The following is a 144,179-nucleotide window of genomic DNA, read 5'->3' as shown; positions in this document are numbered from 1 at the left end:
GTTTGTACCCTAATTGCAATTGATTAATGAATTGAATTTAAATGTGTTAGTTTTATTGATTTTATGTGTTTTTGTAGTAATGGAAACATATTGTGCCATTCATTGCAAGTGAGGGAGGGAGGGTTAGTTGGAAAGGAAAATATTGCCCAAACCATGTTTTGACAGAGATACAATGCCAATGTGAGAATTTTGTTTGGAGATTTTGACTTTGCAATGGAGACCAACCACGACAAAAATGAAGACTAGAAATCTTTTGCATATGGATTGCAAGTGGGAAGATTGAAAGAGGGGTAGTGTATCAATTTATTTCAATAGGAAGCGTTTCTGCTCAAGGATTTTTAAAATCATTGTGGTAGCAAATTGTGTTGTTTGAGACAATGACATTTGTTCGACATGTTCTTTGTATGACTGGCATTCCTTTCAACATTGAAATTTAGGAATACAATGGCAAATAGAGCTTTGGGTCAATATTGCTTCTTGAATGCATGCTTGTGGATGTCATGTTTCAAGCGTAGCAAAATGATGGACTATCACTAGAATGTTATTATCAGAACTACATATAATCAAGCAATCGTATGCTTTACAAAACATTCAAAAGATGTTGGTAGCATGCCTTGTTCTACACAATATATGCATTGTGCATCGAGGTAGTTTTGATTCTTCACATCATTGTGGTAGTCAATTGTGTTGTTTGAGACTATGACATTGGTTGGGCATGTTATATGCATGACTTGAATGGATTTCAACATTCAAATTTAGGAAAACGATGGCAAACAGAGCTTTGGGTCAATATAGCTTCTTGTATGCATGCTTGTGGATGCCATGTCTCAAGGGTAGCAAAAGGATGGCCTATCACCAAAATGTTATTATTGAAACTACATATAATCGAGCAGTCGTATGCTTTACAAAACATTCGAAAGATGTTGGTAGCACGCCTTGTTCCACACAATATATGCATTATGCATTGAGGTAGTTTTAATGAACATTATTATTGGAACTATATATAATCAAGCAATCATATGGTTTACAAAACATTTGAAAGATGATGGTAGCATGCCTTGTTCTACAAAATATATGCATTGTGCATCGAGGTAGTTTTGATGATGCATAGGTACGTAGAGGGGCAATGGAACTTGAGAGAGAAAGTAATGCACCTTGACAAGACATGGACCAACAAAACAGTCTGAGAAATGCATTGGTAGAGGTCACTACATTAACCATCAGATATATCACAGAAGCAACTAAGAGAGCTCAATCAAGAGAGTTAGCATTGGGATCCAATCCAGGTGGGTGGGGGGTTGGGGGGGGGGGGGGCGGGGCGCGAAGGGAAACAAAGGTTGGAAGATTGAAAGAGGGGTAGTATATTAATTGATTTTCTCTATTTCGACCTTTTGGCAGAGAGTTGGGTACATCTTGTTCTATAAAGTTAGTGCCCCAATTGCAATTAATTAATCAATTGAAATTAGTTGTGTTAGTTTTATTAATTTCATGTGTCTTTGTAGTACTGGAATTATTTTGTGCCATTCATTGCCAATGGGGGAGGGGGGGTTAGCTTGAAGGGACAATCTTGCCCAAACCATATTTTGACAAACACAAAATGCTAATTTGAGCAAATTATTTGAATATTTCGACCTTGCAAAGGGGACCAACCACAACAATAATAAAGACTAATTTTTTTTTTTCATATGCATTGCAAGTGGGAAGATTGAAAGAGGGGTAGTGTATTAATTAATTTCAATAGGAAGGGTTTCTGCTCAAGGATTCTTCAAATCATTGCGGTAGCCAATGTTGTTATTTAAGACTCTATGCATGACTCAAATGCCTTTCAACATTCAAATTTAGGAAAACGATGGCAAAAAGAGTTTTGTGTCAATATTGCTTCTTGCATGCATACTTGTGGAGGCCATGTTTCAAGAAAGGATGGACTATCAAAAAAACGTTATTATTGGAACAACATATAATCAACCAATCGTATGCTTTACAAAACATTCGAAAGATGTTGGTAGCATGCCTTGTTCACAAAATATATGCATTGTGCATCGAGGTAGTTTTGATGATGCATATATATATAGAGCCGCAATGGGACTTTAGAGAGAAAGTAATGCACCTTGACAAGACATGGACCAACAAAACGGTTTGAGAAATGCATTGGTAGAGGTCACTACATTAACCATCACAAATATCACACAAGAAATTCAAAGAGCTCAATCAAGAGAGTTAGCATTGGGATCCAATCATGGTGGGGGTGGCATTGTAGGTGGGAGGATTGAAAGAGGGGTAGTGTATCAATTGATTTTCTCTCTTTTGACCTTTTTGTAGAGAGTTGGGTAGATCTTGTTCTATAAAGTTAGTGCCCCAATTGCAATTAATTAATCAATTGAAATCAATTGTCTTAGTTTCATTAATTTAAGTGTTTCTGTATTAATGGAATCATTGTGTGCCATTCTTTGCTAGTTGGGGGGGGGGGGGTTAGCCTGAAGGGACAATATTGCCCAAACCATGTTTTGACAGAAACAGAATTCTAATGTGAGAATATTATTTCGAGATTTTGACTTTGCGAGAAGGAGACCAACCATGACAATAATGAAGACTAGAATTCTTTTGCATATGCATTGAGAGTTGGAAGATTGAAAGAGGGGTAGTGTATCAATTGATTTCAATGGGAAGGGTTGTCGCTGAAGGATTTTTCAAATCATTGTGGTAGCCAATTGTGTTGTTGGAGACTATGACATTTGTTGGGTATGTTCTTTCCATGACTGACATGCCTTTCAAGATTCAAATTTAGGAAAATGATGGGAAAGAGAGCTTTGGATCAATATCGGTTCTTGCATGCATGTTTGTGGATGCCATGTTTCAAGGGTAGCAAAAGGATGGACTATCACCGGAACATTATTATTGGAACTACATATATTCAAGCAATCGTATGCTTTACAAAACATTCGAAAGATGTTGGTAGCATGCCTTGTTCTACACAATATATGCATTATGCATCGAGGTACTGTATCCTTTGATTTCAATAGGAAGGGTTTCTGCTCAAGGATTCTTGAAATCATTGCAGTATAGCCAATTGTGTTGTTTGAGACGATGACATTGGTTGGGCATGTTCTATGCATGACTCGAATGCCATTCAACATTCAAATTTTGGAAAACAATGGCAAACAGAGCTTTGAGTCAAAATAACTTTTTGCATGCATGCATGTGGATGCCATGTTTCAAGGGTAGGAAAAGGATGGAACTATTCGAACAATATATAATCAAGCAATTGTATGCTTTACAAACATTTGAAAGATGTTGGTAGCACGCCTTGTTCTACACAATATACAATATATGCATTGTGCATCGAGGTAGTTCTGATGATGCATAGATACATAGAGCGGCAATGGAACTTGAGAGAGAAAGTAATGCACCTTGACAAGACATGGACGAACAAAACGGTTTGAGAAATGCATTGGTAGAGGTCACTACATAAACCATCACATATATAATAGAAGCAATTCAAAGAACTCAATCAAGAGAGTTAGCATTGGGATCCAATCAAGGTGGGTTTGGGGGGGGGGGGGGGGGGGGGGGGGGGCGCGGAAGAGGGGCGAGGGGCATTACAGGTGGGAAGATTGAAAGAGGGGTAGGTAGGTAGATCTTGTTCTAGAAAGTTAGGACCCCAATTGTAATTAATTAATCAATTGAAAATAGTTGTGTAAGTTTTATTAATTTAATGTGTTTTTGTAGTAATGGAATCATTTTGTGCCATTCATTGCCAATGGGGGGGTTAGCTTGAAGGGAAAATATTGCCCAAACCATGTTTTGACAGAGATAGAATGGTAATGTGAGCATATTATTTGGAGATTTTGACTTTGCAAAGGAGACAAACCACGACAATAATGAAGACTAGAATTCATTTGCATATGCATTGCAAGTGGGAAGATTGAAAGTGAGGTAGTGTATCAATTGATTTCAATAGGAAGGGTTTCTGCTCAAGGATTCTTCAAATCATTGTGGTAGCCAATTGTGTTGTTTGAGACTATGACATTGGTTAGGCATGTTCTATGCATGACTAGATTGCCTTTCAACATTCAAATTTAGGAAAATGATGGCAAATAGAGCTTTGGGTCAATATTGCTTCTTGCATGCATGCTTGTGGATGCCATGTTTTAAGGGTAGCAAAAGGATGGACTATCGTAAAATGTTAATATTGGAAATACATATAATCAAGCAGTCGTATGCTTTACAAACAATCCATAGATGTTGGTAGCATGCCTTGTTCTACACAATATATGCATTATGCATCGAGGTAGTTTTGATGAACGTTATAATTGAAACCACATATAATCAAGTAGTCGTATGCTTTACAAAACATTTGAAAGATACTAGTAGCATGCATTTCTCTACAAAATATATGCATTGTGCATCGAGGTAGTTTGGATGATGCACAGATACATAAAGGGGGAATGGAACTTGAGACACAAAGTAATGCAGCTTGGCAAGACATGGACCAACAAAACGGTTTGAGAAATGCATTGGTAGAGCTCACACTACATTAACCATCACGTATATCACACAAGCAATTCAAAGAGCTCGATTAAGAGACTTAGCATTGGGATCCAATCAAGGTTGGGGGGGGGGGGGGGCATGGGGGATTGCATGTGGAAAGATTGAAAGAGGGATAGTGTATCAATTGATTTTCTCTCTTTTGACCTTTTTTCAGAGAGTTGGGTAGATCTTGTTCTATAAAGTTAGTGCGACAATTGCAATTAATTATGTTAGGTTTATTAATTTAATGTGTTTTTGTAGTAATGGAATTATTTTGTGCCATTCATTGCCAATGGGGGGGGGTTTTGGCTTGAAGGGACAATATTGCCCAAACCTTGTTTTGACAGAGAAAGAATGCCAATTGTGATGTTTGAGACTATGACATTGCTTGGGCATGTTGTATGCATGACTCGAATGCCTTTCAAGATTCAAATTTAGGATTACGATGGAAAACAGAGCTTTGGGTCAATATTACTTGTTGCATGCATTCTTGTCGATGCCATTTTTCAAGGGTAACAAAAGGGTGGACTATCACTAGAATGTTATTATTGGAACTACATGGAATCAAGCAATCGTATGCTTTACAAAACATTCGAAAGATGTTGGTAGCATGTCATGTTCTACACAATATATGCATTATGCATCGAGCTAGTTTTGATGAACGCTATTATTGGAACTATATATAATCAAGCAGTCATATGCTTTACAAAACGTTCGAAAGATGTTGGTAGCATGCCTTGTTCTACACAATATATGAATTGTGCATCGAGGCAGTTTTGATGATGCATAGATACATAGAGCGGCAATGGAACTTGAGAGAGAAAGTAATGCACCTTGACAAGACATGGACCAACAATACGGTTTGAGAAATGCATTGGTAGAGGTCACTACATTAACCATCAGATATATCACAAAAGCAATTCAAAGAACTGAATCAAGAGAGTTAGCATTGGGATCCAATGAAGGAGGGTGGGAGGGGGGGGGGGGGTGGGGGGGAGGGCAAGGGGCATTGTAGGTGGGAAGATTGAAAGTGGGGTAGTGTAACTATTTAGTTTATCAATTGATATTCTCTCTTTCCACCTTTCTGTAGAGAGTTGGGTAGATCTTGTTCTAGAGAGTTAGTACTTCAATTGCAGTTAATTAATCAATTGAAATTAATTGTGTTAGTTTTATTAATTTCATGTGTTTTTGTATTACTGGAATCATTTTGTGCCATTCATTGCCAATGGGGGGGGGGGGTTAGCTTGAAGGGATAATATTACCTAAACCATGTTTTGAAAGAGATAGAATGCATGTGAACATATTATTTGGAGATTTTGACTTTGCGAAGGAGATAAACCATGACAATAATGAAGACTAGAATTCGTTTGCATATGCATTGCAAGTGGGAAGATTAAAAGTGGGGTATTGTATCAATTGATTTTAATAGGAAGGGTTTCTTCTCAAGGATTCTTCAAATCATTGTGGTTAGCCAATTGTGTTGTTTGAAACTATGACATTGGCTAGGCATGTTCTATGCATGACTGGATTGCCTTTCAACATTCAAATTTAGGAAAACGATGGCAAACAGAGCTTTGGATCAATATTGCTTCTTGCATGGATGCTTGTAATGCCATGTTTTAAGGGTAGCAAAAGGATGGACTATCACCAAAGTGTTAATATTCAAAATACATATAATCAAGCAGTCGTATGCTTTACAAACAATCCATAGATGTTGGTAGCATGCCTTGTTCTACACAATATATGCATTATGCATTGAGGTAGTTTTGATGAACGTTATTATTGAAATTACATATAATCAAGAAGTCGTATGCTTTACAAAACATTCGAAAGATGTTTGTAGCATGCCTTGTTCTACAAAATATATGCATTGTGCATCGAGGTAGTTTTGATGATGCATAGATACATAGAGGGGCAATGGAACTTGAGAGAGAAAGTAATGCACCTTGACAAGACATGGACCAACAAAACAGTTTGAGAAATGCATTGGTAGAGGTCTCTAAATTAACCATCACATATATCACACAAGAAGATCAAAGAGCTCAATCAAGAGTTTTAGCATTTGGATCCATTCAAGGTGGGTGGGGGGGGTGGGGGCGAGTGGGGGATTGCATGTGGGAAGATTGAAAGAGGGGTAGTGTATCAATTGATTATCTCCCTTTTAGCTTTTTTTCAGAGAGTTGGGTAGATCTTGTTCCATAAAGTTAGTGCCACAAGTGCAATGAAATAATCAATTGAAATTAATTATGTTAGTTTTATTAATTTTATGTGTTTTTGTAGTAATGGAATTATATTGTGCCATTCATTGCCAATGGGGGGGGGGGGGGGGTTTAGCTTGAAGGGACAATATTGCCCAAACCATGTTTTGACAGAGATAGAATGCTAATGCGAGCATACAGTTTGGAGATTTTGACTTTGCAAAGGAGACCAACGATGCCAATAATGAAGACTAGAATTCTTTTCCATATGCATTGCAAGTGGGCAGCTTGAAAGAGGGGTAGTGTCTCAATTGATTTCAATCGGAAGGGTTTCTGCTCAAGGATTCTTCAAATCGTTGCGTTAGCCAATTGTGATGTTTGAGACTATGACATTGCTTGGGCATGTTGTATGCATGACTCGAATGCCTTTCAAGATTCAAATTTAGGATTACGATGGAAAACAGAGCTTTGGGTCAATATTACTTGTTGCATGCATTCTTGTCGATGCCATTTTTCAAGGGTAACAAAAGGATGGACTATCACTAGAATGTTATTATTGGAACTACATGGAATCAAGCAGTCGTATGCTTTACAAAACATTCGAAAGATGTTGGTAGCATGTCATGTTCTACACAATATATGCATTATGCATCGAGCTAGTTTTGATGAACGCTATTATTGGAACTATATATAATCAAGCAGTCATATGCTTTACAAAACGTTCGAAAGATGTTGGTAGCATGCCTTGTTCTACACAATATATGAACTGTGCAACATCGAGGTAGTTTTGATGATGCATATATACATAGAGCGGCAATGGAACTTAAGAGAGAAAGTAATGCACCTTGACAAGACATGGACCAACAAAATGGTTTGAGAAATGCATTTGTAGAGGTCACTACATTAACCATCACATATATCACACAAGCAATTCAAAGAGCTCAATCAAGAGAGTTAGCATTGGGATGCAATCAAGGGTTGGGGGGGGGGGGGGGGGTTGGTGAGGGGTGCAAGTGGGAAGATTGAAGGAGGGATATTGTATCAATTGATTTTCTCTATTTTGACATTTTTTCAGAGAGTTGGGTAGATCCTTTTCTAAAAAGTTAGTGCCCCAATTGCAATTAATTAATTGATTGAAATTAATTGTGTTAGTTTTATTAATTTGATGTGTTTTTGTAGTAATGGAATTATTTTGTGCCATTCATTGCCAATGGGGGGAGGGGGGTTAGCTTGAAGGGACAATATTCCCCAAACCATGTTATGATAGAGACAGAATGCTAATGTGAGCATATTATTTGGAGATTTTGACGTTGGAAAGGAGACCAACGATGACAATAATGAAGGCTAGAATTCTTTTCTATATGCATTGCAAGTGGGAAGATTGAAAAAGGGTTAGTGTATCGATTGATTTCAATAGGAACAGTTTCCACTGAAGGATTGTTCAAATCATTGCAGTAGCCAATTGTGTTGTTTGAGACTATGACATTGGTTGGGCATGTTCACTGCTTAACGATGGCAAACAGAGGTTTGGGTGAATATTGCTTCTTGCATGCATGCTTGTGGATGCTATGTTTCAATGGTAGAAAAGGAATGGACTAGCATCATAACATTATTATTGGAACTACTTATAATCAAGCAGTTGTATGCTTTACAAACAATCCATAGATGTTGGTAGCATGCATTGTTCTACACAATATATGCATTGTGCATCGAGGTAGGTTTAATGATGCATAGATACATAGAGTGGTAATGGAACTTGAGAGAGAAAGTAATGCACCTTGACACGACATGGACCAAGAAAACGGTTTGAGAAATGCATTGGTAGAGGTCACTACTGTAACCATCACATACATCACACAAGCAATTCAAAGATCTCAATTAAGAGAGTTAGCATTGGGATCCAATCAAGGTGGGGGTGGCATTGCAGGTGGGAAGATTGACATAGGGGTAGTGTATCAATTGATTTTTTCTCTTTTGACCCTTTTGCAAAGAGAGTTGGGTAGGTCTTGCTCTATAGAGTTAGTGCCTCAATTGCAATTAATTAATCAATTGAAATTAATTGTCTTAGTTTGATTAATTTCATGTGTTTTTGTATTAATAGAATTATTTTGTGCCATTCATTGCCAATGGGGTTGGGGGGGGGGGGGGGGTTTAGCTTGAAGAGATAATATTGCCCAATCCATGTTTTGACAGAGATAGAATTCTAATGTGAGAATATTATTTGGAGATTTTGACTTTGCGAGAAGGAGTGTATTAATAGAATTATTTTGTGCCATTCATTGCCAATGGGGTTGGGGGGGGGGGGGGGGGGGTTTAGCTTGAAGAGATAATATTGCCCAATCCATGTTTTGACAGAGATAGAATTCTAATGTGAGAATATTATTTGGAGATTTTGACTTTGCGAGAAGGAGACTTGAGAGAGAAAATAATGCACCTTGACACAACATGGACCAACAAAATGGTTTGAGGAATGCATTGGTAGAGGTCGCTACAATAACCTTTACATATATCACACAAGCAATTCAAAGAGCCCAATTAAGAGAGTTAGCATTGGGATCCAATCAAGGTGGGGTTGGCATTGCAGGTGGGAAGATTGAAAGAGGTGTAGTGTATCAATTGATTTTCTCTCTTTCGACCTTTGTGCAGAGAGTTTGGTAGATTTTGCTCTATAGAGTTAGTGCCCCGATTACAATTAACTAATCAATTGAAATGAATTGTGCTAGTTTTATTAATTTCATGTGTTTTTGTATTAAGGAATCATTTTGTGCCATTCATTGCCAATGGGGGGGTTTAGCTTTAAGGGACAATATTGCCCAAACCATGTTTTGATAGAGAGAAAATGGTAATGTGAGAATATTTTTTGGAGATTTTGATTCTGTGAAGGAGACCGACCTTGACAATAATGAAGACTAGTAAATCTTTTGCATATGCATTGCAAGTGGGAAGATTGAAAGAGGGGTAGTGTATCAATTAATTTTAATAGGAAGGGATTTTGCTCAAGGATTTTTCAAATCATTGTGGTAGCTGATTGTGTTGTTTGAGACTATAATTTCATGTGTTTTTGTAGTAATGGGGGGGTTTAGCATGAAGGGACAATATTGTCCAAACCATGTTTTGATAGATATAGAATGCTAATGTGAGCATTTTATTTGGAGATTTTGACTTTGCAAAAGGAGACCAACCATGACAATAATGAAGATTAGAATTATTTTCCATATGCATTGCAAGTGGGAAGGATGAAAGAGAGGTAGTGTATTAATTGATTTCAATAGGAAGGGTTTCCGCTAAAGGATTCTTCAAATCATTGTGGTAGCCAATTGTGTTGTTTGAGACTATGATATTGGTTGGGCTTGTTCAATGCACGACTGAAATGCCTTTCAACATTCAAATTTAGGAAAACGATGGCAAATAGAGATTTGGGTGAATATTGCTTCTTGGATGCATGCTTGTGGATGCCATGTTTCAAGGGTAGCAAAAGGATAAGCACCAGAACCTTATTATTGCAACTAGATATAATCAACCAATCATATGCTTTACAAACAATCGATAGATGTTGGTAGCGTGCCTTGTTCTACACAATATATGCATTATGCATCAAGGTAGTTTTGATGAATGTTATTATTGGAACTACATATAATCAAGGAGTCGTATGCTTTACAAAACATTCGAAAGATGTTGGTAGCATGCCTTGTTCTACACAATATATGGATTGTGCATCGAGGTAGTTTTGATGACGCATAGATACATAGAGGGGCAATGGAACTTGAGAGACAAAGTAATGCATCTTGATAAGACATGGACCAACAAAACGGTTTGAGAAATGCATTGGTAGAGGTCACTACATTAACCATCACATATATCACAAAAGAAATTCAAAGAGCTTAATCAAGAGAGTTAGCATTGGGATCCAATCAAGGTGGGGGGGGGGGGGGGGGGGGTCTAGGGGCATTGCAGGTGGGAAGATTGAAAGAGGGGTAGTGTATCAATTGATTTTCTCTCTTTCGACCTTTTTGCAGAGAGTTGGGTAGAGCTTGTTCTATATAGTTAGTGCCCCAATTGCAATTGATTAATCAATTGAAATTAATTGTGTTAATTTTATTAATTTCCTGTGTTTTTCTAGTAATGGATTCATTTTGTGCCATTCATTGCCAATGGAGGGGGGGGGTCTAGCTTGAAGGGAGAATATTCCCCAAACTATGTTTTGACAGAGGCAAAATGCTAATGTGAGCATATTATTTGGAGATTTTGACTTTGCGAAGGAGACCAATCATGACAATAATGAAGACTAGAATTCTTTTCCATATGAATTGCAAGTGGGAAGATTGAAAGAGAGGTAGTGTATTAATTGATTCCAATAGGAAGGGTTTCTGCTGAAGGATTCTTCAAATCATTGCGATAGCCAATTGTGTTGTTTGAGACTATGACATTGGTTGGGCATGCTGAATGCACAACTGAAATGCCTTTCAACATTCAAATTTAGGAAAATGATGGCAAACAGAGATTCGGGTGAATATTGCTTCTTGCATGCATGCTTGTGTATGCCATGTTTCAAGGGTAGCAAAAGGATGGACTATCAACAAAACGTTAATATTGGAACTATATATAATCAAGCACTCATATACTTTACTAAACATTCGATACATGTTGGTAGCATGCCTTGTTCTACACAATATATGCATTGTGCATCGAGGTAGTTTTGATGATGGATAGATACATAGAGTGGCAATGGAACTTGAGAGAGAAAGTCATGCACCTTGACACGACATGGACCAAGAAAACGGTTTGAGAAATGCATTGGTAGAGATCAGTACGTTAACCATCACATATATCACACAAGCAATTCAAAGAGCTCAGGTAAGACAGTTAGCATTGGGATCCAATCAGGGTGGGGGTGGCATTGCAAGTGGGAGGATCGAAAGAGGGGTAGTGTATTAATAAAATTTCTCTGTTTCGACCTTTTTGTAGAGAGTTGGTAGATCTTGCTCTATAGAAATAGTGCCCCAATTGCAATTAATTAGTCAATTGAAATTAATTGTGTTAATTTTATTAATTTCATGTGTTTTTTAATTAATGGAATCATTTTGTGCCATTCATTGCCAATGGGGGGGGGGGGTTAGCTTGAAGGGACAATATTGCCCAAACGATGTTTTGATAGAGACAAAATGCTAAAGTGAGAATATTGTTTGGAGATTTTGATTCTACAAAGCAGATCAACCATGACAATAATGAAGACTAGAATTCTTTTGCATATGCATTGCAAGTGGGATGATGCATTATGCATTGAGGTAGTTTTGATGAACATTATTATTGCAACTACATATAATCAAACAATCGTATGCTTTACAAAACATTCGTAAGATACTAGTAGCATGACTTGTTCTACACAATATATGCATTGTGCATCGAGGTTATTTTGATGATGCATAGATACATAGAGGGGCAATGGTACTTGAGAGAGAAAGTAATGCACCTTGACAAGAGATGGACCAACAAAATGGTTTGAGAAATGCATTGGTAGAGGTCACTACATTAACCATCAAATATATCACATAAGTAATTCAAAGAGCTCAATCAAGAGAGTTAGCATTGGGATCCAATCAAGGTGGGGGGGGAGAGCTCAATCAAGAGAGTTAGCATTGGGATCTAATCAAGGTGGGGGGGGGGCAAGGCGAGGGCCATTGTAGGTGGGAAGATTGAAAGAGGGGTAGTGTATCAATTGATTTTCTCTCTTTCGACCTTTTTGCAAAGAGTTGGGTAGATCTTGTTCTATGAAGTTAGTGCCACAGTTGAAATTTATTAATCAATTGAAATTAGTTGTGTTAGTTTTATTAATTTTTTGTGTCTTTGTAGTAATGGAATTATTGTGTGCCATTCATTGCCAATGGGGCGGGGGTTAGCTTGAAGGGAATATATTGCCCAAACCATGTTTTGACAAAGACAAAATGCTAATGTGAGCAAATTATTTGGAGATTTCAACTTTGCGAAGGGGAGCAACCAGGACAATAATAAAGACTAGAATTCTTTTCCATATGCATTGCAAGTGGGAAGATTGAAAGAGAGGTACTGTATTAATTGATTTCAATAGGAAGGGTTTTCGCTGAAGGATTCTTCAAATCATTGCGGTAGCCAATTGTGTTGTTTGAGACTATGACAATTGTTGGGCATGTTGAATGCACGATTGAAATGCCTTTCAACATTCAGATTTATGAAAACGATGGCAAACAGAGCTTAGGGTGAATATTGCTTCTTGCATGCATGCTTGTGGATGCCATGTAGCAAAAGGATGGACTAGCACCAGAATGTTGTTATTGGAACTACATATAACCAAGAAAGCGTATGCTTTACAAAACATTCGAAAGATGTTTGTTGCATGCCTTGTTCTACACAATATATGCATTATGCATCAAGGTAGTGTATGCATTGATTTCAATAGGAAGGCTTTCTTCTCCAAGATTCTTGAAATCATTGCGGGATAGCCAATTATGTTGTTTGAGACTATGACATTGGTTGGGCATGTTCTATGCAGGACTTGAATGCCATTGAACATTCAAATTTAGGAAAACAATGGCAAACAGAGCTTTGGGTCAAAATTACTTCTTACATGGATGCTTGTGGATGCCATGTTTCAAGGGTAGCAAAAGGATGGACTATCAACAGAACGTTATTATTGGAACAACATATAATCAAGCAATTGCATTCTTTAGAAACATTCGAAAGATGTTTGTAGCATGCATTGTTCTACACAATATATACATTGTGCATCAAGGTAGTTTTGATGATGCATAGATATATAGAGCGGCAATGGAACTTGAGAGAGAAAGTAATGGACCTTGACAAGACATGGACCAACAAAACGGTTTGAGAAATGCATTGGTAGAGGCCACTACATTAACCATCACATATATCACAGAAGCAATTTAAAGAGCTGAATTAATAGTTAGCATTGGGATCCAATCAAGGTGGGTGGGGGGGGGGGGGGGGGTTTAGCTTGAAGGGAAAATATTGCCCAAACGATGTTTTGACAGAGATAGGATGCTAATGTGAGCATATTATTTGGAGATTTTGACTTTGCAAAGGAGACAAACCATGAAAAGAATGAAGACTAGAATTCGTTTCCATATGCATTGCAAGTGGGAAGATTGAAAGTGGGGTAGTGTATCAATTGGTTTCTATAGGAAGGGTTTCTGCTCAAGGATTCTTCAAATCATTGTGGTAGCCATGTGTTGTTTGAGACTGTGACATTGGTTAGGCATGTTCTATGCATGGCTGGATTGCCTTTCAACATTCAAATTTAGAAAAATGATTGCAAACAGAGCTTCGGGTCAATATTGCTTCTTGCATGCATGCTTGTGGATGCCATGTTTTAAGGGCGGACTACATATAATCAAGCAAGCGTATGCTTTACAAAACATTCAAAAGGTGTTGGTAGGATGCCTTGTTCTGCACAATATATGCATTGTGCATCGAGGTAGTTTTAATGATGCACAGATACATAGAGTAGTAATGGAACTTGAGAGAGAAAGTAATGCACCTTCACAAGACACGGACCAACAAAACGGTTTGAAAAAGGCATTAGTAGAGGTCACTACATTAACCATCACATATATTACACAAGCAATGCAAAGAGCTCAATTAAGAGAGTCAACATTGGGATCCAATCAAGGTGGGGGTGGCATTGCAGGTGGGAAGATTGAAAGAGGGGTAGTGTATCAATTGATTTTCTCTCTTTCGACCTTTTTGTAGAGAGTTGGGTAGATCTTGCTCTAAAAAGTTAGTTCCCCAAGAGCAATTAATTAATCAATTGAAATTAATTGAGTTAGTTTTATTAATTTAATGTGTTTTTGTATTATTGGAATCATTTTGTGCCATTCATTGCCAATGAGGGGGGGGGGGTTAGCTTGAAGGGACAATATTGCCCAAACCAGGTTTTGATAGAGACAGAATGCTAATGTGAGCATATTATTTGGATATTTTGACTTTGCGAAGGAGACCAACCACGACAATAAGGAAGACTAGAGATCCTTTCCATATGCATTGCAAATGGGAAGATTGAAGGAGGGTTAGTGTATCAATTGATTTCAATAGGAAGGGTTTCTGCTCAAGGATTCTTCAAATCATTGCAGTAGCCAATTGTGTTGTTTGAGACTACGACATTGGTTGGGCATGTTCTATGCATGACATGAATCACTTTAAACATTCAAATTTAGGAAAACGATGCAAACAGAGCTTTGGGTCAATATTGCTTCTTGCATGCATGCTTGTGGGTGCCATGTTTCAAGGGTAGCAGAAGGATGGCCTATCACCAGAACGTTATTATTGGAACTACATATAATCAAGCAGTCGTATGCTTTAGAAAACATTCGAAAGATGTTGTTAGCATGCCTTGTTCCACACAATATATGCATTATGCATTGAGGTAGTTTTGATGAACATTATTATTGGAACTACATATAATCAAGCAATCGTATGCTTTACAAAACATTCATAAGATGCTAGTAGCATGCCTTGTTCTACACAATATATGCATTGTGCATCGAGGTTGTTTTGATGATGCATAGATTCATAGAGGGGCAATGGAACTTGAAAGAGAAAGTAATGCACCTTGACAAGACATGGACCAACAAAACAGTTTGAGAAATGCATTGGTAGAGGTCACTACATTCACCATCAGATATATCACAGAAGCATTTCAAAGAGCTTAATCAAGAGAGTTAGCATTGGGATCCAATCAAGGTGGGGGGGGTGGGGGGTGGGGTGGGGCGAGGGGCATTGTAGGTGGGAAGATTGAAAGAGGGGTAGTGTATCAATTGGTTTTCTCTCTTTCGACCTTTTTGTAGAGAGTTGGGTAGATCTTGTTCTATAAAGTTAGTGCCCCAATTGCAATTTATTAATCAATTGAAATTAGTTGTGTCAGTTTTATTAATTTCATGTGTCTTTGTAGTAATGGAATTATTCTGTGCCATTGATTGCCAATGGGGGGGGGTTTAGCTTGAAGGGAATATATTGCCTAAACCATGTTTTGACAAAGACAAAATGCTAATGTGAGCAAATTATTTGGAGATTTCGACTTTGCGAAGGGGACCAATCATGACAATAATAAATACTAGAATTCTTTCTCATATGCATTGCAAGTAGGAAGATTGAAAGAGAGGTAATATATTAATTGATTTCAATAGGAAGGGTTTCCGTTGAAGGATTCTTCAAATCATTGCAGTATGCTTTACAAATCAAGCAGTCGTATGCTTTACAAAACAATCGTATGCTTTCCAAATCAAGCAGTCGTATGCTTTACAAAACATTTGAGAGATGTTGGTTGCATGCCTTGTTCTACACAATATATGAACTGTGCATCGAGTAGTTTTGATGATGCATAGATACATATAGCCGCAATGGAACTTGAGAGAGAAAGTAATGCACCTTGACAAGACATGGACCAACAAAAGGGTTTGAGAAATGCATTTGTAGAGGTCACTACATTATCCATCACATATATCACACAAGGAATTCAAAGAGCTCAATCAAGAGAGTAGAGGCTGTAAAAAAGGTTAACTGTGGGTACCACAAACATGGTGGACATCCAGAGGCTATAACAGGGGCCTCACAAAGTGTACAGAGGTTGTAGTACAAGGCTACATGAGGAGTTTACAAGTTTATGTCCGAAGCATTAGAGCTAGGCAATACAAGGCTAAAAAAGTCTATCCAAATAGAAGGACTGATGAGGTTTGTCCTTCTCTTGGTGGTCTTCTTCTTCTTTAGCTGTAGCAAGATAGGCCTTCTAGGACCTTTTTTTGGTGTGGCAGAACTTCTCAGTGTGTCCGGTCCTTTTGCAAAAGTCATAGAAAAGTTGGTCCTTCTTGCCTTTGTACCTATTGCCAACATATAATGCTTGTTCATCTCTATAGATGCTTGGTTCTTCCTTAGTATTTAGCTTCTTTTCCTCCTCTAAAAGTGATGCCTGGATATGAACAAGCTCAGGGTTTGGCATATTGATTAGAGTTGTTGACATATTATTATATCCAAGAGGTAAACTTTTGAGCAGAACACCAATGCAAACATCTTCTTCCATTTTAATGTTGATTCCTGCAAGCTGGGTTAGAAGTCCTTCCATGTAATTTAGATGTGTGGCAAGTGATGTGCTAGACTTCATTTTAAGCCTGAAAAATTCAATCAAAAGACCATACTTTGATGACTTAGAGTGTGTACCAAACAAAGTGTCAAGTCTCTTCCAAGTATCCTGTGAAGTATCACAGTTATCCACATGGTGGATATAACTGTCATCTAGCTCCAGTTTGATAATGGCATGAGCCTTATCATCATTCTTTTGCCAAGTGACTGCAAGGTCTGCATCACGAGGCTGCTTCTCTTTGCCATTGATGATGGCCCAAAGACCTTCTTCATTAGAATGAGCTTAATGCGGGTCTACCAGGTGTGAAACCCGAACCCTTTGAAGTGAACGGTTGGAGAGTCCTTGCCCATACTAAAGTTGGAGGATCAATAGCAGCAGAAGACTTGATCTTGAGTGTATTTGATAAGCACAAGTGCCAAAGGACACTAGATGAATAGTATTAAGAGATATTGATGCTTGTGGCTCGAAGCTTGAGACCTTCAGAATGACCTTCAGAATCTCCCCTCCTTGATTTGATGCTGAACAAAGTGTTGGACAGCTTCAAATTCAATGGATCAGAGTGGCAGAGGCTTGGTTTGAGTGTCAAGAGAGAGAAAATAATGAAAAGATGAAGCTTTGAGTTCTTGGCTATGGCAGTCATAGTTAGGGTTTGCAGGGCAGCCTGGTTTTTCATAGATTGCAGGAGCTATAGTCCATCATTTTCAAAAAAATTAAATAGAAATAAAGCTTGTCTCATGATCTTCCAAAGCCCTATGGTGCTCATCAGGAATCGTGGACTGTAGACGTGGTGTCAGCAATATGACAGTTGCAGGCACATTCTGGACATCGAACTGATTCAGGCGGAAAGTTGGGCTCTCTGATGAGTAATGTCAAGCTTTGATGGGCCAGGGAGGAGCACCTCAACCTAAGGAAGATATCTCTAGAAGTATTTGTGATGAGATATGGCTTCTATGAAGAGAAGCAAGTGCTCAAAGGAGACATGGTGCAGAATGGCTATGGCTTCCACAAGCTTGATTGAAGATACGAGTGAAAATGGAGCTGGAAGTGAAGTCATGAGCTGACCATAAGTGAAGAGAAGGTGAGAGAGAAGTGAGATGAGCTAGGTCATGCCCGACTGGGCTTTGATAGCATGCAAAAACATGGATCTAGGACATGGCTTGAGGCGGAGGCTATAGAGGTTGGAAGAGAAAGAGTGAGTTCATGAAGACACTGACATGACTGACTGTTACACAAGTGAATTAGGTTCCAAGATGGAAGCTTGGACTCATAAACACAATCTTGTGTATAGAGACTGACAATGACACAAAGACTTTACTGAAGGACAAAAGTACTATGACATTGCATTAGAAAAGAGAGCAAGTATAATGCTTCATAGGAAACTGGATGGTAGCACTTCTCCTACTGCGCATATGGGATTCTAGTCCTTGCCCATACTGCTCCTTCCAAAGAGACTAAAGTAGGTGTGATTGCAAACATCTCAACATTATTTAGTTGTTGGCTTGACTAACCTATGTCAAAATGTAGTAACCTTGGTAGGTCCATGGGGGGTCATGACTATGGGTGGGTCTAGGGCGATGGGAGAGGTTGACTAGGGCTACTTAGATATATTAGTTGGATTGCCTTGAGTTCCTGCTCTTCATAACCCTTTTGCCTCAATAGTTAGATTAGGTCCCCTTGGTTTTTCCCTTCTATCATTAGATCAATTCCTTGAATATGTCATTAGATCGATTCCTTGAATCTTATCCATGTTTTCCAAGGTGTTGGAGAGCAATCTAAGTTCAGCCTTAAGTTCTTCTAGATTTTTAGATTGAGCTATATAAGTTGTCATCACAGTTTCTCTGAATAGCTCTTGCTGCTTTACCATGACTTGTTTGCAAGCCTCCAACTAGACCTTGTGTTGGCATTCATTGTACATGGCTGCTTCTAGGTCATTAGAGAGCTTAATCAAGGTGGTTTCATAGAGCCTTTGTGTGTCATTTTTGACTATCCTCATAGCCCTTAACAAGTTGGTGATAGTAATGTCTTTTAAGCATGCATATAAAGCACTCCATTGGTTGATGCTCTAGATGTCATCTCTTATATAGATCTATCTTTGCTTTCTCCTATCCACTTTGATTCTAACATTAGTGAGTTGAGTGTAGTGTCATGCTCTTTGAGCTAGGTATGGAGATTAGCACAAGCAGAAGTCGTGCCCCTTCAACTAGTATTGAAACCCTTGCTCTTGCTTTTCTTAAATCTCCTTTATTTTCTTTTCTAGGTCTATCAAGAATCTTTTGTATATCTCCACTTATCCTCTTAAGGGCTTCAATCCTTCCTGTAGTACTTTGCTCCTTAGAAGATTCTTGTGCATTCTTTGTGGAATTAGTTGGGCCAAAGCTCTCTATTGGGCCAGTGATGGTGTCTCTTGGTGAGGGTTTTACATTGTCTAGCCTTGATATTCATACCTACATTTTTCCCATCCGTTTCTATAAGTTGTCTAGGAGAGCTGCGTTGACTAGTTGAGCTTCTTTAGCTACCTTTTCTTTCCATTTTCTAGAGCTAATTTCCCCTTGCTCTACTACAATTTCACCCACCTACTAATGCATTGACTCCTTAATAGATGCTTGTATGGTTGCTTGGTACTCCTCCCATTCTTTTCTCATAAGGTTTTCCCTTCTGTCAAACTCTTCCTTGGCTTGCTAAATGATTTTTTTGAGCAAACTCCTGTCTTCTAAGTCCTCATCATTACTGTCCTCTCTATGTCTTTTGCATCGCTTTGGGTGCTCTTCAACTCTTTCTCTTCTTTCCTTCCTTTTGTTGGTGGTTGTGGCACCATATTGGATCCTATGATGATCCCAATATAGACATATCTATCAATTGCAAAAGTGTCCTGCCATAATTGATGACGGTAATTTTTGCCTTCGTGTAGCTTAGCTTGGTTTTTATTTCCTTGTAAAAAAATATGTGTGAGCATTAAGATCTAGCTTTTTCAGTCAAGATGTGCTCCATAAGCATTTGGGTATTCTAGACTTGTGGAGGGCTTCTTGTAAGAGAATAGACTGTGAATCACTTGTGCCATGACTCGTAACTCTTCTTCTTGTACCCCTACTAGCAACACTCCATCCCTCCTAGTGACGTGATCCTTCCATTGTTGGAACACTTGCACCAATTTCATAGTTCTCATATATTTTTTTAACTTTGTCCTTATGCCCAAGATTTTTTGCAAGCCACAATGAATTTTATGAGTCTTTAACATGAGATTTCCATAAAAAGTATTTTTGTTTCATTACTGAAGAATATTTCCATGTCTAAAGACTTGGGTTATGACCTTGCATATCTTGGAATCATGAAATTCTTATCCATGTTCTTGTCTTTACCACATAATTATTTTTTACTTGCTTGAGTTCACGATTGGTTGGTCCTAGTAGCATGATCTTTTGGTGTCAGTGCTCTCATGAGCATACTGCCAAGACCTATTGACTGTTTATTGCTTCAAGCATTTCAAGCCAAGAGCTATGGCTACCTCTCACATAGCCACGTGCACTACCTCATACACAAATGTAGTGAGCTTATCTTTGAATCTGACCAAGTTGCCTCCTTCCACGAATCCGTTGGTAGCTCCAAGATCCAAGATGCACTTTCAAGCAAGCTCCATATCCACATGCATGAGAAAAGAGAAGAGAAGAAGAGCTTCTCCGTGGTCCCTTACACACACACACACACACACACACACACACACACACACACACACACACACACACACACACACACACACACACACACACACACACACACACACACACACACACACACACACACACACACACACACACACACAAGAGTGAAGCAAGAAGCAAAAAACAAGAAGAGAGCAAGTTTGGCCACACACCAAAAATGAGCTTCTTCATTCACTTTTTGACTTTTGTGCATGCCCTATCTCCTCATTAGGCGGCCATCCCCTTTTTTGTTTAGCCTTTGTCCATTCTTTCTCTCTTTTTTCTCCTTCTTTCCTATTAGCATGACCTTAATTTATGCCTCTTATTCTTTTTACAATTGGCATGGGAGAGAGTTGAAAGCTCTTTTACAAAATAAATTACAATGTGCCTCGTGCTCTTTTTGCAAAAATATTAATGTGTACTTATTTTTGTGCACCTCCCTCTTACATTTAGAATTTCTTTTTACTACGCATTGTGTCTTCAAAGTCCTTAGTGCACCTTTGTTCTCCATCTTCCTCTTGCCTTGGGAGTATCTTTCACTTTCGATTTTCCAGATTTTCCGTCTTGGTCTTTTGAGAGTTAACATTATCCCCCTCCTAGCTGAGTGCCAGTCTCATGGCACTTGATGGTATGGTTGAAGATATTAATGATTGGTGTGTAATGGTTCTTGGAGCCTTTGGGGAGGTTGGTCATATTGGAGATGCTTGAAGCAGGTTTTAAGGTTGTTGATGTCAAAGATAGATTGGTGGTTGAAGAAGGCCTTCAAAGTTGTTGGCTTGCCATGCCGCTACACAACGCCGCTGCACAATGTACTTGAAAAGAAAAAGGAGTGTACTTCTTAGAGGGGTATGTCTACCTTACCATGCAGTGCACTATGCAAGTGATGGTGAAACTAGGAAATGGGTCGAACCATAGGGAGGCAAAGCCTAAGGTATTGTTCCGCACTTGAGCACCTAGTTCTTGTAAAGGGAGGTACTGTGTGTGACTGTGGGAGACATTTCTATCAAAACGTCATGCCCTTGATTTGCCCTAAGTTGTGAAGTGGGGGAGGGGCTAGGGTGGTCCCTGGGTGCAATGGTTGTGACACATAGAGTACAAATGAAGAGATTTTATTTTTAATTTTTTCTCAATTCTTTTTTTTGTTACAAGGGAGCATGTTAAGTGACATCCCGTTTATGAGTAAGGGTCAAGTTGCAGGGAGCTTAAGAGATTTGCTTAGGAAAGTTAAGCTTTGCATATAGCCCTTCAATTTTATTCTTATATTGAGGGATGTGGTGGAAAAAAACGGGTGGTCGCTCCCAATAAACCTACTATCACTCATATCTTCTAATAAGCTCATATAGAATGTTGGTAAGAGGGTGGCTCTCATCATGAGGCACGTCATTGTGCAACTATCTATCTTTGCATTAATGTCAAAGAAGAGGAGCGATAACTGCTCTTCCTTTGTAGTAGGCTTTTGTTTTAGTAAGATCCTCAAGAGAACGAGATAGTTATAAGTGGTGATGAATGTAGAATTTGGGAAAGAAGAGAATTCCTTGAGGAAGTGTGCTATGGATGGATGGAGGTCCCTCTCTATGTAGGTCATGCACTTCTCTAGAGATGTAGCATTTACATTGTAGAACTTAGGGTAATCATATCTACCATGTATCTCCTTGTTGAAATCAACTCCAGTTCTCTGTAGATAGGGATGTAGGTAGGATTATTCCTCTCATATGGTAGTGCATTATAGAATACCATCTAGACATTTAAGTTAGAGTCCCAAATGTTTCTTTGCCACTTTGATTGTGCTTCATACCCTTTCACTTTCTTGGGTCTTGGGCACCTCCATCACCTTGTCCTCCCAATAGTCTGCTAATCAAGCTCCTGTTGCCACCTCATGGGGTCTTTAATTCTCTCCTCCAACTATCACTTCCCGAACCTTGTCAAGAGCTTTATCACTTTCTCCACTATCCTTGGAGATAACACTCTATCCAGTGTTCAAGGGAAGGTGAAGGTGAATTCAAAGGGTCAGTTGCAATTCTCTCATTGATCTGCATCCATTATGGGGCATTGGGGTCACATCACGGAGTTCTCTTCTGTATCTCATTGGGAAGAGAAATGTAGATCATCCATTGACAACTGCGTTTTTGAATTTTCCTGGCTAAAGGTTTTTTGAGCGACAACCCCCATATTGCAAGTTCCTTGTTCCAATTCATAGGATATCACTCATCTCCTTGAGAAATGGCCACATTAGGAACTTGTTACAACTTGGCTTGGAGTTTTCTTCATGCTAGCTCTACCTATTCTCTTTGCTTGTGCCTCATTTCCACCATTCTCTCAAAGGGATATGGTTTCCTCACCTTGCTCTTGTGTTTGTGCTTGTGTTTGTAGTGGGGAGCTTGGTTCATGCGGCTACTCTTCCCCATCATGGTGTTGCTCGAAGTCTGGTCCCTCTTCATATATTCTCTCTCTTGAATCCTCAGGAGGAGGCTATACTTGATGCTTTTTCTTCCCAAAACCTAGTAATTCAAGTTCATGTATGGATAATATAGTCATGATCAAATGAGCTCTTTGTTCCTCCACACCTAAACTGGTGCTAGGTTTGGGTGCCTTAGCATAGAGTTCATGTTTAAGTACTCTCCTTGCGAGCTCTAATTTCCTTATGAGTTTATCAATCATCTCTTCCTCTCTTATTTGGGTGACATTGAGTATCGTGTTTAAGAAGGCTTTCTGCTACTCTAGGATCCCTGTGTCCACATCTTCAACTTTACTTTACACTATAATGCATTCGCTCTCTGAATGTGCCAGGCGGTAAGCTAAATATTTAATCTCATCATCATTTTTGGCTGCCCATTCTTCCACCTTTCCTTTCATTTGCTCCAATCCTTGGTTTTGGTATTGTGCAAGGGTAATGATTACTTGCTCTTACTCTCACCATAATATACTCATTTGTTCCTTCTTCTATTGATTTTGGTACTCTACATGTTCCCTTAGGATGGCTTGCTCATGGAGTGCTGCTTGAAGTTGATTATGCAGTTCAACTATCTTTCTCCTTGATTCTTGATCACCTGGTGCCTTTGTCTCTTATAGTTCTTTGGATAGCTATTCTCTTTATTGCTTCAAGCTATTGACCTCTTCCTCAAGGCATCTCCTATCCTAAGATGCAAGAGCACATTATGCCTCTAGAGAAATGCAACTCTCCCTTTCTTCATCATACAACTCTCCCAAGCTCTCTTCACCTTGCCTTGCCTTTAAGGCCTCTTTTAATGCAATCACTTCCCTGGTTATTATGGTCATCTACCTTGTTTTTTCTAGTCAGTAGGTTGCAAAGGCATTCCTTTCTTCATCTAGCTTGGCAAGTGCGGCCTTTCTCTCTCCATTCATCTTGTCATGTTGACTTTGAAGTTCTTTCATCAGCTCATCATACTCTTTTGTGTTGCGCATTGCTGAGGGCACCGAAGTAGTAGATACTTCAAGGTGGGGTACCTTCGGCCCTTGGTGTGATTCTGCATCAGCTCTACTATTGGCCTTTTGGTTCTTGCAAGGCAAGTGGAGCTCCTTCACTTGGTGCAGGTATAAGCTCTTGCACTTTGTTTACGAGATACTATACCCAAGCCATGATGTTACTTTTCATTGACTGCCCCTTCTGTGGTTCCTTGCTTTGAAGTGGTCGTGGTGACCATGACTGGTGGGGATGACTATCATAGGCCTTTGTTCTGCCTCTTCTGTGGCAGCACTTGTGCTAAGCACGTCTCCATGTTAATCGCAAGAGCCATCTCCTCATCCTCCTCTCTTCTCAACATTTCTTCATCTTCCTCTTATTTCTTTTACGTTCTGCTTTAGATCTTTTTGACTCCTCTTCCGCTCTCCACAAGCACTCATCTTCTTCCTCCCATTTTTTTTGTGTTCTTCTTCAAGTCTCCTTAATTTTGCTTGGGCAACTTCTAGGTCTCACTCCCTTCTATTGTGGCTCTAATCTTTCTGCTTGGGATTCTCAACGCGCTTCATCTTCTTTCTCCTTTGCTTGATGGTGCAGAACCCTACTCCCCTTGTTCACTAACCATCCTCTCACTTGAAGTTTCCTATTGTTGAGTTTGATGGGTCGACTTCTCTCTTCTTAATAGCTTGTTTTGCCTCCTCCTACTGAACTCTATTGAATTTTTCTTCCCTTGAATTCCCTATCGAGAATGAAGTGGAAGGGCTCACTGGAGTGGGAGAGTGATGGTCTTCTTGGGTCAATGATGGTTCAGGGGTCTCCTTTGCTACTTCTCTTTCCATCTCCCCTACTTACAACTTCCTATATTATGGCTGCTATAGCACCCTCTCAAAATCCTATGGTCGATGCCTTAGATGTAGAATTTTTCCTTCTATGATTCCACTGTTGTAGCTGGAGACTCTCCTCCAGTTGCCTTTGGAGCTGTTGCTAGCACCTTTGCCAATGCTTGGATTGTTTTTCGGACATAAGCCTTCTAGTTCACCTCATCCAATGCATTTGTTGCAAGGCTTTCAAGTAAGAGCACTCCTATTCTGTTTATAAGGGCATTATATCATTGACTTGAGAAGAGAGTGTAGACCACCTTCACTTGCAGTCTGATGGTGACTTAGGAATATTAGCCAAGCTGATTACATAATTCATGTAAACTTTCTTATTATCCATTCCTAACATCCCATAGACATCTCTCTTTGGAATCTTTTTCAGCTTGTCCACACTAGCCCTAAGTCCTTCTCTCCATAACCTTGAGGCTAAGCTTGACTTCCACCCTACTAGTGGCATCTCCCCGTATGATTGTCACTATGCCACTATTCTTCTAGACATAAAAAATTTAGTGCATTTTCTATGATCTATGTCCTAAGCCACATTCTCTATGTACCTATCAAGATTGCATTGTTCTATAATCTGTATGACTGCCTCTTTGAATGTCATTAGCTCCTCCAAGTTATGGATGTTGTAGTATTTCAGCTAGTTGAAGACACGTGCCTTAGTGGCTAAGCAATATTTTTTGTATTCTTCCTCCAAGTGGGAGCTTGTTGGTTTTATCCTGTTGCCCTTCCATTTGGGTTCCTATCACTACACAATAGCCCACAATGAGTTCTCTTTGAAGGACATTTCTTGCATAAAAGGTAAAGTGATTAGAAAGAAGCAATATCACAAGTATTTTTAAACTCAAAACCTTAAACCCTCTTAATCATATGTTCTTCACAATGAATGCAATCCATACCCCATTTGATATCAATAAATTTTCTCATACACTCTTAATATTCACTAACTACTTATTTTAGAAACACACAAAAACTACCATTTTCAACACTAAAAATTAGATATGTCTAATTCTAGAGATCCATTTAAGCTAAGAATTAGATATCTTCATGAACACACCTTCGATAAATTTCCTCACGAGGAAAATACTTATATAGATAGCTTGACATAAAAATGTAAGATTGTGACTACAATAAAATATGCTGGCATTCATACTTAGTCGCAATTGGTGGGTATTTAGCTATACTAAGAAAATTGGCAATATCCACATACCATGGTATTGTGATAGAAACTTCAAACAATTGAGCATCAAGTAGATCATCATCTACACCCTTTGTATCATCAATAATTAATCAGGACATATGTGGATGCATGGTGCATAGATGCACTATATGCAATCGGATGCATTGTGTATAGTTGGATGTAATATGTGTGGTCAAACACACACATATGCACTGTGTTTGATTGGACACAGTATGTACAATTGGATGCACTGCTACGTGTGGTTGGACACGCTGTGTGCAGTTGGGTGGATGCACTCTAATGTATTGGATACAATAAGGTATGTTGGATGCACAAGAAGGTGATACAACTACATATACAACCTTTGGATAGGAAATTGAGGTTGCTTGAACCTTGCCAACATTGGCCGTCTTAAATGCCAACCCAATAACAACAACCCTCATCTTGTAAAACCCAACCAAGGATCCCAATCTCGTCGCTTCAATGCAACCGCTCAGGTCAGGCCCAATGTTAACCATCCTCATAATCCTCCAACAAGGAAAAAATTCAATAATTAAGGATGAGAACATGAGTGGAATGAGGAGTATATGTATGAGCTTGTTTCTTGGATGGACAAGAGGGAGAAGAGGACCCGACCATTTACGAAGAACTGGAGAGAGGCATCACACGTGTAACCATTAATAATCAAGAGGATGGATGTCAATATACCATTCTTTAAGTACCTACAAGACACTAAAGTAAATCCGTTCAAATTCTTATTGATTGTGGTGCTACTCACTCCATATACCCCAAGTGTATAAAGAAATTACAACTAGATCCCAAACCTACTAGAAGACTTATACTAGAACTAGCAAACAAGAAAAAATATACTCACAACAAATAGTCAAAAATGTAGAATTACACTTAGGAAACCAAATAGTTAGAATCATAGAACTACACTTAGAAATCCAACACACAAAGGAAAAATTTCAAGTTCTATCTTTAGAAACGTCTGACTATCTCCTAGAAATGGATTGATTGGGTCTTAATTAGCCAAGTGTCCACTATGAGGAAGGGATAATTACTTTCAACAACATTAAGGGAACTAGTTCAAGCTCAGGGAAAGGTAGGAAGACTAGATTACAACTAACAACAACAACTTGATTAATTAAGGGTCTAAGAAAAGGATTACCCATCTATTTGATCAAATTAAACAAGGTAGAACCATCCATGGATCTTGAAGAACCTTCATGACTTAGTGAATATGCTAATGTGTTTCCCAAAGATCTAACAAAATTATATCCTACTTTAAAATGCGTTTATAATCACTTCAAGCCAAATATAACAATAAGCTTATAAAATATTATTTTTTTCCAAACCGACAATATGTTATCTCTATCACGTTTGCAATAATGGGGGTTTTGCCAATTCCTACTACGTCATTTTCTCCATCAGACGCGTTTCTTGCTTCTCTTACTTTGAATGGCCTTCTTGAATTTTTGTGACCTCGTGGAGCCATGGATGTCAGGCAAAATCGACATGGTAGTTCAGGGAGAGTTGGTGGTCGTGTAGAAAAATTTCACCAGCATTTTGCCTAGCGATATGGCTATATGGGAGGAAGGTGTAATAGGGGATAGAGAAAATGAAAATGAGGTAGAAGAGGGGTATTTTTCTCCTTCAAGGCTCAAGCTACAATGGAAAAGAGAAGTGGAGAAAATTTTCCATCATCAGGAGGTCTTCCTTCTTGCTTTCTTTGTGAATGAGAGGGGGTGTATTTATAGCTATGAGGGGGAGCATGCAGTCGATTCATTCTTTTGGCTACTTGTCCAAGAGCCAAGTGAGCTTGATTAAAAATACATTTTGATTGCCTACTTGTTGGATGGTGGCATGGGGATGATTTTTAAATACTTTCTCTCCCTCCATGCATAAAAAAGTCATGATTTTTGGCCAATTGTTTCAAAAACATCTTTTTTTCTTCAAAACGACTTCATTTGGTGGTTTTTGGCCAAGTTACCTCATGACTTATCTAGTTTATAAAGTCGTATCATACTCTTTGATACTTAACTTACTTAATATCATGCTTGTTCTTGCGTGTTCTTTGTCTACTGATTAAGGCTTTTGCGATCTGTCTTCTTGCAGTTACGAAATCAATGAGATCTTTGACGCATTAAATGGAATTGAAAATACTAAATCAAATATAATGTGGGAAAAATTATGATCAAGCCGTCATAATATTATTTACAGAGGTGTCTTTTCTTCTTGTTGGTTGGGAACATTGAGGCGTCTTCTCGTGTCGAATTGCGGAATTGATTTAATGCAAGACTCGATATTAAAAAAATTATGTGCGGTCACTTATGTGATAGCTCAACGAGTAATTTCTAAAACATCTCAAGCCCGAATTTGACTCTTGATATAAAGTGTTATGACGGGAAATTACAGGATCGTATCAACAGCCTTGAGTATGAGCTATGGAGGATCTGGTGGAGTGAGAGGTTCAACATTATTCAACTCTTCGCTGTTTACCCTAGTCCTCCAAGTTCTGTAGAGTATCATGAGGGTGAGGCTATGAGACGAGTCTAGTGAGTTTACTATAGGATTATCTAGGTCATCCGACCCACCAAGTTGTATTCGCTCATAGATCCCATGCCTTTGGGTATTAGGTGGAGGGACTCTCCAATCTCCTTGTTGACTACTTAGCCTTGGATATCATGTGTGAGGTACCAAATTTAACACTATTTCCCTTAATGAATTCAATGGTTGATCTTGTATGTCTTATGGCTTTTGGGTAAAGCCCTTGTATATAAATAATACACATCTATAGTAACTAGTGTCTACAAGGAAGCATTGAACTTTCTTGGTGTTTTCTGGTGGCAACATCTCTAAGATAACCCAAAATTTTGATGTGTTAGTTGTAATTCCATTCTTGGACATGATGTGACTTAGAATGATGCCATATTTGACCACAACTAACATGTTAGTGGATTCAATGAGAATTAATATTGCCTACTCTATTGAAAGACTTCTTGAAATTTCTCTAAATATTTGTCCTATGAGGAGTTGACGTAGAGATCATCCACAAACACTTTGAGGTATTTGGAAAGCATGTCCTTAAAGAGCGTACAAATTGGGTGCTTGAGGGTTGTAGGTGCATTTGTCAACTCAAGGGCATGATAATATATACAAAGATCCCCCATTCAATGTGGCAAATGCAGTCTTGTGTCTATCATCAAGGTGAACTTGCATCTAATTATATCTTGAAAAGTCATCGATGAAACTGTGAAATCCTCCTTGCCTACCATGCACATGATCATATGTTTAGTGTAAGGCAATGAGTAGTTCTAGAGTACGATCATGATGGGCAATATCTAGTCCATATGTTCTATCTTGTAAATGAACCTACCTTCAATATCTATTTTAATTGTTCTCATAATAGATGTGTGTATTAAGGGTTCTTTGAGTATGGTCTTTGCTTAGTGGGCTTGAGATGAGGGTCCATTGGTATGGTGTGGGTAAGTATATGTGGCAGTATTCTTTTGAGATCTATGCAATTCCATGCAAATACATCTTGGAATTCTTTAAGAAGTGAGATGAGTTTCTATTCATCCTTCCATGAAAGATCTTGAAGAAATATACATGGATTTAGGAGACTCTCCTTCCTTAGCAAGATTCACTTGTTGACCCTTTGCAAGTCCCTCCATCAATTCACTAAATTCTTAATTTTAGATTAGATCTGTCTAACATCAAATTATTGGCCATGGCTTTGTAGATGCATTTGTTAACAAATGCCTTTGTGATAGCCTCGGCATTTTTCCTTTCAGCAAGAGGGATTCACTCCTATAAACTTTGTACCTTAAAGACATATTCACTCATACTTCCTTCCTCTTGTTGTTGCTGCAAGTCAATGAGCCGTACAATGAAGTTGTCCCATATTCAACTTCTACAAACTAGATGATAAACAAGTCCTTGAGATTAGAGAATCATGCTTTCTTATTTGCATCTATCCCTATAAACCACATTCCTCCTTTATTGCTTAAGCAAAGTCCGAAGGTTTGAGCTTTCTTGTTATCAGTAGTGAGGTTATATGCCTCATGCACATGCATAAATGCTCTATGAAGTTGTAGCGATTGCCCCCTACTCTATGATTTTCTATTTGCTTATGACCAAGGGAATTCCCACTTGGTCTATGAAACCTAGTGTGACATGAAGTCTCACCAATAGTGAGTTGGTCATGTGTGTCATGATACAGAGGACAAAAAAATTGTCTAATAGTTTCCACTACACTAAAATTAATTATTGAGTTAGTAGAGGATCCAAGGATGGTCACATTTTGCAATAATAGTCACCTTATGTCTGTCATCTCTTGCTGCCTATCTTCCTTCTCATGTTGAAAGGCTATGGTTAAGTCTACTAGCTTATCCAACACGTCTTTCTCTTTCTCAAACAAGGTGCTACATTGGTCTTCCAACCCTATTGTTGATTCCTTACTAATGTTCATGTTGGATGTAGCTTGGAAGCTTTCCATTGACACCTTTAATTACTTAGGCAAGTCTCTCAACACCCCCTTCTCCATCGTGTTATACTCTAGTGAGACTATTTGACCACGCTTCAGTTAGTTGTATTTATCGAGCCTAGAATTAGTCAGTGGGTTGCTATGTTAATATTTCTTCAAAGTTCCTTAGCTTTGGACTTAGGTTTTATTTGTTTTGGGCCTTTGTATAGTGGGTTTTCTTTTATTATCAAGGGTTTCCTTAATTTGTCTACCCTAGTTTTGAAGGGGGTTTTGTTCAACTTCAACAAATAATTTCAAATCCTAACCATGCCTTAAGCTCAAACATGCTTTTTTCTTCCTAAATAATGTGTTTAATGTGATTCACACTATATAACTATGCATTGTGCTCAATCAAGCTTTTTGATGTCAAAACCATTTGTGAGTATTCAAACACATACACCCAAATTTAGACTTCACCTTCAACTTGCATGAGACAATGATTACATACAAGGAATCTCTCTCTCTCTCAAATCACACGATTCCTATAATTGTGTCATGGTAGGAAGGTCAACAATGCAAATCCCAAAAACTCAAGCAAGTCATCAACAACTCCTAGCAATCCTTAACTCGTGATGTTTCCCATGAGGTTTAGCCAACCCCAAGTGAAGAAGGTTGTGAGATGATAGTATTGAGCAATTCATTTATCTAGTCATGCCATATGCCAAAGACTTCCTATGTGCCCAACTATTCGTGTGATGAACAATTGCTATGTGTGACATCAAAAAGTGAGTTTCTTTTATGTTTGCGTTAAGTCAAATGACTAAGGATTGAGGCTCAATTCATGTGATGATGGGGTGGCCTTGTGATGACTAGCATGGTTGTGCATGAGACTTGAGAGTTTAAGTGTGTGAGAAGAGTTTTGAGCTTATGTGTAGACAAGTTGAATAATGTATGTGTTGATTGGTTGCCACATTTCAGGTACCAATCAAGTTGAAAACCTTATGTTTTGATGAGTTGATTAGTTTTTTGTGGATAGGCTAATGAGTTTATGTGTTGATAGGTTGATAAGTTTTCATGTGTCAAGGGGATGGACAAGATCCTTGTTTCAGCAAGTTTTCTTATGTTGATGAGTCGACAAGTTTTGCATATCAACAAGTTGACATGCTTGAGTGTTGATGAGTTGACAAAGTTCTTATATTGGTGAATTGGCAAGTTTATGTGTTGATGAGTTACATGTATCAACACATCAATTTGTGTCTTGATAAGTTTCCTTATGTCAATAGTTTTATGTGACGACAAGTTGACAAGTTGGTGCATTGATACATTGACACGTTATGTGTTAATGAATTGATGAGTTTGTGTCTCAATGAGTTGATCACTTTTGTGTATCGATGAATTGACAAGTTTAATTATGGCAAAGTTGACAAGTTCCATGCGATGAGTTGATAACTTGATGAATTTCCTTGTTGATAAGTTTATTGTTAAGTTGACAAGTTTTCTTTGTGTTGGAAAGTTGACAAGTTGGTATGTTGATAAGTTGGCAAGTTCCATGTTTTAGTGAGTTGAAAAGTTTGTTTGTGTCTTGATGAGCTGATCAATTTTGTGTCAATGGATTGACAAGTTTTATGTGTTGATAGGCTAATAAGTTTGTGTTTTGACATGTTTTCAAGCTTATGTCAATGAGTTAATCAATTTTATGTATCGGCATACTAATAAGTTGGTGAGTTGATTGTTGGCACTACAAGGAGAATGAAGATTGCAAAGAGAGAGAGAGAGAGAGAGAGAGAGAGAGAGAGAGAGAGAGAGAGAGAGAGAGAGAGAGAGAGAGAGAGAGAGAGAGAGAGAGAGAGAGAGAGAGAGAGAGAGAGAGAGAGAGAGAGAGAGAGAGAGAGAGAGAGAGAGAGAGAGAGAGAGAGAGAGAGAGAGAGAGAGAGAGAGAGAGAGAGAGAGAGAGAGAGAGAGAGAGAGAGAGAGAGAGAGAGAGAGAGAGAGAGAGAGAGAGAGAGAGAGAGATGTTATGCTTGTGGTGCCTCCAATATCTCTCTTGTAAGCAACACCTTATTATATTATTACTCAAATAATTAAGAATGAGTGTGTACATATATAGTTAGGGTTAGTGAATTAAGATGGGTGGCCAACCACATTGGGTTTGACTCCAAACACCTCACACATAAAGGCCAATGCGCCTTTAAGGGAGACAAAATAATGACATAATGTGTGAGGTATAATACATATGAGTTATCCTCAACCAATGCCCATCAATTCCCTACTGTTAATTTTTTTTTGAAGAGTAGACTCTCAACACTTGATGAATGAAGTGATATATCACTTCTATGTGCTTGGTTTTTGCATGGAACACAAGATTCTTTGCCAACATGATGGCACTCTAATGATCATTATGCAACAATGGTATGTCTTCACCAATGCCCAAGTCTCCCACTAGATGAGTAAGACATATGGATTCTTTGCATGCCTTTATGGCTATAATATGCGCATCTTCAATGGTAGATAATGCCACATATTTTTGCAAGCGAGACATCCATGAGATTCCACCACAGTGCAAGGTAAAAACATTTCATGTGGTTGACTTTCTGTTGTCAATATTCCTTACAAAGTCTATATATGTGTATCCAAGTGAACCATTGCTACTTCTTCTAGAGCATATGCATATATCTCTTGTACCACTCAGGTACCTCAAGATGCCTTTCATTGCTTCCCAATGCTTCTTGCCAGGATTTGACACGTATCTTCTCACTACTTCCACTACAAATGCAATGTCCAAGCGAGTGGCAATCATAGTATACATGAGACTATCCTCACATGATGAATATGGAACCTTGGCCATTTCAACCTTTTCCTCATTAGATTTGGTCACCATATTGAAACATTGTAACACTTTGCTAGCATAATCCTTTTAGGATAGATAGAACAATCTCTTTGTTCTATCTTGATTATGTGCATGCTAAGAATGTGATTTGCATATCCCAAATCCTTCATTTGAATGTTTCCATTAACCTTTTTTTCAAGGCATCAATCTTGTCCTTGTTTTTTCCAACTATCAAAAGCTTTTATTTGCCATGTTCCACAAAAACCTCTAGTTCCTGCATCTAGATCTCATCATGAAGATCACCACGTGAACATGTCGTCTTTAAATCTAATTGTATTAGGTCTATATCATCTTCATCCACCAAGGCAAGCACAGTGTGAAGAGTAGACAATTTCACCATAGGTGAAAAGATGTCATCAAAGTCCACACCTTTTTCTTGGTTAAAATCTTTGGCTACTAACCTTGCCTTGTACTTTGTTTAGTACCACTTAACCTTTAACTTATAAATCCACTTAGATGGCAAAGAATTTTTGCCCTTGGGCAATGGAACCAACTTCAAAGTCTAATGCTTTATAATGGAATGCATTTTAGAATACATAGCCTCTTTATAAGAAAATGGCTTCCCACAATCTTCAACATTATAAAGTCAAAGCTAGGTTAAAATCTCTCAAGGGGATGAGAGATATGAGTAGATATGTGTAGCATAATGGGCTGACTTGGAGTGGAAAATTTAGCCTCTAAATTTCTTCCATAAAACACCATAGGGCTCTCAATCTACTTCTCAACATATCTCTATGCTTCCTACTTGTTAGGTGAAGCATCAGTTATACCCTACGTTTGCACACCTTCGTGCACTAGCACTTGCTCTATGTGGCAAAATAATAGGTGCCATTGCATTCTAAAAAGTAGCCTTTATTGTTTCCATTTCCTTAAGAGGTTTCTTATGCATCCTCTTCTCATTGAAGATCACATCATTACTATGGATAATCTTTCTACCTTTTGGATCCCAAAGATGATAATCCATCTTGCTAGTCTATCCATAGCCCAAAAAGATACACTTAGTGGATTTTGGTTCTAACTTATTACACTTTTCCTTTAGCACATGCACATAAGCTTCACAACCAAATGCTCTTAAGTGATCATAAGAGGCTTCTTGTTCGACCATGCCTCTTTGGGAATGCCACCATTCAAAAAAGTAGTATTAGGCAACCAGTAGATACCAAGCTCTTAGTAAGCTTAGGTACATGGTATACATTCTAAATAATAAATATAGATCCATTTTGAAAAATAAATTGCACATCATGTGCACCAACTATATCACATACATAGTAATTACCAAAATGGACTGATCCATGCATGCTACTATCATATGAATTGAACCACTCCTTATGTGAGGAGTCTCATGAGAAGATGTGCCAGAATAAAGAATCCGATCTTGAGCTAGTTGTCTATAAGCTGCAACTAGCATATGTGCAGAAAGAATATACGTGAATAACACCTCACTCAATCTTTATATTTCCTTTACCTTCTTTTCTATTAGCATCCTTATCCTCCTTCTTCTTATCCTTTTGCTATTGCTTCCGTTTGTAATAGTTTTTCTTAATATGACCTATTTTATCACAATGATAGCATTCAATGTATTTCTTGGACTTGGATTTGCTCTATGACCGTTGTCCACTGTCCTAGTTTTTACCATTATACAGTTTTTTGCCTGTTTCTCTTGACTTGCCGATACCTCACTATGTTTTCCTTGGTTCATGGATTTCATATATATCTCCTCAGTCCATAAATTGCTCACAACATCATTAAACTTCAACTCACAATCTGGAGATGAATTACTTATTTTTGCTATTCTAAAAGTATTCCATGATATATGTAAGGAGCAAACAAAAAGATTATCTTAACCTCACCTTGGAACTTCAACTTTTGAGCTTGCATTTGATTGAATATGTTGTTGAATTCATTAAGGTGGGAGGTGTTAGTTCATCTGCAACTCAAATAATTTTTTAATGAGATACACCTTAGAGGGGGTTTCTTTCTCGTATATGACACATAGCTTCTTCCATAAGTCATGTGTAGTAGCCTCATTTACAACTATAAAATACACAAATTTTGCCAAGTGCATCCTAATAATGGATTTGGCCAATGCATCAAGCTCTGATCATTCATCATTACACGTTTGCCAGTTTTCTCTCTATGCCTCTTATGGGGCTTAATTATTCCTTCTAAATAAGCATATATTAGATCTCCTTCTTCCACAAAGTTAGTACTATCAAAGTTCTTGATATTATATAGTTCCTTGTTCATGATAGATGATAAAGCCATTTGATAACAACTAGTTATTAAATGGCAGCAACCAGAAAAGCAACAAACTATACCACAAAACTGATAGCCTTTTTGCAACACCTACTCAATATAACCAGAATTGAGTGAAAAAAGAAAATAAACCATTAACAATAATATATATATTATTGTCCAAACATTGTGAAGATCACTACATTTAGTTAAAGCATGACATTACAACATCAATTCTTCCTCACAAATTTTGTAGCATAATAGCATCCATATGTTCAAAAGTATATCAGAAGATGGATATCCCAAAAACTACTACAATATATAAAAGAACAATGTTATTCTCATTCATGAGCAAATATGTATGGATAGTATTACAATCTACATAGCCCAAGGATCACTATAGCATTTACATCATCATAATCTCCACTCTGTAATACTTGCTGCATATAGAGTAGCCAACAACCTTCAAAATTGATAAATCTATAATCTACAACTTGTATAAAACTACCTACAACCTAAAATTTCTTATTTCTAGCTGTCTATCTCATTGGTTACCAATGCTAAGTACCCTCTATACAATGTCTCTACAGTGGATACTATACCCCGTGGTCTACTTTGCAATTTTTGAACAAGTTATGTAGAATTACAAAAAAAAGATGAAATAGCTTGTGCATAACTTATAGGTCATTGACAAGTTGGCAAGTTATGTATCAATGAGTTGGTGCATTGAAAAATTGGCACAAGTTATGTATCAACGAGTTGGTGCATTGGCAAGTCGACAAGTTATGTCTCAATTGGTGAGTTGATAGATTGACGAATGGACAACTTGACAAGTTATATGTCAATGAGTTGGGATTTGATGAGTTGTGGTGGATTACAATGTCATGGATACCACCAATTTTTAAATTTATAGGAAAGTATAAGCAACTAATTCTTGTTACAACAAGTTGTTTTGAATGCACCTTTATTCTCCTCCAATCTCAATGACACTACCTTTTTTGGCTATCCCCTCCTCCCAATGATCACAAAAAGGAATCTATGTAGTATGTACACAATATCCTCATTAATTGGTTAGGTGGAAGTCATAGTAGCTTCCTCTCCTTGCAATGGCTTAGGAGATACATGGGGATAGGGGTAAGAAAAAGCAAACATTGGAAAAGGCTGATAGAATGAGAAGGGGATTTGTAATGGTGGTGATAGAGGATACGATGATGGAGAGAGATGAGTGTTTAGGGGTGAGATAGGATGGGGGTTGTGGTTGGAGAGAGGGGATAATGATAAAGAGGGATTGTGATTATGGGGAGGGTGTGGTGGAGATAGGGAGTTTGTGGTGAGGTGATAGAAGAGGGAGGAAGAAAGAGGGGGTAGACATTGTGGAGTTGTAATGAAGAATTTGGAGCAAATTGATAGGCTTGAAAAAAGGAGTACTATGTCACTCTTGTCGAGTAAAGCAATAGAGGAAGCTTTGTGTTGATTTGTTTTATTAAAGGTATGCTCTATTCTCCAAACGTATAAGGAATATATATATATATCAACTTCTTGATAATAACTTGAATACAAGATATGTTGAAATTGTGAGAAATTTTCCCAACACCCCTATATTTCATTTTTGCCTCCATACCTTCAATGTAGAGATGTTCACTTTGATGTGCAATATGCAATCTTGGAGGGTATGAAAGAAGTGGTATGACATGATTGATGTATGCTGGCTATTAGCATAAGGACATCGTTCCATGGAAAAATATGCCAGTATGGGTGGCGTTGGAGGCGCTAGAGGTAGCATTGGTCTTGATTGAGACATCCTTAAGGGTAACATGTGGCATCAATCAGCCCCAAGCAGCACTTCAAGGCAACGAGGCAATGATGACAAGACCCTAAGGTGGCATGGAGGTGGTGACAAGTGATGTTGATGCCTCAATGGGCAATGTATGTGTGGCGATGGTGGCATGCAGATGGCAATGGGGCTATGGACGATGACCTTAAACAAATTGGGGGAGTTTTACCTCAAGGTTCCCTCTCCTTAAAATCCAACTAAAACATTTACTTTTAAAATATATATAAATTAAAAAGAATTTAAGTGGATGTAAATATACACAAAGAGGAAAGTACTAACAATAATGCCTTCTTTGGTATGAAGGGGCTAGGGCTAGACAAAGGCTCCATGGGGGTGGAAATTCTCCATGTTTCAACCATGGAGTGGAAAACCCCTTTCACATTCACTAAGATGTAATTCCCTTGCTCCCTCTTCCTATTACCAAACCCCTATTTCTCTATCAAAACTCTCTCTTAATCTTGAACACATGATACTTTTTGTTGATACACATAAAGGCATACCTCACCTCTGTTATTCTTAGTGCCATAGAACCATGGAGTGGAAACCCCCTTTCACATTCATTAAGATGTAATTCCCTCGCTCCCTCTTCCTATTACCAAACCCCTATTTCTCTATCAAAACTCTCTCTTAATCTAGACCACATGATACTTTTTGTTGACACACATAAAGGCATACCTCACCTCTGCTATTCTTAGTGCCATAGAATAAAATAACCTTCATTCATGTATAAAAAGGCACTTCCAAGGTGTTTTCATGCTCCCCAAGTGCCATATTAAAGAAGGCATATTTCATAATGGCAATTTCCTCTTTTCCATTGATTTCTTGCAATATGCGTCCAATATTATATTTTTAAATAAATAAACTAATAAAATTATATCTAAAAGAAGTTTTTTGATCTATTCATGTCTACAACTTAATCCAAAAAAATGAGCTATAAGATAAAAATTCCATTTCATTCACGATCCATGAAGTCCATGCATTTACAGAAATCAATGCAAATCAAAACTAATCACTCACATGTGTTTTGGAGTTTGCAAGTATGCCATTTCTCCTATTATGCAATGCAAATCATGAAAGCAACTATTAGAGCTTATTTGTCCTAGATCCCACACAATGCAACCAAAAATGTATTGCACTTCTACAAGCTCAATCTCAGGACCATTCGACACACCCTTATTGTTTCAAGGGGCTTGATACACAAAGTTTACAATGATCTTTCACCTAGTTTGCTCACACCTACATGTGAATTTGACTCGATGTGATGCAATGAGTGAAGTTACCAGTTCTTACCACATTTTTGTTGTTGACATCGATAATCTATGCTCCACGACCCATGCATGCACTTGCTTGGTTACCTTCTTGTTTCCATTGTCATCTACATGCTTGAGATGAATCATTGCTGTGAATGAGAGGAGATGAAGAGAAAGAGAAGAGCTTCATGTTGCATATTCCTCATACAATCAACATCACACACTCTTTCTCAAGTACGTAACTCACCATATAGGAATGGAGATGAAGATTGAAGATAAGAGAATAAATGAAGCTTCACTATGCCTAAGTCCCTCACTCCACACTCTCTCTCTCCTTATCTCTCCTTCACTCTCATCGTAGCATGGAAGGATAAGCAAGAATAAGGAGACCACAAGTTTGCACACACATGAATAACTTGTTTTATTCTTTTCCATCTCTTTTTTACATGACCTCTATGATTTAGGGTTTAGGGTTTAGGCCCTTTGACTAGCCTTTACATTACATGAATTTTTCGATTAAAGTGAGACTCAACTCCAAACTAAAATAATTACAATTTCACGGGAGTGAGCCTGCTTTCTATTGGACACATCTTTTGAAGAAACAATGCCTTTTATTTTCTTAGATGAAATTGTAGCACTTGTATAGAAAAAAAAGTAAACTTTTTATAATGCTTCCTCCATTCTTTTGTTTACTCAATTTTCTCGATAATAGGATTAACAATAAGGTCAAGAAATCAACGCATAGTTCAATACAAGTTGTTGATAATATCTAGTGTGGCGAAGAAAGCATTGAACTCCCTTATGGTTCGTTGTTGGTGGTGGTAGGAAAGTTCACCTTGAGTTTCAAGAGGTCGGTGTTGCAATGCCACTTTTGGAAACTACATGCCATAAGATACAACCATACTTCATTGAGAAATTGCACTTTAAGAGGTTTAGAGAGAGCATGTTGCCTAAAATGTTCAAACACAACTCAAAGCTTTTCCAAATGCCTTCCCAATTGGTATGTACACAAAGATCATCCACAAACATTTCCAATTGGTTTTGGAGCATGTCCTTGATGATGGCATATATGAGCCATTGGAAGGTGGTAGGGGTTTTGGTTAGGCTAAAAGGCATGACTATATATGCAAACACTCCCCCTCAGTGGTGGTAAATGCCATCTTTTGCCTATCATTCAAATGAATTTGCACTTGATTATAGCCCAAATATTTGTTAAGGAAGCTATAAGCCGCTTTTCAACATGTACTCAAGGTAGGGCAACGGATAATCATCTCTTTTTGTTGTTGTGTTAATGTTCTTGTAGTTAATGCACACTTCGATCTTTTCGTTTTTCTTCACCATAATAAAAATAGGTGAAACTCGATCTGTCTTCTTGATTTCATAAACGAATCCTACATTTAGGAGCTTCTCTATCTCTTCTCCAATAGCATGCATGTGTTTTAGATTCATTTTATATGGTCATTGTTTTAATGGCACCGCATCTGGTGCCATGGAAATATTATGAGTGATGATACTAGGATCAATCCATTTGAGTATTGAATGGGAAAATACATCCTTGAATTCTTTCAAGATGTTCATTAGATTGGTCTCCTTATCCTTGACTAGGTCATCAATGAAACACTGACCAAGGCTTTTTGTTTCATGAATCCAATCAACTTCCTTTACCTTAATGAGTCCTTGTATCAGCTTGTTGGTCTGTCCTTGATAGTTTGCTCCTAGCAACAACACAATTTGATCTTCTTTCTTGAATTTTGTGAAATATTTCAAGAGATCCTATGGTTTTTTTGCCTCTCAACTTTCAAATCCTTGGTTGTGTTTTTTATTTTCTCCTTCAACTTTTTACGCCATAGGTGGATTGGAAGGTCCCCTTTGGTGTGTTGAGTCCTAGGTGGTGATGGGATACCTAGATCACTATCGGAGTTGATTTTTGACTTGAAGTTATAATAACACTTTTGCTGGTTGAGAGCATTTCACCCGATGATCATAGCTCAAAATTAATTCCAACCTCATATAGTGTAACTAGTTCCACTTGGCTGAGTCCTCTACCTTAGTGTCAAGGATTCTTTTTCTTGTTGTGCTACCCACTAATGCTATGACCAAGAGGACTGCATGCATTTTTGTTCTCCCCCAGAACGCATTGACTTGTAGGGTTCCTGAAAGCAAATTGAGAGTTAGGCTTGGTATGTGTTTTAGCTTCATATCCTTACATGACATCTATTTCTAGTTGCATTGGTTCTCCTATCCATTCCTTAAGCACTTCCTAAGGTGCAACACTTTGTTTTAGCACACCAAAAAATTTCTTAGTGGCACAAGGACTAGTATTTGAGGTTAGAGTGGAGAGCAAATTAGCATCTCGCCTTTCATACTTATAACCTCTAATGTTGTTTCCATTGATCAAGGCCTTGAGCTATAATGACCTCTTTAGATCAAACATACATTTTGGGGGGTGGCTCCATGACCAAGAGAGGATTATTGGATCATTATTCTATTGTATCATTGTATGAGGGCATGAGATATATATATATTTGAGATAAATATATTGTATCTATGAGAGATTGTGAGACTATAAGAGAAGAAAATTATGGATATTCTATTGAATACCATACTTTATGGTAGCATATGTGGCAAACAATGTTAGAGTCTCAAGGCATTGGCTAGCAAGATTCCCCACTACTTTCAAAGATGTATCATTTCAATGGTATGAAAGACATGTTGCAAGAGCTTTCAACATATGGGATCAACTGAGTGGATGTTACAAGGATAGACCATAGCTTAATCCAAAATTGAAGAAATTTGAGAAAACCATTAATTGTGAGAGAGTAGAATTGAGAGGCAAAATACATGAGAGACCAATTGGGTACAATTTTCATACCATGCATGGTTGAGCACATCCCTCATGCATGTATTTATTTTAATTTGATAATCTTAGTGCTCAAAATACAAAATGCAACTCAAAATAAGCCCATACATTTCTCTTTCTTACACGGTTCAACTTTCCCAATTCTTTTCTCGAAAGTGAATTATATTTCCTAAACATAATATCTAAAAATATTTATCCTAATCCATTCAACATGTACATCAAAATATTAATAAAATAATGATTTTAGGATTTTATAAATAATCCCTCAAACAATCCATAGTATTTAGGTGCATATAACCATCATGCTAAAGAGTGTATACCCAAAAATAATAATTTGGTGGCACTCGAGCGCCTAGTAAATAAATGCATATCCTTTGTGCACCATAAGCGCTCTCAAAAAAATAACATCTCTAGCTAATAATCTATTACACCAAGCACAAATCATATGAGTCTTGCTATTTAACTACCAAAGGTATGAGCAACCAGTGTCACATGCAAAACTATACACAACAAGTTATAATCAGTGGCAAATAAACAATGTTAAAAATCCACAAATATAAATTAAACCATCATCTTATTTTTCTATAATTCTTCTTATAATATCTATAACATGTTGGGGGATTAAGAAGCAATTATCCTTAGTTGATAAAAATAATCTACAAATTAATGCAAAGGTAGCTAACCACATGTCAATGCGCAATGAATTTGCACTGAATTGACAAGGAGAAGAAAAAGATTTATGTATGACCTCAATGCAACAAATCTGTATATCCCCCCCCTCCCCCAAAGGAAAAACAAGATAGCCATGAATTTTATAGGTCACTACCTTAGTGCGATGAGTTTGTGACGTTCAGACTTTTAATGTGATTGTGAATGATAAGCAATAATTAGAGAATCGTAATTTGAGAATAAACAAAAAAAATTAATCCATTGGGATTCGTCGACAGAATGGTTTTTATATTAGACTAAATATCTATGATATTGTTTACCAGTATGGGTAGTGGTTAAGTCATGATCCATTATCTTTTCAAGAACTAAAATCTCAATATCATCATCTAGAAAAGGGAGATCCTCAATGTGACCAGAGTTACAATAGGTGCACATTTAAAGATTTTCAATAAACTAATATGAAAGGAGTTATGGATTTGCCAAGGTAGAGGTATATCCAATCAAAAAGCATTATCATTAATATTATGTATGATACAAAATGGATCGTAGTTGTCAAGTCATGATCCATTATCTTTTCAAGAACTAAAATCTTTTTCATCATCTAACAAAGAGAGATCCTCAATGACAAGAGTTACAAGAGGTGCACCTTTAAAGGGTTTCAATAAACTAATATGAAAGGAGTTATGGATTTGCCAAGATAGAGGTATATCCAATCAAAAAGCACTATCGTTAATCTTAGGATGCTTGTAAATCAGTGCTTTTCTATGCACAAGCATACCAAATTATATTCATTAAACTCAATAGCTCTATGTTTCTTATTAGCTTAAATGGTGTAGTGCAATTGTGAATTTTTAATGTATTAAATCATATTCTCTAAAATTTTACTATGGTCAAATGCCAAAGCGTCGACAGTATGAACATCAGAAGCTATAGTAGTCATGGAAATATACACTTTTGCCATATACAATCTTGAATGGGGCTCGACCAGTAGTAGAGTGTGGTGTGTTATTATAAGTGAATTGTAAAATGTGTAAATATTAGTCTCAATTATTAGATTGATTTGTCATCGATGATCAAATAAGGCCTAGAATAGTGATGTTAGTAGCTTCGGTGTGCTAAACATTGCTTTTAGGATGGAAAGCAAATGTGAAATCCATTTTAGAACCTAGGTCCTTATTTAAATAAGGTAATCCAAAAGTGATTATAAAGGCAATGGTCATGATCAAAGAGAAAAATTCGAGGAAAACCATGGTGAGGAAAGATAGTGTTGATAAAGAGCTTAGCGAGTTGAGGAGCAAATTAGACCTTTTTACATGGGATAAGATAGACTGATTTGTTAAACCTATCAACAATGGTCCAAATCATATAATTATGAATTGAAGTAGTGGACCAACCATTCTAGATAAATGAAGGCCACTTGATATGCCTGTCAAAAATTACAGAATGAGACAAAATGTATTTTAATGTTTGCTAATTGGTTTTGATTAAGACTTCTAAATCTATTAAAAAGTAATGTTTCTAGATATCTTAAGTATGAACAACAAGTAATAACTCTTTATCAGATGCACTATAATTCTGCTTGGACATTTTCAGTTTGCTACTCTCGTAAACAATAGGATGGTCATTATGCATGAGTACAATACCTATTCTTGATCCATTAGTATTAATGACAACAAAAAAGAAAGGATGGTTAAAATTTGACAATTGCAAAATAGTAGCATGAGTTAAGAAATATTTTAAAGAATTGAAATATTTTTATTGACTAGTCCCCCCAACGAAAAAAAAATATTTTTGTGCAGCAAAAGTATCAAAGACAAAGCAACCAAAGAAAAAAAACAAATTTAACAATATCAAAAGAGTCCATTCTAAGTTAATGCTATAATAATTTTCGATCAATTTTACTAAAAATCAAGGCTCTCTTTAATTTATCTAATAAATCATCAATATAAGATATGGATTTATGATTTTTTATGATGACTTAAGCTAGGACGATTAAGGCATTTATCTAAGAGTTTAGTGACTTACCATTAAATTTTCTTATGGTAAAGTAGGCTATGCTTATGGTCTAACTCATCTTAATTCTATCTTATGGTCTTACTCACCTCACGGTGGAAACTAATGTGGGTAATCATCTACAAAAAAAATCTTATAAATAGCCAAAGCGTGATTTTGTGATGGCGTAAGAAGTGCAATCTCAGGGTCCTCAACTTCTATTACATATATCATGTGGGTTTTGTTTTGCTTTCTAAGAGCACGCTTGGATTGGGTATGTGAAATCAAGGGAAATAACTCTAAGTTTGAATTTCCATGTAAGAGAATATGCTCTCCCTGAAAATCAAAGAATATTGAATGAGTCTGGTAATCATCAATGTCAGGATTATACTAGTGGTGAAAATGAATTACTAGTATAATATCAGAAGACTATAAAGGAGTCGCAAGAAAATTAGGTTTCCTTTATAAGAACCCATAGTCATTTCTAGATTTTTAACTTCACAAGTTTCATATATCTTATTCCTTGAAAAGCATATTTTACCTTATAAGATGATGGACTAGTTCCCAAATGTAATCTTCTAATCAATTTCTCATAAATTAAATTGTAGAGCTACCATCATCATCCAAAATAATCAAAATACTTATATCTGAATCTTGCATAGATTATTGTATCTTTAATAAAGAATGAAGAGAGACATGCATATCTTGCTTACCTCTAGTTGTTATCTCTTGTTGTAGAGAGTCAGTGGTCTAATTTGGAGTATAGGTGAACACTTATTCTATATTGTGCAATTGAGCAAGGATGTTGTTGGTAGTACTATTCTTATTGTTGTTTAACAATTTAGCTCAATATTTTACTCGTAGATGGCCAGAACAACCACAATGGTAACATGTCAGCTTAAACTTTTTAGGTTGAACATTGAGATTTGTATTTTGAAAATTTACCTTGGTTGCTCCAACTTGTTGGTCCATAATGCCTTTAGATGTGAAATTAGGCAGACAAGAAGGTAAGAATGCATTTAAATGGAAGGGAGTGAAAGGCTTTTTTGGATTTCAGTTGTTGTTGTGAGAGAAAATTTGAGAAGATTGTTGGATGCAAAGGATGTATGCAATAGCTTAGAATTTTTTTTAAACATCGCGTGCATGGGATATGGCAACTTGTAAAGAAAAAGACTTAAGAGAATGAAGCTTAGCTTGTATACCTGACTCAAGTCATCCTTATATTTTCGTTGGAGAATGTCCTCTGGTACGTGCTCTGGTATATGCAACAATAGAAGTCATTGCCATGACCTCTCAATGTAGATGACTACATTGAGAGGTTATATTTTCGTTGGAGAATGTCTTCTGGTACTTGCTCTAGTATGTGCAACAATAGAAGTCATTGACATGACCTCTCAATGTAGATGACTACATTATCACCCTCTTGCCATGAAAGATTGGCCCAATTCCTTCAAGCATTGAAATAAATTTGAGGAGGCAAGAAAGAATCTTTGAAATTATTTTGAAACGCTTCCCAAGTGATAGGCTGGTTAACACTTTGGTAGAGTACATTCCACCATAGGGACACTTTATCCAACAAATAATTTGTGGCACACTTGAGCTTGTCTTTCTCGAAAAATAATTCTTGATCAAAATAATCATTGAACTGACTTAACCATGAGAAGACAAGCTTGTTGTCTTTCTTATCATTAAATTTTATAAAACTAAAAAGACTTGCAACCAATGTGTTTCTTCCTCTATGTTAATTGTGCATCGAAAATGCCATGAAGAATGTGTGCAATGCGATCATCTTCAACTTGAATAGGCAAGTTTTGATGTGCTTCTAACTCTTGTAGGATGTGAGTAACCTTAGCTAAATTATGGTGCAAAAGATTAATTTTTGGTTACTAAAGGGTAATCTCTAGAAGAGAAGATTCAACATTAATTGCTTTAGTGTTACGTAGCTCTATCGTTTTCAAGAAATAATAATCTTGTTGTAGAGATAGACTTGTGAATAAATCTACAAAAGAATTTTTATATGAAGGGGCTCTAAGAACAATAAAAATCTTCAAAGTATCCTTCAAAATGATGTTGCAAAGGAACAAGAGCTTATGAAAGATGTTTTGACAAAGTTCTTAGCAAAGAACTCTTCAAAGATGAACCCAAGTGAAGGTAAAGAGGTATGCATAGGAACTAGTTCTGTAAGTGAATAAGGATCTAAAGTTATGGAAGTAGGAAATGGGTAATTTTAAAGTAATCTCCCCCTCCCCCATAGAAGATGGCCGTTGCAAAAAGCTCAAGTCTATTAAGCTTTTTATTTTTTAAAAAGATAGCAAGGGTCACAAACTGCAGTGCTATCTAGTGGAATAATCAACATCTCCATGGCTATCTGCATGCTGATGTCAGCATGTTTGTTGCAATCCTAGAGATGATGATGAGGGTCAAAGTGGTTTGGGAGTGTTGAAAGTAGTAGCTATATTCCCTTAGTCTTAGATTTGTCCCTTTCTCTCTCCTTCACAAAACTACCTTGGTAGGGGAGAACCACTTGTAGGTGGTGTTTTAAAAAACGTGACTAGAAGAGAAAGAATGCTTTGTAAATAAACCTTTGGAAGGGTCTATTTCACCTTGGGAAAAGGGACATTGACATCTCCCATGTCCAAGACAAAAATCCTTTGTGTAAAAGCTTTGTCCTATAGACTTTTCAACGATTCTTGATCATGAGGATGGAGAAACCTTGATGATAAATGGATGCCTTGATCTTAATGTTGACCTTGATACCAATGCACAAGCCAATCACTGAGCTCTGATACCAATGTTGCAAGGATACACCATAGCTTAGCCAAAAATTGAAGTAAATTGAGAAAACCATGAATTGCAAGAGACTAGAATTGAGAGACAAAATGCACTAGGGACATTGATTGGATACAAATTTTCCTCCATGCATAGGTGAGCACATCCCTCATGTATGTATTTATTTTGATTCAATTATCTTAGTGCTCAAATTACAAAAGGCATTTCAAAATAGGCCCATACATTTCCCTTCCTTGCATGGTTCATCTTTTCCAATTCTTTTCTCACAAGTAAACTATATTTCCTAAACATAATATCTACAAGTGTTAATTCTAATGTATTCAAGATAAATATCAAAATAATAATTTAATAGTGATTTTAATAATTAATTAATTAGCTCTCAAATAATCCACTAGTTCTTGTGCACATACAACCATCACACAAAAGAGTGTATATCCAAAATATAATAATTATGTGTCACTTGAGTGCTAATAAATAAATAAATATCCTTTGGACACCATAAGTGCTCTCCAAAAATAACATCTTCATCTAATAATCTACTGTACCAAGCACAAATCACATTTGTCCCTACCATTTAACTACCAGACATGAGCAACTAGTGTCACACATAGGTCTACATACAATAAGTTTCAATCATGTAACAATTAAATAATGTTAAAATCCACAAAAGTAAATTAAATCATCATCTTATTTTCATATAATTCTTGTAATTTCTATACCAATGGCCTTTCCTCATCAAGCTTAAGTGTGAAGGTTTTGAAGAATGGATGAGAGAGGAATTCATAAACGTAAGTTAGTTCAATCACAACTTAGATGATGAGATTGTCCAATCACAACTTAGATGAGGGAATTCAGATGGAAGTGTTTCTTTCGAGGAGTGCAACCAAAAGATGGAAAGTTCATGGAGCTGAGAAGACCAACAAATTTGCAAGCTATAATTAAAGGTGAGAGGAGTCATGCCTCCCTCAATGCCAAGAGTGGTGTATCTGCCCAATCTAGTTCCAAGGTTATATCATACCCTACCCATAAGTACCTACAGTACCCCAATATAGTTCTCCAATCCAATATTAGTCATAATCAATCTCCAATGATCATTCAACCATAGCAACAATGGCCTCAGACAATCCCATGGCAATAATAGTGGAATCTTGCCAATTGGAGTTAGTAGCAGCCAATCCAACAAGGAGTTTTGAATCGAAATCTAAATAGAGCCCCTTCTGCGTTAACCCATCCTGTGTATGTGGTGATCATAGAGACATCCCAAAATCCCACTACAAGTGCATTAGGAGGAGAAAGCTTGAAGGACTATTTGTCAAACCAGATTGTCGAATATCATTCCACTTTCTAGAAAAAGTGTCCATTTGGTAAAGATCCTATGCTTTGCAACAAACTAAGAGAGAAAGAGAAGAAAGCTTTATTAGCATCCTTTAGGATACCTCATAAGCACACATGACCAAAACCATCCATCATTAGATATCCAAACACAACCCATTTCATGAGAATAATCAAACCCCAACATATTGATGACAAAATGTCTTAAAAGCATACCCTCTTCTTAAGGGATCCTTCAACCTCTCGAATGAGTGTCTTGCCAACATGATATACCATCCACCACATCTTAGTATCCTTGAGCTTTTTTACCTTGTCTTATATTCTAATTTCATTATTGGGCCTATCTCGAGCGGCTTAATGCTCTCCTCATTCATGGATATGCCATACCATGGCTTTGGAGCACATAAAAAGCTATACGTTTCAAAGGTTTTGTTGATCTTACTATTGTAGCAATAAAATTCAATGTGTTCCTCTTAGCACTTGATATTTGCAAAGTCCCTCTTCAATATCTTCATGCCATCATACAAGAAGACCTCCAACTCAAACCTGCATTTTGATTTGTTTTCAAAGCTCCCATTCCTTAATAAACCACCCCATGAAATCTAGTGTCAAATGGAGGATGTTTGTTTCTCAATTTTCTCTTGCACTACCTTGATTAAATTCCTAACAACTTTCATTTTTTTAATGGTCCTACACATTGATATTCATATCTTACTACTATATTATTTTGGTTGTAGGTTCAAGAAGCCCCGAACCTCCAAAGGGCTTCCCGAACCTACCCCCTTTTCCAAACCTTCCTTCTTTTAATTAAAACCCCCTCCCCTCCCCTCTCTCTCACGATTAATCTCTCCTTTTCTCTTCCCCCTCCCTTTTTTGATTAAAGCGCCCCCCCCCCCTTCTCCCTTCTCTCTCTCATTGTAGGGCCTAGGCTCTCTCTCTCTCTCTCTCTCTCTCTCTCTCTCTCTCTCTCTCTCTCTCTCTCTCTCTCTCTCTCTCTCTCTCTCTCTCTCTAAATTAAAACCCCCTCCCCTCTCTCTCACGTATAATCTCTCCCTTTCTCTTCCCCCTCTCCTTTTTAATTAAATTCCTTCCCCCCTTTCTATCTCATGTGTAGGGCCTAGGTTTTCTCTCTCTCTCTCTCTCTCTCTCTCTCTCTCCCAAAGAGAGAGAGAGAGAGAGAGAGAGAGAGAGAGAGAGAGAGAGAGAATATGAACATAAAGAGAAAGAATTATATATAGGGGAAAGGTAAATTTTATATACTTTAAGAGAGATTGAGGAAGGGGGAAGAATAAGAAGAGAGAGAGAGAGAGAGAGAGAGAGAGAGAGAGAGAGAGAGAGAGAGAGAGAATATGAACATAAAGAGAAAGAATTATATATAGGGGAAAGGTAAATTTTATATACTTTAAGAGAGATTGAGGAAGGGGGAAGAATAAGAAGAGAGAGAGAGAGAGAGAGAGAGAGAGAGAGAGAGAGAGAATTGTAGAGAGGAAATATAAAATTTAAAAAGAGAGAGAGAAGAAAAGTGAGGAGAGAGAGAGAGAAGAAGAAGAAGAAGAAGAAGAAGAAGAAAAAGAGTGAATATAAATAGAGAGAATAATAGAGAGAGGAAATATGAAATTTAAAAGAGAGTGAGAGTGAGAAAAGAAAAAAAATTAAAAGATAATAAAGAGAGAGAATAAGAAAAAAGAGAAGGAAAGAGAAGGAAAAGAGAGGAGAGAGAGAGAGAGAGAGAGAGAGAGAGAGAAGAAAAGTGAGGGAGGAGAAAAAATTAGAAACAAAGAGGGAAAAGAAAAGAGAGAAAGAGGAGAAATAAATTGTTGAGCAAAGTTGCCGTGCGCTTGTCACTTTGGGATTGCGAAGTGGCCTAGCATTCCTTGCGCGGAATGCTAGTATCCATTAAAGGTGAAATCCACCAAACAACAAAAAATCCATTAGCCTACTCCATGTGATGTATTGTAAAAGGGGGAGATAGGGTCTGCATTCCCACGAAATTGAGCCAAGAGTCGTATAGTATACAATACAATGCATGGGTGGAGAGCACTGTGATGTCCACATTGTTTTGAGAGAGAGAGAGAGAGAGAGAGAGAGAGAGAGAAATAAGATGGCCACTGATCCCTCTTGACTGTGCATGTAACACCAGGGTCCAGAACTTGCTCATGTAAACCTGCAGGTTGACGCCCTTGTAGTACGGAAGCGACAGAGCATGTGTTACCTATATCATCCGTGACCTGTGCAGATTTGAAGGCCTATAACTTATAAGCCCGTTTGCATACTGCCCTAACACAATAGCCCTACGTGCCTGTTACCCTGTTCCTGCAGAGTGTGGGGGCTAAGCACTGAGTAGCCGGAAGAGAGAGAGAGAGAGAGAGAGAGAGAGAGAGAGAGCCTACTGCCCAATTTTGGCAGTGTGCCTCTTGTATCCCCACATCGTTCCCAGATTCTGTACCCTAGCGTGCACCACCTACCCTACCTGGAGCCTGTAACCCTACATTCACTATATGTCCTGCTTGGAGCGCGACCTATTCTATTGCACATCTTCAAATCTACTATGACCTACACTAGACGACCTTGTTGTAGAGAGACAGCCGACCATCTGTTGTGCGAAGACAAAAGAGGAACGGCAACATCAAGAGAGGCAGAGCGACAGATTGTGAGTAAAAATGGCTAACCTTTATACTGCATTCATTTATCAAGCAATGGTGGTAGACCTCCAGACTACAAGGCTGATGAAGAAGAGGAAATGGTTCCCTGCACGGAATAGATGGAGCTTTGTTCTAATAACTAGTCGGATGGCAAGCGTCCCAAGTATACTTTGGAAGAAGCTATTGGTTTCTTAGAGGCTCCTGCTCCGGCACATACTCCCATCCGCTCCTGCATGCTGGTGGTCACTGCTTCTTATGAATTCCAAGATTGGGATCACCTGCCTGAATTTGTGAATGTATTGTTGGGTGATTATCATACTCACCAAAATCTCTCACGCACTTCTAACACGGTTGAGGGTGATATCCTGGATAGTAGCATGGATATCAAGGTAGTGCTACGTTCATTGTTTGGATTTTATGAGAAGGGTATCATCTTGTTTTGTTCAAGTAGAATTTTGGTGCTTGCTAGAATCCATCAATGGTTGTCTTCCTTGATGTAGGTAGACTGTATTAATGAAATCTTTGTAGGCCCTAGGGCTTTTATGGTGGTGCTGCATTCTCCTTAGGTAGTGTTGTGTTCATTTTCTGGATTTTATGAGAAGGGTATCATCTTGTTTTTTATACGTAGAATTTTGATGCTTGCTAGAATCCATCAATGGTTGTCTTTCCTCCATGTAGGTAGATTGTATGATGAAATCTTTGTAGGCGCTAGGGCTTTTATGGTGATGTTGCATTCTCTTTAGATGCAAGATGCTCTATCGCAAAGCTACCTTTTTATATTAATGGTCGCTTGGTTCATGTTGTGCCTTGGAGGCCTCTGGAAAATTTCCAATGTGTACTCCCATCTGGGTGGAAGTTGAAGGCTTCCTAGCACTATATTGAACTTTGTTGAAGGATGCCATGGCTGCCATTGACACTATTTTGGTGCCACCTACATTTGTTGCTGCCAATCGGAACCGCCTATGTATCTTGTGGGACACTAGTAGCAAGAGGCCTAATCGGTTCGACATGCATTCGTCTCTTTTTCAGCTCAAATGGAGCACCTTTGCAGGCCATTGCTTTTCGTGTGAACAACTGGGTCACTTTATCTGATAAAGTGGATACAAATGTTGGCCCTGTGGCGGATGCATACGTGTTAGATGAGGCGCTGAAGGATGGTGAAACCTCTTTACAAAGGGTTATGGATAAGGGTAAATAGCCCATGCCATTATGCAATCAACAAGCACTTGCTTGGATAGAGATTCGTTCGAAAAATAGCAAATGGTTGGGCCTCGGCCATCGTCCCCAATTAAGCGCTCTAGTCCGTAGGATTCCTTGCGCACAGAAAGGGTGTATCTCCTTCTGATAGCATTCCTTTCGGATGTTCCTCCCCGTGTTCCAAGCAGAGCAGGAGTTGCTACTGTATCTACTGATTGTTCTAGGGATCGCCCCATGGGATCATAGATACCCTCATTTCGTCGTGATGAATGGAATTGACCCTTCTTCAAAGTCTGTTCATCCGAAACGGAACATAAATTTATTAGATGACGACATTCTTGAGGCATTGGAAAAGAAAGTTTAAGCAAGACGTGAGCTACATCATCATTGATTTTTTTGGGTTTTGATATGCAGATTGCCACTTGGAATGTTGGTGGGATTTGTTTTTGTGGTAAGCAACATGACGTGTGGCATATTTTGCACGAGAACAATTGAGATGTGTTGTGTATAATTGAGCACAAAAGTCATGATGATGCTCGTATTCTAAATTGTAATTGGTTTTGTCTTTATTATATTGGTAACAAAAGGCAATGCACTAATTGGGTGTCCTTATGGTACTTCATGAGAAATTTCAGTTGGTATTTATTAAGAATGATGTCCATGGGTATTTTCTAGTGGTTGAAATTGCTTTTGGAGGGCAGATTTTAGGGTCGGTTGGCCTCGATGTACCTAATCTCTCATTGCATCATTTGGCCTTGTGGACCTTGCTTCATGATTCTCTCTCTTTGGGTAGAACGAGATTGCTTATGTGCAATTTAGCATGTGTGTTGATCCTTCCCAATCTACTTGGGAGCATTCTTTGATGGATACCTTAAAAAGCCAAGATTAGAATGCTTTTACAATGGAGGTTCTCAAACGCGATTGTTGGTCATGGCTTTCTCCATTGGCTTCCAAGGTTCACATTTCACTTGCCCTCATGCTTGGCCATGTGGTTTGGATTGGACCACATCTATGCTATGCATGAGGATTCTTTTTTGCCAAAATTTTTGGAAATGCGTGTTGCAAGAATGTCTTATTAAATCATTTTGTCTATACAACTTGATATGATTATGCAACCTATGGATGATTTTGCAGGTCTCTTGGGCAGGTTATCCTTGTGATTTAACTTGTCCTTTTAAAGTCATGCTGTCTTCAAGGGATATATGAGCTATTTGCTCGAAAAGTATCTATGCGATTTTCCATTAGAGGACTCAACCTCATTTGAAAGACTACTACTTAATGTGTAGATGGTGTCAAGGAAATATTGAACTTACCATGCTTCACTTATGAGGAAACATTCGCATGTTGCAAAGGACATCCTAGCCTTGGTTTATTTACTATTGATTCACTCTCCACAAGATGCTTCTTTGTTCTCCTTATTGGCAAAATTAGCTCAACTTGTTGAATGTTTTCAACTGTGGAATTGTGATCTTATCAACATGCCAAGCTCCAAGACATGACTGAGGATCTTTAGGACAATTCTTGTCAAACTCATAAATTTTATCAAGCTTTGCATACATTCCGTGTGTGGGAGAATATGGTGAGGTTGCAAAATACAAATGATCACATGGTCACGGACCCTCAATCTATTGAAAATATGTATCAAGCTTACTTTATGGTCAAAGATCAAGCTCCACAAGGCATATAAGAAACCATAGAGGTTAATATCCGTGACAATGAAGTCATGGAAGTTTTACTACATTTGTCTCGTGATAAAAGCCATGGCTAGGATTGTATTACCATCGAATTCATTAAGTTCCATGCATCTCTTTTGGCAAAACCACATGCGACCATGCATTAGCAGGTTTGCGAATCTAGCAACATGCCTTTATCATGGAAAGAAGGGGTGATTAAGTTGATTCCTAAAGTTTTCTTCCCTTGGGAACTTACATATTTGAGATCGATTTTCTCAATGGGCACTATGTATAAGATCTTTGCAAAGGTATTAGCAAATCATCTTTATAAACACTTACCACGTCTAATGCATCCTCATCATTGTGGTATTATTAAAGGCAAACATATCCTAATAACAGCTTGAATGTGCAAATGGCCTAGATTATGCGCGACACACAAATCAGGAGGTGATTGTGCAATTTGATTTGGAAAATGCCTTGATTTTCTAGAATGGCATTTTCTTGTGGATCTCACGAAAACCATGGGTTTTGGGCCTCATACGTGCATGTTGATCTATACCGCGAATATGGGTGCTACATCCTGTGTTATGCACAATGGTGGGATCACACTGCCATTTTCCCTCACATGCTCAATCTAACAAAGCTACCTTTTGAGCCCTCTCCTTTTCGCATTTACTACTTACCCCATTCTTTCTATGTTATTACATCTTGCTAATATGAGAAACTAGCTTGTTTCTCTTTCCATTTGCATCAGATCTTCGTACTAATGTTGCCAAATCCTCCCTTTTTACTTGTATTAGCTCAAATTTGCTAGATTTGGGGTAGTATGGAGTGGTTGTTTAGTAGGGAGACATTGTAAGATAATTTGATTATCCCTTAGGGGTTGATGTGTAGCCAAAACTCTTGTTGAAATGGATATCTCAAAAATTGGAAGTCAAGTTTCTTTATTGGAAACCTCAAGCTTGTCCATTTCAGGTGCACCTTAAAGTGGCATAGACAATTATGCTCCCCGTGCTAACTTATTTTTTTGTCATTGTTGCCTTGGACTAATGTTGCCTTGAAGGATCTCACTTGACACTTCTGCACTCGTATATCTTGGATATCTTGGAGCCATATTTGTACATTGAAATCCATGGGGGTTGTGGCAGTTTTTGATTTTTAGACCCACATGGCAACCCTTCATTGGTCTCATTTTCAAATGATATGTACTCGTCAATAACCTTGGACTATTATTGACCATTTCTTTCTTGAGGATCGAGGTATTTGATATGGTAATATGAAGATCTAGGATTCGTGGTTACATGTAACTTAATGGTAAGGCTCAATTCTTTACATTTGCTTCAGGTCTTCTCAACCATCCGGTGTACTCATGGAAAATGGTTGGCGTGCTTGTGAAAAATGGTGGTTTGCATGGTCCAATGGCACCCAATAGAGGATTGATTGGCTATCAATTCATTGCAAATGGAAATTCAAACGGTATCTCACCTACTTTCTTGGGAGGACAAATCAAGGGAAACACCTAAGTTGAATTGTATGGCTTACCTTGAACTTGTCTTGGTAGCAAGTGCCACTGATGTCTATTCATACCATCAAACAAGTCTATTGGGTCCCTCATGGCTACCTTGATGTCTGGGGTGACCACCAACCCTTTCATGTCCTCAATTGTACTTGTCCCTAGCAAGAGACTTCAATCTTCTTTGGTAAATCAAATTGATCATCTCATTTCAAAGATTGCTCCTAGTTGGCAACCAAAGCTAATACACTTTAAGTATTGCATAAATCTAAAGCATGGTGGAAATTGACAATGACAAAGGGATGAACCAACAAGACAATTCCAATTGGAGGTATTCATTTGGAGAATGCTGGTGGGTGGTCTTCCCCTTGCATCACCTGTTCACTGTAGGGGTATTTCTGACAGGAATTGTTTCTTCTATACTAATGCAGTTGAATGTTCACATCATAGATTCATCACATCCTCTTAGTCCAAAAATTTGGGTCCTCCTTACTGACTTTCAACATAGTGTGGTGGAAACCATAATGCATTCTTTCGATTGTGTCTTTGACAAGGCTAAATATCATGGTCCAACACAACCTCATATGAAGATTTTGTTTCACTTCCTTACATTTTGGGATTGCTAGTATATTTGGGTCACTTGCAACGCATTCCTTTTTAATGATGCCTAGGGTATCCAACGTCATGTTGTGAAGCATAAGGGATTGCTTTCGTGACAACTTGATCTTGTTTAACATGTTGAAATCTTAACCAAAGATAATTTAATATCTTGGTATCGAGTAGGCTCTTTAGTGACCTTGCCCCAACTTTTGTACTCTTTAGTTCTTTGACACAAAAATATCACTCATTTACGAGAGAGAGAGAGAGAGAGAGAGAGAGAGAGGAGAGGGGGGTGTGTGTGTGTGGATAATTCCTCAAGGAGAACAAGAGGAGTGTTCCTTGCACATGCTATTATCATCCTTATATCAATCCAATTTGAACAGGTTTTCTATCTGAGCAATTTTCTCTAATAATTTGGATGGCTTTCAATGGAATATACCCATTACAAGTGGCTCCAAACAATGTATTACGTGTCAAATGCCCTCCATTAAACATGCATTAGTCACAAATGGCAAGACATGCCACAAGCGAATTCTCTTTGCATAATCAACCCAACTTCTAAGTTTCCAATTTTGAGCTCAGTTATATTTGACAACATAAATCAAGGTACAAATTGCAAGTGAATACTTGCTTAAAGAACTAACTGTATGTTTCCAAGTGAGTGCTTGAGGTCCACAACTATCAATCGGCTAATAGCTGATAGAGGTGCACCCATCACAACTCCAGGTCATTTCCCAGCTGGCTTGGTGGAAGTCACCAAGAAAGAGTAACCAACTCCACAATTCTCCCATACGGACCTTGGCGCCAGCTACCTGGCAAAGACCAAGAGTGTGGGAATCTAGAAATACGCTAGTCAAAACATAAATGGCCTTGCCCCTCCATGCTTTATGGTTGTTGTGGGATGCCTGTTCCCTCGAGCCTTTTGACAGCAAACACTTTGAGCGTGCCAAGTGCTGATTTCCAACTCATTCATCAGCATTATGAAAATCGCAAAGCCTGCATCAAAAACTGGTGAGCATTTTTTATCCGATTGAAAAATGCGAGTTGGACCCAAATATCCGATTACAGCCTACGATATGCTCCCCGAACAAATGAATAACGATGCGCCTGGAAAATTGGATGGAGCTCGCTGCTAGCAAAGGGGAGAGAAATAATCGCTTTTGCTTTTAAATGACAGCAAATCTTCGATGACTTCCACAGCCTCGTGTGTATGATCGGAGCCTGCATCCTTCCCGGCACGGGCACTGGATCCCCGCACAAACACGGTCAGCTTCCTCATGTGTGGCGACTTGGAGCAAAAATGTGTTGTGTACCAATCAATGACATCCTTTTTGGTGATTCTTCTCAATTCCTCGGCCTCCTGTTTGTTGATGTCGAACAGATACCTGCATTGCTTGCAAGTGGGGATGGATTAGCCTCAACTGTGCCCTCCAACATAAAACGGATGTTTCCATCGAAAAGAATACTAGACTACCTGCGGTCCACAACTTGAACCCAGTGGCGATCGGTCTCCTCCACTAAAGAAAGATCGCTTTCAAGCTTAGCCTCCGCGAGGGCCTCAACGTAGCTCTCGAACTCATCGTCGCTCATGCCGTCCTGCAAATGCACGCATTATGAACAACTCACAAATGGCACCACAAGTCGAAAATCGCCTGACAAGCTTACGTCACAACAAAAGGTCTTGGCGTGAATACATTGAAACAAACAAAGACTACCATGGGTCATCAGCACGCAGTACAAGACCGAGAAATGAAAATCGAGCTTATTTGTCAGAAACGGCCGCGTGAAATCTCTCCCGACTGAATTTGGCCTATGGTCCGCAATCAACATACCCTTTGCATCTTTTAAGATATAAACCGAGTGATTGTTTAACCACGGAACGGAGTTCGTACCTAACCCTTGACATGATCCTAAGACCTACGTAGATCAGGAGAAATTCCATTGCATTTTGTTGAGAACACATGGTTTTTCTCGCCAAATTCAGAGAGATCCCAATTGAGCCATACAGATGAAAGCAGGAAGACAACTTCAGCAACGCTTGCCCCATATCTCTTCCAGTAAAATACTTCAAATTATCAAGCGTAGAAATACAAAACCCTTCACATAATTGAGCTTGTGTACCCGAATGACTTCTTGAAAGGGAATTAAACTGAAGTCCACTTCGTACATACAAGGACCTATGATACTTGCATGTACTGCTATAACATGCAGTGAGAATGTGTAAAAGCACTCACCCTGGTGATGAAGATGATGTTGGGACACTCCATTGTCCTCCACATCGACATGCTTAAAATAATTGACCCCCACAACAAGGCATACTCGGACAACTCTTGAGAGGCAGTTAAACAGACTGCCCACTTGGTACATATAGGAACCAATGATACTTGCATGTGTTGGTATAACAGCAATGAGACAATGTAAAAGGACTCATCATGGTGATGAAGATGATGTCAGGACTCAGGACACTCCATTGCCCTCTACATCGATGTAGTTAGAATCATTGATCCCCATGCACCAAAAGAAGTCATGTTACCATCCTTTGAAAGAGTATGCACATGGCTTTGTGACTACAGATAAACCTTGTGTCCATTTGTACAGACAACAACCAACAGGATATAATGCTATAATGTGAATGAGGTGACTCCATGGCACCCAACATCATGATCAAGATAACGTCACAGCAGTCATCTTCTTGTTTTGCCTTCAATTCTCTTTGTAGCCTTTCATGCAGCCCCCGCTTTCATCTCCATGCGCCCCGAAATCTCTTCACATCCTATGGCCGTTATATACCTTTTCATTTCCTTGTAAAAGAGAACATAAAAGGAGGTTGGTGCCGCTGGTAACAAAAATGCCATAACAAGGCAAGAGAGTCTTTGGATTGGAATAATCAGACCATCCCTTGCCTCCACCATGTAGGAAGCATGTAAAAACATAAGAGTGCGGCATGTAACAAAATGCCATAACAAGGCAAGAGAGTCTTTGGATTGGAAGAGCCAGGCCATCCCTTGCCTCCATGTGGGAAGCATGTGAATTCATAAGAGTGGCCATCCTAAGGCCATTAATGGCATATTGCACTATTGCCTCCACTATGTTGGAAAGGTGTGAATGCATAAGAGTGCAGCCATCTAAGGCCACTATGTATGACCAGCTCATGCATACTCCTATATCAAGGAGTTGTATGCCAAATTAGGGAAGAAGAAAAATCAGGTTGATAAACAACATGGCACAAAAATACACGATGCAACATCAAGAACAGGGCAGTCAAGTACGATCCGTCCAATCTGTCCAGCCTGTGGACTTGGTACAACACCAATCCATTGTTTCATACAGCCATTAAAAAATACATAGAATTTTAAGGGTTAGGCTAGTAAACATTACTTGTTTTAACATTAAGAGTGTCACAAGGCATTATCCATCCAATATTAATACAATTTATAAACCACAGATGTCTTTGCTCTAGTTTTCAATAATGAGTCATAAACATGATGAGACTTGAGATGTTGAGATAATGTAAATCCAAGACTTTAGTCACAAGTAATTTCCAAGATCTAATTTCATTATTAAGATTGAAAACATGTACAATGGATCAAAAAATGAAGCTAGTTGCAATGATGTATCATGGTATGGAAAGTCACAAGTGCTGAGTGGATTGTGGCAAGTACAAAAAGTAGTAGATACAAAAAGAAACTAAAGGCTAAGACTCAAGGTGAAATGTGTGTAATGCACAGGCTTCATGAAAAGACTTAGGCATTGTGATAGGGGTAAAGAATATAGAGATATAGGTAGTGTTAAGGGAAGGGGAAGGGAAAAAGGAGGTAAAGGAAGAGAAAATAGAAACATAGCTACACATAGGGGATGAGAAACGAGAGGAAGAGGATGATGTAGAGGTAGAGAGAAGTGGATGGATGAGATCTGAGACAGAAGAATGGAGGAGCATAGAAGAGAGAGGTAGAAGAAGAGGAGGTGGTAAATGAGGTACAAGTAAAGGTTAGTGAGGATAAAGAGGAAAAGGGTAAGCCGAAAACCGGTTTTCCAAAAACACCAACTCACCCATCCTCACCCCCCCCCCCCCCCCCCACAAAAAAAAGGGACAAAATCTGGAAGATCGTACACGTCAGACCTGATTGGACATATCATACTATATGAATCCGTCTGCAGATGGAATGCAACCCTAATCAATAAAAGCTAGCACAGAGACCTATATGATCCCAAAAGCATAGGGCCTTCGAGAAAAAACACAAAAGAAAGAAAGATGTTCCGATCTCATCAAACGGCATATTGTAGTCTTGCCTCCACACTGTGGGAAGCATGTGAATTCATATGAGTGTGTCCATCTATGATCTAAGGGCATCATGTATGACCAACTCATGTATAATCCCATAACTAGGAGATGTATAACACATTAGGGGAGGAGGCAAATTAGATTGGTTAACAGCACGGCAAAAAGATAGGCATTGCAGCATAGAAAAGCTGGAACAGAGACCTATATAATCCCAAAATCATAGAGCCTTCAAGATAAAAGTCACAAAAGAAAGAAAGAGAGATGAGCTCTATTGCAAAGTCAAAGCATGGACTACTACTGAATTGTGCCGCTGTTCTCAGCCCTTGTCCCACACCTTTGAAAGGCTGCTATTGCTGCAAGTCACAACTAGTTTTCACTCTGCTGTTCCTCCATTTCAACATAGTTGCAGTTGTCCTTTTGGCCACTACCATAGCCCTGTTTTGGTGGCATTTCATTGCTGATTTTTAGCACTATGTAGGTGACACTCTGGCATCTTTTTACAGCCCTATTCCAACTACAATTCAGCCATATTGCTTGCAAGTTTTCAGCCTTGCAGCTCATGTTTTGGCAACCTGTAGATAAGTGTCCTCAGACAAGGTTCAACATCAACAAGTGAGTTTTTGTCAAGGAGAAGGTCGGTCAATCTTCTTTATTGAGAGAGAGCTCTAAAGCTCATAGTCTCCAAAACTTTGATTAAGTAAACAGATTATCTTCTTTAAATGGCTCAAATTTCAGAGAATTTCAGTCTCATAAGCAGGGAGGATAAACTCCAGGTAAAAAACTATCCCCTCTGGAGTCTTGTCAACAAATGTCCTGGTAGCAAAAGGGGCTATGGGGGATAGTCATGGGTAACTACCCTTCCAGAAGCTCCTGCTGCTCAACACCACCAAGAGCATTCTCAAAGGGATCTCCCTAACGGTGGAAACCACTATTCCTGACACCCATTCTTATGAAACTGCAAAGACAACCGGGATGTTCTCGAAACAATGTCCAGATTACAAATCAAGCTAGGATTGCTGCTCTTCATTGCACAATTGAAACTGGTCAAGATGAATGAAGATAACTCCATGACAAAACACCTCACCAAAACCCAAAACACTAGGGAGGACCTCATCGCAACATTGGTAAGACTATCATTGAGCGAGAACACATCTTGTATACTTTAAATTCACTCCCCAAGACTTATCACAACCTTCATATCTCTCAATCTGTCACTAGGAAGGTCTACTATCACCCCTCCCAAGTTCTAGGAGCTTGTAGGGTTGCTTCAAGAAGAAAAGCAAACTCAAAAAAAAATCCAACATAGCAACAATCACGCATTTTACGAGAGCTTCAAGGGGAAAAGAAATTCCAGTACTTCGTTAAAATTGGATTCAACCAAAATGCAAGCTTCATCATCCAGTCAGCAAGAAGCTAGCAAACCTCACCCTTGTCATCAGCATCATGATCAACAACTAAGTGCTAGAAAGCCAAGTATTTTTCACTAATGCAAGAAGCCGGGGCATTATGTTAGTGAGCGAAGGAAATGGATTGCAAAGGAGAAAAACACCGAAGGAAGCAAGGATGACTGCATCATCAAGTGAGGATTGCATACCCAATGAAAACAGCAGCTTCGCCTCTAAAAACCAATCTTTTCTAGTACGTAGTTACGACCATCAAAAGATGATTTTGCATTTAGTTTCCAAGAAAGATTCCCCAATGTATGGTACTTAGACAACAATGCATCTAGGCACATAACATCTATGAAGTGATTCCTTAAAAATTAAGCCCTGCACCGTTAGGTAAAAGAGTCCAATGCACAAATAACCACCTCTACCCTGTCAAAGTGTAGGACAAATCATTTTAGCAGCCACTAGAGACAACATCCAGCTCAAGGATGTAGTACATGTACCCCACATCAAGAAAATCTATTTTCTTTGCCAAACCAAGATCATGTTACCGAAACACAAAACGGCTGAAACATTTCAATGAAACACAAAACACCCCGAGTGAAATGGCTGATTGAAACAATATTTTTCAAATGGAAAATTTTATATTTTCTTGCTCTTTTGAGAGTTTTGACACACTCTACATATAGGATAGACATCATTTGTTGACATGAAAGGATTTGTATGGTATAGATATGCAAGTTGCAAGTCATTGTTTATAAAGAAAACTATCTCATATATATTATTCAACCATTTCACTTGGCATTTCACTTGGGACTTGTCCAAAGGTGAAACGTTTCAGGGTGAAACACAACGTTTCGAGGGTGAAACGTTTCGTGGTTACCTTGAGCAAGATTGCAAATGAATTTTCACCAGAACAAATGTGTCGTTCACGATCCAAACCAAGATAGAACATTGTTATGACAGGTACCCTCCTTGAAGGATTATACCAACTCGATCATTTTGAAAATAATGACGAGAAAGCCTTGGTAGCCATTTCTTCAAAGGACATGGATGTAGCATAACTTTTAGCACTCCAATTTTGTTCATGTCAATTATGGAAGCCTCAAGATATTGCATTACTTGAAGGTGATCAAACATCTACCAAAGATTCTAAGCCTCTTAGGCACCAATATATTTGTGAAGGGTGTTTCTATGTTCCTTTTTCTAAGGATAGCTCAATCAAATAAACCAGTAAGTTGGAGCTCATTCACATTGATATTTGTGATCCCATGAGGACTATTGCTTTGGGCAAACATCTCTATTTTGTCCTTTTCATTGATGATAGTACAAGGTATAGCTAAGTATTTGGATTGAAAGACATAAGTCATGTATTATGTATCTTCAAAACTTCTGTATCAAGCATTGAAAATGAGGTTCAAATAAAAATCAAACAAATAACATGGGGTGAATATCTTGAAGATAGTGTCAATGAGTTTCTCAAAACTAAGGGTATCAAGCATCAATGTACGATTCCTTATACGCCACCACAAAATGTGTAAGTGTGGGGAAGAACATGAGAATGACAATACTTTAAACTTAACCACTTGATCAATTATCACCATGAAAATTAGAAGATAGAGAGAGAGAGATGACAGAAGTTGAGAGGGAAACCGGCCCCTCCCCCTTTTGAGGAATTTATTGAAACAAAACCATGGGCAACAAGTGCCGGAACCATATACTTCAAACCCTAATTTTCGGAATTGCAATGAAACCCTAATTTTGAGATTTCCAACAAATCAGCCCTTTTGTATATGGTTCAAGCACTTGGCTCGTGATTTTGTTTTAATAAATTCCCAAAAAAGGGGGAGGGGCCGATTCCCCTCTCAACATGGTGTCGATTCCTCTCTCTCTCTCTCTCTCTCTCTCTCTCTCTCTCTCTAATATTCATGATGATAATTGATCAAGTTGGTTAAGTTCAAAGTATTGTCATTCTCATGTTCTTCCCTGCACTTACATCGGTATTAGAGCAAGGACTCCTTCGCAAGAACTTTTCTAGGTGACAAGATCTTTGGACCCAACTTTCTCACCATGTCAATAGGCAAAGGGAAGAATTTTTGTGAGCAACCGGAAGGCTCCTGACACTCTGTATCTGTATGCTTCTCAAATTATGAGAAGATACAAAGATACAAGAAGCTAGAAGCCAATCCAAAAATTCAAGCTTTGATGGAGAGAAGGACTAAAGCACAGGCTGAAATGAAGGTCTTTGAAGATCTCCTTACCGGGCTCTTCAAACAAAAGGTATTATGGCTGCAAAGGCCTACTTAGCATGAAAGGTATCAATGTTATTGATACAACTAAGTCTACGAAAGGTAACATATCACCTATCATTCGAGGATCCACCCAAGCGGTAACTTCAAAGTCTCATCATACACAAGCTGCCTCCTCTTGTCCCAAGAATCCCTTCATAGAGAAGGGCATGGAGAAAGTCAAAGAACTAGGCTAGCTATTTCCATGGTAGCTGAATCTCTAAAGATGCTTTTAGCAAAGGAAAACAATGCCAAAAGAGACTTCAAGCCTGGAGAGAAGAGCGTCAAGTTTGACATTTTCTATAGTAAAAGAGATTCTCACAAAATTGTCTTTACTAGACAATTTGATGCTACTTTTGGCAGTGAAGATTATACAAAAAAATAAAAAATTAGGATGGTTAAAATGCATCTGAAGGATGCCGCTTTGAATTGGTGGCTCAAAGTTGTTCAAGAGAAAAAGGAGCCTAAGTCTTGGAAAGAGTTTAAGAAGATGTTCAACGAGAAGTTTTTACATTCATCCTTTGAAACTGATGTGCAACAAGAATGGGATGAGTTGAAGCAAAGCCATGGAGAGAATGTTGAAACATATATCAACAAGTTTGCAGTTGTTTCTCTTAAGTTTACATCTCTTAATGAAGTTCCTCCCAATATGGAGATGAGAAAGTTTATCCATGGATTACATCAGATGGTACGGCGAGCTATTAAGATGACAAAGCCTGATACTTCGTAAGCAGCCCAAGATGCAACCTTAGAATCTGAAGGACTGCGTATGCCATGGATGCTTGGTAAAGCCGCAAAAGAAGAACCACAAAGGAACAAGATCAAGATGTTTGACCAAAAAAAGGCAGATAGACAAGAACCAGAGCGTAAGGATGGAGATAGACCGACTTTGCCATCCAAAAAGAAGGTAACATATTAGAATATTAGGAGTTGGTAGAATATACAAGAGAAGGGCGATGTTTCTCTTGTGGAAGAAAAGAATACATGGCTACTCAATGCCCTAATAAGGCAAAGAAGGAAAATTAGCCCCAAAAGACACCTCAAGAAAATGTTGTACCTAAGGAATCCTTGCAACAAGATGAAACATCGTTCTTCTCCTGTATATTCTACTAACTCCTAATACTAACATATTAGGAGTTAGTAGAATATACAGGAGAAGGACGATGTTTCTCTTGTGGAAGAAAAGAATACATGGCTACTCAATGCCCTAATAAGGCAAAGAAGGAAAATCAGCCCCAAAAGACACCTCAAGAAAATGTTGTACCTAAGGAATCCTTGCGACAGGATGAAACTCCGTTAGAGAAAAGGAACCTTTTTATGACTTGGGATAAGATTGCTAATCAACCAGTTCTCATACATTTTAATACAAGGCTACATATCATTATATCCATCTTCAAATTGTTGAAGCTCTATATCTACCAAAGGAGAGGTTTGGAACACTAGAAATGTCAGGTGCTACTTTTCAAGGAATGGAGTCTTAAGTTACTCCCATTCTTCAGAAACTATGAATTAAGATAGGAGATTATCTAGATCATGAGGGTTTTATCATGGAAGATCTTGGTCATTGTGATGTTGTATTAGGAATACCTTGGCATAGAAGAATAGATCCAATCCCATTGATTATATTCAAAATAAGTTTAGATTCTCTTTCGGAGTAAAACTATATCTTTTGATATAGGGGTGGACTCTATTTCCATCTTATCCCAAGTAAAAATTTGTAAAGCAATGAAAAATTATATTTTCTCATACTTGATCTTTATCAAAGAATCTAACAAAGAGTCTAGAATTGAAGAGTCTATCTCAGATATGAACAAGGACCGAATGAGTTTCTTAAAGAAGTATCAAGATTGTTTTGCAGACACTTTACTTGACGAGTTACCACCACAGAGGCCAGAAGATCATCACATTGATCTCATTCCTAGGATCTTACCTCCAAATAGGCCACACTATTGTGTGAGTCCAATACAACAAGAGGAGATTATGAAGCAAGTGAATCAGCTCTTAGAGAAGGGTCTAATAAGACCGAGTTCCTCACCTTTTTGCTTTCCAGTCTTCTTAGCGCAGAATAAAGATGGAACTTCGAGCATGTGTGTGGACTACAGGGTCCTCAACAAAATTACAAATTGGAATAGATTTCGAATTCCAAGAATTGATGATCTCTTGGATAGATTGGATGGATCCAAAGTATTCAACCAAATTGATTTTAAGAGTGGCTACCACCAAATAAAGATTGCTCCTCAAGATATTCATAAAACAACATTCAAGACAACTTTTGGTTTGCATGAGTTTCTCGTGCTAGCATTTGGTCTCACCAATGCTCCGGTAATCTTTAATAGAATGGTGGAAAGAATCTTTAGTGCACGTTGGAAGTTTACAAGTACTTTCTTTGATGATATTTTGGTTCATTCAAAATATTAAGAAGAGTATAAGCAACACTTAAAAATAGTGTTTCAAGAACTCCACAAACACAAACTTTATGAGAATGGCAAAAAGAGTTAATTTTTTCTAAAAGAGATTCACTACTTGGGCCATATTGTATCCAAAGATGGGATTCGAATGGATCCAAAAAAAAATCGAGGATATTGTAGAATGGCCAGAATTGACTAGTGTTCATGAAGTTCGAAGTTTCTTAGAATTATGCTCTTATTACAAGAGATTCATTAAATGGTTTGCAATGATTGTTGGACCATTGCATAATTTAACCAAGAAAGCAACAACACTCCTATGGACCAAACTAGAAAAGGAAGCTTTTGAAGCTCTAATGTTCTATATCAATAAAGGATCTTTTTTAATTATACCTAATTTGTCGAAACTTTTCTTTATGGAATGTGATACTTTGGGAGACCGCATTGGTACAATCTTAAACCAGGAAGAACATGTAGTTTCATATGCAAGCAAAAGGCTGCAAAATGCAGAAAGGAATGCTACTACCTATGAAAAGGAGTTAATGGCCATCATTCAAGCTTTAAAAGATTGGAGCCACTATCTTTTAGATGAAGAATTTCTCATCAAGACGAACCATGACAGTTTGAGACATTTTCTCAACCAACCGAAGAATTCTGAATAGCATATTTGATGGGCCAATTATTTAGCTTAATTTAACTTTTAAATATTGCATATTCCTCGAAAACAAAACAAGATAGCATATGCCCTGTCAAGAAAACCTCAGCTTCATGTAGTGTCTTGTTGAGAAACCACTTTTTTAGTTTACACATTTCGTTTAGGGTTTCGCATTCACAACCTCAAAAAGAGCTAGTGTCCACATTTTGGCCACTTTTTCAATGGGCGCCCACACAGTGATGTGTCACCCTAAACAGCTTATACCTATAAATAGGCAGTCACTTCATTTATTCTTATCACTCTCTTCAATCATTCTTCATATCTTCTTCGGTCACCACCACCACTTCCCTTCTCTCACTAACCACTTCCACTATTCTCACACCCCTTCAAAAGAACATTGTGGTTCGTGGCTCATGGTTGCCTTCACCCTTCCTCCTCTGCTTCAGGCGCCCTGTTTCAACATCAAGCCTTGCATTTGGAGCATCTTCCACCTGGCATCACCATCTCTTGGCATTAGCAGCCTTTTTCATCAGACCCCACCTTCGCCTGCATTTTTCAATGTGGAGATCTTCTCCTTGCCTAGCATCATCATCTCCAGCTTCGTGTCAGCATCCTAGCCTTTGGCGTTAATTTCACTCGAGCGCCCTGTTGCAGCATCAAGCCTTGCATTTGGAGCATCTTCCACCTAGCATCACCATCTCTTGGCATTAGCAGCCTTTTCCATCAGGCCCCACCTTCACCTGCATTTTTCAATGTGGAAATCTTCTCCTTGCCTAGCATCATCATCTCCAACTTGGCGTCGACATCCTAGCCTTTGGTGTTGATTAGTATAGGAGCTGTTGGAACCTCCGTTTTTGCAACCTAGCTCCTCCTCCATCACCTGGTGTCACTCGTCTATCTCGTAGAGACTGTTGAGACTTGTGTTTTTGCAGCCGGCTCATCTTCCATCATCTGGCATCATCATTATTCACATGGCATCAACCCGGGCTGCTCTCCCTGCGTTTGACAACTCTAATACTCTAGGATTTGTACTTTACTACCCAGGTCACTCCCTAGCATCAGAGAACTGTGGTTTGCTCCCTTGAAAGCTAGTGATAATCTTTCACATCTTCGATGGCATCAAAGGACTACGGTCCTGCTTGCTCGACAGCTATCTTTCATCTTCCGGTGATTACTTTGATAGCCCATTGCCAAGAGGACTGTATTTTACTCCCTTCACTGTGCAAATTTCCCACAGGTATTGCCACTTGATTAAGATAGGACATTGCAATTATCTTTTGAGCTTTGGCTCCACTATATTAGCTTTTCTTCTCATAGCATGATTCAATGTATCATCACCATGTTCTTCTTGTGTTTCCAAGTTTCTCTTCTCTCTCAGTGTTTGCCCTGCACGCTCTGTGTTACTCCCCGCAAACCCTACTATCTCTCTGCACCATCACTTATTTTGACATGGCATCAGAGTGTACCTATTATTTTTGACATAGTATCAGAGCACAAGAGCTCAAAGAGCTAAAGACCCTGTTCATCAAAGAAGGCAAAGACAAGTTGCAAGTTTGGCATCATTATCTTTTTTTTTTCTCTTCATTTCCACCGCACCACCAAGAGAAAAATATACATTTTTTTTCCTCTCCCACCCACCCTCCCCTTTACAAATTGATACTTTGGTGCTACGACTTCTCCACAAGCCTATGGACAACCAGTGAGTGCTCCTCTTCTGGCATCACCAAAACCCCCGCCGATGGTTGCTGCCATGGACCTTTGCTCCCTACCCTGCCAAAGTATATATATCTACCCCCAAGCACTCATTGTGCCACCTCTCCCTTTTGGGCCACACAATTTATTCTGCATCTGCTTTCACATTTTTATGCTAAAGGCAATAAGACGGATTCGATGCATACAAAGCCCTTTTGAGCCATAGGAGGATCGACTGGTACCCCGGCCTCCTCGCGACCCCTGGAATGTGCTAGGGAGGTTGCTTCTACTACTTCTAGGATTTCAAGAATGCCACCTCAACAACGCACAATTTTGCAGTCCGCTCCCTCGAGAGAGTGATTGTTAGCTACTGTCCCCTCAGCAGTCTGCTCCTCGAAAGTCAGTAGTTGTTGGACCTCTTCTATTACTTCAACTCCGCACTCCACTCCACTGAGAGAAAGTGACTGCTGCCTTCTCTTGGCTCAACCTGAGCCTCCCTTTTCCCCAACCTCAACTACTCACGTTCGAGAGGCCATCTCTGGGAGTTCTTCGACATCTTTGCTCTCCCAAATACCTTCTTCAGCCCGCGACCGGCTACATTTCCTTCGTCATCAAACGATTCGGAGCCCATGATCCATGAGTTTTTAGATTCCCTATCCCTTACAAAGGGGGATGTACTCTCTCTTTGCCCTCAGAGGAGCTTCTACTTGTTCGGCTTCAAGGAGCGCCCCTGCGTCTCCATCCTCAAGGGGAGCACCTCCTCATCATAAAGTTCGTCACCCACCATTTACTCTTTTGGGATGCTTGTCCTGGAGCAGTCATTTCTCCTCCTAATACCCAAGATCTTCAAAGACCGCCTACATCGGGGTCTTGGATGTCCAACTACGACTCGGTAACAAAACCTTCGAATTCCTTCCAACATGGAGTCATAGAGCTAGTGGCTTCCCTCCTGAGGTGGAGTCCTGTTCTACAGCTCATCCCATCTACTGTTCCTTAGTACATGTTACCTTTCAAGTGGATATCTTGGATCTCTGGGATCCTCTTCTTCTTCATCGTATCCCTCTTCACTCCTCTTTCTTCATTCCTTTTCTGACCTAATAGGGGCATCCCATCTACTGTTCCTTACTACAGGTTATCTTTCAAGTGGATATCTTGCATCTCCGAGATCCTCTTCTCCTTCATCGTATCCCTCTTCACTTCTCTTTCGTCATCCCTTTTTGGACCTAAGATGGGGTGTGGAGAAACCACTTCTTCAATTTACACACTTTATTTAGAGTTTCGCATTGACAACCCCAAAAAGAGCTAGTATCCACATTTTGGCCACTTTTTCAATGGCCGCTCACATTGTGGTGCACCAGCCTAGACAACTTATGCATATAAATAGACAATCACTTCATTCATTCTTACAACTCTTCAATCATTCTTCACCACCTTCAGTCACCACCACCACTTCCCTTCTCTCACCAACCCCTTCCACTACCCTCACACCCCTTCAGAAGGACATTGCAGTTCGTGGCTCCTGGCTGCCTTCACCCTTCCTCTTTTGCTTTAGGCGCCCCGTTTCAGCATTCGGCCTTGTATTTGGAGCATCTTCCACCTGGCATCGCCATCATCTGCTTAGCGTCAGTATCCTTTTCCATCAGGCTCAACCTTCCGCTAGTTTTTCGGTATGGAGATATTCTCTTTGGCTCGAATCATCATCTTCAATTTGGCATTAGCATCCTAGACTTTCGCAAAAGTCTATATCACTGAGCATCAGTGATTTCATCACTCATCTATTACAAGGTCTGTTGGAACCTGCGTTTTTGCAATCTGGCTTCTCCTCCATCACTTGGCATCACTCATCTGTCACAAAGGCTGCTCGAACCTACGTTTTTGCAGCCCGGCTCATCTTTCATTATCCGACATCATCATTTTCCACTTGGCATCAATATCAGGGCTGCTCTCCCTAAGGTTGACAGCTCTGATACTCTAGGATTTGTGTTTTGCTCCCCAGGTCACTCCCCGACATCAAAGGACTACAGTTCGCTCCCTCGACACTTAGTGATCTTCTTCCACATCTCCGATAGCATCTAAGGACTGTGGTCCGCTCCTTCAACAGCTGTCTTTCACCTTCCAATGATTACTTCAATAGCACACTGCCCAAAGGACTATGCTTTGCTCCCTTCACTGTGCAGATTTCCCACAGGTGCTTCCACTGGATTCAAACAGGATAATGCAGCTATCTTTTGACTTTCGGCTCCGCTCTATCAACTTTTCTTCTCATAGCATGATTTAGTGCATCATCATCGTGTTCTTCTTGTGTTTCTAAGTTTCTCTTCTCTCAGTGTTTGCCGTACACACTCTATGTTACTCCCCGCAAATCCTACTGTCTCTCTGCATTGTCGCTTATTTTGACATGGTATCAAAGCATATCTATTATTTTTTACAAATCCATGATTCATCATACAGATTTCAGTAGTATGAAGCAATCCGCTCTATCAACTTTTCTTCTCATTGCATGATTCAATGCATCATCATCGTATTCTTCTTGTGTTTCTAAGTTTCTCTTCTCTCAGTGTTTGCCATACACACTCTATGTTACTCCCCGCAAATCCTATTGTCTCTCTGTACTGTCGCTTATTTTGACATGATATCAAATCATATCTGTTATTTTTTACAAATCCATGATTCATCATACAGATTTCACTAGTATGAAGCACATGTATACTTCTGATGAAGATTCTAAAACATTTGGGAGAATTTACAACTTAGTAAAACAATAAACTCTTATGTTATTAAAGATGAAAATAATGGAGAATAAGTTATATGTTACTAAAGATTTTAGGCCTAAAGTAATGGAAGAATGTCATACAACACCTTACGTGGCTCATCGTGGTATTCAAACCACAACCAAGACACTTCAAATGTATTTCTTTTGGCCAAAGTCTTTGACAAGACATTGAGCAATTTATCAAAGAATCTCGTGTGTCAAAAGATTAATTTTGATTGCAAAGAGTCTGCAAGGCTTTTACAACCATTACCAATTCTGAGTCAACCTTGGAAAAGCATTGCTATGGATTTTATTTTTAGCTTGCCAAAATCAGCAAATGGCAACGATGGCATATGGACTACTATTGATACGTTTAACAAACAGACTCATTTCATTCCAGTCAAAAAGACTCTTTAAGTCTCGACATATGGCTAGAATATTTCTTCAACAAATCTTTAAGTATCATAGGTTACCACAATCCATTGTGGATAATAGAGATCCACAAACCACTAGTCTCTTTTGGTGAGCTCTTTTTGAAAATTTAAGTACAAAGTTTACATTTTCATCTTCTTATCATCCTTAAACAGATGGTTAAAGTAAGATAATCAATCTCATAATATTGGATATGCTAAAGAGCTATTGCCATGAAGCCAACCAACAATGGAAAAAGTATTTGTCTTTTGTAGAATATGTCTATAACAACACAATTCATACTTCTACAGGTAACGCACCATTTGAGTTCATATATGAAAAACCACTCTTGTTACCCATTCTCAAAACTAAGAAGAAGATATTTCATGCCGATGAGTTTGTGTGTGATGGATACAGCTTTTACCCAAGTTAGACGAGCTATCCAAAGATCTTAAGAAAAAGAAAAAAAAGTAGTAGATAAGCATCGAAGGCAATCAATCTTATAAAAAGAAGATTGGGTGTGGCTGAAATTTGACAAAGCTCATCTAAGAAGCTCTAACAAGCCTTCATCCCAAGTCACTAAGCTCGCAGTAAAAAATTATGGCTCCAAAATTTTGCAAGGAACAATTTTGTCTTCAGGAGCTATCTCAAATTCTTAACCATTTGAGAGATTTTTAGAGTAGAAGATTTGAAAGTTTCTTTCTCTAAAAAAGTAACACTTGACATTTGAAAGAGAACATGTGTCAATTTGAAGAGACAACTGTACAATATGATTTTATAATGTATGGTGTAATATTAGTACATTAAATATATAAAATACAGTATTATATTAGTACAAAAAAAATTTGAAGAGACAAGTGTACAATATGATATTAGTACCAAAAAATTAGTACATTATGATATTAGTACCAAAAAATTAACTTCATTTTTTTAATTATAAATGATAAGACACATATTTAAAGTAAAAATAAGCTATAGCAATGTCATTACAAAATGAGATCAATGATTATACATAATATATCATACAATTGTCATAAGAGTTAGCAAGTCACGATGGGCTCAAGAGTCAAGTGGAATCTGTCAATTTGGATACAATCATCAATTATACATCATACATCATAATCACCATCATCATCATCTGAGAGCTCATCAAGAGAGTCTGAAGATGACCTCTCCATATCAAATAATGAGACACTCTCATACTCATCCTCACTAATGAGGTTACCATCATCATCAAATGATGGCTCCCTAAACAATGACTGTGTAATTGTAGGCAAGGGAAGGATGTTATCATCAGGCACAAGATGAAAGCTACTAGAGTTCTTCCTCATATATGTTTGCAAACCACTCGAACCACCCCTCATCGATCTTGAAAGGACATCGAATGACCATGCCCTTGCTAGCAACCCCTGCAACTCGAACTCCTAGAACTGGTCAAACTCGTCACCCACAAGCACGCTAACTATGAATGTTACGAGTGTCTGCTGCTATGAGCTCTCTATAGAGCTCCGCAAAGATTTGTTGATCCTCCGCATCAACCTTTTAGTGTACTCTCGGAAGAGTGTAGCCCGTCAACTTGAATATATCAATATTCACCTACACAATGCACATAAGATTATAAATACTAAATTGTTAAATATAAAATAAAAAACAACAAATTTAAACTTGTTAACCAAAACGATAAAAGTTTAGTTGCTTTGGACTATCCATGGTCATCATGGCCTTCATCATACGCAAGTTAGTTCGGCAATAGACTAGCTGCTCTAATTATCGTGTGCTAAGCTCATAGTTACCAGGAACGGGGAACGGAACCCCCAGGAACAGGCAGAACACCTAAAGTTAGGGAACGGAAACGGAGGGAACGGCACATATATATATATATATATCTATATATATATATATATATATATAGCGAGAGAGAGAGAGAGAGAGAGGCCAGGCAGGCATGAGAGTCAAGCAAGGCAGGCAGGAGAGACGGAGGGCCGCAGGCCAGGAGAGTAGGAGAGACCAGAGCAAGTAGGGCCTAGGCGAGGCAAGTGGGCAACAAAGGCGGAGCAAGCAACATAGGCGGGAGTAGGCGGGAGAGTCAGAATCCAGGGAACGGCTGCTGAAACAGCTTAGAACGGCCCGGAACAAGCAGGAACGAGGCTGGGAACGGGCAGGAACATTCCATGGGCGTTTCGCTAGTAGACACATGTCAGAACGTGTTAATCCATTCCTAAGGCTCGGAACGGGCGTTCCCTGTTTCTATGGCTAAGCTCATTGCAAAACTTCATTTTTTGAGAAAGCAGATACTCTAATTTCTCTCACATACACCCAAAGAGCAATCCTGAGCAAGGACTCTCATGACCAAGGACTGAAGAGTCTACAACGCATATCCGAAATTCTACCATCAAAAGAGAGACTTCATAAGTGACTCTCTTCTCTAACAAGTGGGAGAAGCAAAAGCCACATACCCTCTCTGAGAACCGCATAGGATCCAATCTCCTCTAGAACTGTGCTGTGAGCATCCATGGGAACCACTCGAGTGAGATATGCAAGCTGGTCAAAACACAACTCTTTGTCATCCATGACTATTGGATACTTGTAAGCCGAATCTAATAGTGTTGCAAATCCATGGATAAGCTTATGCATCCATGCTCATCTCTTTTGTGCTATGTCAATGATGTGTGCACCCTGTGACTCTATGATCACCGTGCAAGCATGTGCCTCCACCAATGCTACTCTAAAGAAGTGAACAAAAAGACCCATGATCAATCCCTCGCAATCACTCATACGTAACACCCTATAAAAGGGAGTCATGGCAATCACAATTCCACGGACTCTGCTAGAACTGCTCATCGAGGCACAAGTGTTGCATCGCCTTTGCCTCCTCTATCTCATGCTCATCCCATTCATTCCATAGAGTGGATAGCACCATCTGGCGGACCATACCTCATAAAGGCACTCCAATAGCAACCACATATAAGCAAAACGAGTTTAAGAGGGCTTCTTCAACTCAAGCGTCCTATGCTCGCAATACATTGCAAGCACATTCATCTTCACCGTGAAGGTGACAACTGATGTAGCCTTATGCACCACCCTCTTCATCCATTTGAGCTTCTTGGTGTGCTCCATGTGCAATTCCAAACAATAACTTGCACATGGAATCCACACTATCGAAGGGAACTCGGCCTCAAACAAACGGCCCATACACCAACAATTGGATGCATTGTCAGTAACAACTTGCACCACATTTGACATGCCTACCTAAACCACATCATACATGGCACGAATTCAAAAGTATGATAAGGAAAGCTTTAAGGAGAGATGAATTCAAAAATATAATAATGAAAGTAATAACTTTAACATTTAAAAAGACAATATAGATCTCAATGATAGCTTGTCGAATGTGGCGGTAGATGAATGTGTTAGTCATTTTGCTTCCCCTCTTACCAATGACTACGGCCTGTAAAAAATGTGTCCCAAGTAGACATGAAACGAGTATGTTGATTATGCCTCGTTTCCTATTGTCTCTCCATCCGTCGGAGCAACCGTATTTTGTCCATGCGGCCTGAATAAGATCAAGGGCTTTATCAATCGTCTCCTTCTCTTCATCAATCTTATTCGTCCTCATGTCATTATATGTAACACCGCTCCATCCTTCACATGAACCCACATTGGCAATCATTCTCACCATCTTTCTCCACAGCTCATGCTTCAGGACATTGAATGTAAGATTGCACTCAATCATCATGCGTGCAATCTCAATGTCTACTTGTAATTATCTTTCTCTAAAAAAGGCAATTGATCCAAGCATATGACAGAGAGCTTGAGACAGAGAGAATTACCTCTTCAATGCCACACGAGCTTCGAATCTTTGCCTATTGCCAATGTCGGAGCCGCAAGTGAATGTGGAGTCGGCACCACCAATGGTGGAGACCTCATCTACATCAATTGAAGATACACTTACATATGAGGCTTTCTCACAAATAGACATAGTTGTGGGTGCCATCGTCGATGCACCACTTTCTCCTCCTCTAGTGGATCCCCCTCTCATCTTGGCGAGAATCTCCTCCGCCATGCATTCAGGAATCGCCTTGCATGCGGCAACTTGCTTCCCCCCCCCCTCCCCACGCGGGTCTTGGAAAGATATTGAAGAAGTTGGGTCACACCGCTTATATAGTACTTCCCGTACTACTTGCATGTCCAATGGTGGGAGTTGGACTTCTTTGTGTCCTCCACATGCATGGCTTGCAAGTTGAAGGCCTCATGCTTCTCACGTGTCATGATGCCAAGGCGTCGAGGCAAGGCCTAATGGAGAGGAGACAGTTTAGACTCATCACTCCAATTACAATTATGCTTAAAGAGGGAGGGGATAGGAGAAAGAGAAAAGAGAGAGAGAGAGAGAGAGAGAGAGAGAGAGAGAGAGAGAGAAAGAGAGAGCTTGAGCTTTAGAGGCTTGAAAACTCGAGAAGGATGGGATACAGAGATGATGCTTTAAGAGGGAGGGGATATCGGGAAGAGAAGAGGGAAAGAGAAGATGCTTGGAGACAAGAGGGTGGGGATGAGCTTTGAGAAGAGAATGGGACTTGATAGAGCGCACAAATGAGCCCTAAGTTCAACACCTGTCCCTTTTTTGCCAAACGCTGCCCATAGACCCCTGCGAAAATATGCCAAAATCGTTCTAGACAACTGGTTTGCATCCACAGGATGGGTGGCAAAAATGCATTAAAAATCGCTTATGAATTCGTACAGTACTATAAATACATACGTGTGAACCGTATGGTACAAACCCGTCTGTATGTAAGAAGGTAACTATGCCAAGTCATATCCCAATAGTTACATTTTGATCGTTCCTTGTGCAATTTAATTTTAAACATGTTTTCAATCAAAACTCTCAAGACAATTACATCTTACAAGGCTTGGCACAATTCAGTTGCTCGGTATATGCAGATGTCTCAAAAAAACAAAGAACCAAGCTAGATGATAAAACAATCCAAGGCATTTTTTTGCCAGCTATACTCCTATTTCAAAAGGTTACACACTATATATGTTTCCACCACTGTGTTTATATAAAGATAATGGTCATCTTTAAGACTTAGACTATTATGAATAGATTGAAGAATTCCTCCTTCAATATCATCAAATCCTTTTAAAAAAACAAGAAATGTAAGCAACAAAAACACAAATAAACACTTGTATCTAACAATAGAGTGGAGGAAGGAGAAGTAAATAAAGGTTTGTACTCTATGTCTACCTCTTCAATAGAATGATCAATCCTAAGTGGAGATTCCATCCTTCTTGCAAAATCATAAGACCAATGTGCAAAATCTAAGGGTGAATAAACAATGTTGCCTTCCAATTGTTGTTGGGCTCTATGCATCATATCATACTTAGCCTGTGAGATCTTATAGGGTCTGTAGATGCCATGATAGTCATATGCCTCCCTAGTACTGAGACCTCGCTAAGCTAGCTATTAAGCCAATTCTTGCTCGATTCTTGGCATAGGATATAATAGAGACTGAAGTGGTATGGAAGTGTTGAAAGTCGTCTTCCCTCTAATAGTTCATATTTTTAATGACCAGCTTTCCAATTAAGTCTAGTTTTTTCAATGAGTACTTAGCTTTCATACCATATTAAAAAACACTTGTCTATTAATAATAAATACAACCGTATGATTATTAGAATTGATCAATTATCGCAATGCCCAATGTAATAGACTTATGCCACAGGGGATGCGAGCTACAAGGAATCGACTTACACATCTATACAACTCAACCCACACACGATCCACTATGCCACAACCCTGTTGGCTTTAAGTGTCAAAGTATAATGTGTCTAGGACTTTAAAAGTAGTGAAACTAGACTCTCGAGTTAAATTAACTCTAGTTGAGTTAGGAATAGATTTTACTTAAGACCTATTGTACTTTCATTCTATCATACTAGTACTTACATCTTTTGAGTGTGGAACTATTGTCACTCTTGCTCATTGTCTTGTGTTTACCCTCTCTCTTTCTCAATTCTCAACAATTGATATCAGAGCTAGACATGTGGTTCCATCTTGTCACCACTCAATCGGTGCCACCCAAGTGAAGTCCACTCAACCAACAAAGGAAAAGGAGCAGTTATTTTGGAGGGAGGATCTATTGTTTTGAAAGAGAAGTTGTTTTGAAGATGTTGCTCCAGTTTTCTGTCTGCATGTAGTCTTGTACACAGCCCTGCACACACAGCCTCTCTCAGCCCTACCCGCTATTTTCTACAGATTTTAAAAAAGGCAAAAACACTAATTTTTTTAATTTGGGAATTTCCATTTCAAAGAAATTGTCAATTTCTCACACTTCATGCCAAGAAATTTTGAGGTTTTCGACCAACTTTTCCAATTTCTAAAATTTTTAGAAATTTCTTCGAGAAATTTTACAACTTTTGCCCGACTTGAGCTCTTGTGCATGAATCTCCACCGAAAATCGCAAGATTGCACAGTTTCTTCGACATTGGTGCAAGAAATTTTGAGCTTTTCTTATTCTCGTGCTGGCACACATCTCAAGACACCTAAAGTTGTGCTGTTGTGGACATCATCCCAAGGCAACACTCCAAATTTTCAAGATGTAAATATAAATTTCTAGAATTTCTAAGAATTCTTTCACCGAGATTTGAAGCTTTTACGTGGCACACATCCCGAAGCACTGAACAGGCGCTAAAACAGCATAATTTTATTGTTTATATGACATTAGACAGAAATTCAATAAATCTAAAAAATGCAAAGAAAAATTAGGGATTTTTAGAATTGAGTTGCTACATTTAAAGTTAGGCATGCATATTGAGTCTTACGCAATTGTACAACAATAAATTGCTGTAAATTACAGTTTGGGTGCTATTTATGCAATTTTGGACACGTTTTTCAAAAAGAGAGACAGTTTTGATAGTTTTGCACTTGCTTTAGTATCCCGTGTTAGGATTTTGCGACTTGGTTGAGTACACTTCACACTTCAGCTTGGAGTGTTCGGTTGCTTAATTTGTGCATAAATTATAGCAATGTCAAATCTCGAAACCCGAGATCAAAGTAACATTTTGGGAGCTCTCACACTGGAGGTCAAGCTAGATGGCACCAATTATCCTCTATGGAGTTCTATGGTGTACAATGTTCTTATTGCAAAGGATCTTTGGGATTATGTTGCAGGTGATTTACTGAGACCAAGTGAGATTACCCCTCAAACACCTCAGCATAGTGCTAGAGGACTACAAGCTGCTCCTGCTCCTATGGCAGATTAGAGGAGATGGGACTCAAAAAATGCACAAGCTTTGTCACTAATTGCCTTGATAGTGAAGACAATCATCATACCTCATATACGCTCATGCAAGACCTCCAAACCAGCTTGGGATATTTTGGAGCATATGTTTACAGCTCACAATCAAGCAGCATCTCCTATTTATCGAGAGAACTAGCTAATGCACATATGGATGTGGGCAATATCATGTCTTTTTTCTACAAGTAAAATGTGGCTGATTATATTACTCAAAAAACTGATTACAATGGAGTACTTGTGCTCAACAGACAAGCTGGAGCTGATGAAAGTCACAAATACATCATATATACAAGCCTCTCAAGGCGGTCTGGGGGGGATGGGGGCAAGAAGCCATGGAGGGGGGGTGTATCACCATTTGGGGCTGCCTACCTGCATCACGAAGAACAAGTCTTGGCCGCCCCAAGTACGCAACTACTGTGCACAACCCTGCCTCGATAATGAATATCGTATCTTGCATCCCGGCCTCATACAAAAGGTGACGGCCCTGGCTGACCGCCTACTAGCAGAAAGCTCCCCAAGAGATACATCCAAGGCTGGGTGCTATGCGGCGAAGGATGCGGCATACTCCTCTCCACACGAGTTGTGCCGCATCACATGACCAAAGGCAGTGCTTTGGGGTTTCCATGGACTGCTCTGTGCAGCGCTTACAAACTCCCTCCTCCTGCATCTGGGCAAGCCAGCTTCCCACCGCCAAGACTCCATGTGCCACTAGCCATAAAAAATACAATACCCTCCTCGGCCTCCAGCTGTTCCATAGGCGGCGCCAGTAGGTCCGTCGGAACAGCTCCGTGATGCTGTGTTCCGCCCAATGCCTGCTACCTGACGGCGCCCAATCCATATCCTCCTGCATCTGTCAATCCTGGTGGTGTACTCCAGGAACCTCGGTGACTTCTTGGCGACCATAGTGGCCGGCCAAAGCCATTCTCCCGAATCCCACTCTAGCTCATCAAGTGGCCTTCCTTCCCAGATCCAAAGGTGCCACACCCTGAGCTCCTACGCCAAAAGACCAAAGGGTCCAGCCGCCATGTCTTCCCCTGAAGGCCAATCACCCGAATCCTCTTCCATGAAAGGACAGCTATCCCCTCATCCTGCTGCCCTCTGTCAAGAGCCAAACGCCTCCCCTCCCGCACGGTGAAAAAGGTCCTAGGTGGAGCGCCACCCACTCTTCCTACCACCTGTAGGGGGATGCCTGTTGATGCAAACCTAGCGGCCCATACCTCCTCGGGCTCTATCGGCTCTCGTATCGGAGGAGCAAGCCACTACTGAGGTATTGCTGCGTCTATCTCTCTTCTCCTCAGCTCCACTCCTCACTGGCAGCTTGATACTTGCTGCAGCACCTCCTCGTCCGCCATCCTCTACACCTCCTGCCATATCCTGATGGTACGAGCCAGGCCAGTCTCCAAACCAGCCCACTGGATGTGGGGGCACTCACCAATCTGTGCCACTTTCCGGTCCCTGACCTAGGGGTTCCAGATCACCGGCCAACGGTCTATCTCCTCCTGGTAGCCTGGAGGGCTCTGGGTTAGGGCCTTACGAAGGCCCTACCACACGCGGAGCAAGCTGCATAGGAAGGGTGATCTGGGCTAACGTGAAGATCCATCTCAGGGACGGCCTCCACTCACCATCAAGCCTCGATCTACAGTCCTGAAGACCTTCCTGCAATAGGACCTTCCAGGTCTGCCCTCTCGGTGTGAGACCGCAGACAACTAGCTTGCCCAAGAGGGCCATACTCTGATACTCTGGGTCTATGATCCCAATCCCTCCCTTTGACCGATGTCGTATGATGGTCGCCCACGACACCTTGGCCTTGGAATCCCTGGAGCTGTCTGACCCGGACCAGAGGAAATTCCGCACTAGGCAGCGAACCTACATTATGCAGGATGAGGAGAAGCACCAACACGAGGCGATGTACCAGGCCGTCGCTAGGACCTAGTTAACCACCAGGGCTAGGCCGACTAGTGAGAGACCAGGTCAGCTTCCTCCGAATAGAATCGAGGACTGAAAGAAACTGCTGGGGGGGAGTGATGTCGAGTCCAACCTGGAACCCTAGGTACCGGACGGTCTACCCTCTGCTCACCCATCTAAATCCCAGGTGGACGCCCCACTCCATGCTAGAGTCCGGGTCTATGAGGTAATCAACCAACTTTCGCCAGTTGATTTTCGCTCCCGCTGCAGAACAGAACACCTCAAGAGCCAGCCTCACTCTCTCCAACATCAACTCATCGTCCTCTATGTAGATTATTGTATCATCTGCATACTGTAAGTCTAACAACTCGGTCTCCTCTCTCACTGAAAGTCGGAGGCCACGTAATCCGCTCACACGTGACCTGAGGAAGTGAGACATCGCCTTTGCAAAGAGAAGGAATAGGCAAGGAGCCAGGGGGCAGCCCTATCGGAGTGATCTCTCCAGCCAAAACTCCTCCCCTCGCCTACAAACTGTGAGAACCCTGCTGGTGGCCGATCTGTAAAGTGCGGAGACCTTGCAAATCCAAGCATGGGGGAAACCCAACCTCACCATGGTGCCCTCTAGGAAATCCCATTCCACCCTGTCATAAGCTTTCTCAAAATCCAAGAGTAGTACGGCCAGTCTCTGCCCACTGTGCTGGGCCCACTCTGTCGCCTCAAAGAAAGTGAATACATTGTCTAGGATGCTCCTATCCTGGACAAAACCTGTCTGTGTGTCATGGATGATGTCTGGAAGCACAGGGTGTAGTCACCTACCAATCATCTTTGCCAGCGCCTTATAGGCCACTAACAATAAGGTGATCGGTCTCCACTGGGAAAGCTCCAACCGGTCTCCCCCTTTGGGGAGAAGATTGATAAGGCCTACCAAAAGACTCCCTTGTATCTGTCCTGAAGTGAAAATCTCCTGAAAGGCCATCAATAGGGGGTCCTTCACCACTTTCCAGAAGGTAGTAAAAAAAGCCTTAGAGAGGCCATCCTCTCTCGGGCATTTCTGCCCGCCGTCCTGTGTATGGAAAGCCTCTAGTTCCTTCTCTGTGAAGGGGGCTAGGAGGGAGCGTTCCATCTCCTCTGTGACGAGGGACGGGATGTTATCCCAGACCTACTGTCTACATCGTTGTCCTCTAGCTAAAGTTGTCTCCTGCTGGAAGAGGCGTCTGTAGTAGTCGGTGGCAATCTCCATCACCTCGTCTGCACTAGAACGGGTCCTCCCATACTGATCTCGGAGGCTGCGTATCTACTCTCCTGAGGTGCGAGACTGGTGCACCTAGAAAAACTCCCTGCACATCATGTCCCCCTTCCGCGCCCAGAAAGCTATTCAGGTGCGGAAAGAGGACTCTGAGCGCCTGTCCTCTAGGCCAGCAATGGCTGCTCGTGCGCGCACCTCCTGTACATGGAGAGTGGGATCCCCTGGTGCCTCCTGTAATAATTTTTGCGTGGCTGCAAGGTCCCGCTGGAGTGCTCTCTCCTCCTCCCAGCTTTGTTGCCTGGCCTGTATGGCTGCTGCCTCTTGGCAGATTCCGCTCGACTCAGCTAGGATCTCTGCAACCTCCTCTACGATCTAGTCCCTCCTACCCCACTCTCTGGTCCAAATCTGCTCTATCTATCTCGTCACCTCCTCCCTCCTATAGATCGAGTTAGGGATCCGACAGGATCGTGTATCTAGGGCAGATGCTGGGAGATCTAGTGTCAGGAGAACCAGGCAATGATCGGACAACGTGGTGCCCGCCAACTGCCCAATCTGCCCTCCTCGGGAGCCTCCCCACTCTCCCATATAAAACTTGTCCAACTGCTCCAGCAGAACTTCACCTAGTTGCATGTATCCCTAAGAGAAGTCCAGTGACCTCTCCCTCTTGTGAAAGGTAGGGTCTCTCCAGGCATCTCGTGCTCCTACTGCCAGTAGAAAGACCTCCCATGCCTCTTGCTCCTCCCCGGCCATGCCCTTGTAGTTTCTCCCTTTGCCCTGCTAGTCCTCCAAAGCCTCCAAGTTGTTGAAGTCTCCTCCAACAATCCAGGAGTCCACCTCTGGGAGTCCATCCGCGATCTCCATCCAAAACGTGTTGCGTGCCCTAACCTCCGTAGGGGCATAGACATTAAGGACTCCAAGGCACGAGTCCCCAATATCCAATCTGATCCATAGAACCCTCCCTACCACTATCATCCCGTGGTCTCGTACACAAGCGGTAAGACTCGGACCAATATTGGTACATACGCCTCCACTCCTGTTGTGGGCACCTATGGCGTGCTCCCAGTAAGTGTGCGAGCTGCTTGGGAGTACGTCCCCTACCCGCTAGGCCTAGGTGGGAGTGAGCTTGTGCTCCTGTAGAAGTAAGATGTCGATCCGTCCGACAAGGGCAGGCTGCAGCTCTTACCGAACAATCAACTTCCTAGAACCACGTGCCCCACTGTAGTGGAGGCTATTCACATTCCAAGATACAAGGTGTAAGCTCATAGGGAAACCTGTGACTAACCAAACAGGCATCTATTCAGTGTGGAGGCTACTAATGAAGAGGAGAAGCTATGAGGCATGCAAATACGCTTTGCCGCCGGTCTGGCCCGTCTAGATGGCGAACTCCAATCCCCCAAGGTGGCCCTCGACCGGACCATAGGGGTAATAGATGTTCCAGGTGGTACTATCAATGCATCTATCAGCCATGCTGAGAGTCGGGACTCTGTGCACTGGTAGAAACGGGCTACCTGTGCCAGGGGCCACTTGATCACATCCCTCGGAGCTCTCCACTGTGGAGGGGCTCGAAAGATAATGCTCAAGAGAGGGACCTCAGCACTAGCCCACCAGTTAATATCCATCATGCAACCAGGCCACTGTTGTGCAAACAGTGCTAGTCCTTCTTCTCCCATCCACTAGGAGGTGTGGTCCGCCACCTGACTCTTCAACTCTTTCTCTATCTATGTCATCGTTCACTCCCCTAAGTGAGAGGACTGAAGAAAAAAGGTGTAGTTTGGTCCATCCGGTAGTGCTAGTAGATGGACCTTGCCTCTCCTTGACTTATAAACCACGAAGATCCCCACCTCTAGAGGTAGTGGGAACTCTCTGCACTCTCCAACTCTCAAGTAGGACCATGGCCGTTGCGGAAGAACTCCTGTGGCAACAGGTATGCCTATCTCGGGAAAGTGTGATGGGCAGCAAGGGTGGATGAGCTAGTGACTGTATGGGAGAGGAAAGACTGCTGGTGCGAGGAGGATGTAGGTGTGTGTGGCTCATCACCTCCTGTGGGAGGAGGGGGGGTGGGTCTGGGGGGGATCACCTGAACCAAGTGCGGATCAGGGGGGTCATGGGGGGGAGGATGATTGAGGGATAGTGGGATGGACGAAGATACATGGCGGGTGTAGGGGGAGGCTCGTGGCCCTGGAAATGGGGGACTGTGGGTCAGGGTCAGGGTCAGGGTCTGTGTGTGTGTGTGTGTGTGTGTGTGTGTGTGTGGGAGAGGGGGGGGGAGGGGGAGGGGGGAGAGGGAGGTGGGTGTGGGTGTGGGTGTGGGGGTTGTGGGAACTCGGGAGAGGTAGTCTATGGCGCAGGTGGTGGATGTGGGGGGCTGCGGTCTTGCAGGGTGGGGCGAGCAGGGGGTGTTGTGGAGTGCTCTGCCAAGGGGGCATCGCTCGCCCACCTGCTCCTTATTGCCGAGGCTGGGTCTAAGACGCTAGCTGCGCCCCCCTACCGTCTCCCCCTCTATCGTCCCTGGGCCTGTGTAAAGCCGTCAACGTCCACCTGCGCGGGCCTATCAATGGAGCCACCTTACCTCTGAAACGCGTGCAAACTGCTACCTGATGCCCAAAGTCGTAGCAGCGCAGGCATTGCCCTAGCTGCCCCGTCACAATGACCTGCTGCCTAAAGGAGTGCCCGCCTGTCTCAATCTCTAGGAACTGTGGGATATTCTTGACCTCTTTCACTGCCACCCATACCTTTGGAACTCCTACAGCTGTCACTGCATCCGCGAAGGACGCGGGAATAAAAAGTGCCGAAGAGCCATCCAAAGTCTTCCACCAACTGGCGATACTCTATCGCCATGCCGAGGAAAAGAAGGGTGACCGGGTGCCGAAGAAACTTGTTGTGGAGTGCAAATGCATGCACAGTAAAGCCATTGTACCAAGGGACCATGTATATGACCCCCTTCGTGGACACATATGGTGAACTAGCAAGCAACTCGCGAGCTGCATCTGGCGAACTAAGCCTGACCATGAAAATCCCTTGGTCCATTAGGGCCTCCTCTACGATCTGCATTGTGCCGATGCGCAGCGTGGAGTGAAGCCAGTCCCGAAGCTGGTACCTGGCTGGGGAATGTCCTACTACCTGACCATAAATCGTTGTTTCCTTTAGCTCCAGCTCCTTAGCTCGAACGGCTAAGAGCTGCTCCTCAAAAAGGACGATACGCAAGGTGTTTGACTGGGAGCACTCTCTGAGTGCGCCGGCGTCTGACCAAAGGTTTCCATTGCGCAACCCTTCTGAGAAAACTATCAAACACGTCACGGTGCTACCTGAGGGGGAAGAGTTGCTACAGGAGAGGGAGCAACTGGAGGGTAGGGGGAAACAATGGCAAGGGGGAGGAAAAGCTGTTGTTTTTGGGGGAAACGGTGGGTCGCGGACAGAGACTGGGCGGGCGAGTCCATTGGAGCGGTGGAATGGCGGGGGTGGAATGGCGGGTCACGGACGGAGACTGACCAGCCAAGTCTGTTGGGGGCGGAGGAAAGGACGGATAGGTGGGGCGGGCTACCGTAAGTCGATGGGGGGCGAACTCTCGTAGCGGGAGCTAGTGATGGCGCGACTGATCTGGGAGGGCGTGAACAGACGTGACCGAGGGGGGGGGGGGGGGGGAGGGGACAGCTTTCAACGTGACGGGCGTGAGCTGATCTGCGTGGGTAATAGTATGACTAATTATTGATTTACCTACTTTGGATACTCCACCTCCCCATGCTTGTGAGGATTGCATCCTTCGAAAATGCGCACATTTGCCTTTAAGAAGGATGGTGCAATGCATCACCACGTACCAGTTCTACAACAACAACTCACGGCAATTTGGAGCCCTTCATGTGCATGTGATAGCAATTGAACATCCTTTCAGTGTAGGTGATAGCATACATGAGAAGGCATCAGTCTTTCTGGTGGTCCTAAGCTATAGGTGACAATTTCCATGGCTATTTGGGCAAGGACAATGGTAGTTTTTAGGCCTTTCTTATAATGAAACTCTAAGCTTCCTATCTCTATAGCATTCTTTTGAGTCATTAAATATGGAGATATTAGAAAATCTCTATTGTAGACTCTAATTTCCAAGGTTTAATAACCACCTTGGGATACATGCTCATAATTAAAGGCCTAGGACTTAAATTCTAGCAATTGAAATTAAAGATTTTCAAGGAGATTCAAGAGGCTAGCCAACCCATATCAAATTTGGGGCTTAATTTGTCTTTCAAAAAGCAAGGTAAAGACCAATCCCCAAGCAAACCAAGGGGCAAATTGGTTTGGAGGCTTACTAGTCAGTTTGATAGCAAGAGGCACTTGGATTAGTGCAGCACATCAAAAAATCTCAGTTATACTCCATCCATTTGCAATAAAAGCTAAAGAAATACTGCAAGGGGCGCCAATTTTGGGGCAACATGCTCTCAATTGTCCAAGATCAAAGTGGTGAAGTGTGCATTTTCAATTTAGGTGAATTAATTATGTGCCATAAGTAGTGTTTACATCACATTAGCACCACCCTATCTGAGGAGGAAGGCTAGTTTCAAGAGTCTGTAAACACATGCAGAAATTGATCATACAACAACAAACACAACTTGTCTATCAATGGGTGGCAACAGGTTGATCGGTAGTCGTCAGATGATGGAAGGTGTCTAAATGCAAGCACTAGCAATAGACAACAGCTCGAATTGAGATATCCTCCGTAGACGATGTGTAGACAGCAGAGACAAACCCCAGCAATTTGCAAACTAGAAGTGGGCTGCATGGTGGGCAATTTATCTATTTCTAGATGAGTGGATCCTCTCAAATTAGGGTTTGCCTTATGGGACACAAACAATCTCTAGGAAGGCTATCAATTTAATAACATTTATGGTAATAATTGAGCTTTGAGATTGTAATGAAGAGCTAATCAATCTATAATACATTTTTAGCTCAACACGGCCCATAACGGTGGGATGGGGATATCTATGATCCCAAGGGGTAACCACTTTGCTCTCTTTGTCAAAGCCGAGACGTTTAGGACTTCAAGATGACTCCCTGTGAGACCTCAAATTGCAAGCTGACTTAGAAACAAACGACCCTCTATCATCAAGGGTCTACATAGAAAGTTTATCCTTGTACCACACATTAGTAAGCAAAGCATTTTATGCTTCAATCAATGAGCCATTCTACAAAACATTATCAATCTTTTTCCCCTTCCTATTATTTGCCTGATGCCAAGCATGATCCACATCCAACAAGGACAAAGCACGTTGCCTCCCTCTACCTTCATCAGTATCTAGCTGAGCATCCATATTTAGACCCAGAACAAGACTAACCTACTAAATAGAAAATCAATCATTGAGGAGCTTCTCTCCACTTTTCAAGGTACACTACTATAAAGGGGCCCAATTCTCCACAAGAGAAACAATGTCCTATTTCAAATGAACCTTAGGGGATGCATGCTTAGAGCATCAATGCACAACGAACTAGGGTGCTTCCAAGTAGTATCCCAAAGCATACACAATCTGTTTCTATTTATTGAATGTATGCTTGGATGGACCAAAACCTTACCAATCTTAGCCATTGCATCAGACAAAAGTGACCAATATACAACTGGACAGCCCTCAACCTCCATCCAGACTGGCATTGTTGCTTAAGCAATTTTTGAAAATCAACCATTGGATGCCAAGGGAGCACATGCACTAACTTTCGATCAAAGAAGAGTGAAAGCCTACCCAAAAGCACATCACATTATTGAGATGATTCAAGCATAACCTCATAGGATCCCTTGGGACCTGCAAAAATCTCCTAAACACAATCCTCTTACAAACTACCCAAAAGCCAGGATTTATCAAGGACATCGTTGGAATTTTAGTAGTGAAAAGAAAAATCACGGCTCTTTCATAGAAAGAGGAGAAAGATCACAGCACCTTCTTTGTATCCACAAAAGTGTCCAAGACATCATTTTTATCAAAATCTAGAAGATTATTCTGGTTGTGCTCTACATACTCCCCAAGCAGTGTATTCGCAAAATCCAACAGATGCTCACAATCCAAGTCTTGAGAAGCATCTGACTAGCTAATGGCTTGGGCATAAGACCTTGATTGAGGCTGTTCAGCTGATCATGTAATTCCCCACACACAAGAACATCAATGAATGCTTCATATGTTTGACCTGCAGCTCAAAGCTGTTCGAAATCAGAATTTGGAACCATGTCCTCATTTTCCAAATAAAGACCCAAGGCCTCCCTGCTCAATGAAATCTATGTTCAGCTCAGTCATGGTGAGAGGCAGCTGATCATAAATGTTGTTATGGCTGCGCAAAGAACCGAACAGTTCTCTCTCTTAGAGCACAAGTCTACAACTCCAGCTCTGCAATGGTCAAGATCTGCAGTGTCTAAACACAACAATCTGCAGTCTCCCTGCTGCTGCAAGCACTACACGCTTCTGCCTTGTGTTGCACGTTTTGCCTTACATGACTGCAGAATGTGTACCCAATAGCCTGCAATCACGCTCACAAATATGTCACTCACAGGTTTGCACACCTCTCTCTCTCTCTCTCTCTCTCTCTCTCTCTCTCTCTCTCTCTCTACTTATGCAAATGCCCAATGCACTACGAGATCCAAGGGCACTTCCATTGCTTATTCAAAGAAGAATTTGGGCCACTATCCAGGGTTATGGATTTCTCAAATCAAAGATGTCTCAAGCTCTTCTTGCTGGAACTATGCCACCACAGAGAACATCTCTTATAGACCCAGCAGCAAAGACACAAAGCCACACACCAACGCGCACTCACAAAGTTCTATAGAGCATCAACTACTCCCTTCACCACAAAGCCCTCCTTGGTCCAATCGACATACCACCACTAGGAACCACCCTAGACACACCTCAGGAAGAGATGCAAAGCTCATCACCCACATCCAGCTGGTCCACGTCCATCATCTGCAGATACAGAGGATACTACACCATCACAAGGAGACCCTACCTTGCCGCTTCAACCTCTCTACGCTAGACAGACCCATGAGAGATATCCTAAGATGAGAGTGCTTCCTGAGCAGTTCCACATTGTATCTAGCTTAGACATCATTTTGTATTCATCAACTATGTATTGTTCACTATTTATTTTCCATTTAGATAGTTATAACATTAGATGTCAACTATTTTGGGACATGGAAAATTCACTGAATTTTCAGATGTAACATTTTGGTCTCATAGGCCCATTTGGCCTTTTGTGGACATTAATAGAACTTTCTTTCTTTCTTTCTTTCTTTCTCTCTATGCCAAGATTGAGAAGGAAATCTATCAAGTATTTCTAGGTCAAGACTACAAGGAAGCTTCAAGGAGATTCCAAGAGCATCGGCATGTAAACCCCATTACCTCACAAGATGTTTGGTATACATATGCCATTCTCTTTATTACAAGCCCCTCAACCCCTCACCTTCATCCCCTAGAGCCTTGTCCCACCCCTTCCTTTTTCCACACTAGCATAGCGAATGGAGACATCAGCTACTTGTAGTATGGCTACTTTTGAGTTCATGATGCATCGGTAGCCTAGCATTTTGCACATGCTACAGACCTACTGGCTCCCTTGCTAGGACAACTTTTTTAGTAGAGCCCCAAGTAAGGACTTCCCCCCTAGTTGGGCCACCAATACCATAGTACCAAACTATAAGGGAAGTGACCATACAAAGTGTTGGGTTTCACTCACACCTACGCTCATAGAGGAGTGTCGGTGATCAGGACACTGGGGCACTTTTGACTCTCGGTATGAAAGGTTTCCCCCCCGTACTTATTCTCTTCTTTTGTATGTGCCTATGTTACGCACTTACAAGCACTTATCATGTTCGGGTGTGAACACCCCATACAACCCTAAGGTTTAAGGGTTGTACTATGTACTTTCAGCTTACACTCTTTCAATCTATTGCATTGGGTGTCGTGCTTCACTCTCTACACTGTCTACTGCACTCTCAACTAAGCTTTGATCCTCTTAGCCTCTTACATTTGGTATTAGAGCTGAGTTCAGCTCAATGCCCCATCAGTTGCCTCACTAGCAACGCCTCAGTGGAAGACCGTCAGTGCCCCCTGCAGCAGCTCGCTAGCAGTGCCCCCGACTCCCTCCAATCCAACGCTGCACCTGTCAACTCTACCCCCTGTCGCCACTGCCCAACAGGCGCTGCCTGCCTGTATCGCCTACGCAACACTGTCCTGCGCCGCTTGTCTGCCTGGGAGCTTGCCTGACTGTCCGACGTCCCGCCTTGGTCAGAGCCGCCTGCCTCCTGCCCTGCGTGCACCCGCCTGCCTGTCTCCAAGCGCCCCTGTGGGCTTGCTCCTGGTGTGTTGCCCCCACCCCTAGCCTACACCCTGTGCCAGCGCTGCATGGCTGCCTATCCGCCAGTCGTCAGCCACTCCGCCACCAGAATTGTGGCGCCCCTGCACATAGGTCCTGCACGCCCCAGCACGCCTCAGCAGCGCCTTGCCACTGTGGCCCAGTGAACCTGCAATTTGAGCCTGCCTAATAGCCAGACCAGGGTAAAAAGACATTTTTTTATAATTTTTTATTTCAAATCTTATTTGCATATCTCTGTATTTGCCAGTATCTGAGACACATTCATGCAAAGATTTTGTGAAATTTTGGGGCTTTTGGACTTTCAGAAGACATTGGCAAATGTACTGCAATCTCAATCAGTAATAGACTGCTTTTGACAATTTTGGGGCAAGAAATTTTGGGGGTTTTGCTCATATAGTGTTGTTGAGCATTGAATGCACCTTACCCAGTTTTGACAGAGTGTACCTCAGTGTACTAATGACAGTAAGCTATTTGCTGTAATTTTTGGAAATTTTGGAGATTTCCAAGTTGGTCCAGCTTGGACATTGCTCTTTTGCTTCTTTCGATATTGATTATCATGGCAAATCAAGGAGGGGATGTATTTACCTATGTATCCAAGGAGGACAGATTGGATGGTAACTACTCACTTTGGTCCTTCATGATGAAGAATGTGCTAATTGCAAAAAATCTTTGGGACTATGTCAGCGGAGAAGAAGTTAGGCCTGGAGTTGTGGCTCCTGCTACTCCTCCAGAAGGACGTGGACAACAAGCACCTCAGCCTGTTCAGCCTGCTCCACTTCAACCACTTCCCCAAAGATCAACAGCTCAAAAAGCATGGGATACACGGGATGCACAGTCTTTGTCGCTGATTGCATTGGCACTTCAACGGTCCATCATCCCTCACATTCGGTCTGCAGCTTCTTCACGAGAAGCTTGGCTAACTTTGGAGTAGATGTTTGCTGGTAAGAATGAGACCGCATTCTTTCTTAAAAAAGAGCTTGAGACATTGAAAATGGATAAGGGTGATTCTATACAGGATCACTTGAACAAAATTCAAGACTTGCATGAGCAGCTTGTGAATGTCAATGAGTACTACCCAAATGCACAACTGATATCTACTACATTGAACTCATTACCTCCTTCGTACTTGGCTTTTTATACGGCCCCAAACCTCACCACGAGGATTGCCCCACAGTCGATTACTTTTCTTTAATTAGTCACTTTGCTTCTAGAGGAGAAGCAAACAAAAAGAAACGGTGGTGTGGATAACATAGCCTCTGAGCAGGCTTTTATGGCACAATAGAAGGGCAAGGGCAACCAAGTAAAGAATGCTCCGCAAAGCTCTGTGGCTTCACGCACTTCACAAGGTAATAAAAAACAAGGAGGCACGCAAGCCAAGAAGGGCAAATGCCATTATTGCAAGCAGCCATGCCACTACATCACTGAGTGTAGAAAGCGCAACGCCAAGGAGAAGAAAAAGGAGTCATGTTATGTCTGTTTCTAATGCTCCTTCCACTGCTACTCAATCAACATCCTTTGTTGCAGACATGGACTACTTCTTTTACACATGCAATTATGACTCTTCTTAGCCTGATAGAGCATTTAGCTCTACTAAGGATACAAGCACTTGGTTTTTTGACAACGGTGCTTCTACGCACATCACATCTCGCAAAGATTTATTTGCTTCTATTGGTGCAGCTCCGGTTGGCAAGTCTATACAGTGTGCCAACAATGCATCATACCCTATTAGAGATATTGGGAAGATTGTACTCACAGCCATTGATGTCTCTATTCTCCGCCTATAGGATGCTTTATTTGTGCCAAGTATAAAGAAGAATTTGCTCTCTATTTCTTCTTTGGCACATTGTGGATTGCAGGTCACATTTGATGATGACATATGCATGGTGAAAGATAAGTAACACATGACTTTGGTCTTAATTGGCACTTTATATCATGGATTATATGAGTTGGATGCTCTTTCACTTGATTAGTCAGCGTATTTAGCATTCACTCTTACTCCTACTATGTTACACGCAAAGTTATGGCATGCTCACATGAAGCATGTGAACTATGGTAGCTTGTTGGAAGCTCACGCTCAACCACCAAGACCCACGGTCCGCTTATTGTTCAAGTGTTTCAAGCCAAGCACTAATGGCTACCTCTCACATAGCCGACGCACTCTCTCTCTCTATGAGTGTAGTAAGCTTACCTCCATGCCCGATCGAGTTGCCTCCTCTCCCGAGCACTTCGGTAGCTCCACAATCCAAGTGCAACCTTCAAGCGAGCTTGATGCTCGAGCTCCACGCTCCAAGCTCCATTGCCGCGAGCAAGAGAAAAGAAGAGAAGAGAAGAGAATAAGAGAGGAGAAGATGGAGAGCTTCTCCACCACAGTCCCTCACCCTCATACACTCACTCCCTCACGCTCTCACACTCTCTCTCTCAAGTACAAGCTCAAGCAAGTAAGAGCAAGAAGAAGAACAAGAGGAGAGCTACTTTTGACCACACACAAGAATAAGCTCCTCCTTCACTTTTCAACTTTATATACAAAACCCTAAATCCCTTTTGGGCGGTCATTTCCTTATCCCCTTTTTTTCATGGCCGGCCGTGGCCTAGGACCTTTTTCCCATTGTTCTCCTATCTTCCTAGCTTCCTTCCTACTTCCCATCTACCTTTACAACTTGCACAAGTAAGAGCTTGGCCCTCTTTTACAAAATAAATCACGGTGCGCCTTGCACTTTTTTACAAAAGTATTGACTTGCACTTTTTCTTGTGCACCTCTCTCCTTGATTTAGGACTTTTCAATGCTTCTTGTGTTTCCATATTTTTCTTGGTACGCCTTCATCTTCCGTTTCACTTTTGCCTTGGCCTTGTCTTCTACTTTAGATTTTCCAGATTTTCCACCTTGTTCATTTGAGGATTAACATGGCTTGATGCTCTTACAACGTACACAAATGCTAGATGGATTACCTCTTTTGGAGAGATCTCCTGAGCTCTTGTGCGAAGGATGTATTTTGAAAAAAATACATCAGTTTTCGTTTCCCCGTGATGTTGCTTTTAGAGCCATAGTCAGGTTACATTTAGCGCATTCAAATGTAAGTGACCCTATGCAAACAAAGTCATTGGGTGGATGTTACTATTTTGTGACTTTTATTGATGACTTTACTCGCTTTTGCTGGGTCAATTCTTTAGTGAGAAAGTCAGAAGTGTATGATGCATTTTTAGCTTTTATAGCACTTGTTGAGAACCAATCAGGCTGTAAAATAAAGACTCTTCATTCCGACTGAGGAGGGGGAATATATGTCCTCTATGCTGAATTTTTTTTTGAAGCAAAAGGACATAGTTCATCAACTCACTACTGCTTACACTCCACAGCAAATTGGGGCTGCAAAGAAAAAGAATCGGTCACTCATGGAGATGGCCAGATGTATGCTGAAAGCAAAGAGCTTGCCACACAGTTTTTGGATGGAAGCCATAATGTGTGCTCGCCATGTTTTAAACAGATGCCCCACCAAAGCATTAAAGAATGTTACGTCTTTTGAGGCTTGGAATAGCCGGAAACCTTCTGTCGGGCACTTTCATACCTTTAGGTGACTTGCATATGCCCACATTTCCTAGGTACTTAGAAAAAAGTTGGATAACAAGGCTGTCGAATGCATTTTGTATATATAGTAGTGAGAGCAAAGGCTACAGACTGTATGATCCTATCTCTAAAAAGGTATTTGTCAATAGGAATATACTCTTTGATGAAAAATCAGAATTATCCCTTGCTGGTTTTGACACATATCAGGCTGCCTGTGATGTATTTGAAGGGCTGTTGCCCATTTCATTTGGTGGTTCAACTAGAGTTTCAACAAGTGAACTTAATATTCAGCTAATGAAACCAACCTTCCTTCTGTGGATGGGTGGGAAATCCCTGATTACAACTTAATTACAACAGCAAACAATTAGTGCAAATCTGAAAATACAAATTTACCTATTGATCTTGGACAATACACATCCGATTGGCCCCAAAATTGGCGCCCCTTTCGGTATTTCTTTAGCTTTATTGAAAAAGAAGTTGATTTACAATGGGATTCTCCCAATTCCTTTCAATATTCCAACTCCCCTTGCTGTGATGAATCACTAACAAGTCTTTCATCTGATTTGCCCCTTGATTTGGGCAATCAATTGGCCTTCACCCGCTTTGATGGAGATGGAAAATGCCCCAAATTCAATTATTTGTTGGTTTCTCCACTTGAATAGGCTAAAAACAGCTTCAACCCTGTTAAATGCAAGTCTTGGAGCTTCCAATTTCTGGCACACTTTCCGAGGCTACTGCTAAACCCTAATTTCTGCTACAGATTAGGGTTTACAACAGAGAAATCTGAAATATTCTCAACCTCCAAGGGTTCAAATGCTGAGATCTTCGAAGCAAAGCTGTGAAATGGTTGGGAGATGAGAGGGAAAGCTGTAGAGAGAGAAAATTCGGAGTTTTGTCACGAAGAATGACTGAAAATCAGTCAAATGCAGTTGTTGCCCTGCCACAACAACTTGTAGATGCAAAGAACTGAAAAAAATCAGTCATTTACTGCTGTTACCCTGTCTCAACAGCTGTAGATGCCGTCTCCTGCTGTTGATTGGTCTTCTCCTGCCCTTAGCAGCCTCAGAATGTCCTCCAATGGCTGCAAATCAGACCAGTAGCCTTCCCTCCCTCTCACTTGCAAACTGAATTTATAAAAATGCCTCTCTCCAGCCTCTAAAGACGTTTTTCAGTCTTGCATGGGCACTTTTGACAAGTGCCAGCCATCCCAAATGGTTTTTTCAGCATTTTTCATAATTAAATATTAATTTTCAGTTTTTACATACTGAAAATTAATCTAATAATTATTTCAGTGCCCTTAAAAATAATTTGGCTGGCCAATAACTAAATTGGTTGGACAACTTCCATTCCCAAGTGTCTCTACACCATCTTTGACCATCAAATTGGCATTAGGTACCATTAAACGCCACTTCTCTGGTATTACCAACTAGCACTTATGACCAAATGGATGACCTAGGCCAACAATTGGCACCAAAAACCACCAAGTACCTGTGCGGCATAACTTATAGTAACTTTTACCTTTGACATCTCGTGATTTCTTCGGGTCCCAGGCTCATAAATTTACTTTAATCCCAATTGCACCTCACATGTGCAACATTTACTTAATCATGTGATTAAAAATTAATCCACATGTTAAGTGAGGTTTCAAAAATACATGTCCTCATGATAGCTAGCTACTCCATTGGAAAATGTAAAAAATCAGCCATTGGTTGATCTAAATATTCGACAAAATGTTGAATCTAAAATTCAACAAGAACTTATGCACATCAAGAGGCAAGATAAATGCCTAGATGGTATTTACAGACTAGGAAAGATGTCATATGGACGCACCCATGCTTGGTCATACTAGAAGGCAAGCTCGTATGCATGCTATTGCACATACCATGGAGTTTGTTATGGCAGCAAGTACAATTGATAATGGGGAGTCTGAATGTTTTGAGGATGCGCAACAATGTGCATTGGATGGCAGCATGCAAGCTGAATTTGATTCTATCATTAAGAATCAAACATGGGATTTAGTGTCTTTGCCCATTGGGAAAAAAGCCATTGGAACAAAATGGATCTACAAGCTGAAAAGGAATGCAGATGGATCCATTGACAAATATAAGGCAAGGCTTGTAGCTAAGGGCTATGCACAAAAAAAAGGCATTGACTATGAGGAGATATTTGCTCCTACCTCCCAAATGACTACCATCAGGTTTATGGTTGCTTTGGCTATCCATTATGGATAGATTGTGCATCAATTAGATATTAAAACTGCATTTTTACATGGGAAACTTCATGAGGAAGTATATGTACAGCAACCCATTGATTTTGCAATTGAGGGATCCAAACACTTGGTTTGCAAGCTGAAAAAGGCTTTATATGGCTTGAAACAAGCTCCTAGAGCTTGGTATGCAAAGATTGATGCCTTTTTACTCAGTCAAGGGTTTATAAACAGCTCATCTGAGTCTACCATTTACGTATGTAAAGAGGAGGGACCCATGCTGATCACTTGTCTATATGTTGATGACCTTTTGCTTACAGAGACACATGCTGATCAGATTTCAGCATTTAAACAAAATTTGCAACAAAATTTTGAGATATTAGACTTGGGATCTTTGCATTATTACTTGGGCATTCAGTTCATACATGATGCTAGAGGTATTGGTTTATCACAGTCAAGATACATTGGTAAACTTCTTGAGAAGTTTGGCTTACAGGATTACAAGCCAGTCTCTACACCAACGGAACCTGGACTAAAGCTATTATTACATGATGACAATGATTTGTTTGATATTCGCATATATGCTCCAGCAACTAGATGCCTTATTTACCTATGCAACACAAGGCCGGACATACAATTTGCGATTTCAGACCTGAGCAGATATATGCATCAACCACACATGTCACATTGGCAAGCTGTTAAGCGTGTCTTTCGTTACTAGTAGGGTACTAGATCTCTTGGATTGCTTTATGCCAAGGGCAGACCATTGCAACTACATGCTTACAGTGATTCTGAATGGGCTGGTGATTATGATTCACGTCACTCCACTAGTGGCAATTGTTTCTTTCTTGGCTTAGCAAGAAACAATCCACTGTTGCCACATCATCATATGAAGCTAAATACAAGGCAGCCTTCACTACCACAATTGAATGTGTATGGATTAGACGCTTGCTAGCTGATCTGGATGTATCTGTTATGGAGCCTACTCCTTTGTTCACTGACAATCAAAGTGCCATTGCAATGGCATGGAACCCATTGTTTCATGCACGCATGAAATACATTGAGATACATTATCACTTTGTCAGAGAGAGGCTACATGCAGGTGATATCAGCCTTGTCTATTGTCCTACCACCAGTAATGTGGCAAACATCTTCACCAAAGCTCTTCCCGTGACAAATTTCAAGCATTTCGCAATGCTTTAAATTTGATCTTCTTTGGTGGCGGATGATCGTTGTACTTTTGATCACTGTTCACTCCAAGGGGGTTTGTTGGGTTTCACTCACGCCTACGCTCACAAAGGAGTGTCGGTGATCAAAAGGACACTAGGCCACTTTTTACTCTCGGTACGAGAGATTTTTTCCCCCTAACTTAATCTTTTCTTTCATATATGCCTATGTTACACACTTACAAGCACTTATCATGTTCGGGTGTGTGTAACACCCCCTACAACCCTAGGGTTTAAGGGTTGTACTTTGTACTTTCAGCTCTTTCAGTCTATTGCATTGGGTGTTGTACTTCACTCTCTCTGTCTACTGCACTCTCAACTGAGCTTCGGTCCCCTCAGCCTCTCACACGAAGCCTAGCAACTATAGGATGAGTCAGGATCATGATTGGTAATACATTGGCCATGCTTTGTGGTTCTACTCTTGAGCACAAGTTAAACAAACGGGTAGATAGTCATGGGCATAGAGTAGTCCTGGATTTCGATAAGACATTTGACAAAGAAATAATATTAGTAGAAGACCATCTTTGTATGGCAAGAGAGAAAGGGGGGGAGGGGAACTGAATTAACATCTTCCAAAGGCTAAGTCCTACAAGACCTGAAACATTGTATCAATGAAGGATATCTCATCATCTGAAATGAAAGTGAAAGCAGATTTCTAGGACTATCCAAGGGTACAACAAAAAGTGAGGAACACTACTCTCATGAAGGTCATGTGATAACAGCACAGAGAGGTGTAGATTAACAGATCATAAAACAAAAACTACATGTATCTATGTATTCTAGTTCTCTAAATTTTGATATAGGGTCACCCACCAGGCCCTCAAAAAGGCATTTTCGTCTTCTTTTCTTTTTCCCCCTTTGAGGAGTGGTGATGCTGTGTGTATCTTTTTTGGGGGGGTGGGGGAGTTGTTGTTTGACACATTGGTGACTGCTGACTAAAAATTGCCATGAGTTGTATTGTTGGCCATCTCAACAAGAAGCCTCCCCCCTCGCTCTTCCCCACGTACTCAACAAAGGGAAAGCCAAAGTCTCCCCTCCCACAAAACACGTGTGCACACAAGAGAGAGCAACAGAAAAACAATCACAACCTACCTTAGCTTCAATTTCAGAATATCCAGCCAACCCCTATCTCACCTTAGCACAATATCTAGAGAGGTGCATTTTCTGTTCTAACAGAAGTCAATGTTACAGCTCATGAGAGAATCTGAAAGCTGAAGAGAGCTAGAATAGGAACACCAAAACAAACCCGCAAACAGATATAATAACCACAATAGCTGTAATAAATTTGGAAATGATAAAAAAGCATCCAAATGTAGGATCCTAGGAAATGCTAACAGAGACATGCAACAGGAGAAGTTAGCAGTGTACACAAGCAATTGAAAATGGAACTTTATGATGAATATAGCACAAGTATAACTCCCGAATTCTAAGAGCTTACATTGACTGTGAAGAATGTCTTACCAGAAAAGCCTGCAAATCCCTATTGATAAACAAATCAATGCGCTGCTTGAGGTAATACGGGGAAAATTTAGCTGATAAGACACGAAAGCAGAAGCCTGAAACCCGATATGTCATTCTTGCACCACAGTTCACACTGTACCCAAGTTGCTGCTTTGTTCTGCAAGTCCAACAGGCAAATCAGAAACAGCTTTGAATGTTCTCCCATATCCCTCCTTCCCTCCCTCTCACTGACCATATGTACAGAGGACTCAATTCATAGACCCAGCACTGACCCTGGAGAAGGTCACTTCAGTGCTCCTTATGAAGTCCTGCACACATTAGCTAGGGCACCTTTCCGCACACACTGCAGATCTAGGTCTCTATGTGAAACTGCCACAGAAGAGCTTGTACAGTGAGGAGTGCTGCACCACATGAGCACGAATCCACAACAAGGTGATGAGAGGGCAGCCTCCACTTTGTAAGTCATGCCACTTTTTCATCTCATTAATCACAAGCAGAGAGCCCTTACGTTCGGACTGAGGACTTTCTAGGCCGAGACTGCAAAGAAGCTAGGGAGTCACATTCTGGGAACACCACCACATGGCCCCCATTAACTAACCAGAGTTTGGTGCACATATGCCCACTCTATCAACCATGCACCCAATCAGCTCCCCCTCCTCACCCTTTCCAAAGCCTCCTAGCACTCTCATCTTTTTTCCACATCAACATGGTGAAGGGACTATACACCAGCTAAAATATGGCAAGACTCCAGATCATGCTGGATTAGACGTAGAGCGCTTCTTCCATGCGAGGGACCTACTTGTCTCTTTTATACCCCACCCATTAAGCAGAGCTCTATGCAAGGGATTCCCAAATTTGTACCAATCACAAAGCAAGAAACCCCCTAGTGTTAAGCTTAAAAATGCATTATAAACTGATTAGCCCTTTGAAACAGCCCCAAAGCATGTAAATTACCTAAAGTTTTTCATTAAATGGTGTGAGACCCTAGAAAGTGCCGGTGTCCCATAAGCCAAATCTAATTCACTCATCTATAGATAGACAAGGTGCCCACCATGCAGCCCATCCCTCGTCTTGCAAGTCATCATACTTCTTGCAGATTTCAGCCATCAGCTCCCCTCTCCAGTGCCTGTCCAGCCCTCTTCACTGCTGCCACATCTCCATCAGCTGCCCAGTTCTTGCCAACTGCAGTTGTGTTCACTCAAGCCCTTGGCACCCAGTTTCCAGCTGACATCCTGCTACCAGGAGGTGTTAGACAAGTGTGTTTGCAGCCTTCAGGCCATCATCAGCTGCTGGTGTCATCAGCACACCTTTGCTGCCTGCGTTTCCAGGCTGCATAGGCCAACCTGCATCAGCACTCTCTTCCCCTACTGTCACCCAGTTTTCCTCAGCCTCCGGTGAGTCGTGCACTGCTGCATTTTGCATAATTCAGACTCCAAACTGCTGCATTTTGGTTACCAACCTGCTGACCTTCCACATTCAGCATTATCTCAGCTTCCTCAGGATCTATCTCTGGTGGACATCACTCTCCGACTACTCCCATTGCTCTGCCTTTGAGCATTCTGTACATTTTTACATTCATTTATAGGATTGTCTCACTTCAAAGTTCCCTTTCTTCTCTATTTGTGTTTTTGTGTTTATTGTGTTCTTGGCTGAGTTCTTGTCTTTTAGTCATGTTCCTACCTGCTATGTTTTCTCAGTGCAAACCCTAGCATCACTTCAACTAGTAGCAAAGCCAGTGCTCTTCTAAAGAACATCCCGCGGTTATCACGGAGAGCTTGGTTTGTGCAAGATACACGAGCAATACGTAACCAATTCACAATGTCTCAAACACTTTTTTTTAAAAGATCCCACAATGTCTTTTCAAGCTCCTCCATCACTCAAGGCCCTAAGGAGGCATTATGGACTCGAGAGGAAGACAATGCATTTTCACTTTCTACTTGGCCAAATGTCGAGCTCATAATGCAAGAGGAGGTCACTGAATTTTTGTGTGTCTTCCTCAGTCAGTCCATAATATTCGCACTACACTCCTAGGAGCCTTGCGCATCAGACATGATCAATGGGTAAGGAGGGCCACCTCTCCCCTCATGGAGGATATGCTGCATTTGAGATTGTTGAGAAACCCTTCACCTGCAGTTTTTGTGTTTATGGTTTGTAGCCCCAAAAAGGGGCGCCATCCTAGACTAACCGTGCCTATTTATAGGCCACTCTCATTCATTCCTCACAGCTGATTCATTCAGTCAGTCACCTCTTCTCTCCAGCCTCTCCACTACCCTCACACCCCTTCGGGAGGACATTGCAGTTCATGGTTCGTGGCTGTCTTCATCGTCTTCCTTGTGCTACGGCACCCTTGTTCCCTTGTATCACATTCACTCCATGATTCAGAACTTCATCCTTCCATTCATCAGAGTTTCTTCTCTCTTCTCCATGTTTGCCGAGTTCACTCCGTGTTCCTCCCCGCCAACCCTACTATCTCCCTGGTACGTCATCTTTTGACATGGTATCAGAGCTGGATCTACTCACCTAGCAATGAAGATCCTCCACTCCAGTGAAGGCAAAGACCAGTGGCGGTTTTGGCATCCACTTCTCTTCTTCTTCCGCTGCATCAACATCTCGTTTTTGCAGGTTTCAGGTGTTTTCAGCTTGTGCTCACACCCCTTTCGCAGAGAACATCGCAGTCTCACCTGTCCCTTGCTGTCATCTACAGTCTGGCGCCTGTTTCCAGCCTTCCACCCGCAGTTTGCAACTATTTACAACAAAGCGACTGTTGCTGATCGCTCTCCATTCAGAAAAAAATCTCGTTTTTGCAGGTTTCAGGTGTTACCAGCTTGCTGCCCATACCCCGTTCACGGAGGACATCTCAGCCCTTGCTGTCCATCACTGTTCCCTACAATCTGGCGCCTGTTTCCAGCCCTCCACACACTGATTGCTGTTGTTTCTGCCTGGCGACTAACTGCTGATCATCAGCACTACTGTTACACAGCCTGCCACATCAGCAAACTGTTGCGTTTGCAAGCCCCAACTGCCGCCCTAACAGTTTTCTCTCTCCTACTGCAGTCGCTGCAGTTTTTCTCTCTCCTGCAGGCTGTCCTACCTGCATTTTTTGTCTTTCTCTCTCCTACAGCTGTCCTACCTACGTTTTGTCTTTCTCTCACCTACTGCCTGCATTTTTAGTCTCTCTCACCTGCTGCCTGCGTTTTTAGTCTTTCTCTCTCCTGCAAGCTATCCTGCCTGCGTTTTTAGCCTCTCTCACCTGCTGCCTGCGTTTTTAATCTTTCTCTCTCTTCACTATTGTCTGCATCAGATTCAGCTTCTCACTTCTACGTTTGCTTGTGTTCGACATCCGGAGACTGCCTTGCTGTGATTCGAGATCCGTTCGGAGTACGGCACACTCTCATGCTCATTACCCCTGCCCTGATCCTTGAGATACAGGAGTTCGAGGTTCAGTATTCATTCACTGCGTAGTGTGTTTGCTGCATGAGCATCGTATTATTAGTAGTCATATCATTTCATTTATTAACTGTGTTCATTGTCTCTAAGTTACCCTAACCCTAACCCTAACTGTGTTCTTTTATCAATCTATGCTTCGTCAAGTGTTGAGAAAACCTTCACCTGCGGTTTGCGTTTTTGCGTTTTTGCGTTTTGCGTTTAGGATTTGCAGCCCCAAAAAGGGGCGCCATCCTAGACTAACCGTACCTATTTATAGGCCACTCTCTCATTCATTCCTCACAGCTGATTCATTCAGTCCGTCACCTCTTCTCTCCATCCTCTCCACTACCCTCACACAGACATTGCGGTTCGTGGTTCGTGGCTGTCTTCATCGTCTTCCTTGTGCTACGGCACCCTTGTTCCCTTGTATCACATTCACTCCATGATTCAGAACTTCATCCTTCCATTCATCAGAGTTTCTTCTCTCTTCTCTTCTCTTCTCCATGTTTGCCGAGTTCACTCCGTGTTCCTCCCCGCCAACCCTACTGTCTCGCTAGTACATCATCTTTTGACAGAGATGACTAGTGACCCATCTTCTTCACCATAGCCAGACCCGATGTCAAGTTCATATAACCCTTTTGAGTCATATGAGTCAAAACCCTTCCCTTTATCTTCTCCTTGTATGTAGGATCCGGATCATGAAAAGTTTGATCATGTTCTCGCTAGTACATCATCTTTTGACAGAGATGACTAGTGACCCATCTTCTTCACCACAGCCAGACCCGATGTCAAGTTCATATAACCCTTTTGAGTCATATGAGTCAAAACCCTTCCCTTTATCTTCTCCTTGTATGTAGGATCCGGATCATGAAAAGTTTGATCATGTTAACTTCAATAGAGGGGGCTCTACATGCAAACATACATAAACAGGTATACCTAGAACTGTATCCTCTATTTCCTTTGAGCATGAAGTTGCCATTTCTGATACACAATTTCCTCCCATCCCACCCTCTTCTACTAATTCTCTTTTATTTGCTTTCAACAGCTTAGGATTAAATTCCACCACTACATCAGGTATACTAGGATGAGGAATATTTGTTTCTCTTCCTAGCACTTTTCCTTTTCAGCACCACATGTTAACTACCCACAAGTGTATGCCACTCTACACCGTGGTACATCATTGGCAAGAATCCCACCCATTAACACTATCCCTTATCCACACTCCAAACTCTCCAACTTCTCAATCATGCGATCCATGCCTTCATAGATCTTCCCAATGCATGGATCCATGCCATCTGCAAGCCTCAACATGTGCATGATAGGATCAACCATTTGGTTGGTGCGATTCACCTCATCCCAAAAATCTCTATCAGAGACATATGCATTACATAACACAGCAATAGCAATGGCAACCCTTGTCCAATTTTCATAATCATCACTACCAAATAGCTCCCTAATTGCACCTTTGCAATAGTGTATTTGTAGGTTCATCATCTGCCACAAGCTGCACTACATTTTCTACCCCAACAGCCTGCACTGCCTCGCACCACTCGGATGCTAATACATCTGCACTTTTTCTAGTCTCTAAAGCACCATGACTACCAATGAAGTATACAACCCACGAGAATATGCAACAACACCATGTGTGGACCTATGGCGTGTGTCACTACATCCATCTGCTATCAACGTTGCTCCATTTCTTGCCCATTGATTGCAAATATTTGCTATTGAAATCTTTATGGTTGCTATCTCCTTCTGAAGCAATGTAGTCTTGATAGTTTCTAATGAAGGGGGCTTATATGTGGGTCCATACTCTACAATCTTTGTCACCATATTTTAAAAATAAGGTGACCTAGCTGATTCGAATGCAATATGATCATGGTAGAAAAAGCATGCCATTGCTGTATCCGTTTCCTTTTTTTTCTTTGGTTCACGTGAAGTGTGCAATGAACTCTCTTTAACACCACGACCTACTGCCCCATTGATGGCCCATGAGAAGGCTGCGTAGCCACTAATCCCGATGATCTTTTGCATGAAGCACCATGCTCTGCTGGCCTTGGAGTCCATGTTGGATCCATGTTTGGCGTCCTCCTAGCATATGAGTTTCCCATAGAAGTGGCTATGCGATCAAATAACTCCTGCCTTTTCTCAATTGATACATTGGTGCAAAAACGCACCTCTTTCCCCTCCTCATGTAGAAGATGGGCTCTCACTTTATCAGCCCTACTAGTGTGAGCATAAGAGTAAAGTTTGCATTTCCAGGGGCGAGTCCCTCCACCTCTCAATGGCACCCCTGTATCTACCTCATCCCATCATGACCAAGTAGTGCTTCAACTTCGTCCAGTTGTTGACGAAGTACCTGCTGAGGATGATGAAGATCCCATAGATGTCAACGCTGCCATCTATATAAAAGTGACAAATAATCAATAAAGTTCAATGAAATTGCAGAAATTTGCAACCAAAATTTCAACATGCATTTGTTAAATGTTTGCTAAAAATGCCCGAACTTTGATGCTACTTCAGCCTACATTCCTTTTACTAAAAATGCCACAAATTTGGGGCATTCTAGCCTACATTCCTTTGTCGAAAATGCCCCAAAATTTGGCACATATTCAGCTCCCAAATTTGGAGCAATGACTGATTCAAAATGCCCCAATTTTGGGGACATTGCAACCAAATTTTGCCAAGGCAAAACCAAGCATAGTATAGTCATCTTGACTATAGGAGAAAAGACTTCATCAAAGTCAATACCATGTTCTTGCTTAAAACCCTTAGCAACCAATTTGGCCTTATATGTTGGCTTGGGGCATCCAAGGATACTCTTCAACTTGTATACCCACTTGCATGACAATGCATGTTTTTCATTGGACAAAGGAACCAAATCCCATGTATGGTTTTTTTGTAGCGAATTAAACTCAAATTGCATGGCCCTCTCCCAAGAATGACTTATCACCTCTGTGCATGACCTCCTCATAAGTAAGGGACTCACTAGAATTTGTCATCATAACATAGTCCATGGAGGGCACAAATCGATCAGGTTGATGTCTACCTCTAGTAGGCCGTTTCAAAATAGGCTATGGGGCATATACATTCTATCCAACATCATGATCATGGGACAAAAGAACATCAACTAGTGGAAGATGTCTAGTTGGTTGTATTGTAATAGGAAGCTCCTCTTGAATGACCACCTTGCATACCTCAACTACTTGCTCAAGCTACTTATACATCTTCTCCTCATGGAAAATGATTTCATGGATGCGGATGACCTTTTGAGCTTACAGGTTACAATCCTTGTTGAGAAAGCCCCAAATTTTTGGGCAATTGCCAACAACTAATCCAAAATGCCCCAAATTTGGGGGAGATTGCAGCTTAAATCAAAGATACTTTAATTTGGGAAAAAATTGCAAATCCCTGCTGAATCATCCCTAAATTTGGGGCAAGCCTGATGTCTACCTCTAGTAGACCGTTTCAAAATAGGCTATGGGGCATATACATTCTATCCAACATCATGATCATGGGACACTAAAACATCAACTAGTGGAAGATGTCTAGTTGGTTGTATTGTAATAGGAAGCTCCTCTTGAATGACCACCTTGCTTACCTCAACTACTTGCTCAAGCTACTTATACATCTTCTCCTCATGGAAAATGACTTCATGGATGCGGATGACCTTTTGAGCTTACAGATCACAATCCTTGTTAAGAAAGCCCCAAATTTTAAGGCAACTCCCAACAACTAATCCAAAATGCCCCAAACTTGGGAGAGATTGCAGCTTGAATCATAGATGCTTTGAATTGGGGAAAATTTGCAAATCCCTGTTGAATCATCCCTAAATTTGGGGCAAGCCTCAAGGAGTCAAGACTAATCTAAAGTGTGCACGAGAGAGCGAGAGAGAGAGTCCTCACCAAATCGTGGGTGACAAGGGCGGACAGTGGACGACAGGCACGATCATGGACGTTAGGCGAGAGTCAAGGCGGACGATAGGTGGGCATCGAGAAGGATGACAAGCGGGCGGAAGTCAGGGCGGACAACATAAGGGCGCGACAGGCAAGCAAGCAATAGGCAAGCGGGCCACAAGCAAGCGGGCGATAGGCAAGCGGTAGTCGGGGCGCATGATCAAGTGGGAGTCAGGACACGAGACAAGGAACGACTTTTTTTTTAATGCCCCGTTGGAACGGCCATTCCAAATGGGAAATAACCACGAAACGGTCAGGGAACGGAGCGGAACGGGTGAGAACGGGGCAGGGAATGGGTTGGAACGTTCCACCAACGTTTCCTAGGCTCAAACCTCCCGAAACGCGTTAATCCGTTCCTAAGTGCCGAAACATGCGTTCCCTGTCTCTATAAGAGAAAGATTGTATCCGAAGTTAAGTATGATGGACCCTTCCAGGTGTTGGAGAAGATCAATGATGTAGCATATCGTAAAACCTCCACATTGGCAGATACACAATACCTTTCATATCAGCTTATTGAGCCCTTTTCTTGGTGATGTGCCAAAGCATATGTCTGCTGAAATTCAGCCTGAGGTTGAGGAGCTGGGTGAGATTTTGGCACTCCAGCTAATTTTGACACATAAGAAAAGAAAGGTCAAAGGTAAAGTTTCTAGGAAATACTTGGTGAAATTTCAAAATTATTCAACAATGGATGCCAAATGGATGGAAGTGCATTTACCTAGATGCCTTTCCGTTAGAGCCAACTTTAGTTCAAACTCCGTCATATGTTCAGCAGAGCAAGGGTCCGAAGTATTGCCTAATACTCAAGGGAGGGCAACACTTCCACTCTTTAGTTATGAACAGCTCTCATATGTTTGCCATGAGGTCACTACTTAGTGTACTAGTCATTGAGAGATGTATGCGGATGAGTATGAGTTTCACCTGAGCACTGGAACTATACTTTTGCATCAGCTTATGGTCAATTTGACATGAATTTTACCTCAATTTCAAGACAAAAATTCTAATCAGTTTCAGCTCAATTTTTTATCAACTTGAGCATTGTTTATGGTCACGTTGTTAGCAAATATATCAGCTCATGTGTGAGTCTCTGCATGCAGAGGCTGGGCACATTATTTAGGATATTTTAGGCATTTTTTATGGTCTTCGTTTTAGTCATATTTAGCATTTATTACTGACCGACAAGCATTAAATATTGGCTAACCTGATCATATTGAGGACATTTTTGTCTTATATATTCAAGCTCCTCCTCCTCACTCAATCATTCATTTGCCATCACAAGTGTGGAGACTCCGTGGAGAGAGGAGCCAATGCCGATGCCCATGCAGCCAGTGACTCACTGTTATATGCAATTGTCTCTTGTTGGATATATGGATTCCATTTCCCGAGCATATATCTCAATTCTCATTTGTATTGTGCTCTTCAATGTTCTTTCTTTCCCTTTCTCTTTTGTCTTGTGTTTTAGCAGTTTATTACAGCACGTGTTTACACTTCCATTGTTGCTCCACTTCTGATACACTTTTGGGATCAACTTTGCATCAGTTTGTGCATTGATTGTTGGTCACTTTTTGCAATGAATTTGTGATCAATTTGGGGTTATATTTGCAGCAGTTTGTGATTAGTTCTCAGATCAGTAAGTGATCAGTTTATAATCAAATTATGCTCAATTTTCAATGGTTTGCATCTAGTTCCATGGACAACAGCATATGTTACGATACCATTGATGTTTTAGCTATGGCTTATACTTGGCTATCCTATGCTATGATTTGGTTTTCCCAGTTAAATTGAGCTAAGGAGAAATGGGCATGTCACATGATAATCTGGCAATGTTTTTGAGATTCTTTGTGAGTCTTATGTTATGCTATGATTGGCTGGTAATTTTCAGCATATGTTGGACATATGGAATTGTTGAGCAACAGTACACAATGTTATGTTAACTATGATGCCCTGTGAAAATTTGAGTCCACTATTTTAATTTTAATGCATTTGGCAGTGCAAGCGAGGACAATTGCAACGATTTTAAGAGGGAGGGTTGTCATGAGCTTTAAGAGGTAGGGTTGTCATGAGGACATGTATTTTTGAAACCTCTCTTAACATGTGGATTAGTTTCTAATCACATGGCTAAGTAAATGTTGCACATGTAAGGTGTATCTGGGTTAGAGTAAATTTAGGAGTCCAAAACCCGAGGAAATCACCGGATGTCAAAGGCAAAATTTGCTGTAAGTTATGCCGCACAGGTACTTAGTAGTATCTAGTGTCAATTGTTAGCCTAGGTCATTCATTTGGCCATAAGTGTCAAATAGTTACACTAGAGAGGTAGTGTTTGATTGTATCTAACTGTAATCTAATGGTCAAAGATGACGCAGAGATACTCGAGAATGAAAGTTGCCTAGCCAATTTAATTATTGGCCAATTAGATTACTTTTCTATCCACCAAAATAATTATTAGACTCATTTTCAATATTTAAAGATAGAAAAATTAATATTTATTATGGATAATGTTGGAAAAACCATTTGGAAAGGCTACCACTTGTCAAAAATGCCCGTACAAGACTGAAAAACGTCTTTAGAGGCTAGAGAGAGGCATTTTGGTGCATTCAACCTGCAAGAGAGAGAGAGAAGATGCTACCGGTCTGATTTGCAGCCATTGAAGGATGTTCTAATGGTAGCTAGGGGTAGGAGAAGACCAATCAACAGCAGGGAACAGCATTTACAGGTTGTCGAGATAGGACAGCAGCAGTAAATGATTGATTTTCTTCAATTTTTTCCATCTACAAGTTGTTGAGACAAGGCAGCAGTAAATGACTGATTTTTTTCTATTCTTTGTGGAAAAAGTCTGAATATTCTATTCCCTTAGCATTCTCTCTCATCTCCAAGCCTTTCCACAACCTTGCTCCGAAGATTACAGCATTGAGATCACCAGAGGCTGAGAAATTTAAAATTTCTCTACTTAAACTCTAATCAGCAGTAGCCATGAGAAGAGTGCCAAAAATTGAAAGCTCCAAGACTTGGATTCAACAAGGCTGAAGCTGTTTTCAGTCAAATTAAGGTTGAGGGACCAACAAATGAATGAATTTGGGGCATTTTCCATCTCCATCAAAGCGAATGAAGGCCAATTGACTGCATAAATCAAGGGGCAAATCAAATTGAAGACTCGCTGGTCATTTTGGATAGGAAGGGGAGTTGGAATACCGAAAGGGATTGGGAGAATCCCATTGTACATCAACTTCTTCTTCAATTAAGTTAAAGAAATACATAAAGCGGCGCCGATTTTGGGACCAACAGGATGTCCCTTGTCCAAGATTGTAAGTTATTTTGCATTTCTCAGTTTTGTAATAAATATTACTATTGTAACTAAGTTGTAATCGGAGAATTACCATCCATCCACGGAAGAAAGGCTGGTTTCACTTATGATCAATTACTAGCAAGAATTTCTTTCATCGAAGATAATTTTTTATAGTTTCAATGCATGGATTAGAGCAAGAAATTCTAAATCATGGGTGGCAAACTTAGCTTTGTTGGGCTTCAATTCCTTGAAAGTGTAAGCAACTAGCCTTCTTTTCTACACTAAGACTCCTTAAATTGCAAGTCCGCTTGCATTGGTGACTACTTCAAATTCTTGAGAGATGTCAAATAGTGAGCGTAGGTGCTGTTGTGACACATTCTTATAGTTTATCAAAGCTTTTATGATGCTCAATCAACCATATGATTTGTGTATGCTTCTTGAGAAGGTTGCTTAAGGGTGCTGATTACCCAGCCAGGATGTACAGAAGTGCTTTCTGAGGTCTTTTTCTTTGACGCATGGTAGAAAATATGGAGTGGCCACTGTCTTGAATGATTATCAGGATGCATGTAGTGAAACATTCGTGCTGCATTAGCTTATGGAAGGCCAGCTAGCTGCCATCCCATGGGAAGCATATAAGGTCCATGCTTTCTTCTTGTAAAGTAACCTATTTCATGTGGGGAACCTGTTTCAAATTTCTAATTGAAGCTCTAAATTTTGATGGCAAAGCAAGGAGCAAAAACTGCTAAACAATTACCTTAACTCATTAAAACAAGGCTCCTCTACCATCGATTCAAAAAGATCACAGATAGCCCTTGCCCTGACACTTTTTTCACCTATGTCCTGCCCAAGCTGAAAATACATCTGATAAACATAGAAAGGACAAAAACAAAAGTAAGACCAAAAGCCGCAAGCACATTAATGTAGCAAGCTGCCAGTAAAACACTGTTGACTAACTTCTACTGCAGAGTTGTCCTCCATTGTGTTTTTTCCATCAGTACTGTAGATCAGACTCATGGCAGGAAGCCTCAGAATCTGCTCTCTGGGCTCATTTGACAGTGGGCTTGTTACAAGATAATCCTTGAAGATGTTTCCAATTGTCAAAGCCTCATTCTCTAGAAGATTCCCATGGCAAAGAGCCTCAATGTAACACTGCAAAGCCATAAGAGGAAATGACCAGTTAAGACTTACTAAGAAAACTATCAAGAGAAAGACAAAAAGACATCAATCAAACAAACCTGGCTCAGTAAAGTAGGAATAAAAGAGTTGATATCCTCAACAGACAAAGAGGAGAGAGCTTCTAATTTGCCTTCGACATCACAAAAACGCTCTCTTAATATTTGCATTCGCAAATAAGTAGCATGCTTAGAGGGTTTCATGTTTGTGTTTGTATAGCCTCTTCTCAAGTCCTCTTTGATAACCTGCATTGATTTTTGACTGGATATTAGACTTGATAGTTTTCTTGGTGTTCCAATGGTTGGCTTGAAAAAACATTTAGTAAAAAGCTTGCAGTCCTGTTGGCAACAGGTTTTAATGTGGACTTGTGGACGGAAATCTAGTCTCTCAGCTTTCACAGCTTGATTTCAGAAGAGAAATCCATGTTCATTACAAAGAGTAATAAGCATCATTTCCAAGAACGGCTGCCCTACCACAATCTCCCTTACAGACTGCAAAGAGTAAAGACAACTGTATTGATATGAGCAAGCATGACATGAATAATTTCCAACAAAGCTTATAACTACATTGACTTTTGCTCATACGATCTGAATTCCAGGGTCTTTGGACCCCCTTTTCAAACCCTCATATACTTCCACTCGTAAGCAGTGCATAGCTACTCAAGTTTTACAGGACCCTCTAAGATGGTAGAGTACAATCCATCATAGATAGTATGATATATAAATTAAGCATAGAGGATCACTAATACACACTAGCATAGATAGTATGGTATATAAATGAAGCATAGAGGATCACTGATACACATTATGATAGATCCATAAATCAAGAATACAGGACTACCAATTGTTAGATGCCTGGGATCAGGGATTATCATAGATATAAAAATCAAGGATAAAGGATCAAATACAACAAACTCAATGATGATACACAAATCAAGAATAAAGGATCGCAAGTGTTATACCTCAAAACGCTTGGGATCAGGGATAAAATTCTTCAGTTTTTGTACTACTTTTGATGCTAGATGTGGTAGCTTTTCATTAAATCCATGAATCTTGAGCTCAAGCTTGTCAATTGCAACTGACAAAGATGTCTCCAGCCTTGCAATATTAGCCTGTAAAAATAACACGTCCAATGTCCCGAAATCCCCTCAGTCAAATTGCAAACCCCACTTGCATCACAAAGTAGTTCTCAGCATGTTCTATCTTACCAAATACAAGGTCTCATTCAGAGCGTCTTTAAGAAGTCTCACATAGAGCTCAGTCATGACAGCAGCCTTGGCATTGTCATAAGCTCCCTTACAAGATATCAAAATGTATGCATTGGCACGAGGCATCTTGAACTTCCTATCCAGTTTATACCAAAGCTTAATTGCAGGTTCATCAACTAAAAGCTTTGGAAAATCTGCAGGAGAGCTTTCGATGTCCCGAATGGAGAAGTCAGTAGGAATAAATTCGTTCACCAAAGGCATGTGCAACATAGGATTTATGTCTATAGGGTCTGCCCATGATCTCATTAACTTGATGGATATACTCTCCACAGTATAAGGGGCACCAAACCAGGGTTCATGCTGTAAATCTATCAATAAATGATTTTGATCAGTAAAGCATGCTAAGAACCTTGCAGAAGTAATCACCACTTCCAATAAATCAGAAATGAGCAATCCATATACCAGCTCCGGTTATGTTAAAAGACTTCGTCACAATGTCTAGGCGCATATTTTCAGGAACCATGCGATTCAGCAAAGTTTTGACAAGTTCAGGATCCCAAATTTCAAGGGCATAATCACCGTATATAATGTGCTTTTCAGGATATATATGCATGTTTGCTGCAACACAGTAACAAACAGTGTTCTTTTTGTTACTTGTTAATAACAGAGGGCTCATTATAGAAACTAACCAGAAAGAATGTCAGTGTCAATACAAGAAATACAAAGTGCTAAAACAAGAACCCTACTGGCAAGGTTAACTGCATAGTCATCAGGATGTTCTTCCTCTACAAACTTAAACTCCATATTTGTCATAGCTTGAAGTTCCTTAAAAACCCACTCTTGTGGCTCCATGTTGCGAAGCATTCTCAGATATTGATACAGCAAACCTATCACTTCTTCAACCTGCAAAATTTGCACATTCTCATCAAAAACCCATTGACTTCTATTTCTTGCAGACAAACTCTCACTGAAAATTTCATCTCATCAGCGGGTGAATGGAGGGGGGGACTGCACAAACACAAACCAGAAGCAAAAGTACATACCCAGCTGTTCATGATGTGCACAACTCATGCTCTTGATGATAATGGCAAACCAGCGAACACAGTTACATGTTTCAATGCAACAGTTTACAGTCGGTGTGCTATGTTGCATAGCATAAAAACAAGTGGACACAAAATGCACTTAGTTTCTTTTGCACAAGGCAATAAGATAAAGACTTCCAGCAAATACAAGATGTCAAATTTGAGTAGCACAAATTATTACAAGGGTAAATGGGCCAACAGGATGACACCACACAAAAGCAAAATGCGCTCCACCCCAATTTAGTAACTGTTCGCACAAAAGAAGCATTTTTTCAGCCACTTAAAGGATTGACACAAATTCTTATGTATTACATCTAAGTTTAATGTGGATGAGCCATGTTTTTTTTTTTTTTGCGGGGGGGGGGGGGGGGGGGGGGGGGGGGGGGGGGGGGGGGGATTTTTTTAAACCCTGTGGCGCCGCTCATGGTCAGTCTCTTGTTAACCCTTCATTACTTGCTAATTCTTGTACCTCACTTGAAAAAAAAATGGCACAATGGGGGAGGGGACTGTTCGATGTCACTTACCCTACATATAGAGATTCTGACCCAGTCAGTCATATGACTGTCAAGAAAGCCATTCAAACAACCACAAAAGCCATTGTTGTCAAGGTAACAATTCCAGTGACTAGAATTCTCCTATTCCAGGGACTAGAAACCTTGTATTTATCAAAGTAAATAAGATAAATATTTTTCATGTAGGATCCTTCACTGTGGCTTCTCACAGGAAAATCACCATAGACACCAGTTCCATTTTTGACTACATAGAATGTAGGTATCTCTCTGTCTCCACTCTCAGTCCCTACGGTACAGCAAGTTAAATAACAGCCTGTGCACAGGCAAATTGCACCACTGGCAAATCAACTTTTCACTGACAATAAGTGAGCTCTGGCTATCCTAGAAAGAGGTAAGCATGTAGTAAGCTGTCAGAGACACCTAGTGAGATCAGAAGAATGTAGCTTCCACTGTGGCAAGCTAACTGATTTTTAACTGAACCAGAGGTGGAAAATCATTCCATATCATTTGTCCATGTGAGTGACAGGAAGACAGATTTTCTTGGTTTGAGTCCAAATGCTTTCCTTCTCTCCTGATATTCACCGGTTTATGAATCCCTGTATGGAAATAAGAAAAGCACCTTTTCTAAACCAGCATCCGTGAGATAAATATTGACATTGAACATGTAGCCTGCTGTGCAGCGTTCAAAACCACCATCTCCAATCCCAGCTGTCAGCTCTGTGGCCCATCCATTAAACTTCAACAATGATAACAAGCTGCCAGCACCCTCTGTTTCAGCACAACAGATAAATCTCTCAGCAATGACTTCAACAAATGCACAAAAAATAACCCATTAAACATATAAAACTAATTACCATGACCAACAAGGTGGGAAATATAATCGTATGGCCTTTTTGTATATGATTCATGTAGACAAGGAAATGGCCATATTACAGAGACATAATGTTGATCTTTCACTGATTTTACACGGTATAATTTCCCTGGTTCCCACACTTGTCCTTTCCAAGAGAAATGCAACTGCTGCTCTCCTCCCTGCCTAACACCAGTAAACAACTCCACAACCCAATCCCTCAAAGTCTCTAAAGGCTCTGTGCCAAAGAAAACAAAATAAGGAAAGTTATTTTCTTTCAAAATACGAAAAGTAGCATAGTAGTTGTGAGCTCAGAGTTTAAATTCCCAACCTCCACCAATAACTGCAAGCTTCATCCTGCCAGCAAGATAGTGATCTCCATACATCTGTAAAAGTTTGCTTCGTATGTCAACTCCACTGTCCATCAAACTCTTCCGATTTCCTGCACAAAAGCAGGAGACAGTCATCTTTGTCGACCAAAATACAACATAAGAACAGTTGGTCGATGAGTTTCAAACTCAATAAATGAGGTCATGACACATGGCTTACCCCAGCTAAAACTGTTGAATGGATGGCTTTTGTGGGCAGTGTTGCATTGGAGCTGAGATAGTCGCACGGCATCACTCTGCAAATGTCCCTCAAATTCTGCAGACAAAATAGCATGTCCATGTTAACATAAACAGGAAATGCCATCCATCAAGATATTGAAGATAGCTATTTTGGAAGTGTTTCATATAAGCATGCACATTATCCTACCTGAATCCACTGCTTGGATCTCACGCTCCATGGCTTCTGCTTTTACCAAAGGTGATATGAAGAACTGGGAAAACCTACACTAAGAAAAAAAAGTTCTTGCAACAAAATTTCTGCAATTTTTAAAAAACTGCAGAAATCCAGCTAAATCTAGCTAGCATAGTACCTGTCAAGAGCAGGTTTCAAAAATTTATGATTGACTTCAAAAAAAAAGCATGTGTGTTCTGTATCAGTGTAAGCATTTGAGGAGCCCCCATGTTTTGAGAGGAAGTTATCATACTGCAGGAACAGACCATTTAACCATTATTATTTTGCCCTGCAAAACACTCTGACAGCCAACATCCTGATTATACCCACAAAAGATGGAAAAACTGATGCATTAAGGATAGATAGACTAGTGGACCTTATCTGACAAACCAACACAATACCTCGTTCTCATCAGGGAACTTGGAGCTGCCCATGAAAAGCATGTGCTCTGCAAGTTAGACCCAATTTCATCACTAAAGAAGCAAGATAGAATAAAAGGGTACATCATGCCATTGCTCCGACCCAAAAAAAAAAAGTCATGAAGACTGCATTTTAAAAGCTGGCAGAACTGACCTAAAAAATGAGCAAGCCCTTGAGCATCCGGAGGATCAGAAAAACTGCCAACTCCTACTGCCAAAGCAGCAGCAGCCTGCTTTACACCAAGAAAGTCAATAATATTAGACAGTTGTGATGCATCATTCGCAATCATCATTTGCAGGTTGCCACATCCCTCAAAGCATGTCAGCACAATGCAGGACCATATTCACATCTCACACACCTATGTGTGAATTACTGCTCAGACCTGCTCTCAACTCACACACTCAAAGATGAACCTAGAACAACAGTCTTGACTTTGAGTTAGTTCTGAAACTGAGCTGAAATCTCCAACTCAGAAGCAGTGGGTTGTTTATGACCTTGAAATGCAAAAGTGTCTTGATGTAAGTTGGTCTTACAAAATGTCCTGCCATAAATTGGATTACTAAAATGACCAATATTTCAATGAAGATTCAAGAGAAGCCCATGGTCAAATCACTTCTAACGCTCAAAAGTATGAACATCTCCAAACTCCCCATTGCCAGACTCATGAGATAAAAGAGACACGAACTCGTCTACTTCAAAGGTCTGTGATACAAAGTTACATTAACTGGTTTCTAGCAGCACAGTCAGCATACAAAAATGCATCCCCCACCCCACCAAGAAAAAAGTAGAGAAACTTATTGCCAGTTGCCTGGAACTACCAAGGGGAATAAACACCAGAAAGGGAAAATGGAAGGAGTCAATATATTTAACTGAAACAGAAAACAATGAATTATAGCCAACAGTCATGGGCAGGAATGGCTGCTGCTCTCAAATCCCAGGCTGAAAATGAAAGGGCAACACATCGGAAACCAAAATGCTGCAATCTCTGGAGCTAGAACTCGTAAACGTAGCAATGGAACCACCTAAAGATAATGGCAGCTGATCACCAACAGCAATGGGAGACTCGCCGAAAGTTATAGACCACATAGTAGCAATCATTGTGGGCTGGACAGCTAGTGGAAGAGGGCTGATGGCTAAAACTTACAAGACAAGGATGGGGATGAATGGTGGACAGCCTGTCTATTTATAGATGCAAAAGGATCCTCCCAACTTAGGATTTTACATGTGGGACACAAATACTCTCTAGAACCACTCCCCATTTAATGAAACTTTTGGTAATTTGTTGTTTAGGGGCTGTTTTAAAGAGCTAGTTAAAGGGTAATGAATTTTTAGCTCAACACACCATACTATGTAAGCCATCCTCAACAAAAAGAAATCAAAATGCAAGTAGAAAACCTACTTGTTAATGGTTCTTTTGGATTAACAAATGTACCAACCATCTTCGATCAAATGATGAAGCGTATCTTTAGATATCATTAATAACATGGTGTACTTTCTTTGATGATATTCATTGTGTTCAGCAAGAATGATGAGGACGTCATCAACACTCTGAATTAACCAATGTACTAGCCAACTTCGATCAAATAGTGAAGAGTTACTTTAGATATTATTAATAATATGTCGTACTTTCTTTGAGGATATTTATTGTGTTTAGCAAGAACAATAAGGAGCATCATCAACACTTGGAGATTGTTCTATAGCTACTTTGACAAAACTAACTCTTAATAAATGGTTAAAATAGTGAATTTTTCAAGCATAAAGCCAATTACCTTGGGCATGTCATCTTTTCTAAAGGGATTCAAACACTTGGAGATTCTCCTATAACTACTTTGACAAAATGCATGAATTTTTCATGCATAAAATTAATTATCTAGGGCATGTCATCCTTTCTAAAGGGGTACAAAATGGATCTTTAAAAGATTACGATAATTCAAAAATAGCTTGATCTTCATGACATACATGAGGTGCAATATTTTCTTGGCTTATGCTTTTACTATGGCCACTTCATCAAGCATTTTGCATTACGGCTTCTCCTCTGCATGAGCTCACAAAGAAGTAAAACTCCTAATGGAGAGAGAACAACACAAAAACCTTCACAAAGTTGGAAGCAACCCTCACTTGCGGACCTATTCTTATTATTCCAATCTCAGTAAATTTGTATGTGATGGAAGCAAATGCTTGTGATCATTCGTTGTGTTGATGTAGTGCTCAATCTCAAAGGTCATGGCATAGCCTTTGAAAGCCATTGTCTATGATATAAAGAAAAGGTATGACATTTGTGAGAGGGAGCTCTTAGTTGTGGTTCATGCTTTAAAGATATGGAGGCATTATCTTTTAGGCAATGAATTTCTCACACAAACTGATCGTCAATGCTTGAAGTATTTCAAGACTCAAAATCAAGCATAATGTAATCATCCATGCACTTTCTAGAGTTAGAGTGGCTCAGATTGCAACTATTATAGAGGCTCATCGTGAAGATTTTTAAACAACAAAGATTATTTATATCAAAGATATTGGTTACAGTAGTTATGGGCCAATTTACAACAAGAACATCCTCATCCAAATTATTATGTCAAAGACAATTACTTTCTCATGAATAATCGCCTTCATGTCACTTTTCCTATTCAAGCTTTAAGAAAATCATGAAGCTCCTAATGCAAAATAGAGAGAAAGGCAACCACTGTAATTGGAATTGGACACTTCTTTTATTCATCAACAATACAAAGTTGTTCGCCCAACTTCTACCATCACATGGACTGCTAACACTCATAATTTGGTCCTGCAGGTCTAGATATTATGCATCTTCATCTACATTTGGTACTGCCGCCTTCACTCACTCAATTATCATTCCATATACTCAAATGGCTCCATTTTGGATCCATTCAAGCATGATATACTCCAACACTCACTCCTTCAACCGCCTTTGCCCTAATCCTAGAGACATGAAGGTTCAAGGCCCTCTAATTGTATCATCTTCATTCACATATATTCATTGTCATTCAGCATTCTTCAAATCATGTTCTACATGTTGTTGAACACTTAGTATTTTTCTATGTTTACCATACCATTTCTTTTCATGGTATCAGAGGAGAAATGCTCTAAGAGCTAAAGATCCTCTTCCCTCATGAAGGACAAAGTTTAGTCTTCCAAAATACAAGAATACATTTTAAAACATCTTCTTCATTGTCACCAAAGCATTCTCCTTCATAGTCTATGACAACGGATGAAGGGACTGGACTCCTTAAATGTTTACCTTAGAGCCCATGACCTCATATGTGAAGACTTTGTACTCTGAAAGCAGAAGGTACACGCTCACTCTTGAGAAATACACACTACTCCTAAGGATCAAATATGGAAAAGATCGAGTTGGAACGATCTCAAATGATCTTAATCCACCTTGATCAAGGCTACAACTTGAAGAATCTTACACATTAGTTGGAGATCCATATTGGTATAGTTGACAAGCGCCCAACTAAAAGAGGACAAACTGCAGTGGAAAATATGAGCTATCCAATGTCAAACATTTCACCAATCATGATTCAAGGTATGCACTCAAAAGCTCTTCTTTCATTTCTTCTTCTAAAACGCACTTAATGGTACAAGTACTCATGAAGATCAAAACCCATTTTAGCACGGAAATGCAAGAAGAGGTGATTATAGAAAGAGGTTAGGCAATACCTCTACATCTCATGCTTACTCTAAAGAATATTTTTTTATGCTTCATCATCACTAAATCAAAATCAAAATTTACAATCTCCATTTCCACATGTTACAAAATCCTTTCATTCAATATATGCACTTATATTCCCCAATTCCCTATATCGGGGGTACAAAACCATTAGGCACATTAGAGCATCTCCCATAGGTCACATTTCTATCCCACAATTAGATGGTCTCGATACAATGGTGGTGGGTGTTTTACTCGCAAACAGTGCATTGATGGGCACCCACACACAATATCCCACCGATCTGTAATCTCACAAGTGTCCATACACTTTGCCAATATATCAATGCCTAGTGGGCCGATGTACACCTTTTTGGCACATGGACCACTAGTAAATCACCTCATTTAGGGCAAATACCTAAAGTCGTCATACCTAGCACTTCAATGCTACATGTACCACCTAATCACTCAATGTTGGATTCCATGTTGTGGCAAGACAGGTCATTGGAAGAAGGATTGCCCCGCCAAGGACAAGGACACCAAGAAAGAGAACTATGAAGAACTCATGAGCAATGGATGCTCCTTCATTGACAGCCTTCCTACACTTGGATATGATTGAGGATGCTCTTCCAACGACCTCTAAAATAGCGATGTTGGTTCCCCAACCTTGTTTGTGGATTGTGGATACCGGCGTTTCCTACCATATGATTCCTTCTTCAAATGGTATTGCCCGTATGCCTCCGATGCATGGGCAAATTCTCATCAGTGACAGCTCTTCTATTCTTATCAAAGGCAAAGGTGATATGCAGCTAATTTCGGATGGGCAAGCCAGTGCCCACACATTAGAAGTTCCTTATGTGCCACATTTCGAATATCATCTTCTTTCAGTGAGCAAGATTTGTGCTCCTATTCTCACAGTCAAGTTTGATAAGGACTCTTTGTGCAAGTCATGAGCAAAATGGAGTCTACAAGATGCGGACTTCATCAACCTTTACTTCTCTTCTCCTCTCTTCACAGATTCAAACTAAGCTATGGCATGCTTGGTTTGGCCACCTCAACTACAAGTACCTTAGGAAGGCAGCTCATGGATAACTTCTACGTGGATTGCCTAAGTTTTGGGTGAGCCAACTATTAGCAAATATGTCAATTCATGGTTGAGTCTCTACATCTAATTCAGTGGGCTAGAGCATCAGTATATTTCCTAGATTATATAGGCATCTTATCTAGCATTTCATGATGTCTATTTTGGGCATTTTATAATGGAAAACCTACTGCCATTTATGGCATTATTTTTACCTATTTATTTCAAGCACTCCTCCACAATCATCACACATTCATCATCTCATAGGTTCTAGTGAAGGGAGAGAAGCAAGTGCCAATGCCTTCACAACCAGTGACTCACATTGGTTCTATACTGTCTCATATCTTGGTACATGGATTCCATTTCTCAAGCATCTCTTTGCTTCTGAGTTCTTTGTGTAGTGTTCTTTTCTTTTGCAGTGTTTCTCTTTCCTTTGTCTCTTGTGTTCAGCAGTCTTCCGCGCTTCCATCACCGCATCCACTTCTAACATGGTATCGGATTGCAGGATCATTGTTCCTGGTGCTGTTTTACACTGTTTCAGCTTTGAGTTTTGACTTTTCTCTACTGATTGGACCTGTTTCTAACTGCTGCGACTGATTTACAGCCTGGACAACCTTCCTCTGCTAATTTTCAACTTGTTCTTCTGCTAGTTTCTCAGCATTTTGCAGTCTATCATTTGCATTTACTATTTCCCAGGGCTGTTTCAGGGCTAGGGACCTGTTTTTGACTTCTACATCAGTGTTTTGATGTCTACTAGCTAAGGCGACCTGTTTTCCTGCAAGTTGACTACATTTGTTGCAGTTTTTGATTGTGTTTTGTCATCAGCATCTGCGTTTTACTTTTTTGCTTCTATGCAAGGCTGTGCGACACTATTTCCGGCTGTTTTTTGGCTGTGTTTGGTCTGTATTTTCCTTTTATGATACACTACTCAGCTTTAGAGAGGGTTCATGTGCATCCTGTTGTCGTCTTCTCATCACTACACTCCGGTTGCTGTTGCTCTTTTCTCTATGTGCTTTCTTTATTGCAACAAACTTGTGCAATCCTTGTGAGTCCGTATTTTTGGCATCCTTTTCTCCTTTATGATCCCTTGTCTTTCTTCATCTTCTCTCTATCTCCCTCCTCATGGCTCCTCCCGCATCTCCTCCTGATGATCAGCATGCCAACATTATTTACTCATCTACCAATGTCATGTTGGAGACTTGCTATGTTCAGCTTCAGGTTACAGTGAAGATGCTCTCACTTGGTGCTTCAAATGTTCCAGCTTCAAAGAGGGGTGCCATACAAGAAAAGAAGACATCTCAATGCTATTATTGTAGTAAGAAGGGACACCTCCAAAAGGACTGCAAGACATTAGCAGCTTTACAACAGGGGCAACAGCGAACAGTGACAGGGTGATGACTCTCTCAAGGAGACTTCCTCCCCCTCGAGGTCCAAGTTTGGGACCCATCTCTATGGCCCCAGTGATGGCTGAAGGGGCCTCTCTTCCAGGTTGCTAGTACAAATGATGCAGTCATCCCTCACAACTCTCCAGTGCCAAAGAGGGAGCGTAGAGGGTGGTAAGATGGGGTCAGAGAACCTCATCTATACAAGTATACAAGTGCACAAGTCGGAGAACCTCATCTATACAGATATACAAGTGCACAAGTTCACGAGAGGGGTTTCCCTAACACATTGACTCAATTCTAGCAAGTTCAAATCCTAGAGCTGGGATTGACATCCAAGTTCATGATGAGCTGATTCTTTCATAGAGAGTGGATTTGGCTCCTAGTCTAAGCTCACATGAGGAGACACTTTGGCGGTCTTACCAAAGGCGGGGAATCCATGGTCACATATGTTCAAAGGCATTTTTGACAAGCTAGTCTTGTATGCTATTGCGAGACATTGTTGACAAATATTAAGAGCTACTATGATTCTTCTCTATTTTCAAGAGCCGGTATGCTGAACATCAACATTAGGTTCTCTCCAAGGCTTGCGCACCCATTGCTTGGGTATCCATGGTTCTACTTTGGTGGCCTTTGTTTTTTTTTTTATGATGGCACTTTCTCATTGTTTACTGTAGTCTATTAGATCACCAATGATCTAAGAGAGGGTGTTAGCAAATATGTCAGTTCATGGTTGAGTATGTGCATGTGATTTGGTGGGCTAGGGCACTAGTATATTTCCTAAATTATTTAGGCATTTTATCTGGCATTTTATGATGTCTAATTTGGTCATTTTATGATGGCTAGCCGTTGCCATTTATGGCATTATCTTGCCTATTTATTTTTGGCACTCCTCCACTATCATCACACATTCATCATCTGACAAGTTTTGGTAGAGGGAGAGAAGTAGGTGTCAATGCCTTCACAGCCGGTGACTCACATTGATTCTGTGTTGTCTCATATCTTAGTACATGGATTCCATTTCCCGAGCATTTCTTTGCATCTGAGTTCTTTGTGTAGTGTTCTTTTCTTTTGTAGTGTTTCTCTTTCTTTTGTCTCTTATGTTCAACAATCTATTACAGCAATTTTCCATACTTCCATCACTGCATCCACTTCTGACACCACCCGCCATGTGTGTCTTGCAGTCATGGCAAGCAACATAGAGATGCTATTCCACCAAGGCTTTACATAGGGCTAAGGTGCCCTCGGAAATGGTTTCAACAGACTTGAGTGGACCAATGAGGATAGAGTCTCTCAAGGGGAATTTATACTTTATCCTAATTGTTGAAAATATTAGCAGGATGACTTGGGCATATTCCTTGGAGCTGAAGTCAAAAGCATTCTCACACTTTAGGGATGGTTGATCTTCGAGAAGAACAAGTCTTGCAGAAACTCAAGACCCTGTGTTCCAACGAGGAAGGGGAGTTCATCTCCAACAAGCTAGCCAAGTTTTATATTGATCGTGGCATTCACCAAGTGTTTGCCAGCATGAACACACCTTAGGAGAATGGCATATTGGAGCAGAAGAATCATTGTGTGATCGAGATGATGTGGACTATGGTGGAGCATCGATAGACACCTCAATGTCTATGGGCCGAAGCAGTGGCCACCACTATCCACATCCCTAATCGATCCCCTATATCAGCCATGGTAGATATGACAGCTTTTGAGGCTTACTTTGGTCAAAAACTAGATGTGTCTTATTTCTTGGTGTTCAAGTGTGATGCTTATGTTCACATCTCCAAGAAACAGAGGCATAAGTTTGAGCCAGCTTCCAAAAGACAAGTGTCCGTGGGTTATAGCTCACAATACCAGGGATACAAGCTTTATGTTCCCGTTTCATGGGAGACATACATAAGTTGAGATGTTCGGTTCATGGAGTTTCCAGCTGCAAAGGGGGGTGTTGAGCATCCCGTACTTGGAGATCCAAGTGATAGTTGGGCATCTGATCCAAATGCATTTTGAGCCTATATCTCTTAAGGCTCCTCCATCAGTGGAGCGGGAGATTGCTTCACCGTGGGATTCGCCCATTGAGCCAATGCCGGTGGATGTTCCAAAGACTTTAGCAAAAGTAGAGTGACAAGGGGAGTATTGGGCTCCTCCTTGTTGGGCACATGATACACTCTGTGATGCAAGGATTGTGAAAGTTCCTAAGGAGAGGCAATCACAAGATGGCCTACAACAATCTTGGATAAACTGAGCATACTCCATCGAGCTTATTTATACTAACTATTGTTTGATGTCTCGTGCCATGCACGATAGAGAGACCGCCTCCATAAAGGAGGCTTTACAGTCATAGCATTGAAAGAAGGCCATGGAGCAAGAGTTGGATGCGATTGTGTGGAATGGCGCTTGGGATCTTGTGCCCTAGCCTACTCATAGAAAGGTAATGGGAGTCAAATGGGTCTTTAAGACAAAGTACCATAGTGATGGCACTTTGGATAAGCACAAGGCATAGCTCGTTGCAAAAGATTTCGTGCAGTAACCAAGAATGGATTTCCATGATACCTTTGCACTTACATCTCGGATGGCTACCATTAGGGCCATTCTTGCTTCACTAGCCATAGAAGATGGCCAGTTTATCAACTTGTGAAGTTTGCATTTCTTAAAGGAGATTTGAACGAGGAAATCTATGTTGACTAGCCTTTGGTCTTTTCCTTATCAAATGGCAAGGTATACAGGTTGAAGAAGGCCCTGATAGCCTCAGACAAGTTCCACATGCTTGGAACGAGAATATAGACTTTGAAGGAAAGTTAAGAGTGTTCCTCTTTTGATTCCCAAGTGTATGTCCACGCCTCAATATAAAGGACATGTGTTGTTCGTGTTTTGTGTGGATAATCTCATCTTGACAAGTGGCCATGCCCAGAAGGTCAGGCAAACAAAGAAGGCACTCCATGAGATGTAGCTAACACATATGGGCCTTTTCCACTTCTTTCTAGGTCATGAAATTCGGTAGATTCCAAGGGCGATTCTCATCTCCCAACAGCAATACGTGCAAGAGCTTTTAACCATGTTTGAGATAGAGGGGTGAACGGCTTTTTCTACTCTCATGGATCCAAACTAGAAGGCTACGGCCCATGCAAATTCACCAACAGCGAGCAAATGCTATCTGCTACATGCAATTGATTGGGTCGTTGATATGGCTCCTTAATATTCGGATTGATTTGTGTTTTCCTATAGATTTGCTTGCAGTGTTCATAAGCAAACCCAAGCTAGCTCATTGGCCGACTGCTATGAAGATTTTGCAATTCCTAAGGAGAGGGACCCCCAACCTAGGTATTTATTATCTAGCAAGTATAGGAGACTTAGCCTTGGTTCTACAGGGCTGGACAAAGATTGGGCTGAAGATGTTGACCACAAGAGGTCAACAATAGGATATTTCTTCACTTTGAGTGCAAGTGCTATTTCTTAAAGTAGCAGGAAGCAACCCACTGTTGCCCTATCATCTACAAAGGCTGAGTATAGAGCAATATCGCCCATCACATGTGAGACAATGTGGCTTCACTGATTGTTAGAAAAGCTTGGTTATCCTTAGACAAGTCCTACTACACTACAAAGAGTTGCATTGCTTTGGCACAAAATTCCATACTCCATGCTAGGTCGAAGCACATTGAGATACGAAATCATTTCATCCGGGAGAAGAATTTGGATGAGACCATTGATGTGATTTACTACAAGATAGTTGGTAACTTGACAAATTTGTTTACGAAGGCTCTTTCTTGGGTCGTTCTTCTACAGCACTAGATCCCTAAGCCTTATGCCCCATCCAAGATTTGAGAGGGGTATTAGAGATTTATTCATCCCCTGTACAAGCATTAGTAAGTTACTATTGTACAATTAGTACTCTCAAGCATAGTTACACATTTTCTATTTTTCAAATCAAACAGTTCTATGCAGCCTATAGGTCATTTCCAGCTTTACCAAGCAATTAGGAATGCCAAGCAAGCTGTGCAAGTTGCCACGTGGCATCCCCACATTAGTGCGCAGCATTTTAGGCATTATTTTATTCAGTGATTGCTATAGTGCAGCAATCAGCCAGTTGTTCTTGGCCGACCTTATTATTTTATAGCTATTTTTTCTTGTCTATTTATAAGCAACCTAACCCGATCATCATTCACTTGTCATTTGAGGTAGAGAGAGAGAGATCGGCTTGCGGGATACATTCGACAGCCCATTTACACATCTACCTTCTTCATTTCAGCATTCATCTACCGCAGATTTCTGCATTCTACTGTCTCTTTTCTCGTGTACATTTTCTTCCAGTCTGGTTATGCACTTCCACTGTCAGAGTGCAGCAATGTGGAAGCGTAGGACAAAGACTGAGAGTGAACACAGAGAGGAGAGAGAGAGAGAGAGGAGACACTGAAACACAGAAAATCTGCAGTGTAGTATGCTGTATAGGAGTGCAGAAATATACACAAGTGCAGAGAAAATATATGCGTGTGTCTTAGCCTTGAGAACCTCTATCTCCGTCAGCCCGCGCGGTCAGTCTCAACAGGCTATCTCTGTCAGATGTCAGATCAGAATATATCCAAGTGCTGGACCAGTTTGCTATAAATAGCAAAAAATATCACAAAAAATAAACAGAAAACAGATCGGCTGCAACTAATGCAGCCAACTGCCCAAAAACCTGTCCGACTGCTGTTGTGCCACGTGGCAACTGTCCGACTGAGCTGACATGGCACCTGCGCCTGCTGACGTGGCTCCTCTGCATTGTTCGTACTGCTGACGTGGCCAAGGAATGACTCTCTAACACCCCCTCTCAAATCCTAGGCAGGGCAAAAGACTGAGGGATCTCGTATGTTGCTGAAGAAGAGCCTGGGGAAGGGCCTTCGAGAACAAATCTGCAAGATTATCTTCCGTCTTGCAATACTCCACATCAATGGTCCCATCCAGAAGCTTCTCCCGAATGAAGTGATATTGGATCTCAATGTGCTTCGTCCGGGCATGGAATATAAGATTCCGAACCAAGGCAATGCAACTCTCATTGTCGCACCGCAGAAGAGTAGGATGAGTCTGGGGACAGCCAAGCTCCTCCAACAATCTCTGAAGCCACACAACTTCACATGTGGTGGAAGACGTGGCCCGATACTCCGCCTCAGTAGAAGAAAGGGCTCTCTAGGATTGAAAAAGGCTAATAAATTCAAAGAGATGATGATTTCTTAGTAATTTATTAGCTTTTACTAACAACTGACCATGGGCTGCTTCTTGCTACTCCATGAGATGACACCTGTACCCAAGGTAAAACAATAGCCTGTAGTAGACCACTGTTGGTCCACGTCGCCAGTGCAATCCGAGTCGCTACAACTCGCAAGAACAAGATCGGAAGCATCTAAATTTGCGGGATACAAAAGCCCTAAGTCTGAGGTCCCCCTCAAATACCGAAGAATCCTTAGGGCAGCCTACCAATGCACATGTTTGGGTTCACTCATGAGCCCCGCCAAAAGACCCACAACAAAACAAAGATCAACACGAGTGTTAAGTAGCCAAATCAGGGATCCAATCAAGTGATGGTAGCAGGAAGTAGAATCTGAGTGTGACGTGGCCTTCCAATTCGGATCCATAGAAGTAGAAATGGTCCGACAAGTCTCCATCTCAAAAGTCACCAAGAGCTCCTAAATGTATCTCTACTTAGAAATAAAAATCCCCCTAAGACTGATAAATCTCGTACCCAAGAAGAAATGAAGAAGCCCTAAATCCGTCACCTTGAAAGTCTGATGTAAAGCTGTCTTGGTCGCTTGGACTTTCTGTGCATGATCCCCTGTCAGAATCAAATCATCAACATACACCACAAACAACACACGACCAGCCACGAAAGTGTGCACATAAAGCTGTGGATCGGCCTTGGAGCGCCGATATCCCAACTTTGACTAAAGAAATGAGTTAATCTTCTCATTCCATGCACGCGGTGCCTGCTTGAGGCCATACAAGGCCTTCTTCAACCTATAAGCTTGCCCAGCCGAGGATCCAAAGCTAGAAAGCTGCTCAACATAGATCTCCTCTTGCAAATCACCATTGAGAAAGGCCGACTTCACATCCAACTGATAGACAATCCATCTCCTATAGCCAGCCAAGGCAAGAACAGCTCGAATAGTCGCCATACGAGCAGTGGGGGCAAAAGTATCATGGAAGTCAATGCTTGGGTGCTGAGCAAAACCTTTAGCAACAAGGCGAGCCTTGGGCTTGTCCAAAGAACCATCACTAAGATACTCCCACTTGATGCCAATCACCTTCTTATGAGAGGGACAAGGCACAAGGGACCAAGTGCCATTCCTCTCAATAGCCTCCAACTCAGCTTCCAAGGCCTTCCGCCAGTGGTCAGACTGCAAAACCTCCTTCACTGAAGTGGACTCGGAATCTTGCATAACACGGGTCATCAAACTATAGTTAGAGCAAACAAGCTCCGTAGAATGTGCATGATTCCTCCGTGACCTCCGCAATCCATCCTACGGTTCCCGCTCCTCAGGGACCCCCTCGATCCCTGAATCTCGGAGTGTGTCACGGGCCCAACGAGGAGAAGGCCGAACCTCTCCCTGGCGCTCTCCATCTATTGAAGACTCGGGAACATCCACCGGTGTAAGCTTCATTGGGATGGTCGGTGGAAGAGAAGACTCTAAATCAGAAGAAGAATCTCCATCAAGAGCCTCTAGCTCCAAAGGAACTGTCTCAAAAGCCCAACTCTCCCCGGGATCTCCAAGGACAAGGTGCTCCTCACCCCCCTCTGTGACCGGAACTTCCACGAACCATACATCTCGACTCATATGGACATCCCGCTTAACAGGATCAAACAGACGATAACTTTGGGACAGGGAGCTGTAGCCAACAAAAACCTGTCGTTGGAAAGCCGCCTCGAACTTGTCATGCTGCATCTTCGGGATGTGCACATAAGCGTCACACCCAAAGATTCGGAAACAAGAGACATATGGCTTAGTCCCAAAGTAAGGCTCAAAAGGTGTGATCCTGCCAACGGCCGAAGTGGGAAATCAACTAAGGATATGAACTGCAGTAGCCACGGCCTCGGCCCACAGAAACTCAGGTGTCTGTCGGTACTCCATCATGGTGCGCGCCATCACGATCACACTTCTGTTCTTCCACTCCAAAATGCCATTCTCTTGAGGAGTGTTGGTGTTAGCAAACTCCAGGTGAATACCCCTATCTGCACAAAAACGAGTAAACTCATTAGACATAAATTCACCGCCCTTGTCTGAACGCAAGATCTTCAGTCACCCGCCAGATCAATTCTCCTCAAAGAGAAGCCAATCCTTGAAGTGAGAGAAAGCCTCCAACTTCAATATCAAGAAATAGGCCCAATTCATCCTGTTGTAGTCATCTACGATCAACATGAAGTACAGGCTTCCCTTCAGGGACTCGGTCCTCATCGAGCCACAAAGATCCGTAGATACAAGCTCCATAGGTGCAATAGACCACCTCGAAGCTTTGTTGGGAATCACATTCCGATGCAGTTTTCCACCAATGCAGGAGACACATGGCTGATGGCTCACCACTACGTCTGGCAAACCTCAAACAAATGATCCTCGCGACGCCTTCCGAAGGTACTTATAGTTCAGGTGGCCAAACCGAGCATGCCATAGCTCGGACTGTGTTTGAGAGGTAAGAAGAAGAGAGGTAAGAGCTGCAAAAGACTTCAATTTGTAGATGCCATTCTTCTCATACCCTGCAAAGAGAACCTTTCTCGATCTACGATCAAGGACTCGTACAACATCGCTGTCAAACTCCACCAAGAGACCAAGAGAACAATTCTTATGGACCGAAAGCAAATGATACCCCAAGCCTGGCACATGCAACGCCTCAAAAGTGTGGGTACCACCACATCCATCTCGAATCAGCTGCATCCCACCCCGCGCAGCAATAGACACAGAAGAGTTGTCTCCGATGAAAAACTGCCCACGCAAAGGTCACAAATGGGCAACACCAACGAGAGAAGGAGTCATGTGCCGTGAGGCACCACTGTCCACAATCCACTCTCGAGCCTGGGAAGCTGTCATCGCAGCATCAGGAGTCTTCGATGAAGAGTCCTCAATGACTACTTAGTGTAGAAAAGCAGCTGATGAGGATACAGCCACCGCTCCAAAATCCTTCATGTCCTTCTTCTTGGTGTCCTTCTTGTCTTTGTCGAGGCGATCCTTCTTTCAATGACCGATCTTACCACAAATATGGCAAGTCGATTCCTTCTCCTTGTCCTTCTTGGATTTGTTGTGCTCCTTCTTCTTCTTTTGGTCCTTCCCCTTCTTCTAAGAGGCTTAACCAACCAAAGCCTCCGATTTGAAAGCATTCTATCCCTTCAACTGTTCCTCTTGGTCCAAGACCATAGGAACCAACTCTTCCCACCGAAGAGTTGACTCCCCCCCTTATTTAATAAGAGCAGAATAAAAAGTATTGAATCGTGGCGGTAACTGGGACAATAAAGCAATCACCATGTCTTCAGAGGAAATAGGTTTCCTTGCATTTTGAACCTGCATCCGAAGCTGCTGAAGCTTGGTGATGTGTTCCCGAAGTGAAGAAGACATATTCACGGAGTGATCACCATATCTTCGGAGGAAATAGGTTTTCTCGCAATTTAAACTTACATCCGAAGCTACTAAAGCTTGTTGATGTGTTCTTGAAGTGAATAAGACTTATTCACGGACAAGGTCCGAATCTGCACCTCCAAAGAAACCCTCTTCATCAGGGTCATCTGGTTATACATCTGGTTAAGCTTCGGCCATATCTCTCGAGCCACCGTTAAGTGCTTGATGTGAGGTATCACGGCTGTAGTATAAGACAGAAAAAGAAAAGAACGAATCCTAGCATTCAGTTTGTCCCAATGATATTGGGTCTTGGACAACTCCGCAGGAGCATTGGAAGAGAGTTTGGACTCATCTCTTACCGAGGGCCTGTTAATCTCCTCTATCACAAGCTCCGCCAAATCATGAAACTCTAGAATGGCCAACATCATCACCCACCAAATGCGGTAATTGTCACCATCAAGCTTCTAATCTGATGGAAGAGCCAGTAGGACAAGCACCTTCCTGTCCATGATTGCCTGGAACCCCAAATCAGTCTCTGTAGACATGTTCACCTGCAATGCCTCCACAAATGCAAAATCAGCCCCTTTACTGTGTACACGCAGCCTGTTAGGGTTATTTCCTCCACTTCTCGAACCTTCTTCAGCCGCCGGAGGCAATGAAAAGGTAAAATCTGCAATGGAAGGCCTAAAACACAACCTTTCTCCCCTTCGAACAGCAATAACCTGGAGCAAATTCACCAACTGGACTCATTTTCTACACGCCCACACTCGCTTCAGCCTCGTTCCAATGCGCAGCCCTCCCGCTCGCCCTTGAATGCTGAAAACGCAGCCTTGTGTCGTGCTGAAATCTCCTCTTCCGGTAGGTTCTTCAATCAATAAGTCTGATTTCACCACTTTGATACCATGTCAAAATGCAGCAATGCGGAAGCATAGGACAAAGACTAAGAAAGAGTGAACATAGAGAGAGAGAGAGAGAGAGAGAGAGAGAGTTTACGAAAAGAAAAAAAAAAAGAGAGAGAGAGAGAGAGAGAGGAGACAGTGAAATGCAGAAAATCTGCAGTGTAGTATGCTGTATAGGAGTGCGAAAATATACACGGGTGCAGAGAAAATATCTGCGTGTGTCTCCGCCTTGAGAACCTCGATCTCCGTCAGCCCCGCGCGCTGTCAGTCTCACCAGGCTCTCTCTCTCAGATGTCAGATCAGAATATATCCAAGTGCTAGACCAATCTACTATAAATAGCAGAAAATATCACAAAAAATAGGCAGAAAACATGTCGGCTGCAATTAATGCAGCCGACTTCCCAAAAACCTGTCCGACTGCTGCTGTGCCACGTGGCAACTGTCCGACTGTGCTGACGTGGCACCTGCACCTGCTGATGTGGCTCCTCTGCGCTGTCCATACTGCTGACATGGCCAGGGAATGACTCTCTAGCATCCACATGCGCTGCACTATGATAGTCTCAAGGCTCATGGGAACTTGTTCAAGGGCAAGAGCCCCAACTTAATCCCTGATAGATCTCATGTGAGGTAACACCCTTTTGGAAGAGCACAAATGCCATAGCCATGTGAAGATATGCAACAATGCAAAGAGACAATAGGATTTGCAGGGAGAAACACAGAGTGTGTAAGGCAAATACTCAGAGGGAATAGAAACTTAGAAACACAAGAAGAACACAGTGATGATGCACTGAATCATGCTATACGAAGGTTGGTTAGGAATATTCTGCGGACAGGCCAGCAAATGTTTACCACAGTGAAGCCTCAAGCCTCCATGTGAGCGAGTAGTGAGATATTACGAATATGCATACACTTTGATCATGACTTCCAGCAAAATATGCGCCCACAGAAAATGAAAGAACCAGAAACGATCTTAATTGCTCATTTCCTACTAATGTTAAGTGTGAGCAAATCCAAAAGAACAAATCGAGGAGGAAGAAAGGAGACCATTTTTTTGGTGGAACCACCGCCAGTCTGCCCCGAAAATCTACCACTTGCTTCTTCAGATCCATCGTGGTTGTGGCCGTCGCAGACACCATGCTCTAGACAAGCCTTGCAATGGAGTGCAGAGCCTTCATCGCCCTCCTCATCACCATCGTCATCGTCTTCATCCTCCTCGTCGTAGTACCCATCTTCTTCGCTGTCTCCATCCTCATCGTCTTCATCGTCAGATTGACACTCCGTGATCTTGGGATCGTGAATGAGGATAGCCGAAAGTCCGTTTGGCAAGCGGAGCACCTGATACTGGCGAGGGTCGGAGGGGGATTTGATGACCCCTTCTTGAGTGACTGCCTCCTCTACAATCATCGGGACGGGAGACACGAATACTGCACGGCTGATCCCGACCAAAGGATGAGCAGAGAACAAGGAGAAGGAGCTTGCTGTTGGCTCTGCGGAAGCTGCAGCCGAAAACAAGCGTTTGATCGAATCCGAAAGATTGCGATTAGGCAGGACAGCTCGTGCGCTTCTTCGGTATCAATAGACAGCCCTGGGAAACGACATGGATATGGCGGGCATTTTTGGTTTAGGGACGCCGCTCTCACCTGTGGTGTTGGAAATGCGACAGTGGGCACGCCTTGGGTTGCCAAAGCCAGCGACGGGGGCGGGGGCAGCGGCGGCAGAAGGGTGTGAGGCACACAAGGGCAACAGAAGACTGCGGTGGTGCGCACACACGACCATCCACACTACCTGCTACAGTGCCTCAGTAAGAATAACCAGGCCGGTATCTTCGGCTGTGAGTAAGAGCCGGTTTGATGGTGCCAGCCTCTGAGTATACACATATCTACTTACAGCATTGTCGAACAAGAGTTTTCACGGTTTACTTTTACACTCCTTTCAATTCATTGGTTGATGAGCGAGCACATAGAGGCATGTCTTTGGATATAGATATTCTATTATTATGATATATGTTTGGATCATTAGATTATGAAGCATATTGAAAGCGAACATGTCATCAATATTAGATCTTGTCGAGTTAAGTTTGATTAATGGCTAAGCAAATGGTGCATTGTTATGAGACACTTACCAATAATCAATCTTCAATCCAACCTTCTGTTTGCGATCGTCATTGTTCTTTTGGATATCAAGATTGACATGTCGATGACACTCAAAAGCTATAGTTGTGACAAATCCACGTAGAGAGACCTTTTTGTATAGTCCAGTAATAGGGCAATCGCATGCTTGTCTTGATCTTTGTTTGTATGACACGATCTAGATTTTCTTATGCGTGAAGACATGATGTCTTACAGAACCTAAAACATAAACTAAACAAGTTACTTGGTCAAAGTATAAGATGCAACAGTTTTGACATTTCATTATTTTGTCACTCAAGAATTAACGTATAACTTTGTAAAAGCATAGAAATGACACAAAAAGAAACAAGAACATGTAATACGAGTAGCGTCGAAGAGTTGACACAAGTCTCTTCGTTCTTTAATAATATAGAGGAAGGTGCAATCCCCCCACCTTTCGAGAAGGTATACGCTTTCCTTTGCTTTTCTTTATTGTTCAACACTATAAATATAGGTTGTAGTAAAAAACATAGTTTTGAAAGAAGATTCTAACCTTAGCAAAGACCCTCCTTATTAAGACTGCAATTGCCTTTGCCTACAATTATGATAATAAATGAAATGAGACAACTACATTGATTCTAAATATCAATTAACGATTGTAGTTAAATAAATTAATTATTAAATTAACTATAATTAATTGTAATTACAAGTGAACTTACATTATTTAAACTAATAAATGTAATATTATAAATAACATATATCGATATATATTATTTACTACTAGTTATTAAGTATATTACTACTAATTAACTAATTAATAATTACTACTAATGACTAGTTAACTAAGTGTAAAATGTCTAATCTACTAATATCAATTAATCAAATAATGAATAAAGAATGGCAACTTCTAGACTTTTGTACTTTTTACCATTGTCAATATATTTATGAGTGCTATCATTGATATTTGTGTTGAAAATTATTTTTAAATCACGTCGATATAAGCGTTGGAATTGTTTTTAAATTGTATTGATGATTATACCAATTCTTCAAAAGTTTTCCTAGACACGTCAAAATTAAGCATCAGAATAAGCTTCATTCCTTATAGTGCTTGAACTTTCAAGACTTGATAATGAAGATATTCACAAGGTCTGTGTTGCAATCCTTGTCATCGAGGTAAAGATGCAATCAACTGTCAATGTATTCTGCCTATTCTAATGTATTTGTCATGTGATTGAGGTATATTCCTGGTATATTACACACTCAAGGCATCCTTATGTTCCATTAGTAAGGCATTTTCAATCCAAATTGAGGTGCTAATTAGCACATTACTTTTTGTAATTATCATGGTATTAGCACAACATCAAGGTGTTGTTGCATCACCATTAAGCCATTGAATAGCATCTAGCTACTATGTCATGCTCAAGGTATTCAACGTTGAGAAATATATAATGCATCGTTGAGGTATATATCCAAACATTAATATACCCGCATCAATATTCTGACATATACATCAAGTGGCAATTTACATATAAGTAGATCCCTCTGCAAAATGGGATTGTAGAAATGAAAAATAGGCATATTGCAAAAGTTACACAGGCATTGATGGCTAAAAAGAATATGCCAATGTATTTTTTGTCTAAGGCTATTCATACTATTGTGTATACTATGAACAAGACACCCATGGCTACATTTCATGGTATGACACCTGAAGAATGCTTTACAAGAAGGAAGCTCAATGTATCACACCTTAAAGTGTTTGGTTATATTGTGTATATCCATGTGCCCAATGAGTTGAGTAAGAAATCGGTCCCAAAGGATAAAGAAAGTATCTTCATTGGACACTCTAAGGAGGAGGAATTGTATCACTATTATAACCCTATCACTAGTGAGTTAGAGTGAGCCAATAAATTATTTTTGATGAAATGAGATGTTGGTATGCATCTTTGTATTGAGTGATAGGGTTAGAGTGAGCAAGGATGTTATTTCTAATGAAATGAGTAGTTGGTATGTGTAGATTGTATTGAGCTACCATCATCAAGGCATACGATAACATCATCAAGCTATTGAAAACAAGCATTGAGGTATTACTTACCAAGCTTAGCTATCGTCAAAGAAAGATTATTGTCAATGTTGAGCTAACCACGTTGAGTTTTCAATGCAACATCATCGAGCTATGTTAAGTCACTACCATGTCAAGCTACCTCGTCAAATTAGCACTAAGATAAAATATTGCTCATCAAGAAAATGTTGACTATGTGTCATAGTATTGTTATGTTATCAAAATGTGACAATGTATTATTGTGTCAATGTAAGTATATGCCAAACTCAAGCTATCACCTATCAAGGCATTATGTGACGAGAAGGTACTAATGATTAGGATCAAGGAAAAGAACACAATCGTTGTTAGGAAAAGCATAGTTAAGGAAAATTTAACATTCAAGAAAAGCAATCCTCGAGATATTAACATCAAGGAAAAGTAGCTATTGAAGTACATCAATCATTGAAATATTACTTGTTAAAAGTATCATCAAGAAAAAGCTCATTAGCATTGAGGCAAAGCATCTTACTAATGCATATATGAATTAAGGATTAACAAATTGTCACAACTCAAGTTGATAATTTGAATTCCATTTGTCACTAATGACTTGCATGACACAAGTAGGCACATAGGTTGAAGAAGGTGCATGAAACACTTGGGCATAAGCAGGTGCACAAAATGAAAGACAAGGACAACCAACAGGCTGACAAGGTGGCAAAAGGACGAACAATGACTAGCACCAAGGACTAGATGACCAACACATGATAGCACGCATGTGTGTGCATGTGTGTAAAAGTTAAGTTGTTTTTTGTCATTTGCTCTTCACTGTTCATTTTTCTTTACAACATTTGCATCAAACTACAATCAATTTTTTTTTTAACCTAAAAATGCTATCTAACTAGGAAAAAGTTTTTAAAAAATACTCATTCTAGCTATACATGTAAAGAATCCAAAACTTATCTAAGCTTATATGTTAGGGAATCCTAACCTTTGGAAAAAAATATTTATGAATTTTTTTAAAAATAGAGGCTATGCTTTTTAAGGTTAAATTGACGACCAATGCATAACATGCATTGAAAAAGCAATGCTTGAGTAAATGCAGTTGATGCTTAACTACTTTGAGAAGGCCTAAATAGTGGCCTATGTAAATACACAATGAACATAAGCAAAAGCAATAATCGTGTGAGACAATAAAGATAGCATTACCATATAATACTAATGATGGGGTTGATATTGGAGTATGGGCATGGTATATGTAGTCGGTGGTATCCTATTGGCCTCTCTTTTTATAAGAGAGATTGCCTCATAGATGTCATCCCATCTTAGGTATCGGAACCGTCCATCATACAATTGTGATCTCAAAGTAGTGAGAGTGGTCATAATCATGATGTTTAGGTAGTGGTTTGTGGTGCATGACACTCCCATTGGTAATTTCAAGGTTAAGAAAGGGTGAGCTTGGCACTCTTTTGTTCATCTTGAGGTGTATTATGTGTGATTGTATGATGAGTGTTGTGTGTGTGTGTGTGTGTGTGTGTGTGTGTGTGTGTGTGTGTGTGTGTGTGTGTGTGTGTGTGTGTGTGTGTGTGTGTGTGTGTGTGTGTGTGTGTGTGTGTGTGTGTGTGTGTGTGTGTGTGTGTGTGTGTGTGTGTGTGTGTGTGTGTGTGTGTGTGTGTGTGTGGCCTCAATTCAAGCTAGTAATCCTTAGATGCTTATGAGATAGGTTGTTTTTTAATGTTTTTGAGGCTTTCAACCTATTTGATCTATCAACATGTTTGCATATCATTTGTATTTTTAATTTCCCCTTTTAGCTTGTGGACTATTCACATGTGGTTGAACTTTACTCGCTCATGGCTTTAGAAATTAATTGTTATTATCTCAAAATGTCAAATCTTAACTAAATAAGTGGGCCAATACCTCAATAATCAAACAAATGAGAAGATAGTTGAAATTGAAGATGGTGCCTCATAATTTTGAAAAGTTGAGATAAGACCATGTTTAACCCACTAAAGCATCACTAGACCACCCATAAAGTGACCATGCACACCCCAATACAAGCCAACAAAAGTCTAGTACACATGATATACATGATGCTTAATGCCCTCTCTTAGATCATGGGTGATAGATACAATGAAATACTGTAACTAGTGGACATGGAAAGGAGAGAAAAAGACTACAAAGGGGGAGAAATAGGAGAGAGAATACTAAAAGAAAAGAGAGAAAGAGTAGGAAGCCATGGAAACTACGAACAAAAAGTAGAAGCTGAAGAATACTTATTTATTATATGAATGATGAAAAATAATCCTCTTATATCTTTCATACCTATGCTAGTGTGGCTGGTATATTTCACTTTTTTTTCAAAATAATATTAACATTCCCTTCTGTACAATCTTTATGCTTGTTTAGAGCAGGCATGCACCACTATTTTGACCTATGGGAGCCCTATTTCAACTTGTGAACACCCCACTTTAACCTATGAAATTGGTTGCTCCTTAGCTCAATAAGCACACAACAAGGCTCAGTTAAGCCTTGGGAAGCTCCTCAACAAGTTTGGAATAAGATGGAAGAAGGAAAGACTCAATGCATACCTCCAGAGGAAGAAACAATGGCTACCATAAAACCTTAAGTTGAAGCTTTGAAATTGGGTTGAAGCAAAGGATGAAGAAACTTCTCGAATGGCTGGCTTTGATACTAGTTGAAAGGTAGAGCCCGAGTGGAAGCACGCAAGTAGAAGCAAGAGTTATGGCTCATAGAGCAAAAGAGCAAGAAAGGGGAACACCATATGTGGAAACTCCAATAGTCACAATGTGTAACTAGTCTTTCCTTATTCAAATGTCATTGAAAGAATAGAGAATGAAGTGACAATTATGGGCGCTTACCACTTGCAATGTACAAGTGTGTGGCAACTATCAATACAAGGGTGGTTAGGCATATGCTTCTTTACCCCCAACACTAAACGTGATGGAAGTCTTGAAGATGCCCAAACATGCTCCAATGAGTCCCAACTAGCTCCCCAAGAACCCTATAGAGTCTCCAAATGAGTGTCTAGCTTGTATCAAAACTTGATCATATTGGGCCCATGAACCCAATAAATTTTAGACAAAAGGCTTATGTGCATTGCCTATGATGTCCCATGAATATATATCATCAAATTTGTATTTTTAGCTTGAAAAAGTAAAAATTAAAAATCTTTCATTTTTTGTCTTTTGTCAATACATACAAGAAATTGATACTTCTTGCCAAGTCTATTCTAGTACATTCAATCCCAAGATGCTTGGCCAATGGTGCATCTTGCTATTCCTAGACATTTTTGTGATATTTCTTGAAAGAAATAAGAATTTATAATATTTAAATAAATGCCTCCAATAACTCTAATCTATGATGATTTCAAGGATTGTTTGCTTCCTAACCATCCTCCTTACCCTATGTTATGTAATCTTTTTGCATTGCATACATCTTGGCAAGAATCCCTATCCACCCTAATGTGCAATCTCTTCCTCTTGTTGATGTTAAGGATAGGTGGCTTTTGGGATTCAATTGTGTCTTGGTAATGGAACCAAAATGTAGATTGCACCCACCTATGTTAGATCTAGACAATTGATGCGTATTGATTCATGCACCCTCTACTAGCTATTGCATTGTAGTCTCTCATCCCACACGTATCCTTGTTGAGGATATCCATAGCTTAGCCTAATCAACAGTCTATCCTATGACTAGAGTCTATCCTATGACCAAGTTCAACTTCAAAAGTCCTAAGAAATCAATTGATAGAAGTTGGGAGAACTCATTGTGTAAAGTCTAGTAGCTAATGAGCTTCCAAACTCCACCAATTTTGTCAGTAGCATATCTCAAAAGATCCATGCTCCTCAGTCCAATGAGCTGTATCAAGCAACAACCCACAAGATGGATGCAACCCCCTTCTCTTAGATCACCCAAGAGATGAAGGTGCCATGTCTCAATGTATGTTGCAAGCATGAGAGTCAATGGACAAGGTTATGAGAAAGCAAGAGGAAGATAAGCTTTCTTTAATTTTCCATCACTAGAATGACTTGTTTGATTAAATTTTCACCTTAAATATGAGGTGGACTCTTTTACATATGGGCAAGGCCATTTTACTCTTGGGCACTTTGGTTGGACTTTCTTTGCAGATAACCGTATGGCCATTAACATGTCTAGCATGTCTAAATTAAATTATATTGCTCACTCTTGCTTGGTGCTTTTACGTGGTGAAATTTTTTAATTATGACTTATGTGGAAGTGAGTCGAGTGCTCAAAAAATATTACAATAATGATTTGGGGTTCTTAGATATTAAATTTTAACTCCCAAACTTGTCCTAGAGCAGATGATGCCTTTGAGCTATTTTTAGATTTTCACAATTTAGGGTGCCTTTTCATTTTTCAATTATTGGTCATGTAGTTTTTCATATCATGGTCCTTGTTGGGCCTTGGTTTTTTATTTTGGCTTTAATTACCCACTCCTTTTATTGTGGTAGTCGACCTTTGAAACCTCAGAAAGGGTTAATACCTACAACCTCCTACATTTAACATGTAAAGCCATTTAAGGCGATAGTAATAAGGCATTCGATGCCTTGTCCTTTGCCCTGCATGGGAGCAAGACTCATGCTTTGACATTACATAGAATGTCCCTTGCATATTGTGGGATTCTTCAAACATGCCACTTGAGTTTATGGAAATCAATTGCATAACTCTACGTTTAACACTAAAAAAGCTTGATACAATTATAAATAATTTCTTTCTTTTTGCCTCTCACCTTCATTTATCTACTTTTAGCATTTTGGGATTCAAATACTATTTTTGGAGTTCCTAGTTTTAGCAGCAATCATTCATAGTCACCTCTAAAACTAAATAAAATTTGGCCCTTCCTAATGAGTGCCAATTCCTTGTTACTTTACCAATGGTAGCATGGAGTAGCTTTATGTACTCATTATGCTAGTTTTATACTTATATAAAGATCTAGGCCTTCAATTGTTTGAGTATTGAGTTGATAAATTCAAGTTTTATTATAGAAAGATGATACCTAGACTCCCAATTGAATTTTAGTAAGACTTATGATCAGTGTAAGAAGTAGAAAATAGCTTTAAATTAGTACCTACAAAAAGTCAAAAAATATTAAAACAAGATCATGAATGATTATACCAAGAGAAAATGATAGCTTATATATGCAAAATTCAAAATAATAATTTCCCTAATTTTTTTGGTAATTTAGCCTAATATTGGGAACTCGACTAGTGGGCAAAAGCCCAAACATTGAGCACAAACTACTCACTCAAAAGTTTAAAACAGGAGAAATAAGAGAATACAATTTTTGGATACACATAGAACCAAGCTTTTGGGAGTACATGTGGCATGGATATTAATTCAAATTGACATTTCCCAAATTGGAAAGACATTGCCTTGTTTTACGGGAATTCAATCGTGAAAGTAGTCCTTGATTTTTCTATGTAGACACCCCCATAAGCTATAATCATGATGTCATGTGTTTTAGATTAGTAGGTATTTTTGGAATAAAATGTACTTGAATGGTGTGACCTCGAATCTATGCTTATAATTGTTAGAAAAGGAAAAGGATTGAATTCGAGAGACCATTGGAATCCCAAAACCAACAAGTCATGAGTCACTTGAGGGATACTAATAACTTTATATCTTTTGTGATAAGATACTCCACCTTGAGGGGTGTGAGAGTGAATAAGAGGCTACTTGAGTACCTTGTAGAACAAAGGATGGAGACACATAACTCTGACATATAGGATGGCTCTTAAGGTGTAGGGAAAGCTTAGTATGGCTCTAAGCTTGTAAATCTCATAAAAAATTTGTTGAAGAGAGTGCAATCACATATTGCTTAACCATACATGTTTAGAAGGTCACAACATATGTGGGATAGCTTTCACCGCTCTTATGTGAGTGAGATTTTATAAACACGTCGCATTACTTTATTTATTATCCTTCAAACCATTGTTTTGAAAGGTGCAAAGGGTGAGCAAAAATGAGAGCACAAATAAAAGCAAAAGCTATAGAGGTTGAAGCAAGAAGAGAGAGCAAAACCATATGTGGGATTTTCACAAGTCACAATGTGTGACATGCCTTCCTTGATTCTATTGTCATAGGTAAAGAGATAAAGAAACAAGTGATAGTGAGGGCAATCGCCACATGTAGTATACAGGTGTGTGGGCACTAAGTACATAGTAATTATAGGTGCTTAGGTAAAGGAAACCTTTAACCCCCAACAACCTCCCACTTAAAGGCGAATGTGCTTGAGTAAGGAGAAAACAAGAAAAAGTGAGAAAGTACAATGTGTACATATGAGTATAATAGGATGAGGAATAGATGTTATGTTATCCTACACCCATCATTTTTCTAAGGAAGGCGTAACATTCCATTGGGAAACTTTTAGTGTATAGATCAGTAGGATTCTCATCTATAGAGATATTGACAAGCTCTATCTGCTCGCCTTCAACCACATGTCTGATAAAGTAGTAATGGACCTCGATATGCTTGGTCTTTACGTGAAAGACTAGATTACGTGCCAACTAGATGGCACTCATAGAGTTCGAATGCAATGTAGGAGTCTATCTATAATACTAAGGTCTATGACCAAATGACCTAACCATAAGGCCTCCTTTCAAGCCTCAGTGTTGGCTACAATGTACTTAGCCTTGACAATAGACAAGGTATTGTATTTCTAATGCTAGACATCCGAGAAACAACATATTCAACAAATGTGAAGATATAGCCAAAGGTGGGTTGCCTACTATCTATATGTCGTGTATAATTTGAGTTTGTGTAACCCATGACTCTAGTGTCTTGGCTGTTATAATAAAGGCACAAGTATATAGTTTCCTTGAGGTATCTAATGATATCCTTCATGGCATCCCAATGTTGCCTGCTAGTGTGGCCATATAACGAACCACAACTCCCACTACAAATGCTACATGAGGTCTAGTAGCTATCATGACATACATCAAGCTACCCACTATAGATGCATATGGGACCTTGAGCTCATCGTCTAACTAGGGACAATTTTCTTGACTCACTTTCACATCAGAAGGTAAAGGGGTGCCAATTGGCTTATCACCTTGTATATGGAGCTACTTTATTACTTTGTGAATGTACTCCTTTTGTGATAAGTGTGGGAGCTCTCGCTCGACTGCCAAGACCCATGAACTGCTTATTGTTTCAAGCGTTCCAAGCGAACTCTAATGGCTACCTCTCACCTAGCCAATGCGTCTCCAAACCTATGAATGTAGTGAGCTTACCTTGATGCCGAAATGAGTTGCCTCCTTCTTTGCACACACCGGTAGCTCCACGATCCTAGATGCTAGCTCAAGTATCCTCAAGCCTCCTCCTTCAAGCTCCATCCACCATAGTCGTGCGTGGGTGAGAAAAGAGAAGAGAAGAGAAGAAGAGAAGGGGGAATGGCGAAGAGCTTCACCCTCTTGATCTCTCACTCCCATGTGCTCACTCCCTCACCCTCTCAATCTCCCTCTCTCTATATCACACACACACACACACACAAACAAGAGAAGAGAAGAAGACAAGGAGAGAGGTCTCTTATTAGCCACACACCAAAGAATGAGCTTCCATTCACTTTTTAAACTTTATATACAAGCCCTAAAATCCCATGGGCACTCGTTCCTTTTTACATGACTGGCCTTTGTGGCAAGGTCCTTTTTCCTATTTCCCTTTTCTTGCCTCATGCCTTAAGCCTACACCCGTCTATTCTTTTACAAATGGCAGAGGAGGGAGCTTGGCGCTCTTTTACAAAAATTTTTGAGGTGCCTTTTATTTAAAATTGCGCTTTTGTCTCAACTTAGCTTTTAGGGGCCGCCTCTGTGCCTTTGCTCTTTTCCTGTTGTACCTGGAAGGAGAAAGTGCTTGACCTAAGGGGAGTGTCTACCTCCCTGTGCAGTGCTGTGTGCTCATGCTGGTGGAACATGGAGCTGTGTCTAACCCTAGGTAAGCCTGGGTGATGTCCCACACTTGAGGACCCTGTTCATGCAAAGGGAGGTGCGGTGTGCGTAGCTTAGGTTGACAAGTCTAACCATAGGCAAGTGTTATCTCCTTAGGTATGTCATGCCCTTGGAGTACCCTAAGCGTGAAGTGGGGAGGCAAAAGGGGTTAGGGCATTAGGAACGGAGCCGGCTGACGAGGCTACCAGATGTGCCTAACTTGAGGACCCCTAGGTGCAGTGACTATGAGCTATGTGCCGCGACTTGCATTTGGACATGTTGCGGGCTCCTTTTATTGTTAGTTGTTTGATATTAAAAAAAAAGGAAACCTTGCCGAGGTATAGGATTTGAGCAATAGCTAATTTCTAGTTCTCATCATCAAAAGTTGGTGATAATGGAGCGACTCAAAAATTTCCAGCTCTGCATGAAACCCTTAAGGTTCAATCAAGCGTGGAGAGAGGTGGTGGAGAGGAATGGGTGGTTACAATGGGTGAATTGGCTATCACTCATATCCTTAAGAATAGCGAGGTAGAAGGAAGGTAGAAGGTTGGCTCGCATCATTAGGATGGTCATCGCATAGCTATCCATGGTGTTAGGGCCAAAAAAGAGTGGGGGAGACCACGGTCTGTCGGGGTGGGGTCTTGCCTAAGTAAGATTTTTAATAGCCTAAGATAGTTGCATATGGTAATGAAGGCGAGATCGGGACAAGAGGACAAGTCAGCAATAAAGG

General features: G+C 40.6%; 1 protein-coding gene across 4 annotated transcripts; it reads right to left on the bottom strand.

Annotated features, from left to right (window-relative positions):
- Positions 1–56,486: 56,486 nt before the first annotated feature.
- Positions 56,487–133,199, bottom strand: LOC148019515 (Insulinase (Peptidase family M16) family protein). Of its 4 annotated transcripts, XM_087701007.1 has the most exons (20): positions 132,980–133,199; positions 132,384–132,835; positions 115,900–115,975; positions 115,728–115,774; positions 115,466–115,578; positions 115,303–115,376; positions 115,096–115,191; positions 114,878–114,988; positions 114,551–114,784; positions 114,316–114,464; positions 112,849–113,005; positions 112,565–112,720; positions 112,103–112,470; positions 111,857–112,006; positions 110,958–111,140; positions 110,677–110,871; positions 110,477–110,583; positions 99,061–99,217; positions 57,442–57,563; positions 56,487–57,352 (listed from the first exon to the last, which is right to left on the bottom strand). In XM_087701007.1, exons 1-20 carry the CDS (start codon positions 133,113–133,115, stop codon positions 57,100–57,102), a joined length of 3,336 nt encoding a protein of 1,111 aa, XP_087557133.1. In that variant the 5' UTR covers positions 133,116–133,199; the 3' UTR covers positions 56,487–57,099. The 4 variants fall into 4 exon arrangements, 2 of the variants coding, with proteins under 2 accessions (XP_087557133.1, XP_087557134.1); XR_015695002.1 differs by lacking the exon at positions 99,061–99,217 and having other exon boundaries at positions 57,325–57,352; XR_015695001.1 differs by lacking the exons at positions 56,487–57,352; positions 57,442–57,563 and adding an exon at positions 110,190–110,386 and having other exon boundaries at positions 99,080–99,217.
- Positions 133,200–144,179: the final 10,980 nt, after the last annotated feature.

Source organism: Lygodium microphyllum, chromosome 19 (genome assembly GCF_053477565.2).
Source record: "Lygodium microphyllum isolate KBCC chromosome 19, Lygodium_microphyllum_v1.1.10, whole genome shotgun sequence".
In the NCBI taxonomy this organism is placed as follows: Eukaryota; Viridiplantae; Streptophyta; class Polypodiopsida; order Schizaeales; family Lygodiaceae; genus Lygodium; species Lygodium microphyllum.
Note: the sequence above shows the minus strand (reverse complement) of the source record. Positions and strands in the feature narration are given on the sequence as shown.

Coding starts and splice junctions, on each gene's coding strand:
- LOC148019515 (XM_087701007.1), bottom strand. CDS start 133,115: ATGGTCGTGTGTGCGCACCACCGCAGTCTTCTGTTGCCCTTGTGTGCC. Junction 115,775..115,899: donor AGGGCTTGCTCATTTTTTAG/GTCAGTTCTGCC, acceptor TCTAACTTGCAG/AGCACATGCTTTTCATGGGC. Junction 114,785..114,877: donor GCTTGCAGTTATTGGTGGAG/GTTGGGAATTTA, acceptor TCTTTGGCACAG/AGCCTTTAGAGACTTTGAGG.